Source organism: Aotus nancymaae, unplaced genomic scaffold, assembly GCF_030222135.1.
Source record: "Aotus nancymaae isolate 86718 unplaced genomic scaffold, 86718_ANA_hifiasm-v0.15.2.pri h1tg000051l, whole genome shotgun sequence".
Taxonomy (NCBI): Eukaryota; Metazoa; Chordata; class Mammalia; order Primates; family Aotidae; genus Aotus; species Aotus nancymaae.
The window spans coordinates 24,011,308-24,142,311 of record NW_026988465.1 but is presented as its reverse complement, the minus strand read 5'-3'; the positions used below and the strand labels follow the sequence as shown (position 1 = coordinate 24,142,311).

At 41.5% G+C, this 131,004-nt stretch overlaps 6 protein-coding genes, 10 non-coding genes and 3 pseudogenes across 19 annotated transcripts; 6 read left to right on the top strand and 13 right to left on the bottom strand.

Moving 5' to 3' along the window:
* Window positions 1-242: 242 nt before the first annotated feature.
* Window positions 243-315, bottom strand: TRNAV-AAC (transfer RNA valine (anticodon AAC)). The gene has a single exon. It is a non-coding gene; the product is annotated as a tRNA-Val (tRNA).
* Window positions 316-5,871: 5,556 nt separating this feature from the next.
* TRNAL-UAA (transfer RNA leucine (anticodon UAA)) lies at window positions 5,872-5,954 on the top strand. The gene has a single exon. It is a non-coding gene; the product is annotated as a tRNA-Leu (tRNA).
* Window positions 5,955-14,613: 8,659 nt separating this feature from the next.
* TRNAR-ACG (transfer RNA arginine (anticodon ACG)) lies at window positions 14,614-14,686 on the bottom strand. The gene has a single exon. It is a non-coding gene; the product is annotated as a tRNA-Arg (tRNA).
* A 1,849-nt stretch (window positions 14,687-16,535) lies between these two features.
* LOC105726366 (large ribosomal subunit protein uL16-like) lies at window positions 16,536-18,649 on the bottom strand (annotated as a pseudogene).
* TRNAS-CGA (transfer RNA serine (anticodon CGA)) lies at window positions 18,525-18,606 on the bottom strand. The gene has a single exon. It is a non-coding gene; the product is annotated as a tRNA-Ser (tRNA).
* Window positions 18,650-23,968: 5,319 nt separating the features above from the next.
* Window positions 23,969-28,254, top strand: LOC105726367 (peptidyl-prolyl cis-trans isomerase-like 4; annotated as a pseudogene).
* Window positions 28,255-33,695: 5,441 nt separating this feature from the next.
* On the top strand, window positions 33,696-33,769 carry TRNAI-AAU (transfer RNA isoleucine (anticodon AAU)). The gene has a single exon. It is a non-coding gene; the product is annotated as a tRNA-Ile (tRNA).
* Window positions 33,770-43,417: 9,648 nt separating this feature from the next.
* Window positions 43,418-55,996, bottom strand: LOC110567348 (histone H2A type 1-H-like). The gene is made up of 2 exons (XM_021666752.2): window positions 55,604-55,996; window positions 43,418-43,443 (listed from the first exon to the last, which is right to left on the bottom strand). Exons 1-2 carry the CDS (start codon window positions 55,984-55,986, stop codon window positions 43,431-43,433), a joined length of 396 nt encoding a protein of 131 aa, XP_021522427.1. The 5' UTR covers window positions 55,987-55,996; the 3' UTR covers window positions 43,418-43,430.
* On the bottom strand, window positions 45,923-45,996 carry TRNAT-AGU (transfer RNA threonine (anticodon AGU)). Its single transcript has one exon. It is a non-coding gene; the product is annotated as a tRNA-Thr (tRNA).
* TRNAH-GUG (transfer RNA histidin (anticodon GUG)) lies at window positions 49,747-49,818 on the bottom strand. Its single transcript has one exon. It is a non-coding gene; the product is annotated as a tRNA-His (tRNA).
* Window positions 55,997-56,200: 204 nt separating the features above from the next.
* Window positions 56,201-62,526, top strand: LOC105726422 (histone H2B type 1-K). Its single transcript, XM_012465885.3, has 2 exons — window positions 56,201-56,710; window positions 62,436-62,526. Exon 1 carries the CDS (start codon window positions 56,321-56,323, stop codon window positions 56,699-56,701), a length of 381 nt encoding a protein of 126 aa, XP_012321308.1. The 5' UTR covers window positions 56,201-56,320; the 3' UTR covers window positions 56,702-56,710; window positions 62,436-62,526.
* LOC105726426 (histone H4) lies at window positions 60,330-62,350 on the bottom strand. The gene has a single exon (XM_012465891.3). It carries the CDS (start codon window positions 61,793-61,795, stop codon window positions 61,484-61,486), a length of 312 nt encoding a protein of 103 aa, XP_012321314.1. The 5' UTR covers window positions 61,796-62,350; the 3' UTR covers window positions 60,330-61,483.
* Window positions 62,496-68,602, bottom strand: LOC105726419 (histone H2A type 1). The gene has a single exon (XM_012465882.3). The coding sequence runs from the start codon at window positions 68,600-68,602 to the stop codon at window positions 68,210-68,212; it is 393 nt and encodes a 130-aa protein (XP_012321305.1). The 3' UTR covers window positions 62,496-68,209.
* Window positions 68,603-68,856: 254 nt separating this feature from the next.
* Window positions 68,857-80,481, top strand: LOC105726430 (histone H2B type 1-J). Of its 4 annotated transcripts, XR_010337577.1 has the most exons (3): window positions 69,316-69,707; window positions 72,843-72,919; window positions 76,610-80,481. XR_010337577.1 is itself a non-coding variant. In XM_012465896.3 (2 exons), coding segments are annotated over exons 1-2 (381 nt in total). In that variant the 5' UTR covers window positions 68,857-68,927; the 3' UTR covers window positions 76,611-80,479. The 4 variants fall into 4 exon arrangements, 1 of the variants encoding a protein (XP_012321319.1); XM_012465896.3 differs by lacking the exons at window positions 69,316-69,707; window positions 72,843-72,919 and adding an exon at window positions 68,857-69,307 and having other exon boundaries at window positions 76,610-80,479; XR_010337575.1 differs by lacking the exon at window positions 72,843-72,919.
* Window positions 80,482-81,715: 1,234 nt separating this feature from the next.
* TRNAS-GCU (transfer RNA serine (anticodon GCU)) lies at window positions 81,716-81,797 on the bottom strand. Its single transcript has one exon. It is a non-coding gene; the product is annotated as a tRNA-Ser (tRNA).
* A 605-nt stretch (window positions 81,798-82,402) lies between these two features.
* On the top strand, window positions 82,403-103,789 carry LOC105726368 (heterogeneous nuclear ribonucleoprotein U-like protein 1; annotated as a pseudogene).
* Window positions 87,851-87,922, bottom strand: TRNAP-CGG (transfer RNA proline (anticodon CGG)). The gene has a single exon. It is a non-coding gene; the product is annotated as a tRNA-Pro (tRNA).
* A 734-nt stretch (window positions 103,790-104,523) lies between the features above and the next one.
* Window positions 104,524-104,617, bottom strand: TRNAI-UAU (transfer RNA isoleucine (anticodon UAU)). Its single transcript has 2 exons — window positions 104,580-104,617; window positions 104,524-104,559 (listed from the first exon to the last, which is right to left on the bottom strand). It is a non-coding gene; the product is annotated as a tRNA-Ile (tRNA).
* Window positions 104,618-110,009: 5,392 nt separating this feature from the next.
* Window positions 110,010-116,423, bottom strand: LOC105726431 (DNA dC->dU-editing enzyme APOBEC-3G-like). The gene is made up of 2 exons (XM_012465897.3): window positions 116,401-116,423; window positions 110,010-111,214 (listed from the first exon to the last, which is right to left on the bottom strand). Exon 2 carries the CDS (start codon window positions 111,196-111,198, stop codon window positions 110,083-110,085), a length of 1,116 nt encoding a protein of 371 aa, XP_012321320.3. The 5' UTR covers window positions 111,199-111,214; window positions 116,401-116,423; the 3' UTR covers window positions 110,010-110,082.
* Between the last annotated feature and the right edge of the window lie 14,581 nt (window positions 116,424-131,004).

Here is a 131,004-nt window from a genome sequence, read left to right as displayed (position 1 = left end):
GGAGCCTGTAACCCAGCTACTCAGGAGGCTGAGGCAGGAGAATCGTTTGAAGCCGGGAGGAGGAGGTTGCAGTGAGCCAGGATCGCACCACTGCACTCCAGACTGAGCGACAGAGAGAGACTCCATCTCAAAAGAAAAAGAGAGCGCGCGCGAGAGAGCGTTCTGGGATAAAAGAAAGCGCATATGTTTGAGACGAGGTTGAACTATAAATAGATGCCGAACTTTACAAAACAGCTACCCCTTGTTTCCGCCCGGTTTCGAACCGGGGACCTTTCGCGTGTTAGGCGAACGTGATAACCACTACACTACGGAAACCTGCTTGCTGCAAGTTTTTTCATGTTGGAATTAGTTAAAATGAACCTTAAATTTATCTGTTTCTTCAGGGTATATCTTTGGCAGAGAGATATTTTCCCATACAGTTTCTAATTCTGAGAACCAACAGTTTCAAAACCCGACAACTCGTAACCAAGCAAATGATTCCTGAAGCTTCAATTCCTTCAGAAGCACAGAGCAGGGAAATCTCGGGCAGTCTCTTGGGAAATTTTATTTCAATTCATTTTTTTTTTTATAAGTTCTATGCTCTCTGCTCTCATAAGATGCTCTGATGTTCATCTTTCAATGACTGAAAATTAGGCAGGACATTGGTATCCTTGAGTGTTTTTTCCTTCATGCCAGCAGCCTGTTAGTGAGATTCATTCAAAGTCCCGTTTAATCCTAAATGAGACACTTTCTTGAGGTTTGAAACAAAAGGCTGTGCCTTTTGCAGTGTTCATGCAAAAGTGTCTAACAAGAAACAAATAGCTTGGGTGTGTATGGGAAAGTTTAAAATCAAGACAGAACCATTGTATTCATTAGGACCAATTATCAATGAGCAAATATCTATATATAGTACATGATCATTGTAATAAATACATATGTATATGTATACATATGCATTTATGCTTCTCAAACTACGTATTTTTGCAGATATATACATACACACACACACACACACACACACATATATATATATACACATGAGGATAAGCTTCTTCCTCCAAAATTATCTCCTACTTAGCATAGTGACAAGTATCTAGGAGGCCAGATTTTATAAATCCTAAAGAAGCGATAAAGAATTCTGCTCAATATGGTAAATATTTTCATCAAAGACAGCATATTTGATCATCAACTGCTATTTGCTAGGAATTAAAACATAAATTCCATGAGGAAAAGGATTTTTTCTGTTGTGTTCACTGCTTTATTAATAGTCTCTAGCTTATGTTTTTTTTTTTTGTTGTTGTTGTTGTTGTTTTGTTTTGTTTTTTTGAGACGGAGTTTCACTCTTGTTGCTCAGGATGGAGTGTAATGGCACAATCTCGGCTCACTGCAACCTCCATCTCCCAGGTTCAAGTGATTCTCCTGCATCAGCATCCCATGTAGCTGGGATTACAGGCATGCACCACCACACCGGGCTAATTTTTTGTATTTTTAGTAGAGATGGGGTTTCTCCATGTTGGCTGGGCTGGTCTTGAACTCTCGACCTCAGGTGATCCACCTGCCTTGGCCTCCCAAAGTGCTGGGATTATAGGCGTGAGCCACCGCGCCCGGCCTATGGTTTTTAATAGAGAATTAATTAACATTCCTTTAGTGAATGAATGAATGAATGAATCAATCAATGAGAACAAATAAGAGTTCAGTTTTGGATCTCTAAACTTACCCTTTCTCAGTGCATTCTAATTGGTGGGTCTTTCAAACTTGTGCCAATTGAGATGCATATAAAGTTGTTTAGCACTGAAAATACTTTCCTTACTTTATTTTGTAATGAGACTATCCTCGGATTTTACTGCAGCCAATTGTTTTCTAGCATTTGTACCTGTCCTCCTCAACATTTTGTCTTAGTATAGTGATTATCGCTGCGAGTTATATGCAGAAGGCCATGGTTTTGCTCTTCAGGAGATCCAAAATAAACCAAGCACTGATCTCTTTATCCTGCTTTTAAAATTTCATAATAGAGAGATGAAGGAATTGTTTCACAATTGTTACCATCTGGTTGCCTGCCCCAGCAAACTATAGGGTTCTGAGGTCTGGCTAACATTTCTTCATTTTTTTTTTTTCTGGCCTCCATAAAGGACCCTCTAAAAGCATTTTCCACAAAACCCAAATGCTTAAAATTGTTAAATATTCTCTCAGAACACAGAATTAATGGCTGATTTCTGGACTGTTGTGGAAGCTATGAAAATGTAGAAAGCTGCCAGCTTTAGCCAACCAAGAGAAGGCCAGGGATGCAGATGGCCTGAGAAAGCCTTGAGTCCAGAACCATGGAGGAAAAATAATGCCCAGTATTAGAAGATGCCCAGGCTGCCTTTCTAGAGGAGCTCATGTGGGTTGCCTTTTAGCTGTCTATTCGGAAAACTTGGAGCCGTAAGGAAGGCAGAATAGTAAACTGAGCCAGCATTTGTGAGCACTTAAGAAGAGTAGTCAGAAAAATAGGAAGCAGCTTGCAAATGAGGTTCTGATTATGTCCTAGATGTGATATTTGTTCTTTCAGCTTAACCTCAATAGATGGAAGTGGTGAAATGAGACACGGGGAAATTTGACGTAAAATTTTATTTTCTAGACTCTTTGGTATTTGATCCCAATATAAATGATGGTTTCCTATAACCATGTACTATTTTACTAATCCTTAGGGTTCCCCGGTGATAAAAAATCATAGTAAGTCACAGATAGACCTAACTATAATGATGGCAAATTAAGCACGGCATTTGAATTATCTTTATTCCAAACTACACAGATGCAAAGCATTAAGGGTGTTTAAAGGCATAAATACACAGGGACAAAAAGATTAGAAAATGAAGAGCAGTAGCAAGTAGCAAGATTTTGAATGCCAAAAAGCAGAATGATTAGTGTTAATAGAAGGGAAAATCTTATTAAGTACCTTTTTTTAAACAAATTCTTTGTAAGGTTGGTACATGTATATATACTCTAGCATATCTCATAATTGCCTAATATTTCACATTATGCACTTACCACATTTCACCTATCTACTGTTCAATGGTGGCATCAAGGTTGAATCTGATTCTGAAAGAGAAAAAATAATGAGACAACTAACATCGCATATGATACAATCTGTATCTTTGTGACATCAGGGGAAATGCACACCTAGGAGCTGAATATCTAGGTTTTGGGTGTGACAATCTTAACTTTGGTAAAAAGTATTAGACTGCTTTCCAAAATGGCTGAATTAATATAAAGTTTCACCAGGAGGATATGCGGGCTGCCATATCCCCATTTTGCAGTGGACACATCAAGCTTCCTAATTCTTCCAATCTAATGTAGGTAATGGACACATCAAGCTTCCTAATTCTTCCAATCTAATGTAGGTTGGGTAATAACTTATTTTATCTTTCACTTTATAAATTAATAATTTAAATATTTAAAATGTTAGCCAGGCACGGTGGCTCATGTCTGTAGTCCCAGCACTTTGAGAGGCTGAGGAAGGCGAATCACGAGGGCAGGAGTTCAAGACTAGCCTGGCCAATATGACGAAACCCCGTCTCTACTAAAAATACAAATATTAGCTGGGTGTGGTGGCAGGCGCCTGTAGTCCCAGCTACTCGGGAGGCTGAGGGTGGAGAATCGCTTGAACCTGGGAGGCAGAGGGTTCAGTGAGCTGAGATCACCCCACTGCACTCCTACCTGGGTGACCGACTGACACTCCGGAAAAAAAAAATGCTAATATTTTCAGATTCTTCCTCTTTTCATAGGTTTGATGAGGATCCTGTCCTTACTCTTCACATATTTTTTTTTTTCTTGAGACGGAGACTCGCTCTGTTGTCCAGGCTGGAGTAAAGTGACCTGATCTCGGCTTACAGCAACCTCTACCTCACGGGTTGAAGCGATTCTCCTGCCTCAGCCTCCTGAGCAACTGGGATTACAGGCGCGCACACCACGCACAGCTAATTTTTTGTATTTTCGTAGAGACGGAGTTTGGTCAGGGTGGTCAGGGTGGTCTCGTTTGGCCATGTGTTGTGGTCCGTGAGATCGGCAAGTCTGCCGGGGGGTCTCTTGACCAGCAAGAGGGTCCCAATACCTGGAAGAGAGAGTGCGCGGAAGAAAAGAATGAGGTCTGGAGGGCTGTATCAGGTCAGGCCCAAGATAGCAGTTTATTCTCATGCACAAGAGTTTATATATGTTTTTTCATACAGTGACTGACGTAGGTCCCATTACAAAAGTTTTATCAGGAGGGAACAGAAAATTACAAAGTAAGCAGGGGAGGGGGTAGCATACAGGTTTATCTAAAGGTCACTGAACACAAAACAAACAAAAGATTCTTATCCTATAAAGATTCTTATCCTCTTATCAATAACTACAGTTACAGTAAGTAACATCAAGGCAAGCGATAATTTGAGGGGTAGCAATTTTCTAGTAACATGTGAGCGATCACAGGATTTAGTGAATGCAGGTGAACAGAGTCATAAAACCAGCCCAGAACGGGAACTTCAAGAGACAATAGTCTCGTAAATGGTCACGCAGGCCTCACCCAGACATGCCATTAGCTCAGTGGATCAAGAATAGGCTTCTGCAAACTCAGGCCTCTATCATTTCCTTCTTTTTTCCTCAGCTCGACTACCCTCAGCGGGGGGAGAATACGTCCGGGCTCTAACTCCGTAATGGCGGAGACACGGAGGGGTCTCTACGCTGGTGGAGTGATCCCCATAGCCATGTTGGTCTGGAAGTCCTGACCTTGTGATCTGCCCACCCCGCTTCCCGGATTCTCAGCCTCCCAAAGAGCTGGGATTACGGGCCTGAACCACCGCGCCCCGCCTCTTTACACATTTTCTATTAAGCTTGTTGTTTGATCTTGCTGATTTTCATGGCTTCTTACTATACCATGTAGATTAAGTTATTTTCATTTGTAAATATTTCAAATACTTTCTATTTTTGCTGTATTTGTCTATTTACTTTTCTATTGTAGCTTTCATCGAATGTATCTTTGATTTAGGTGCAGCAGACTATATCAGTGTTTTGCTTTACTGTTTGTGGGTTTTTTTTGTTTATTTGGTTGGTTTTATTTTTTGTTTTGTTTGAGACAGAGTCTTGCTCTGTCTTCCAGGCTGGAGTGCGGTGGTGCGATCTCGGCTCACCGCAACCTCCGCCTCCCGGGTTGAAATGATTCTCCTGCCTCAGCCTCCCGAGTAGCTGGCGTTACGGGCACAAGCCACCATGCCCGGCTAATTTTTTAGTAGAGATGGGATTTCGCCATGTTGGCCAGGCTGGTCTCGAACTCGTGACCTTGTGATCCGCCCGCCTCTGCCTCCTAAAGTGCTGGGATTACATGCGTGAGCCACCCCGCCTGGCAGTAAAGCAATTTTTCTACATGTTTCTATTTTTTTTAATCTGTCATATGTAGGCATTTAAACTAGATAAGCATAGTTCATAAAAACCACATATGATTCTGCTGTATAGTGCATTTTTTTAAAAAAATCACAATAGAACCATTAAAAACTCTTCTGTATGTCAAAGTATGGAAGATTCTTTTCTCTGACATGTACACAGCAATAGCCTGAACCCGGGAGGCGGAGGTTGCTGAATCTTCAGAATTCAGCTCTGATTCCAGCACTGACAGGCGTGGATTTCCCTCAATATGCCTCTTTTTAATGGAAGTCCAAGGAATCAGGGATGGTTCCTCTTTCCCTAATACCTAGTATAACGCCTGTCACATATTAGTCATTATTCATACTTTTGGAATATATCTTTTCATTTTTGCCTTTCCAAGCAATATTTGCTTCCTTTGAACACTCTTTTAAACGTGGTCCCAGTAATTATTCATAATCTTCCGGAAACTAAAAAATTCTAGCCTAGTAAAGTTAGACAACAAAGTCAAGTTTCATCACCGGGATGGCCGAGTGGTTAAGGCGTTGGACTTAAGATCCAATGGACATGTGTCCGCGTGGGTTCGAGCCCCACTCCCGGTAGTTGCTGGTGTGCGTTTTGACGTTTGCGATTTCTGGCGCAGTGGGAAGCTAGCTTGTTTACTTAAAAACTAATGTGACAACTCCCTCACTTTGAATGTGAACACTTCAAAACATAAGGAGGGTTACTATATAATATTCTGCCCAACACTACTCCCTTTTTTAAAAAAAAAAAATCTTCAAGGAGATTGCTTCCCTGAGCATTGCTAAGTGGGAGGCGCCTCTTCCCACAATTCCTATAGCCTAACAGCACACCGTATTCAAATTTTGAATACATTCCTATCACCGTGGGATGCATTCAAGTACAATGTCTCAGCCTATAATCCTAGCACTTTGGGAGGCTGAGGCGGGCGGATCACTTGAGGTCAGGAGTTCAAGATCAGCCTGGACAACAAAGTGAAACCTCGTCTCTACTAATAATACAAAAATTAGCCTGGCGTGTTGGCGGGCTCCTATAATCCCAGCTACTTGGGAGGCTGAGGCAAGAGAATCGCTTGAACCCGGGAGGTGGAGGTTGAAGTGAACTGAGATCGCACCATTGCACTCCAGCCTGGGCGACAAGAGAGAGACTCAGTTTCGAAAAAAAAAAAAGAAAGAAAGAAAGAAAAGAAAAAGAAAAAGAAACAAATTAGCCGGGTGTGGTGACTCATGCCTGTAATCCCAGCTACTCGGGAGGCTGAGACTTGAGAATTGCTGAAACCCAGGAGTGGGAGGTTCCAGTGAACTGAGATCGCGCACTGCACTCCAGCCTGGTCAACAGAGTGAGACTCTGTCTCAGATTAAAAAACAAAAAAAAAAGAAAAGGATTTGTGGGAAGAGGAGAGCCTAAGTGGTTAGAGGCCTGAATTCTGCAGGCAGTTCAGTTCCAAAAGAAAGGAAGTGTGAAATTCTTTGCAATTAGGTTCTCTTTGGCACTGAGGCAGGCAGAAGTGAATCCCACATGCACTGCTGCTTCTTGTTGCCAGAGAGCGGGATTCAGAGAAGCCCAACTCCACTAAGGTTAAGGCTCTCAATATTCCTTACAAAAGTCATACTCAAGTAGGAGAAATCATCCCAAATGCTAGCAAGATTGTCAGAGGTAAAGCGTCTTCCAGACTAGAAATGTTCAGCTAAGACGTTTTAGAAAAGCATCAGTAAGTATATAATGTACTTTTATTTTTTTTTTTTATTTTTTTTTTTTATTTTTTTTTTTTTTTTTTTTTTCGAGACGGAGTTTCGCTCTTGATACCCAGGCTGGAGCGCAATGGCGCGATCTCGGCTCACCGCAATCTCCGCTTCCTGGGTTCAGGCAATTCTCCTGCCTCAGCCTCCTGAGTAGCTGGGACTACAGGCACGCGCCACCATGCCCAGCTAATTTTTTGTATTAGTAGAGACGGGGTTTCACCATGTTGACCAGGATGGTCTCGATCTCTTGACCTCGTGATCCACCCGCCTCGGCCTCCCAAAGTGCTGGGATTACAGTATAATGTACTTTTAAATTTACTTCAACGAGCAGGAGACAACTGGCCAACCTACATCAATCTAGAAGAAAGGGAAATGAAAGGAAATGGCCCTCGGTGTGGGTACAGTGTCATAAAAGAAAAACACGTTTAATCGGATTGCTGTATATACTTAGAGACTATCCTTGCATCCGATGGCTGAACCAATTGTTGCTTGAGCGCTGCTGTTTTTAGAATTATTTCTTATCCTCCACAGTAATAGTGGACCTTTACGTAGTGGTTATCACTTTTGCATTACAAGTTTCATGAGAAACTGCTGGCTTGTTCCTTTTTCCTTTTTTTTTTTTCTTTTACTCTGAGTGTTACTGTGACTGACTTGCTTTTTTTTTTGAGACGGAGTTTCGCTCTTGTTACCCAGGCTGGAGCGCAATGGCGCGATCTGGGCTCACCGCAACCTCCGCCTCCTGGGTTCAGGCAATTCTCCTGCCTCAGTCTCCTGAGTAGCTGGGATTACAGGCACGCACCACCATGCCCAGCTAATTTTTTGTATTTTCAGTAGAGACGTGGTTTCACCATGTTGACCGGGATGGTCTCGATCTCTTGACTACGTGATCCACCCGCCTCGGCTCCCAAAGTGCTGGGATTACAGGCGTGAGCCACCGCGCCCGGCCCTGACTTGCTTTTCAAAGCAGTTATATTGTCTTACATTTCCAACAACAACTCATACCGTTTTAAATTCCTGGGAACAATATATTAGAGTCTATGTTTCCCCTCATTCTCACCGATGCTTGCTTTCAATTATCTTTTAATTTTTTTATTTTCTTCTTCTTCTTCTTATTTATTTGGAGAAGGAGTTTTGCTCTTGTTGCCCAGGCTAGAGGGCAATGGAGCAATCTCGGCTCACCGCAACCTCCGCCTCCGGGGTTAAAGCGAGTCTCCTACCACAGCCTATCAAGTAACTGGGATTACAGGCATGTGCCACCACGCCTGGCTAATTTTGTATTTTTAGTAGAAACCGGGTTTCTCCATGTTGGTCGGGCTGGTCTTGAACTCCCGGCCTCAGGTGATCCACCCACCTCTGCCTCCCAAAGTGCCGGGATTACAAGCTTGAGCAACCAAGCCCAGCCGACTAGAGTTTTATTTATTTCTTTGCAATCGAATCTGTGTGTTTTTATTTATTTGTCTTGTGTTATTACATTAAAAAGGACTTGTAGAACAATGTTTAATAAGAGTGGTAAGAGCAGATATTCTTGTCAGACATTCCCTATCTTGAGAAGTCATTCAGTCTTTCACCATTAAGTATGACATTACATTTCTTTTGCAGATGCTTTTTATCAAGTTGAAGAGGCTCCTCTCTATTCCCAGTTTACTCATTTTTTTTTTTTTTTTTTAAATCACAAATGGGTGTTGAATGTTATTGAATGTTTTTCTACATCTGTTGAGATGATCATGTGGTTGAACCTTCCAGTCACCAGAATCATGAGCCAAATAAGCCTCTTTTCTTTATGAATTACCTAGGTTTAGGTATTCTGTTATAGCAACACAAAACAGATGAAGACAGGCAGACTATGTGAGCTGGGTCTCTGAGATGGGACGTTCTTAGTCATTCTGTCTGCTCCCAGAAGTTGACATTCTCTAATATTCTGTACCTACTACTCCGTTAAAGTAGAAATTTTCATTCTTCTTTCCTTTCTTTATCTCCTGTGAATTTTCTTTCTTTCTTTCTTTCTTTTTTTTTTTGAGACGAAGTTTCTCTCTTGTTACCCAGGCTGGAGTGCAATGGTGCGATCTTGGCTCACCATAACCTCCACCTCCGGGGTTCAAGCAATTCTCCTGCTTCAGCCTCCTGAGTAGCTGGGACTACAGGCGCGCGCCACCATGCCCAGCTAATTTTTGTATTTTTAGTAGAGACGGGGTTTCACCTTGTTGACCAGGATGGTCTCAATCTCTTGACCTCATGATCCACCCGCCTCGGCCTCCCAAAGTGCTGGGATTACAGGCGGGAGCCACCACCCCTGGCCTTGAATTTTCTATTCTCTGGATGTAACCATGTTTGCTGCTACTCCCTAAGTTTTTAAGCCTTCTTTTCTTTAGGGACAGGCAACTCTGTCAGCACTGTTACATTGGAAGGGGCTTTTTCTGATCTCTTGCCCTGCTCCTTTCTTATGAGTATGGGCTCTACATCTGTAGACTCAATCAACCAAGGATCAAAAATATTTGAAAGAAATAAAAACGACAATGCAACTAAAAAACACAGTATAGCAACTATGTACATAGCCCTTATATCATATTCAGTATTATAAATAATCTAGAGATGATTTAAAATATACAGGAAGATGTGCATAGGGTATTTTATGTAAGAGACTTGAGCATCAGTGGATTTTGGTATCCTTGTGGGGTCCTGGAACCAGTTCTCCTGGAATATGGAGGGCCTACTGTACTTCGAGAATGACAAAGAAAAGTCTGCAAAAGTGTCTTCCACAGTACTTGATCCTAGGAGTTCCATAATTTCCTTCTTAGACACTCAGACTAAATTTAGCAAGTCATTATGAAATACTGAATTTTTGTTGAATTTTTCTTACCCTCTTGCAAGGAGGCCTCATTGTTGTCTTATTGCTATGAATGAGCCAGTATTCATTTCCCATTTCTACTTGGAAGCACCTGTTTTTCCATAGATTTCTGACTATGTGGTTGCTGTGAGACCTCAGCTCTTTCAAGGGTTCAAGGAAAATTATGCATTTCTAGATTATCTGGACTTTTCTTTTTCTTTTCCTTTTTTTTGAGATTGAGTTTCCCTCTTGTTGTCGAAGCTGGAGTGCAATGGCATAATCTCTGCTCACTGCAACCTCTGCCTCCTGGGTTCAATCAATTCTCCTGCCTCAGCCTCCCGAGAGGCTGGGATTACAGGCACACGCCAATGCATCCAGCTGATTTTTTTGTATTTTTAGTAAAAATGGGGTTTCACCATGTCAGCCAGGCTGGTCTCCAACTCCTGACCTCAGATGATCCACCCGCCTTGCCCTCCCAAAGTGATGGGATTACAGGTGTGAGCCAACTAACCTGGCCTATCTGGACTTTTTCATTGTTAGATTAGAAGCAATATTCTTTCCAACTTTCTACAATCTAGGTGGAGGCTGGCTGACAGAGCAAGACTCTGTCTGAAAAAAAAAAAAAAACTGGTTTAAGAGAAGAAAATATGTATTTACTGACAAAAACAAAAACAAAAATTATTTGCAATATGACAGGGTTATGGAGTCTGCTCAAAGGGACTGTGTCCCTGGTAAATTATAGCACTTTACTGATGTTACCTTGTAAATAACCACAAGAAGGTCTAAGAGATAACATATAATATCATATAGTGGGTAATTTTAAGTTTTCCAGTAATATTAAGAAAGTAGGCTGGGCGCGGTGGCTCATGCTTGTAATCCTAGCACTTTGGGAGGCCAAGGCGGGTGGATCACCTGAGATTGGGAGTTCAAGACCAGCCTGGCAAACATGGAGAAACCCCGTCTCTACAAAAAATACAAAAAAATTAGCCTGGCATGGTGGTGCATGCCTGTAATCCCAGCTACTCCGGAGGCAGAGACAGGAGAATCACTTGAATCTGGGAGGCGAGGTTGTGGTGAGCTGAGATAGCACCATTGCAGCCTGGGCAACAAGAGCAAAACTCCATCTCAGAAAAAAAAAAAAAAAAGAGTTAAACAAGTGAAATTGTTTTTAAGAGAAGGGGGCTCGATGTGTTGCTTCCATTGGTCTCAGATTCCTAGGTTCAGGAAATCCTTTCCACAGCCTCTGGAATAACTGCGATTACAAGATTGCGTTACTGCGCCTAGCTACTTCCAATATGTTTTAACTCCAAATATTATCATTTCAACATGTTCTCAATGAAATGTGAGATTTCTTTTTTCTTTCTCTTTTTGTACAATGTTTTTGAAATGTGTGTGAGTGACTGTTATGGATAGTGCTGCTCTAGAATACTCAGGGGGAAAGAAAGTATTTTCAAATACAATCTGTAGTTTATTTGGTAGGGTGGGGTGGGGGTCCCAATGCACTTATCATATCAAAGGTCAAAGTCTTCTTTTCCTTAGTATAATATTTTCAAGGTTCATTCACATTGTAGCATGCATTAGAATTGCATTTTTGTTTATAATCGAATAAAGCTCTTTATTTGATTTTTTTGAGTTATCTTTCCAGAGGTCTCTTTCAGTCAACCGCTTTCTCAGTAGAAAGATTAAGAGAACACAATTTCAGAAGAGAAAATTTTGTTTAAGGGGAAGGTGTTGTCTTTTTCAAAAATATTATTTATTTTGTTAGAGGCGAGGGTCTCACTCTGTTGCCAAGCTGGCCTTCAGTTCCGGGCCTTAATCCATCCTCCGGCCTCAGCCTCCTGAGTAGCTGGGTGTGGTTACAGACTCTGCCGCCACGCCCAGCTTCGTGTTGTCTTTCTATGATAAAGCTGCCACCACCCAAACAGAACATAACAAAAAGATGCGACGAAATCTACACGTTTATTAAAAAAAACAAAACAAACAAACAAAAAAAACTCTTGAGATAGAAGGAAATTCCCTGGGTTGGCCAGAGCCGAGTGATAAAAGATTGTGAGTTTCACCCCCGGTAGACGCTCGATTTTTCGCCTTCTACCGCAGAAGTTCCCTGTTGGTGGTAGTTATAAAAAGCGGGCAATAAAAGGAAACGCATGAATACAGTGCTATTTACATCACCCAGCTAAAAATTAATGGGCCTCATCAAAGAATCGACGTAGAATCACTGGGAGCGAGTCCCAGAAAACTGGGTATGATACTCCCTCTCAGGGATTCTCCAGCGCGCTGAAGTTTGAGTAGCTTTTTACCGAGCTCCGAATCCTTACGACCATCCCCCACACCTGCCCCTTTTTAACCTGCTCGCAGCCGGAGAGAAAGTGGATCCAACGAGGTCTACGCGCGTGTAGCGTTCGTCAAGTTCCCAGCACCCATCACTTAGCACATTGTCCATCGTCGATACACGTCTGTAAGATAAACAACGTGTATACCACAAATTCAGGTGTCTTTTGTTTGTGCGTGTTCTTTTCCCGGCGACACCTTGATTTCCTTTGCAAGCTCCTCTACGATGCCCTAGACGTCTGCAATCACGTTCAGAAACACCTGGAAAAAAGAGCCGTCTGTTTTATCAGACGCCGCCCCAGGGATGCCTCTTCCTTACACCCTCCCCATCTTGTTGCATGTTTAATGTTAGTCTGGGATCCCTTATCAAATTTCGTTTCTTAGGGTCAGTCTGTAGCAGGGAGGCTCGGACGCTCTTCTCTGTGCGAACTGCGGAGGAATGGAGATGGAGGCTGAATCGCGTTCGCAGGCGCCGGGCTGGACATTATCAAGATCGCGGGACTGAGGGCCTAAGGGAGACACTGATGTCTATTCTCCACAGCCGCGCCTTTCTTCATTCAAAGTTTCTCCAGGCGATGCCCCTCCTTTTTCGGCCAGGATCTATGCTCAGAGACAAAGTAGGGCAGGAAAGGGTCTGAAGAGTGGAAGCCTGCACCAGGCGGGGGAAAATCAATGAAGAAAATGTCTGGGTAAGCACAGGCACATAGAGAGAGGGAAAAAGAAGTAGAAAAGAAAAAAATATATCAGATTTAAAATCTAAATAAAAGTGGCCGAGCGCGGTGGCTCACGCCTGTAAATCCTAACACTTAACCGAGGCGGGCGAATAACCTGAGGTAAGGAGATTGAGACCAGCTGGCTAACATAGCGAAACCCGTCGCTACTAAAATACATACATACATACATAAAATAATAAAATAAAATAGCTGGGCGTGGTGGCGTGCGCTTGTAATCCCACCTATCTAGGAGGCTGAGGCAGGAGAATCGCTGGAACCCGGAAGACAGAGACTGCAGCGAACCGAGATTGCGCCACGTCTCAGTTGGAAAACACACAGGAAAATATTTTTCTTCAAAAAAAAAAAAAAGCTAAAAACACAAGCTTCAAGCCAACCAGGATTCGAACCTAAAGGCCTCTGAGCGAAAATCAGGCGCGTTATCCATTGCGCCACGAGCCCTTCGACGCAGCAATCTACAGCCTGGGCGACAGAGCGAGACTCCCAATCAAAAATAAATAAATAAATAAACAAATAAATAAAAATGTGGGTCTTTCCTGGTGACTCACGCCTGTAATCCCCGCACTGTGGGAGGAGGCGGGCGGATCATTTCATTTCAGGAGTTCGAGAACAACCTGACAAACATGGTGAAACCCTGTCTATACTAAAAATAATTTTTTTTTTTTTTTGAGACGGAGTTTTGCCCCTCTCGGCCGGGCTGGAGTGCAGCGGCGCGATCTCGGTTTACTGCAACCTTTGCCTCCCAAGTTCAAGAGATTCTCCTGCCTGAGACTCCGAAGTAGCTGGGATTACAGACGACCGGGAGGGGTTTCACCATGTTGGCCAGGCTGGTCTCAAACTCCTGACCTCAAGTGATCCGCCCACCTCAGCCTCCCAAAGTGCTGGGATTACAGGCCTCAGCCACCGCACCCCTCCTAAAAAGACAAAAATTAGCCGGGCATGGCAGCGCTAGCCTGTAGTCCCAGTTATCTGGCAGGCTGAGGCACGAGTATAGCTTAAACCTGGAGGCGGAGGTTGCAGCGAGTCGAGATTGAGACAAGACACTGCACGGCAGCCTGAGCTACAAGAGGAGATCAGGCCTCAGAAGAAGAAAAAAAAAAAAAATCGGTCGTCCTGGCGCCGTGGCTCACGCCTGTGATTCTAGAACTTTGGGAAGCCGAGTCAGGTGGATCACAAGGTCAGGAGTTTGAGACCAGCCTGGCCAGTAAGTTGAAATCCCGTCTCTACTAAAAATTCAAAAGTTAGCCGGGCGTGGTGCCTTGCTCTTGTAGTCCCAGATACGCGGGAGGCTGAAGCAGGAGAATCGCTTGAACCCAGGAGGAGGAGGCTGCGATGAGCCGAGATGGCACCACTGCACTCCAGCCTGGGCGACAGAGCAAGACTCTAACTCAAAAAGAAGAAAAAAAAGCAATTTCTGAGGATACTTACGGTCTCAAATTTCAGTTTGATACCGCTAAACAGACTTAAAGGTTAAGATTGTGCTGTGCAGCAGTAAGGTGCAAGGTGAGCCAGATCAGATGAATTTTCTCCCAAAGGACTTTAAGAACCTGTTTCTGTCATCAGTTGGAAAACAAACAGGAAAATATTTTTCTTAAAAAAAAAAAGTGAGCGCCGAGCCAGCCAGGAGTCGAACCTAGAATCTTCTGATCCGTAGTCAGACGCGTTATCCATTGCGCCACTGGCCCCCCGAAAAGTACATCTCAATTATCTATTCTTTCTTCATTAGGATCACTAGGAAAATAGTTGATTTGCAATGCAAACAGGCATACGTCGAACAAGACTGCAAATTCCAGAAAGCACGATTTTCTTTGTGGTCAAGTTAAGTTAAATAAGTTTCATCCCCTTAAGGTATTTATATTTACAAAGAAATTTTCTGCTGTGGAACATCATGTACGCAATAGAGTTACTGTCGTTCACATTTTTTCACTGATGCGCCCGTGTGTTTTCTTTTCTTGTCTTTTTTTTTTTCTTTTCTTCTTTTTTATTGAGACGGTGTCTCGCTCTGTCACCCAGGCTGGAGTGCAATGGTGCCGTCTCGACTCGCTGAAACCTCCGCCTTCCGGGTTCAAGCGATTCTCCTGCCTCAGCCTCCCGAGTAGCTGGGACTACAGGCGCGTGCCACCATGCCCAGCTAATTTTTGTATTTTTAGTAGAGACGGGGTTTCACCTTGTTGACCAGGATGGTCTCGATCTCTTAACCTCGTGATCCACCCGCCTCGGCCTCCCAAAGTGCTGGGATTATAGGCGTGAGCCACCGCGCCCGGCCCGAAATAATTTCATACTCTGTGCAACAGAAAAAACATTTAGAAACATTCATCAGGCCGGGCGCAGTGTTTCCATGCATGTAATCCCAGCACTTTGGGAGGCCGAGGCGGGTGGATCACCTGAGGTCAGGAGTTCGAGACTACCCTGGCCAACATGGTGAAACCCTGTCTCTGCTAAAAATACAAAAAATTAGCAGGGTCTATTGGCACATGCCTGTAATCTCAGGTATTTGGAAGGCCGAGGCAGGAGAATCGCTTGAACTCGGGAGGTGGACGTTACAGTAAGCCTAGATTGTGTCATTGCACTCCAGCCTGGGCAACAAGAAAGAGTGAAACTGTCTCAAAAAGAGGAAGAAGGAAGAAGAAGAAGAAGAAAGGACGGGAGCAGTGCCTGACGCCTGTAATCTCAGCATTTTGGGAGGCAGAGGTGGGCGAATCATGAGGTTAGAAGTTCGAGACCAGCCTGGCCAAAATGGTGAAACGCCGTCTCTACTATAATTACAAAAAATTAACTGGGTGTGGTGCACGTGGCTGTAATCTCAGCTGCTCGGGAGGCTGAGTCAGGACAATCGCTTGAACCCGAGGCGGAGGTTCCAGTGAGCCGAGATGGCGCCACTGCACTCCAGCCCCGGTGACAGAGTGAAAAAAAAGAAAAACAAGAAAAAGAAAAAAGAAACATCCGTCTTCCCCAAATTAGGTAAAATTGATGCAATAATTCAATAAAGGTAAACATTTTTGCTGGGGACAGTGGCACAAACCAGTAATGCCAGCACTTTGGGAGGCCTAGGCAGGAGGATGGCTTGAGCCCAGGAGTTGGAGAACAGCCTGGGCAACACAGCGAGACGTGGCGCTTCCCCACCTTCACCCCCAGCCCGCCCCACCCGTGTCAAAAAAAAAAAAAAAAACGCAAACATTTTAAGAATAAAATTCATTTAGTAACCTAGAAGCTTGGAGTTAATATAATTACAAAATTAAATAACAATCATCATTAGATAAATTGGCTAAATATTATTTAAGCACTCAATGTAGGTGAAATAGGCCCGTGAAAATGCAAACGTATTTATAAACGGGGTGATTCTTTCTGAAAGTGAGAAGCTCCGTAGTTTTGGGTCCCAGTGCAGTCACAGTGCACAGGGCCTTTATCCCGACTCCTCCCTTGTAGCCTTGGCCAAGTTGTGTATCCTCCTTTTGCCTCAATTTTCTCATTTCTATTCAGTTTTTTTTTTTTTTTTTTTCTTTTTTGACAGGAAGTAGGATTTATTGGTGAGTACTAAGAGGGGGCAGCACAGTGGAAGCCCTCATGAGCGCAAGGCCCGCCCCTGTCCAGAGGGCCATGACTGGGGTTGTATTGACCCCACAGCCATGTGGGTTGAGCCGCTTCTCACCACCATGTCTTCACATTCATCCGCATTGAACTTGGTGAAGACCTCCTTCTTTGAGATGTGGCTCTGTTGGCGGCCAGGGAACTTGAACTTGGCTCTGGGCAGGGCCTCAGTCACATGCTCCTTGTTCTGCAGCTTCGTGCAATGGATATGATCACTTGGCCAATGTGAACCCTGGCTGTCTTTCCAGAGGCACCTCGCATACCCGTTTGGAGCCCGTCAGCCGCAGCTCGGGACAACATCTCGTGGATGCGGATGACGTGAAGGGGTGGAGCCGCACTCTGATTTGAAAGTCATCTTTGCCACAACTTATTACCGTGTACTTACTTGCACAAATTCGGGCAGCTTCCAGGGCTTCAGAGGAGAACTGCTCATATTCACCTGACACATGTGGCCACGGAGAGGAAACTCGTCCGCTTTTGCCTTCCTACGCCCCAGGTCAAAGACGCGAATCTTTGCATCCGGGACGCTCAGCAGAAGCAAGACTTTGGGCACGGCTTGTTTTCACAATACCGGTAACAACGAGCGGGCCGGTGGCCCACGGCGACACCACGATCTTAAGTGGCGCGTCGAAGGGAAAGAGTTCTATACATTGTTTTTAAGAGCGCCAGGCACACACATGCTTTGGTTTTGAGATGGAGTCTCTCTCCATCGCCCAGGCAGGAGCGCAAATGCACGATCTTGGCTCACTGCAACCTCCGCCTCCCGGGTTCAAGTGATTCTTCTGCCTCAGCCTCCCGAGTAGATGGAACTACAGGCGTGTGCCACCAAGCCCGGCTGATTTTTTGTATTTTTAGTAGAGACGGCGTTTCACCAGATTGGCCAGGCTGGTCTTGAACGACTCCTTATCTCATGATCCACCCGCCTCGGCCTCCCAAAATGTAATGCTGAGATTACAGGAATGAGCCACCACGTGGCCGGGAGTTTTATATTAGTTTAATTAATAAATTAATTTTTCGGTGTTTAAGGAATTTTTATTAAAGCAAGAATTTTATAATGCAAATTACGTTTCCTTGCTCGGTTTTCAATTCTGTTACTTAAAACAGAACTGACATTTTGAGCTATTCCACAGTAAAGAATTATAAAACTTAAGAATGCCTTAAATTGTTGTACTTTGCTGAAAATGCTTTCTCCCAGGGTCTACAAAACACTAATTTGTTCTTATATTTTTACTATTTTTTTTGTGTTTTGTTTTTAAATCAATAAGTAATCTGGGACTAGCATTATGTTTGCTAGTCCTGGCATTTGCTCGGTACATAAGGTTCAAAGTTTCCTTTCCTTTTTAAATTTATTTTATATTTTGCATTTTTTTCATAATATTTAAGTTTTTCAATGTTTAGGTATTTTTCTTCGGTGAGGCACAAGTTTCTTTTTGTGGTTCCTGATCAATTTGAAACAGCTGGAGCACCGGTGACGCTGTTAACGGCTTTCTGGGCAGCCCCTAGCTTGGAGGGCTTGTGCTACAGCCACGGCTTCATCATCCCATTAGTGACTCTGGAGACTCAAGCATATAAAGAAGTTCTGAACTATCAATGCGAGTTTTATTTTTAAAGCAAAATTTCCTCTTTGCTATTGGAATCTGTCGCTGCTTTCCCATTTAGCAATCTCAAAACAAAGCAAGCAACTATTGTGAAAGCCCAAGAAGCCCCAGGCTTCCTGTGGAACTTGAGGAGTGGGTAGATCGTGGATGGAAGCACTGCCCAGAGCTCAGGGTTTCACTGACACTCAGCTGGGAGGAGAACGGGGTCCTTATGGAAAGGTGGATGGTTTAACACAGAACTCGAGATAGGATATGGCCATTTTCTCAGCTTGTATGTGAAAGATGAAAGGCTGAGAGTCACAGCGATTTGTGTTTCAGAAAAAAACATACCGATAAGCGCTGTGAGCAGGATTTGAACCTGCGCGGGGAGACCCCATTGGATTTCGAGTCCAACACCTTAACCACTCGGCCATCACAGCCTGATAAGATGCTGCTATTTATGCATTAAAAACACATACCCATAGGGCCCTGAATGCTGCAATTCTTACTGCAAGCCACTCTTGGTTATTTGTATGTTCACTGAGCAATATGCAGAGATCACTCACCAAGCCCTCTCAACAGATTTCTCCACTCAGTTCCTTCCAGCCTCAACCAACCTGATCCTATCCCTCCAGGCCCAAGGCTGCTAAATCTCACCTTTTTGAGAAGAGGCAATATTCCAGCATTACAAGAACACTTATTTTTATTTTTTTTCTACAGTCTTCATGCATTGTCTGGCTTTGCTTCGTAGTTGTGGCTGGGGATGAAGTAAGGAGTTGTGTAAAAAAAATCTATATATTTTTAAGCTGGCTGTGGTGGCAGGCACCTGTAGTCCCAGCTAGTTGTGAGGCTGAGGCAGGAGTATAGCTTGAACCCAAAAGGTGGAGGTTGCAGTTAGCCAGGATCACACCACTGCACTCCGGACTGGGTGACAGAGCAAGACTCCATCTTAAAAAAAAAAAAAAAAAAAAAAAACAGCTGGGGGTAGTGGCATATGCCTGTAATCCCAGCACTTTGGGAGGCTGAGGTGGGTGGATCTCAAGGTCAGGAGTATGGGATCAGCCTGGCCAGCATGGTGAAACCCCATCTCTACTAAACATACAAAAAAAATTAACCGGGCATGGTGGCTGGTGCTTGTAGTCCCAGCTACTCTGGAGGCTGAGGCAGGGGAATCGCTTGAACCCGGGAGGAGGAGGTTGCAGTGAGCTGAGATCACGCTATTGCACTCCAGCCTGGGCAACAGAGCGAGACTCGGTCTCAAATTAAAAAAAAAACAAAACTATTTATTTTACTAGAGTGCTCTCTGTTCTTTTACATCTAACACAACATTTTTATTTCACAGTACATCCCAAATGTTTTGCAGAACAACTAATCTATTACATTCATATTATTAATTTAGATATTATAAACACACAGAACAAGGAACACAGAGATGATTTGCTTCTCTTCTAGTGGATGTCTTTTCTGTGATGAAGTCACAACTCTTTGGTGGAGGAAGGTGGTAGAAACTTCTTGGCATTCCCTGACTCTCTCCTTTGAGGCTGTCATAATCCTTGGGAATTACCCAATTTTTGATGACATGTCTGCTCTTACAGACAAAAATGGCTGAATTTTCCCTCCAAATTCACCATGTGGGTTATGGAATTATAAAGTAAGTTGAATTCAAGTCTCATTGAGTTTGTTTTTTTTTTTTTTTTATAGGAAAGGCCACTGATAAGGAAGATATAATACTCTGAGAACCAGAAATTTGGGTGGATTTTGAACAAACATAAGAACTATACATTCCTAAATAGCCCTGACTTTCTGGTGACAATAGAACAACCAGGTACACTGCTCACATTTCTACTCTCTGGGAAGATTTTATTTTTTGGACTGTACTTTAAAGGCATCCCAGAGTGGGGCTGTGGGGCTGCAGTCGTCTACTTTCAAGTGGTGCCTGGATATTGTACAGAACATCTATAAACCATTCTTGAGTTTATTTCTTCTTCAGTCAACTGGTCATTTAGAACTCTTATGAGGCAATAGACGTAGATGTATACACACACACACACACACACACACACACAAATAAAGAGAAGGCAATGTAGAGGCCATGAACATCTGTGCCACTTCCTCATGCAATCTATTTGTGCCTTTAGGACCTGCTCAAGCTTGATCTAATACAGCCCATTTCCATTTGATAATGGAGTGCTGCTGTGCATGTCTAAATTTATGGCTTGGTAACACACACTATCCAGTTCAAGATGTGCATCTGAGGCCACATGGTAATGTGGTCGCATGTGGTCAAGCATTCAGACATTGCTGAGAACCTAGTAGCAAACTATAAGCCACTTGTCAAAAAAGGAGTAGTTACCCACAGAAGATGGCATAACTTTGCTCCAAAATTCCAAAGTTCTGTGTTGTGATTCACCTGTAGAAACTTGCCAAAGCCTCCAAATAACATTCCTCTTCTCTGACACTTCAAGCCAGATCAACTCTTCTGGTTCTTACAGTCCCAGTGGCAGAGTCACTGCAACGTGGTTCTGTTGCAGAACGATTTCTTGTTCTAGGCCCCACTCAAAACTGGGAGATTTTCAGGTTACTTGATAAATGGTTTGCTGTAGCGTGCCCAAACATTGCCTCCCAAATCCAAAGAGTTCTACTCAGTGTTGTGCCACTTTCTTAATAATAAAAGGATGCAGCAACCCCTAATGCTTCAGACAACTGGACCCCTAGAAATTTCACTGAGGTAGGAAGACTTCTTTTTTGTGAGGTTTATTTCCCATCATCTGGCCTACAAATGTCTTACCAATGTTATAGAGTAGTTGCCACCTTCTTATCACTAAAAATATAATCAATGTAAGAGACCAGTATGATGTCCTGCGGAATGGTGAGGTGATAAACGTCCCTGTGGACTAGTTGGTGATATGGGGTGAGACTCAATATACTCCCAAGGTAGTGAGACAGCCAGGTGGGAGGGGGTCTCTGGAGAAACTCCAACCAGCCTGCCCACTGAGGTGGAGCCTCGGGAAGTTTACTATGTTTGCAGCTGGGAGGAGACTAGCCCCTTCTCTTCCTATGTGGAACCTGGGATTCCAGCTGCTGGGTGGGAAGGCGAAGCGCTATAGTGGGGCGACTCTAGCCTTGCGAGACTCGCTGTTTCCCCCTTTTTCCCTTTTCGGCTATATAAAACCCTGTCTTACTCACCATTTAAATTGTCTGCAAGCCTGAATTTTCATGGCAGTGGGACAAAGAACCCCATCTTTAGCTAAACTAAGGAAAACTCCTGCGACAGCAGGGCAGATAAGGTGTACTGCTTGCCTTGCCAGCTAAAAGACCACTGCTTCTGATGGTCTTAATGATTAAGTATGGAGAAAAAAGAACTATATCAATAACTGCATAGTAGGTACTGGGGGTGTGTTAATATTTCCACTAATGAAACAACATCCGGAATAGCAGATGTAATTGGAATATTTACCTGACCAAATTTTCAATAATTCACTGTCATTCTCCATAATCCATTTGTCTTCTACAGTTGAATAATGAGTTGAATAGAGATAAGAATCATCACTCCTGCATTTGTCAAGTCCTTGATGGTGCCATCCTTTCTGCAGTCCCTCCAGTAGTACAATATTGCTTTTGGTTTACAATTTTCCTAGGTAGAGGAATTTCCAGTGGCCTTTACTTGGCCTTTTATACCCTAATAGCCTGCCCTCTATCACTCATAGAAACAATATAAACATTCTGCCTGGAATTGGGAAAATACCTATAGAGTAGGTTAAGGGTCCACTGGGTCTACAGCAAAATGGACCAGAGGCAAAATTTCATTGATTGACCTCTCTGAGTCCCTAATTTGCCAGGTGGACAACAGTAATGCTTAGTATCAACAGGAATTAATGTTAGTTCAGGATCTTTGTCTAGTAATTGCTGAAAAATCTGCCTATTTCCCCTTTCCCAATGCACAGTCACTCTGGTTAATGGACACAAGCCCCTTTAAGAGAAGGGAGGAAGAGTAACAGTATAAATTTGCACTAAGCTATGATATTCTTTCTCAAGGGAAGCTGGTCTTCTCTTTACTGAAAGCTGGTTCATATTGGGGAATTGGTTGGGAAGCCATGATTCTCTGTTTTGCTGATTCAGGTCAGACCTTCATTTACTAGACTTTTCTGCTTATATAGATCAAGTAAGATATTAATAGGTTGGACATTTATTTTAATTCTAGGGACATTATATACTCATCAGTGTCGAAGATCTCTGAGTCAGACTATTCTGATTATCGCTTTTGTTCATTACAATAAACATATATGTATTTGCAAACTTGAGCTGCCATAAGATACCACAGACTGGGTGGATTAAACAAAAAATGTTTTCCTCACAGTTCTAGAGGCAAGAAGTCCAAGACGACTTAAACTAATTTGCCCGAATATAATGTGTCCAGTACAATTGTGATAGAAAGAGTATGAGATTCAAAAATTAGATGAACTATAATCTTGTTTAGATTCTTGTCTGCAACGGCCATACCGTTGGACAACAGAAAAAAAGATATCATTATGATCTTATAAGAAAGACATTGCTAGACTCTGAGTTCCTTGAGGGGCAAAGAATTGAGTCTTTTGCGTTTGCGTTCTGCAGCAGAGTTTCATCTGCTTCCCTGGATTTCCCAGCAGCCATGACTACTTCTAGTCAATTGACTGCAAACAAAATCATGAGAGCAGCTGTGGCAAAAGTGCTCATGGCCTCCAATTATCTCCTGGGTTCAGATCTCCTTCATGGTTTTCCCACAAGTCACCAAGATATGAGTGTCAGGGCGGGTTGTGCGGATAAAGAAACGTGCATAGACAGCATAGGGAGGTCTTGAAATCAAATTCTCTAGGATTCTGTTCTAGCTTTCCATGTTTGAAATTTGTAAGGGAAATAGGGCCCTGGGGAAGCCTGGTTATGAATTGCTTTTGTTTTGAGGACAGAAAAACGAGAGAACTGCACCACAACGATCATTTTCTAGACAGGCATGTAGAGGACGGGACAGGCCCTACAGGGAAAGCCCTCTTAGATAAGCATGGGGAAAACTTGCTCAGACGTTATTTCCGTAGTGTAGTGGTTATCACGTTCGCCTCACATGCGAAAGGTCCCCGATTCGAAACCGGGTGTGAAACATCCTTTACTCACCTGACCTCAAAGATTTTCTACTCTCTAAATATGTATATGTTTAAGAAACACCAAACTGATCAATTGCCGCACTTTGAAAACTGGAGGTCTCCGTGAGAAGCCTTCGCAGCCACGTGGTTTCGACACTGCGGAAACCGCTTTCCCCCCTCTCCCTATCACTTCTGCTGGCTTCGTCTGGGTCTAAAGGGGGACGGTTAGTACTTTTGGAATCTGGATTTCTTCCAAATGCAACAACAGCTCCACGGTTAAGCTAAGTGGTAACTACCCGGGCGTTCCGCAGTGACATTAGCCGCCATAGGCAATCTGTATCTTGCCAGGTATTTTCAACCCAAATCTACTCACCTCCTGCACGGTGAGAGGGGAATGTTGCAGTGGCGGGGAGAGTGGATTATAATGCAAAGTCCTCGTCCTTAAGAACTGACAAGGACCTCGGGTAGGTAACAAGAATCATTTTAGGTCTGTTTAGCTGGAATCCCCTTCTCCCTGATGCGTCCTCTTAACCCAGGACGCAGGTGGCAGCGATCTGAGGCTCTTCGCTTAACGACACTTATCAAATCACGGTAAGGGAGACTTTATTCAGGACCATCATAGTATGTAATAGGGTCCACAAAGGACTCTTGCAGTAGGGAAGAGGCTGGGCTCAACACTGAATACTGCATGGACAAGTGGGACTTTATAGCCAAGGATCGGGGTAGTAGGTGGTCAGTGGATGGAAAATTACTAAGAGGAAGCATCAGGGTAACGGGATTCTGGCTAAACAGACGTAACAGGATTCTTGCTGAAGACAGGCCAGGACCATCAGACCAGGGGGATGGTGGAGGGTGAGGAACCTGATCAGATATCGAGGGGGAGCAGATATCAAGGGTAGGGGATTCTTGCTAAACTGACTTATTAGGGTTCTTGCTAAAACTGATTTTACTAGGAAGAGCACAGATTAAGCCCAGGAGACAGTTCAGGAGCCTGACTAAAGTTTGACCAAACAAATAATCTTTGTCAACCTCCACAATTGTGTGAACCTATGTCTTAAAATAAATCTCTTTCTGTATTGGTTCTGTTTCTCTGGAGAACCCTGACTAATCCTTTATTGTTTTTTTAAAGGAGTTCTTCAAGAGATAACAAATATCACCCAATGCAATTTCAACTGCAGCATTCCAATCTAAGTGGTGCCTTGACTCATGCCCGTAATCCCAGCACTTTGAGAGGCCGAGGTGAGTGGATCATCTAAGGTCAAGAGTTTGAGACCAGCCTCGCCAACATGGTGAAGATCCCCGTCTCTACTAAAAATACAAAAAATTAGCCGGGCATGGTGGCGCATGCCTGTAATCCCAGCTACTCAGGAGGCTGAGGGAGGAGAATAGCTGGAACCTGGGGGGCAGAAGTTGCAGTTAGCAGAAATCACACCAGTACACTCTAGCCTGGGTGACAGAGCGAGACTCTGTCTCAAAAATACATAAAAAGACAAATAAAAATGTTTTAGGCCGTGCACAGTGGCTCGCGCCTGTAATCCCAGCACTTTGGGAGGCCGAGGCAGGCAGATCACGAGGTCAAGAGATCGAGATCATCCTGGTCAACATGGTGAAACCCCGTCTCTACTAAAAATACAAAAAATTAGCTGGGCATGGTGGCACGTGCCTGTAATCCCAGCTACTCAGGAGGCTGAGGCAGGAGAATTGCCTGAACCCGGGAGGCGGAGGTTGCGGTGACCCGAGATGGCGCCATTGCACTCCAGCCTGGGTAACAAGAGCGAAACTCTGTCTCCGAGAAAAAAAAAAAAAATTAGCCTGGCATGGTGGCATGCGCCTGTAGTCCCAGCTATTTGGGAGGCTGAGGCAGGAGAATTGCTTGAACCCGGGAGGCGGAGGTTGCAGTGAGCCGAGATTGTACCACTGCACTCCAGCCTGGGCGACAGAGCGAAAATCCGCCTAAAAAAAAAAAAAAAAAAGTTTTAAGTACTTTGACCTTAAAATAAAAAGCCGTAAGCTTCTGTGTGTTTCCACCAGTTTTGATCTCATTAATTTCTGGACTGTATAAATGAGTAAGAGAAAATCCCCCCCAGTCTTCTGACAAATAACTGTCTTCAGAAATGACTCACAAAAGGAGTAATCAGCCCTAAGGACCAATAAAATAAGAAAGAAAAAACTGCTTAAGATTTAATCTTTTGTTTGAGAAATGTGTCGCCAAAAGATTGGAAAACTGGGCAAATGTAAAATTCATTTGAAAATATGTCTTAAAGGCCAGGCGAGGTAGCTCACACCTATAATCCCAGCGCTTTGCAAGTTGAGGCCCGCAGATCTTTGGACTCAGGAGTTGACACCAGTCTGGGCAACACGGCAAAAACCCCATCTCTCACTTTGGGAGGCCAAGGTGGATGGATCACGAGGTCAAGAGATTGAGACCATCGGTCAACATGGTGAAACCCCGTCTCTACTAAAAAAAATACAAAAATTAGCTGGGCATGGTGGCGCACGCCTGTAGTCCCAGCTATATGGGAGGTTGAGGCAGGAGAATTGCTTAAACTCAGTAGGCGGAGGTTGCAGTGAGCCGAGATCACGCCATTGCACTCCTGCCTAGGTGACAGAATAAGACCCTAACTCAAAAAAAAAACAAAAACAGTCTTTATATCTAAAAAGAATTAGTGAAAAGAGAATGAGACAGTATCAGACTAACTTCCATCTTTCTTTTCAAAAGGTGTTGTCAGAAAGTGAATATTTTCATATTTCTGCATGGTTTGGCTTTCTGGGCAAGGGAAATTGACACACTAGTGAATGTCTTGGCTTCCCCAGGCCAATTTTCTTCTCACATTCCAAGGGTGTTATCTTATTTGAAGGATAATAACATTGCTCTCTCCTGGAAGCATGGAGACATTTTAGAGCTTATAAACATAAGACATGCTTGTTTTATTTTTCACTCTGGAGACATTTACTTATATCCCAAGAGTATGAATCCTGAGACTTTTCCTCTCTCTCATAAAATTTGTTTAAGGCCGGGCGCAGTGGCTCAGGCCTGTAATCCCAGCACTTTGGGAAGCTGAGGCAGGTGAATCACCTGAGGTCAGGAGTTTGAGACCAGCTTTGCTGACATAGTGAAACCCCTCTACTAAATACACAAAAAATAGCCAGGCATGGTGTTGGGCACCTGTAATCCCAGCTACTAGGGAGGCTGAGGCAGGAGAATCACTTGAACCTGGAAGGCAGAGGTTGCAGTGAGCCGAGATCATGCCACTGCACTCCAGTCTGGGCAGCAGAGTGAGACTCTGTCTCAAAACAAAAACAAAAAAACTTGTTTACGTTAGGGAGATTAAGTTCCTCTCCCTCTGAGGTGGGAGAGGTTAGGATGAGGAAGAGCACCCCGTATATACTTCTCAGATTCCTAATTTGGGGGTTCTTCTATAGTCCAACCGCTGTACCCGTAGGGTGTTATCTGCTTTCACCATGTCACTTCAGAAATGGGGACAGCCTGTCATCCCAGAGCTTGTTGCAGAGGAAAAACAGGTGGCATGGTGGTGATAAGACGAGGTCATTGACTTGCACACATCTAGAAATGGCTGCGCATCTTTAATTTTATTTTATTTTTGAGAGGAGTCTCGCAGTGTCACCCAGGCTGTAGTGCAGTGGCTTGATCTCAGCTCACTGCAACCTCTGCCTCCCAAGTTCAAGCAATTCTCCTGCCTCAGCCTCCTGAGTAGCTGGGACCACAGGTGTGCGCCACCACTCCTAGCTAATTTTTTTGTATTTTTTGTGGAGACGAGGTTTCACCATGTTGGCCCTGATAGTCTCGATCTCTTGACCTCGTGATCCGCGCTCATAGGCCTTCCAAAGTGTTGGGATTACAGGCGTGAGCCACCGTGTCTGGCCTTCAGTTTCTTACAGTATGCTTGAATTTCCTAAACTCGTGCAAAACAAAATATTACAACTCTTGCCTTACAATGTACAGAGGGGTTTTATCACACAAACTGGTGATCCTTCAGGGATTGGTCTCAAGGAGAGTCTATTTTTGGTCAAGTGTATGGTGATCAAGCAAGCTTTTTTATGCAGAAAAAGTGCCAAGGGTTAAGCACAAGAAGAAAGGCACCGTGTCCAAGCTGAACAATGGCAGCATTCAGCATCTATCTCACTTTCTTATTTCCACAGGAGGAAGTCTAGATTACCTTGATAATGACAGTGTTGGGAGGGGTGACACAAGGCAGGAATGTAACTTAAAATTTTAATGAGAACTTCATATCACATCAAGACATTAGAATAACTCTTACAGTGATTTTAGGTGACCCATTCGGTTACCCTTCTGATTTATTAATTCCTGGTTGATCACGAAAACTTATGAGGGAATAACTTGATAGTGGTTGAATAGGAGCAGATGAGAAAACTGATGATTTCAAAGGAAGATCAGCTGAAGAGGAGAAGAAATAAAGGCAGAGGGCTGGGCGAGGCGGCTCACACCTGTAATCCCAGCACTTTGGGAGGCTGAGGTAGGCAAATCGTGAGCTTAAGAAATTGAGACCAGCCTGGCCAACATGTTGAAACCCTGTCTCTACTAAAAATACAAAAATTAGCTGGGCGTGGTGGCACGTCCCTGTAGTCCCAGATACTCTGAAGGTTGAGGCAGGAGAATTGCTTGAACCCAAGAAGTGAAAGTTGCAGGGAGTCCAGATTGTGCCACTGCACTCCAGCATGGTGACAGAGCGAGACTCCATCTCCGAAAAAAAAAAAGAAAAAGGCAGAAAAGTGGCCAAATCTCAAGCTATTCTATTAGACATTGTGAAAGATGTACCTGATGCAGGTACCAAACCTTCAGAAAATGTGCCATTTTTGTATAAATTGAATCCTCTGATCACAGATGAGGATCTGGAGAGAATATTCTCAAGATTTGGACCAATAAGAAGTTGTGAACCTAACTGGGATTAAAAGACAGGAGAATCCCATTGTTATGCTTCTTTTTTTCTTTGAGACAGTCTCGCTTTGTCACCAGGCTGGAGTACAATGGTGCAGTCTCGGCTCACTGTAACCTCTGCCCCCCGGGTTCAAGCTATTCTCCTGCCTCAGCCTCCCAAGTAGCTGGGACTATAGGCTTGTGCCACCACACCCAGCTAGTTTTAGTATTTTTAGTAGACACGAGGTATCACTATGTTGGCCAGGCTAGTCTTGAACTCCTGATAAGTGATCCACCTGCCTCGTCCTCCCAAACTGCTGGGATTACAGGCGTGAGCCACTATGCCTGGCCTAAAACATTTTTATTTTTATTTATTTACTTTTTGAGACAGAGTCTCGCTCTGTGCCCAGTGTGTTCTACTTTCTTACTTGAGATTGAAAGAAGAAATTGGCTGTTCATTGTTCTGTTCTCAAAAATTGGTTAAATGCCAACCATAATGTAGTTGTGGTGAATATTCTAATGGTGATTTTAAAAAGAGTCAAGTAGATAATACAAAATTAGAATGATAATGGATGGAGAACGATGAACTCTGATCACTTGTTTTATATGACATATAGTGAGATAAAGAACAAATTCTACATCCCATTCAGCTTGTTTTGATGCCTGCATTCAGACTCCACTGCGCTCCACAATTTGTGGTTACTCAATGAGAAAGAAATCAGCACTTTTTAATTCCTTTCTCTTTTTTTTGAGACTGAGTGTCGATCTGTTGCCCAGGCTGGAGTGCAGTGGCGCGATCTCAGCTCATTGCAACCTCCACCTCCTGGGTTCAAGCAGTTCTCCTGCCTCAGCCTCCTGAGTAGCTAGCATTACAGGCGTGCACCACCACACCCAGCTAATTTTTGTGTTTTTAGTAGAGATGGGGTTTCACTATTTTGGTCACACTGGTCTCGAACTCCTGACCTTGTGATCCACCTGCCTCGGCCTCCCAAAGTGCTGGGATTACAGGTGTGAGCCACCGAGCCTGGCCTGCACTTTTTAATTTTTAAGACAGAATTTAAGGTACTCATTTGATGCCACACTGGCAGTAATTTTTCATGTAGTCTTTTACATGGACCAGTCCTTCCACATCAGCACTTCTCTACAGAATACCCTACTGTCACCTCCTGCCCTAAGAACACTAATTTCCTATTTGGCATTAGGGCTCACAATTTTCTCAATCACTTAACTTTTTTGTTGTTTTTTTTGAGATGGAGTCTTGCTCTGTCACCCAGGCTGGAGTACAGTGGCACCATCTAGGCTCAGTGCAACCTCCGTCTCCTGGGTTCAAGTGATTCTCCTGCCTCAGCCTCCCAAATAGCTGGGACTCTCAGAGGCATGTGAACCAGAACAACTCCATCTTAAACAGGAGCTGTGTAAAATTGGGTTGAAACCTACTGAGCTGCATTCCCAGAAGGTTAAGGCATTCTAAGTCACAGGATGAGACAGGAGGTCAGCACAAGATACAGTTCATAAAGACCTTGCTGATAAAACAGGTTGCAGTAAAGGAGCCGGCCAAACCCCACCAAAACCACAATGGCCACAAATGACCTCCAGTCGTCCTCACTGCTGCACTCCCACCAGCACCATGACGGTTTTGCAAATGCCATGGCAACATCAGAAAGTTGTCTTATATGGTCTAAAAAGGGGAGTCATGAATAATCCTCCCTTTGTTTAGCATATCATAAAAAAAAAACCCATAAAATTGGGCAACCAGCAGCCCTTGGGGCTGTTCTGTCTATGGGGTAGCAGTTCTTTTATTCCTTTACTTTCTTAATAAACTTAATTTCACTTTGCACTGTGGACTCACCCTGAATTCTTTCTTGCAAGATCCAAGAACTCTCTCTTAGGGTTTGGATCTGAACCCCTGTCCTGTAACAGGATTACAGGTGTGTGCCACCATGCTCGGCTAATTTTTTTTTTTTTTTAAATTTTTAGTAGATATGGGTTTCACCATGTTGGCCAGGCTGGTCTTGAACTCTTGGCCTCAAATGATCTGCCTGCCTCTGCCTCCCTATGTGCTGGGATTACAGGTGTGAACCACCATGCCCGGCGTACTTAACTTCTAAACAATGTGTACTTTATCAGGCTGTCTTCGACATTGCTGAGAATATGCTTCACAATTACAGAAAGCAGAGAATTCCAACACAGGATATTCTGTTTAAGAAGATGTGCCATGAAGCTCAAATATGGAAGTTCTCCATGGTATAGTGCTTTCACTGGAAAATGTTGCTAATCTGTCCTGATTATTTGTACAGAAAAAAATACATCTATTCCAGACCCAAAGAACTAAAGAAGATACTTTTTTTTTTTGAGATGGAGTCTCGCTCTGTTGCCTAGGCTGGAGTGCAGTGGCACGGTCTCTGCTCTCTGCAACCTCCACCTGCTTCTTGGGTTCAAGCGCTTCTCCCACCTCAGCCTCCCTAGTAGCTGGAACTACAGGCATGCACCACCACACCTGGCTAATTTTTGTATTTTTAGAAGAGAAGAGGTTTTACCATGTTGGTCAGGCTGGAACTCCTGACCTCAAGTGATCTGCCCACCTAGGCCTCCCAAAGTGCTGGGATTACAGGCGTGAGCCACGGTGCCCAGCCAAGATCTTTCTTAAGGTAAAATAAAGACACTGCCTAGGTGAACAAGACCATCTGGATACTTAAGTAATTACTAAGAAGTCACGGGTTCTCTGGATTTTGAGATCTGGAAGAGTGGAGAGACCATGTATGGTTTGGGGGCCGTTATGACCACAGTAAAGACTACACAGGATCGTGGCAGATTCTCAATAAACATGTGTTTAATCAAGGGACACCATTAGAGGTGACTTTCTGAAATGTATCCAAACCTCTATGTGACATCCTGTCACTCTGCATGTGCCCAGCAGGTCCATCTAGATGTCTAAGTAAAGCTTGGGAACGCACCTGTAGGTAGTTAGCCATTTTGCTTCTTGATGGTTTTTGTGTCATCATGTTGACATTATTTGTGACTTTGCAGAACTTCAATATAAGAACAATAATGTGGCTGGGTGCAGTGGCTCACACCTGTAATCCCAGCACTTTGGGAGGTCGAGGTGGGCGGATCACCTGAGATCAGGAGTTGGAGCAGCTTGACTAACATGGTGAAACCCTGTCTCTACTAAAAATACAAAAATTAGCCAGGCATAGTGGCAGACACCTATAATTCCAGCTACTCGGGAGGCTGAGGCAGGAGAATCACTTGAACCCAGAAGGCTGCGCTGCAGAAAATTGCAAGAGTTTGTTCCTCTCAATTTAATAGCTAAAGCAAGAGCACATACAAAATAGTAGACTTTCTGAACCCACCAGGGGATTGATACAAGGGAATCTAATCAAATTACACCCAGAAAGAGGTCTTCATAAGAGAAAAGTTTCTAGCTGCCCTTGTTCCTGGCAGAAGGGCAGACAAGCAGAGGAAGAGAAACCCTTGAATACTAGAGGAAGAGAAAAGCCATCAAAACTCTTTTTTTTTTTTTAGATTTGTCTGTGGGCCTACTTGACCCAAGCACAGAATTCCACATAGCCAAAAAACCATTGCCAGTTGTCTCTGCTAGAGGAGTATCCCAAAAGAAGGTGAAGGGGAAGTCTGGAAAGTGGAGAGAAATAACCACGGAGGAATCTCCAAGTGGAAAGTCTTCTGAAGTTGGGGAGCACCGCCACAAAACTAAGAGAAATCAATCTAGGCACTTTGTATTTCTGCTGCCAAGCGCCAGGACTGGAGAGCTGGGAGAAACCCCTCCAGAACTTTCTAAGCGGAGAGAGATCTTCAAGAGAATGTCTAGCAACCCCAACAGCTGACACCCTGGTGGGTAAGCAGAGCTCCATCTCTCAGGATTTGGAAAGCTGGAAGAGGGGCAGTAAAACACAAAGAGAAGAGAAGGTACCACCGATAAGTACTGTACTAAGAAAATAATAACTGATTTTACCATTCACCTTCCACCAAATTTTTAGTCAACAAAGCAAATAAAGACAACTACTATTTCACATGGTAGATGCAGATACAAAGTTAATAAAGTGTGCTAAAGATAAGAAACATGATTTTGTGCCTATCTTTTTTTTTGGTATCCCTCTGTCGCCCAGGCTGGAGTGCAGTGCCGCGATCTCAGCTCACTGCAACCGCCGCCTCCCGGGTTCAAGCGATTTGCCTGCCTCAGCCTCCTGAGTAGCTGGGATTACAGGTGCGCGCTACCACGCCCGGCTAATTTTTTCGTATTTTACTAGAGACAGGTTTCACCGTATCGCCTGGGATGGTCTCGATCGCCTGACCTCGTGATCCGCCCTCCTCGGCCTCCCCAAGTGTTGGGATTACAAGCGTGAGCCACCGCGTCTGGCCGATCTTGTGCCTATTTTCAAATTAAAAACAAAATTTACAAATTACATCATGAAAATAAGTAAACAGTTGAACTGGCTTACGGAAAGATTATAGCTCTCCTTTCTCAAAAAAAGAAAAATTGGCTTTCAAATATGCGATATATACGTGTATGTCACACACACACACACAGAGAGAGAGAGAGAGAGAGAGAAACAGGACTGATTGATTAACTTCAGATGAATCGGAGGCGTGGAAAAGTAGAAAACAAATGTGAGCGTGCTAGGGTCCACCAGACAGCAGGCAGAGGGTACCTCAGGGGCTCTACTGGCCCCTCCCTGGGTTCCCCACTGCCAGCGGGTGGATCAGGCCTCGGGGAGTGGAGTCCATCGTAAGGGCAGATATTTACCGCCTCCTCCCTCTGAAGTGCCTGACCTGTCTGGGCTCAGTTCCTCCCAGATACCGGCGTTTGTCATTGGAGTAGTTAACGGTGACTTCCCTTGTCTTAGATTTGAGAGTCTTGAAGGAGTGAGAGGCTCTTTCAAGGAGCGGTCCTGCTGGTCCTCTCATCTCCCCAGATCCCAGCCCGGCACTCGAGCATCGCCAAGTGCCCGCTGCCCGGCCGGGACTGCGGGGCCTGCAAACTAAGGACGCACAACTGTGAATTTCGGGAACCTGGTGGCCACGGAGCCACCGCGAGGCCAGGAGGCGAGAGGGCGCACGTCCCCAGGTCCCGAGGCCCAAGAGCCCACCTGCTTGGAGTGGTCGCAAGGAGCAGAGAGGAATCCGCATCCTCCTAGTCCTCCGACCCTGCGTCGGTTCCGTGAGGCACTAGCCGCGATCGCAAGCTCGGAGCTGCTTTTTGGTTTGCTCTGGTTCCTTCACCTGGTGGGGGAAGGAAGCCCTGCTTGGGGACGTTGAATCTGAGTTTTCTCCAGTAAGAATCAGTGGTTTGAGGCTATTTTCCCTGAAAAAGCATGGCTTACTTGTGCCTGCAGTGGGGAGTTCTCCTTTTCTTAAAAAAAAAAAAAAATATATATATATATATATGTATGTTTTTTAATAAAACGGAAAATGACACTTCTATTGTAACAGCAAACGTCATTGGAAACTCAGCAGGTACGATTTAAATAGACATAAGAAGGCGCCCTCCCACTGAGATGGCCGGTTAGCTCAGTCGGTTAGAGCGTGGTGCTAATAACGCCAAGGTCGCGGGTTCGATCCCCGTACGGGCCACTTTGTCAGGTTCCCTTTTTTATTTTTATTTTAAACCGATCACACCTCACTTGTAAACTTAGGTTATGCATCCAACTCAGGAGCCTTGCCTATCCCTTTATAAATGTAGGTGCACGAGCTAGGCAGGCAATTTTTTTTCTTTACTTTTTTTTTTTAATTGACCACACCTCGCTTATATCCTACGGTCTTACATCCAGCTCCCAAGCCCTGCATATCCATTTGTAAATGTGTCTGCACTAGCTAGACAAGCATTCGATTTCCAAATTTTTTTTTTTTTTGATATGGAATTTCTCTCTTGTAGCCCAGGCTAGAGTGCAATGGCGCGATCTTGGCTCACTGCAACCTCCGCCTCCCGGGTTCAAGCAATTCTCCTGCCTCAGCCTCCCAAGTAGCTGGAATTACAGGCAATGACCACCACTCCCGGCTAACTTTGTGTTTTCAGTAGAGACTGGGTTTCTCCATGTTGGTCAGGCTGGTCTTGAACTCCTGACCTCAGGTGATCCGCCCGCCTCGGCCTCCCAAAGGGATTATAGGCGTTAGCCACCGCGCCTGGCCTTGATTTGCAGGTTTTTAAATTCTTTTGAAGTAAGAGGATGGTTAGGATGACGAGGTTTCACCGTGTTAGCCGGGATGGTCTCCATCTCCTGACCACGTGATCTGCCCGCCTCGGCCTTTCAAAGTGCTGGGATTACAGGCGTGAGTCACTGCGCCTGGCCTTATTTATTTATTTTTTTTGTGTGTGTGAGACACAGTCTTACTCTGTCGCCCATGCTGGAGGCGGCAGTGCTATCTCGGCTCACTGTAACCTCTGCCTCCCAGGTTCAAGCAATTCTCCTGCCTCAGCCTCCCTAGCAGCTGGGATTACAGGTGTGTGCCACCAGGCCTGGCTAATTTTTGTATTTTTAGTAGAGACGGGGTTTCAGCATGTAGGCCAGGCTGGTCTTGAACTCCTTACTTCGGGTTCAGGGGATCCGCCCACCTCCGCCTCACGAAATGCTAGGATGACAGGTGTGAGCCACTGTGCCCCGCCAGGAAGAGTTTTTAAAGAAATTCAATGAGGTGGGTGGAAGCTCTTAGGAAAGGGGAAAATAAGAATTCGACAATTTCTTGTATTACTTAGGAAAAAAAGAAAACTTTTTGAGATAATACTATTTTGGCAGATTTTAAGCTTTTGAGAGAGATGGTATTGATTCTTCCCCTAGTTGGCCGCTTAGTTGGTTAAACTGTTGTGTTTCTAGCGTTGAGGGCGAGGGTTCGTTCTTTGTGGGGAAAAGCCATACTCGTGGCAGTTGCTTTCTGCCAAGCTCCAGACTTGCAACCACAACTGCTCAACGTTAAAACGGATCCGTGGTTTGCCTTTGGCTTATATTTGACATCCGTTCTGTGTGGCCCTTACCAAGCTATTTACAATTCATTAAATACTTTTTGAACATATATTATAAAAGCGATAGGTTTGAAATTTGATTGACGAGGCTGGGCGCGGTGGCTCACGCCTGTAATCCCAGCACTTTGGGAGGCTGAGGTGGGCGGATGACCTGAGGTCAGGAGTTCAAGATCAGCCTGACAAACATGGAGAAACTGGTCTCTACTGAAAATACAAAATTAGCCGGGAGTGGTGGCACATGGCTGTAATCCCAGCTATTCGGAAGGCTGAGGCAGGAGAATCGCTTGAACCCGGAGGTGGAGGTTGTGTTGAGCCGAGATCGCGCCATTGCATTCCAGCCTGGGCAATAAGAGTAAAACGCTGTCTCAAAAAAATACATAAATAAATTAATAAGAAATTTGATTGACGAAAATGGAGTGCGTGGTGGGGGATAGGAGGGCCAGAGACTCCAGGGTCACTCTAAGTCTTAGCACCTCGCTCTTCCTGTCCTGTGCTTTTCTTGGAGTCGGATCACTGGGCTCCCGTGTGCCTGGCCTGTTGTCTTATTTACATTTGTTCCTTCACTCCTCTACCTCCGAACATATTTTTACCCTTCTCTTATTTAGAAACATGGATTGCTATGAAAATGACATTAGCAATAAAAAATGAGGTAAAAAATGGCTCAAAAACAGAGCCAGCCACAAAGTGGGTGAATCATAAAGGGAAGGACCTCCCTCTATTTTGCTTGGTGTTGCGTCCTTCTGGCCAAGAACACTAAGTGGGTCACAGTCAGCGACTGAAAAAAGAGTGTTTTCTGTTTGTTTGTTTTTTGTTTTGTTTTTTTTCTGATAATACCTAAAAAAAAAGATTTTTTAAGAATGAATTAATAAAGACTAGCTACTACTTAGTCTATTGTATATTAGATTATACATACAGATTTAAGTATAAGAAGGATTCCACAGGCCGTTCCTGACTTTGAAGATTAAGGGAGCCAGTAGCCAGATAACTCAGGCATCTGCTAGAAACTGTGAACAACCTGTAAACCCGTATCTTAGTCCCACAGCTGCAGGACAACCTGAGTGAATTTGGAAACGACGTCTCCTTTAGAGCCTTTATACCGGACGTGGCCAGGCCTGCTGACACCTTGGTATTAGTTTGATGATACCCTGCCAGACTTCTAACGCACAGAACTGGGTGATAATAAATGGATGTTGTTTTAAGCTACTAAATTTGTGGTAGTTAGTTAAAGCAGCAATAGAAAAACTAGCAAAACAAGAAATTGTAAACCTACTTACATTTCCTACTGTCTATCCTGGGTTATCTTCCTCTCTTCAGTGTAGTGCAAGAGGAAATATGATTTTAAAATGAGGGACAAGCTGGGCGCAGTGGCTTACACCTGTAATCCCAGTGCTTTGCGAGGTTGAGGCAGCTGGATCACCTGAGGTCAGGAGTTCAAGACCAGCCTGGCCAATATGGTGAAACCCCGTCTCTACTAAAAAATAAAAAAATTAGCCTGTGGCGCACCTGTAGTCCCATCTACTCAGGAGGCTGAGGCAGAAAAATCACTGGAACCCGGGAGGCGGAGGTTGCAGTGAGCCAATATCGAGGCGCTGCACTCCAGCCTGGATGACAGAGTGAGACTCCACTTAAAAAAAAAAAAAGAGGGACAAGAATTTTTCATATCAACACAGGAAGAATGTAAAAAAAGAAAGAGAGTTTCTTTTGACCCATTAAAAATTAAGGAGATATATATATATACACACACACACACACACATACAATCTATACATATATATGTGAATACATTCACATAAACAGTAACTAAACGTGAAGATTTTCTTCTTCCTCATATCCCACATCTGCTCAGTTCTCAGCACTACTTCCCATATATGACAATTCTTAGTTTCCTATGCATTCTCCTTGATGTTCTTTGTGTAATCGGTGCAAATATACATAATACATCTTACTTTTCCTTTGTAGTTAAGTAAAATGTAACATACACACTATTTTACATTCTGCTTTTTTCACTTGATATGCCTTGGAGATGTCTAATTTAGCGACACTTATAATGCTTTCAAACAGCATTATGTACTGTACAGAAATGAAGCTTTTTTTTTTTGAGACGGAGTTTCGATCTTGCAGCCCCGTCTAGAGTACACTGGCTCCATGTTGGCTCACTGCAACCTCCACCTCCCTGACTCAAGTGATTCTCCTGCATCAGTCCCACCAAGTAGGTGGGATTACAGGCACCCGCCTTCATGTCCAGTGAATTTTTGTATTTTTTTAGAGATGAGATTTGGCCATGTAGGCCAGGCTGGTCTCGAACTCCTGACTTCAGGTGATCCATTCACCTGGGCCTCCCAAAGGGCTGGGATTGCAGGTGTGAGCCATCTTGTGAGGTCGAATCTAGAAACTTCAAATGCATCCCACCAATGAAGACAGGAAGTATACGAGCAGGATTGGAGAGAGAGAGATTACACCTTTACTTTAATAATATAAATAAAACTCTTTCTGTATGAAGCCATGTGCTATTCCAAAGAGTCTTCAAGTAGGTGATCCATAACACTCTGTTGATCAAAGGAAATTATTCATTTGCTAAGAAATGACTTTCAGGCCGGATGCGATGGCTCACGTCTGTAATCCCAACACTTTGGGAGGTTGAGGCGGGCAGATAACGAGGTCATGAGTTCCAAACCAGCCTGACCAACATGGTGAAACCCCATCTCTACAAAAAATACAAAAATTAGCCGGGCATGGTGGTGCTCACCTGTAATCCCAGTTACTTAGGAGGCTGAGGCAGGAGAATTGCTTGAACTTGGGAGGCAGGGGTTGCAGTGAGCCAAGATCGAGCCATGCACTCCAGGTTGGGCTACAAAGCGAGACTCCATCTCAGTCAATCAATCAATAAAATAAAAGATAACTTTTAGTAAAAGCTAAATCCATGGCTTTCATGCAGAAATAAAAATAAACATATGATCGAAAAGATAAAATGCTTCAGAATAAGTTTAACCAAGGAGATGCAAGAATTGTACTCTGGAAAATACAAAACATGGCTGAAAGAAATTAAAGAAGATGTTAGAGTGCTCACGCAACTAAAACAAACAAAACAAATACAAACATGGAGGCACTAAACCTATTCTGACACTGCTGGTCTGTAGTACCAGAAGTCTTGTTGATGGAAAGTTTAAGTAAATTTTCCTTTAATGAACAGGTAGATAAAACATTGTACAACAGTATTCTAGGCCGCCAACAAAACTGTGACAGGCGGTGGGGCACTGCGACTCAGGTCTGTATTCCCAGCACTTTAGAAGGTCGAGGCGGGTGGATCACTAGAGGTTAGGAGTTTGAGACCAGCCATGGACAACATGGCCAAAACCCGTCTCTTGGCTGGGCATGGTGCTCACGTGTGTAATCCTAGCACTTTGGGAGGCCGAGGCGAGCAGGTCACAAGGTCAGGACATCAAGACCATTTTGGCTAACATGGTGAAACCCTGTCTCTAGTAAAAATACAGAAAATTAGCTGGGCGTGGTGGTGCATGCCTGTAATCCCAGGTACTCAGGAGGCTGAGGCAGGAGAATTGCTTGAACCCAGGAGGCGGAGGTTGCGGTGAGCCAAGATCGCGCCATTGCGCTCCAGCCTGGGTGTCAGAGTGAGACCCTGTCAAAAAAAAAAAAAAGAAAACACACTAAAAACTTCCAACTTTAACTTGTAACATGAATTCATTCTCAAAGCTGACTTCTTTTTTCTTTCTTTCTTTTTTTCCTGAGTGTAGTACAGTTAAACTTTCAAACAGCTTTTTGCCACTGCTTTTCATGTCCAAACCAGACATTGTGTTCTACTTTGGTAAAAGACCTCTTCCCCTTCCTCTCTTGCACATAAACACATCCCCACCACACAGACTGGCTCTTGCCCTCATACCCAAGGTGAATTATGCTTAGTTCCTTGTAAAGAAAATCTTGGGATGGAGAAGGGGCTAGGCAGCAAGAACAAAACAAAACAAAACCTTGTATGCGACTTTTAAAACAAGAGGACAACACAGTATTTTCAAAATTCTGTATAGCACATATGCATGGACAAAGCAAGTGTGGCACGTATTTGCATAATGCTTAATTTAAAAAATTATTCTTTAAAATAAATTTCAAGATTATTTCTATTTCCTGTGCATTTTCTTTCACTTTTCTTTATGTTTCCAGGGTTGAGGTCGGGATAAAGGGTTAGTACCTCTGGAAGACCTAACTAGAGCTCTTTCACTCTCCCGAGGTAAGAACATTCCTAAAGAGAATCAGGAATAAACTTTTTTTAAAAACAAAAAAAAGAAAAAGGAAATTAGCTGGGCATAGTGGCTCATGCCTGTAATCTCAGCACTTTGGGAGGCCGAGATGGGGGTGGATCATCTGAGGTTGGGAGTTTGAGACCAGCCTGACCAACATGGAGAAACCCCGTCTTTACTAAAAATACAAAATTAGCCCAGCGTGGTGGTGCATGCCTGTAATTTGAGCTATTCGGGAGGCTAAGGCAGGAGAATCATTTGACCCAGGAGGCAAAGGTTGTGGTGAGTCAAGATCGCGCCATTGCATTCCAGCCTGGGCAACAAGAGCAAAACTCCCTCCCCCCGCCCCCGCTCCAAAAGAGAGGAAATTAAAGAAGATGTGAATAAAAGAAAAGGCATCTGTATTAGTGAAGTTTCTCCCCAGAAACAGAGTCAATAGGATGTGTGTGTGTGCGCGTCTGTGTTTGTGTATGTATATTGGAGGGGGGATTTATTTTCAGGAATAGATTTCTGCAATTGTGGAAACAAGTTTAAAATCTGCATGATAGGGGAACAGGCTGGAGACCCAGGGAAGAATTGATAATACAGCTGGAGTCTGAAGGCATTCTGCTTGCAGAATTGTTTTTTCCTTAGGAAAATCAGTTTTTCTCTTCAACTGATTGAATGAAGCCCATTTACATTAAGGAGAGCAATGTGTTTCACTCAAAGTCTACAGATATAAATGCTAATCCCACCCAAAAAACATCTCTATAGAAATATCTAGAATACTATTTAACCAAGTATTTGAGTACTGTGGTCTAGCCAAGTTGACACATAAAATTAACCATCACAATATCCCATGTTCATAGATTAGAAGACTTAGTATTGCTAAAATGGCATTTCTGCCCCAAATTTATCTAAAGATTTAATACAATCTTTATTAATATATCAGTATCTTTTTGTTTTGCAGAAATGAAAAGGCTGATTCTAAAATTCATATGTAATTGCAATCAAAAGAAAAACAGGCTGGGTGTGGTGGCTTACACCATAATCCCTGTACTTTGGGAGGCCAAGGTAGGTGGATCACTTGAAGTTAGGAGTTCAAGACCAGCTTGGCCAATATGGTAAAACCCTGTCTTTATTAAAAATACAAAAATTGGCCAGGTGTGGTGGCATGTACCTGTAGTCCCAGCTACTTGGGAGGCTGAGGCTGGAGAATCACTTGAACCTGGGAGGTGAAGGTTGCAGTGAGCAAAGACCGAGCCACTGCACTCTAGCCTGGGCAACAGTGTGAGACTTTGTCTCAAAAAACAAACAAACAAAATAAAAGAAAAACAAAGTTGGAGAACTCGTACTTTCTGATTTCTAAAGATACTACAAAACTACAATAATAAAAACAGTGCAGTACTGGCATAAAGATAAACACATAGATCAACAGATTAGGACTGAGAGTACAGAAATAAAGCCATATATCTATGGCCAATTAATTTTTGACAAGGGCCAGCAAGACAATTCAATGGTAGAAAGAACAATCTCTTCAACAAATGATGCTGGGATAACTGAAAATTCACATGTGAAACAATGAAAGTGGATCCCTACCTTATATAATATAGAAAAATCTAAATCAAAATAGATTAGACTTAAATGGAGGAATGAAAACTACAAAATTCCTAGAAGAAAAAATAGGAATAAGTCTCCATGATCTTCAGTGTGACAATGGCTCCATAGATATGACACTGAAAGCACATGCAACAAAATAAAAACAGACACATTGGACTTCTTGAAATTAGAAACTGTTGTGGATCAGAGGATACATCAGAAGAGTGAAAAAGGCAGCCTAAGAATGACAGAAAATATTTATAAATCATGTATCTGGTAAGGGCCTAGTGTCCACAATATATTTTAAAAACCTTTACAACTCAACAACAAAAACAAACCAAACCAGTTAAAAATTTGGCAAAAGACTTGATTAGGAATTCCTTCAAAGAAGATACACAAATGACCAACAAGCACATGAAAAGATGCTCAATGTCATTAATTATTAGGGAAATGCAATTAGTAAGATACCACTCCACAGGTACTTGGATGACTAGAATTTAATAGTCAGGTAATAACAAGTGTTGGTGAGGATATGGAGAAACTGGAACCCTCACACATTGTTAATGGGAATGTAAAATGGTGCAGCCATTGTGGAATGCCACTGCACTCCGGCCTGGGCAACGGAGCAAGACTCCATATCAAAAAGAAAAAGAGAGAGAGAGAGAGACAGAGGAAAAAAGAGAAAGAGTTTCTTTATACATTCAGAAAATAGAACATTAAAATGACATCAACAATATTCCAAATAATATCTACAACCATCTCTCATAAATTCATGTAGTTCTATGTAATTAATTCTGGCCCCACTGCATCTCAAGTTAGCAGTTGTAAGGGTAAATGAAAATAATGTTCTCCATTCATATATGGCAAAGTGCCCATCTCTCTCTTTAGAGAGTTTCCTTGCAGACGTAATGAGTCTGAGTCCTTATGCCAATCTTCAGCACAGAAGTATTTTTAAAGAGTAGGCTAGGTGCAGTGGCTCACATCTATAATCTCAACATTTTAGGAGGCCAAGGCAGGAGGATCGCTTGAGCCCGGGGGGTTTGAGATCAGTCTCTGGGCAACAATAATGATACCTCATCTTTAAAAGAAAAAAAAAAAAAAGCTTGGACATAGTGGTGTGCACCTGTAGTCCTAGCTACTTGAGAGGCTGAGGTGGGGAGGATCCTTTCAGCCCAGGAATTAGAGAATTTGGGACTGTGGTGAGCTATGATCATGCCACTGTGCTCCAGCCTAAGCAATAGAGGGAGATCCTATCTCAGAAAAAAAAAAAAAAAAGATTAAACCCAGTCTCCATATTTTGCAATGCAGGGCTATTTCCAACGTGGTGGACCAAATAAACTTCAGATATGTAAAAAAGGTACCTGTGGAATTAGGTCAGGGGTCTCTCACAGATGAATGGGAGACTGTCATGTGGTACAGCTCTTTGCTTTCCAAGGAGTTAAGAGGAATGATTGTTTCTTCTTCAGCTTTGCTACATAAAATGAGTGAGATTCTGTTCTAATCTTGCCATCACTTTTATGCTGACTTATGCACATGTACATCTCTTAATGCACACTCAATAGTGGGTGTTCTTTCTTCTGTTGATACAGAAGTGTCTTTTGTTGGCAGGATTGTTTTATTTTCCCAGCACATTCTCCTGAGACCATGTGTTTCTTGATTAGAGTTTGGAAATGCTGCCTTGGTAGAATGATATGGTCTTAAAGTTGCTTAAGTGATGCCATCAGGGCCTGTATGCAAAAGTACCTGGCATAGTGTTTTTCCATAAGACTTTGAGATAGTTCTTTGTTGAAGATAAAGCACTCTGGCTTGTAGCTAATTACAAGGGCTTTCAATGAAGCATCAAAGTAAAACAAAATAACTATATGTAGATGACAAAATACTTAAAATGGTCAGCTACTCGGGAGGCTGAGGCGGGAGAACGAGGCGGGAGAACTGCTTGAACCTGGGAGGCAGAGGTTAGCGTGAGCCCAGATCACGACACTGCACTCCAGCCCAGATGACAGAGCAAGGCTTTGCCTCAAAAAAAAAAAAAAAAAGAAATATCTGATGAGAGATTATAATAAGAATAACAACGCTAATAAGGAGTTCTGGTTTTCCGGTGGCATGGAAAACAAAAAAATTAAGCCAATCCAAAATAAACTTTAGACAAAATAGTTAGGGACATATTGATTAACCATATTTTCAAAGACCATAGTAGACGTTGCATTTAATTTATTAAAGTCGATGAACATAATCTTTAAAAAGAAAAAAATCTTGAGATACAACATAATGTATCACAGAGATATTACCACGTGGTAAGATTATGTCAAGAAAATATCAATAAATGCTGGCGCAGTGGCTCACACTTGTAATGACAGAACTTTGGGAGGCTGAGAGGGAGGATCACTTGAGCCCAGGAGTTTGAGGTTACAATGAGCTATGATTATGCTACTGCACTCCAGCCTGGGTGTCAGAGTGAGACCCTGTCTCTAAAAAAAAATAAAAATTAAAAAACTGAAAACATAAGTAATATATTAATAATATCAAATGGAGATTTGGTAAGTTTAGAGTAGGTCCTACGATACTTGTGTATTAATAAAACTCCATAGGTAAGGGAAGCAAATCTCCATTTGTAAGCCACTGGCCTAGAGATGCTAGATTCAAATTGACAAAGTAAGTTGAGACTCAGTTAACATTTAATTAAATAACTGAAATTATGGCTTATTACATCTTGTCTAATATCAAATATATAATAATGATAATAAATACAAATAAAAATATGTGCTGGGATTATTTGCTAATGGAACAAGCATGCCAAGTTAGTATTTTTAGATACTTAAACCTTGAAGACACAGTTTAATCAATTCCTTATAAGGTTTTCAATAGCAGCATTCCAATTTGCATGGTCCTTTATATACTAGTCTTCTGAGCAGTAAAGTGATGGCCACTGGAGAATTAAAGCAAAGAGCACAAAGCTTTCAAGATGAAATGCTCTGTGTGAAGAATGTTCTGCCTCTCCCAGAGTACAGACATTTTTTTAAAAAGTCACTAAAACATATTTTAAGATCTTATTTATAAACTGATCACTTTAAAAAGCAAAGCTACTACTCAGACTGTCAGATACTGTATTTGCTTGAAGTTTTTTTTTTTTTCTCTGAGACAGAGTCTCACTTTGTCACCTAGGCTGGAGTGCAGTGGTGCGATCTCAGCTCACTGCAACCTCCGCCTCCCAGGTTCAAGCGATTCTCCTGCCTCAGCCTCCCGAGTAGCTGGGATTACAGGTGCACACCACCATGCCTGGCTAATTTTTGTATTTTCGTTTCACCATGTTGGCCAGGCTGGTCTCAAACTCCCAACCTCAGGTGATCTGCCTGCCTCGGCCTCCCAAAGTGCTGGGATTACAGGCATGAGCCGCTGTGCCTGGCAAGTCTTTTTGTTTATTTATTTTGGTTTGTCTACCTTGCTTTCTTGAGTTCATTGTAATTATTGTCTTTCTAAGAATATTTCATGTCACTCCTCTATAAAAATTCTTCATGGAATCTGTTATTTCTTCAAAGCTTAAGATAACATCGACATCATATATTCTCTGTTCTCTTCTGTCATTCCTCTTAATTTACTTCCCTTCTTTCCTAAATATAGCAGGGGGAGGGTACAATTCTCATTCCTCATCTTTCAAAACCCGGCTGTGAGACAGTCTGTAAATACGTTAATAATAGAAGGAAGCTTCCTTTTAATGTGTAGGTTGAGTTTGGAATAATTGACAGGTGTCAGGTAGTGATAGTTAGGTATTTGATTTGTGTTTCCACTCAATATTTCAGACAGAGATTGTTCAGACCCACTTAACTGCAATGTACCTGAGAATGTATTTGCCCCTCTGAGCTTTTAGTAAGCACAGAGCAAGAATAACACTATAACACGTAATATATAAATCTTAAGATAGTTTCATCCTTCATTGGATTTAGTATGCAAGAATAGAATACTTCAGTACTAAAGTTTGTATTTCTAGATACTTAAAGCTTGAAGACATAGCTTAATTGTTTATACATTTTCAATAGCAGCATTCCAATTTGCAGGATCCTTTAAATATCAGTCTTCTGAGAAGTTAAGCTGAGGCTTGTGACAATCTTTTTTGCTCACATTCCTTTGAAAGTAGATGGGAGAGAAGTGCTATGAATAAAACGAAGAAGAAGAATTCAGATTTACTCTGAAGTATAAATGATTTCAGGCACAGTGCAGAACTACTTTTACAGAAGTGAAAAGACAATGACACTCATGGAACTCCTATAATAACCTTTGAAACCTCTAGATAAAACTGAGAAGTCTAATGAGTAGGCCAGTGCTACATAGAGTACGCTTTAGTTTGTGAACTGCAATGTCACTTAAGATTCAGGAAAGTGATCATCCATTTGTGATTTATTTCCTCAAGATTTAATTGAGTCCCTAGATCCTAGATGGACAAGTAAGACAATTCTTAGGGTCGTACAAAACCGAAATGGTGAGAATATAAATTTCACCATTGCTCTCTTGTTTTCAAAAATCAAAGTGAATCAGACACCAAACAAAATGCCATGGCTTATTAATTATTTGCGGGACACTGATAATCACAATCTATCATGTAGCTGAAAATAATGGCTATCAAGGTTAAGAGGCTGGAGACTGAATGTCTATGACATAATTTGAAATGTTATCTCTACCATGTATTACAAGACATTTGTTTTTGGTACAACCTGTGTATTCCAGTCTTACCTGTCATCAGCACACCCCTTGCTTTCTACCAACAGAAACTTAATTCATTTTTCTCTTCAACTCAACCCTTTCATATTATGATGCAGCTAACTGGCAAGAGACTCTCCATAATTGTACTAATCACTCAATACAGATTTCACAACCTACAAATTCCTTAATGCATTTTCAACGTATGTATTTGCAACATACTGTTGAAAATACAAAATGGAACAAATAAGGCCCCGCTGGGATTCGAACCCAGGATCTCCTGTTTACTAGACAGGCGCTTTGACCAGCTAAGCCACAGGGCCCCTCTTGGGCATGTGTTCAGATATATCGTATTTATAACATTTTTGTGAAATGTAGCAATTTGCCAAAAGTGTACTTAATTTTGTGACAAAGAAAGCACAGCTGTGTTTCTGAACAAGCAACAAAGCAGAAATTCCAACGTTAAAAAGAAAAAAAAAATACTTTTCTTCAATGCAGGGTTTTAGAATTGATTTCAAATTGAAATAAGAAAAATTTCTATTTCATGGTGACTATCGCCCCCTAGAGGAAATATTGGATATTGCAACGTATTTTAAATTTACTTCTCTGTTCGTGTATTCATTTTGTCCACAAATGTTGAGTAATTACTGCGTTTCAGGTACTTTTCTAGGTATTAGAGATAGAGCAGTGAACACAATAGCACAAATTTCTTCCCCTATTGAATGTATGTTCTACAGGGAGATAAAAAAGCAAATTAAAAAAAAAAATTGCCAAAAACAATAAAAAACACCCAACAACAAACTAACCAGCTAAAAAAATTCAACAACAAACAAAATACAACGGATATGAAAACCAGTCTCTCTACCGCTGGGTTATAGAGCCCACGACACTACCTTCTGAGCCAATTCACTGCAATTGAGAAAAACCCTCATGCTTCCTTCTATTTTATCTAATTTAGCACAAGAAATTGAGCCTAGAGAAGGACACAGTGATGCACTGGAGATCTAGTCACTCTGATTTCCACTCATCCAAACTAGGCACCTTGAGACCCTCTCTTTCAAAGACAGCTTTGGCCTCAACAGGAGATCTGCGGTTAGAAACAATGAGTTAGGTGTGCACAGGGAGTTCTGTGGGATGAACATCTTTGCTTCTATCATAGTCTTGTTCTGCTCATGGGCCTGCTGGGTTAAAATAGACTCAATTTCTAGACTCTCATAGATTGTAGAATTGCATGGATGATATAGAGAAGTAGAGAACAGAGTACAATGTGATCACCCTCACAGGATGCCGTGGGAACCTCTAACTTGGGCCTCTTAGAGTTGTATGACCTTTCATCACTGTTTCCATGTTGGTTTGATAAGTGTAGTGTAGAAGGAGTCATGGAATGTTCAGCTGAATGCAGCTTAGCTTGGGGAAAAGCAGATGAAACCAATATCCTAAAATATTTAAATAACTGCCTGGTGCTTTGCATATGTATTCATTAGGCATCCACAAAATGCAAGCCCCTGGAAAGATGAGAAATTACTTAGGTTGATGTTGAGTTTTTATTTTTTAATCAAGCCTGGGGTTGCTTCTGATTTATTTCCTGTGGGTCATGAGTTTCTACTCACTCACTAGCTAATCACAAGGCCAGGATATACAAATTTTTCGGCTTTCTTGGCTGAGGTTTCTTGTGAAGTTTAGTTATTTATTCCCTAATTTCTGTTTCTCACCGACACGTGTTTCATAAACCTTGCTATGGTGTAAAGCCTGGAAGAAAAGCCTTGTTTCTCCTTTTGGAAATCTTTCCCAGATATGAGCAGACATTTCAACATAAAGTAGGTGCTGGAATGTTGTGGCTACAGAAAGATTGCTGCACCCCGAGAGAAATTAACACTACCAAACCCCTGCCTAAAGTGTTTCATCTGGATTTCTGCTGACATTAGAAGGGAAGTCTTTTCCTGACTCCCTGACTTTTGGGGGTATTCTTTCTAGAACCTACCTTTTCCCACAACATTTGTGTCTTTCCTAAACTTATGGGCTATCACAGCAAACATTTTGGCCATCATCAGCCTTATAAAAAGCCTTGTTCAAATCTTCAGATAAGCCTCAATCCTCAGGACAGACAAAACCCTTCTTGTTATGGTTAGAATTACCTCATTAGCATCAAAGAAGCAGAGGACCATAGTCAAGTTAAATAGATGCTGAGTCTGGCACCAGTGTTCGCAGTATTACTACTGCATGAAGGCCGTCCACCACTTGAGTAGCAATGCTATTTATTTATTTCTGTAACTACAACAATGGCCTATTTTATCACGCTTTTTTCTCATTTGTACATCACTGAGATAGTGCCACCATGCATTTAACACCCTTAAATCTTTAGAATAATTTTAGAAGGTGGTAACTTTCATTAACATCCACTGAGGATAAGACATAGAAATGTTAAAAAGCCATTTCAAGACCATGAATGCCAGAGTAATACAGTTTTCTTTCTGAAAATGTGGTTGGCAGGTTAAGATGCTTCCATACCAATATTAGTGCATTCATAAAAGGATACTCGGAAAATGCAAGCTTTTAATGTCACAATTCCACTGCTCACTTAATACTAGATTTCTAGTGATGCTCACTCAAAGCTGCAAAACATTATTGTGAACCAGAGAACTTCATACCGCTAACATAAACATGTGCTTTGCACCAAGTACCATATGGTACATGCCAAGCAAGGTCTTTAGTTTTCGAGCAAATCACACAGCATGGGTTTTATTTATCCCTGTGACTCACCCAGTCACTACAATTTGATTCTGTGCCAGATCTAGGACCCTAGCTCTCTCACTAAGAGGTAGCCTCTGAGTCAGAGTCCATAGATTTCTTCTACTCAGGCCAGTAAGATCTGAGAAAATGTGTTCCGGAGAATTACAAGATCAAGACGTTTGTTGCTTTAGGAGTTTTGTCATTCACTTGCAGCAAAATAATTGACAAAAACTGATCCTTTGGCATCAATACATACTTGGTTTTTGTCTTCACTCTTGCAAGACCAAGTCAAGATAAATTACACAAAAAAGAAAACTGAAGTATAACCTAATTATAAGTGAACATGAATAACCACCGTGAATGCTATTAAATTACTGAGAAGAGGCCGAGAACCTGACCTGTCACAGAGATATATCCTACAGTGTCAGACAGCTTAGCTCATTTACAGTATCTCTGAGTTTTAGAATCCATGTCAGTGGAAAGTTGGAGAAGAAATGGGGGCTATTTTAGCGCCAAGAAGGAAGGAAAAAGTCTCTTTTGCTGACATTTTTAATAAGTTGCTAAAAGTAAGAGAAAGAGAACAAAGTATTTTTTGAATACTAACCATCCACCAGCGCCAGGAGGGATGAAGTGCCATTTGCGCATGCTCAGAGTGCTGTGCTACTCACTAGCACTGGGTTCATGGGAGGTCCTCCAGGATCTGCCTGTCTCCAGCCACCTCCTGCTGGTGGCAGCTACTCCCATCTCAGATCACCTCTCCTCCACTCCCACCTCACCCAATCTACTCGGCCCTTTATAACTCATTCTAGAAACTGAACAGGCTTGAAATGGGGGCTGCTCTTCTGGGCCATTATTTTTCCCCCCTCAAATTCCTTCAATTGCTAAAATTTCTTTAATTTTCTCCAGATTAAAGGTTACAGTTTCTCAGCATTGGCCCAGTCAGGATACTTAGAAACACGTGATTAATCACTTGTCTTTTAAGAAAGATTGCCACAAAAAATCCGAACCCTCTTTTGAGCAGTCCTTTCCTCATGCCTATCAGTGTTGGAAAGAAAAAGTTTTCCATTAAAAAACAACATCTCAGTTTCTTCATGTACAGCGAATGCCAGCAAAACTGTAGGGCTTTGGTAGGGCTGGGAAGAGAAGCATTGAAGAGAGAAAAAGGAAAGACAAGGAGACTACCATAGATACTCCCTGCCGGGCTGACTGGTTGGGGCAGCATGCTGAATGCTAGTGTTTTTTTGTGTACAGATTAGATCATTTGTCAATTCAAGTTTGTATGGGTTTTTCCAAGACCACACCAGTACGTTGAAAAAGCAACGCACACAGCGACCTGAAACTACTGCCGTGACTCGGATTCGAACCGAGGTTGCTGCGGCCACAACGCAGAGTACTAACCACTATACGATCACGGCACGCCACCAGCGGCTGCTGCCTGCGAGGCTCTTCCGTTGCTCATTTCTCAGGAACGTCTATTTTGTTGTCTAAAGAACGGTGCACTTTGTCTTCCGCCCTTATTTACATATCTACCCAGTTTACTTCCTTATTCACTCCCCTCCCCGAGTATTTTGTTTATGGCAAACAAACCAAAGGGAACACAAAGTAAGTTTCATTATATAGAATTTTCCCCACGTGGCGGCTCTTGTTTGGGACTGGCAATACTTGTAAACTCATAGCTCTCACTTGCATCCCCAACCCAGGCATGTCCCTTGCTCACTTTAGCTGTGTAGTCCTGACTCTCGGCAACGAAAGGAAGAGGACCCTGCTTTCAAGTGGAGCTGCCAGATCCAATTTGTGCCAAACTAGTCAGAATCGTTGGGGGCGTGGCATGAAATTTGGCATCTCGACGGGTGCCAGAAGTGAGTTTCTCATCAGGAGGAACGATGTGGCTTCGTCCTGACCCAGGTATCTGTGAGAAGCCACTGAGGCGCTCGCGCACTCAGCCTGCCCACCTGGGCCGGCAGGAAACGCTCAGCGGCGCTTGCACCCGAGAGAGAAACTTCTTTCTCCCTCTCCTACCTAGGTTGCCGTTAGGGGGAGATGAGAGAGTGCTTCTCCTGCGGCCCCAAAGCTCTGTGGGACTCCCCTCCCGCCCCGCTTGCTCTTTTAGGAACTTAGCCTCCAGAGTCAAGGTCCTGGTCCTGTTTGCCCCTTGATAGGAATGATTTTCTTTCTGTAAAATCATTCTGGTCTTAAATTCCTGACCTCAACTGATTCACCCGTCTCAGCCTCCCAAAGTGCTGGGATTACAGGCCTGAGCCACTGCGCCCGGCCTCTCCTCTTTCCCTGGGTAAATTTGATTCATGCTTCAGCTTCAACTCAAAAAAGCTTTTCCAGACCTCCTGTCTCCACGCAACACATTCCTCTCAGTCCAGGTCAAATTCTCTCTCTCTCTACCGGCTAGATTGATAATAATTTAAAGAAAGGTTTGAAGACAGGATTGCTGGAGGCATGAATTTAAGTTTGGACAACATAGTGAGACTCCCTTCTCTACAAAAAATAAAAACATTTAGCCAGTCACAGAGGTGCATGCTTGTAGTCCCCATTACAAGGGAGGCTGAGGCAGGAGGATAACTTGAACACACGAGTTTGAGGCTGCAATGAGCTGTGATTGTGCCTCTGCACTGCAGCCTGGGCCGCAAAGCAATACCCTGTCTCTAAACTAATACATTTAAAAACAAAGGGAGTTCAAAATTACCCCAGCAGCTATACATAATAAAGCTTCTCAGCAGAGCCAAAATAACGTGCTTACTTTTCTAAAATATTATCTCCTTTCCTCTGGATTACACAAAACAATTCTAATTACTAGTAGATTTACTGAAGAATTACCTGTTACCTAATAATTTTTTTGATCAGGGAAGAGAGGTAAGGGTTTTCTCAGTCTCAAGGACATGAGCTCCATCAAAGAAAATGCAGCCAGTAAGAAGGCGAATGCAAGCTGCTTCTGTCCCAAGCGTCTTTGAATTGGATCTCTCCTTCTCCTTTGCTTAGGGCCTTCCCCCACCCCATTTAGAAAGTTGCTGTGAATAAACTGCCTTTTAGCATTTTCTGCCGGGATGTTTTTGGAAACTGGGTTGATCTGCATGTGCTTCTCCATAAAAAGAGAGAAAAGCTGTATCTTTGATGTCATAGGCCTAGAAAATGGCCTTTTTCCTTGTGCTTATTTTAAAAGGCAATTCTGAACATTTCATTTGACACATTCACTACAGCGATCCTGGGAAGAATAAGAGGCTGCCACAGTTGAACCTACCAGTTCTACCTTTACCAATGCCATGCACTCTTCTACTTCTGAATTTCTAAATTTTCTATGAGAAATAATTAAAAGCCCTCTGTCTTTCAAGGGCATAATTCCAGCAATATTTTCCTCATTCTCCTGTATTATTTTTAAAAATTCTGTTTGATCTCTACAGGATCTTTCGTATCAGCATTCAAAGCTGCTTCTCTTTCATCTGAAAGAAACATTCTCTTGCTTTCACTTTTCCTTTCAGCTATTGATAGTGCTGTCTTCCAGTTTATGACCATATTTCCTCGAAGTGTCATCAAACCCGTATCTTCTTTCTTTCATCTCATTTATTACGCTCCTTCATCTTGCCTTCTTCCCCAACACTCCACTTAAACTGATCTTTTACATTTCACTAGCTGAAATGGCTATGTTAGTCCTCAACTTATGTGATTTCTCAACACTATTTGATACATTGGATCTCTCTCTCCTCTTAGAGACTGCTATGGTCTGAAAATGTTGCCCAAAATTCTTATGTTGATAGTTAATTGCCAATGTGATATTAGTAAGTATGAAAACAGTGGCCAATATGTAGAGCCAACTCTCCATATGCAGAATGCAGGTGTGGGAGTCAAGAGGCAGAGGTGTGAGTTGCTCATCTCATTATTCCTCAGTCATCCATTCGGACAATTTTGAATCCTATCCCTATGACCTTGATTGAGCTCTGAAAATGGGTGTCTTTGTAGCCAGTGGATGTTTCCACTAAGGAGCACTGTCATCTTTCAAAACAACTGAAACCTGAAAACTGCCTCTGGCCATTTTAGTCTCTTCATGCCATTGAACCAATATGCAGGTAAATGTGTCCCTCTACTTGATGTGATGGCTCCCAATTTCTACAAGGTAGTTTGGTGTCTGCCATACAATGGAGGTTAAAAAAGAAAACAAAAACCACTACTCATGCAGGGAAGTCTCTAAATGTTTTTTAACCACGAGCCATGGTCAATTAAAAATTGTGAAAATGGAATAAATAACAAGACCATAAGGATACAGATCCCACGGGAATAAAGGCATATTTTATACTACCGTGTAAAGAATCCAGCTGATAGGCTGACACAGGTCAGGAAAACAAGCAATGAATTTTATTTTTATGTATGTATTTTTGAGATAGGGTCTCACCTCATTGCCCAGGCTGGCGTGCAGTGGAATGATCATGGCTCACTGCAGTCTCAACCTCCCCGGCTCAGGTGATTCTCCTACCTCCGCCTCTCTGGTAGGTGGGACTACAGGCATGTGCCACTAAGCCTCGCTAATTTTTGGTATTTTCTGTAGAGATAAAATCTCGACATTTTGCCCAGTCTCATGAAATCCTGAGTTCAAGTGATCTGCTCCCCTGAGCCTCCCAAAGTGCTGGGAACACAGGCTGGAGCCATCACGCCTGGCCCACTTCCTTGTTTTTTTTTTTAAAAAAGGTTCACTCTCCTCTCCTTTGAGCCTCAAATATTCATTCTGAAGTTTCTGCAGTACGGGGCAAAGCTGGATTACTTCCCAGTACAGGAAAAGTGAAGAGATTTGCTGAATTTGGAGTAGGGAAAGTCGGTGGAAGAATCTCCCATTTCCTTTGTAATTGTTTTCTATCCTCTTCCCTGTGCGATGATTGAGGCATTTAAAACTCTTACAGGAATACATCAAATTAATAAACATTTTTATAAAGTCTGTACATTTTCTCATTTCTCTAAAAAGAAAACACACCCCTTTAAATTCCCTGATGAAAGTAAAAGAGTCACCGGGCACGGTGGTGCATGCCTGTAATCCCGGCACTTTAGGAGGCCAAGGCTGGAAACCGAGAGGCGGAGGTTGCAGTGAGCCGAGATCGCGCCATTGCACTCCAACCTGGGCAACAAAAACAAAATTCTGTCTCAAAAAAAAAAAAAAAAAAGCAAAAGAGCAATATCATCTATGCATGGTAAAGTCAGTCTCACGAATACCTTAACGTTGATATTTATATTCATGTTAATATGTCATACACATAGAAATACACCGCCCAGATCCTCCTTCAAGGAAGGACTTGCAGCCCAGCTGCAGAGAGCATTTAGCAGACAGGCACCAGCTGTCAGCTTCTTCAGTGTTTGCCTCAGCTGCAGAGTTCCTCCCCACTCAAGGCGGCCTCCTTCCCCAGGGCAGTCCTCATTCAGTTACCCACAGAGGGGTTAAAAAGGGTGGTCTAGAGCCCCTCTGGCCCAAGGTGGGCGCAACTTGACAGGCACACTGGCTCCAAAGCTCTCCGCTGGGTTGGTTGAGCATTTTTCTGGCCTGTATCAGTTTGACATTTTCCTCTGCGCAATCCTATTTCCTTCACCCCTTCACAGATACTGATCCTTAATATAACATTTTGCATCCCAAACGTCATTTCAGCAACTGTTTATGGAGAATCCACGTGTCACTACATTACAATTTCTCTTTCTGCATCCCTTGCATTTTATTTTTTAATCGGGCCTCTGTATTAAAGGCTGGGAGTACGCAAAGACTGGGAGTAGCAAACAAATCTATGTGTATTGAATTATAAACTATGTCCTCTTAAATCACTGTGAACTACAGAAAATACTATTTTTTTGGTGTTCTTTCTTTTAGGTGGCTTGAATTCATAGAGGAAAAAATAAAGATGCATACATGTAAAATTTCAAATAATATATATCCTATCCCCAGAGGGATAGAGAGCGTAATGGGGCCCTCCATTTTAGATAGGAGATAAGCGAAAATTGCCTCTTTAAATGTGTTACTTGATCAGAGACCTACATAGACTGAAAAAAGTGAGACAGGTAGCTATCGGGGGAAGAGGGAATTGAAAGTGCAAAGACCTTAAGACAGAAAATGTGTTTGGCATTTTGTGGTAATAGACAGAAAGCCTTGAGGCTATAAAATAAAAGCAAGCTATATCAAGTGAGGGGAGGAGAGAGGGGAAACTCACAGGGCTTCCTAGGGTAAGTAGATTAACATGGACAAGCAATCAAAAGCAATAGCAATCCTGATCTAATAAATCTGTTAACACAAATTAGCTAGAAAAAGCTATGCTGTACCCTAAGCTACTAGAAGAGTGCATTAATACACATGTTCCGAAGAAATAGGACCAAGTATTTACCACGTGGGATTCAGGAAATTTTGCATCCCATATTCTCCTGCCATCAGGATCCAATTCTAATGCAAATGGGTTACTAGATTTTTGTCACCTGGGTAAAGTTACTCTAAAGAGTTAGACTACTGAAGAATCAGGCTGCCCTTTACCAGTACTTTTCAATAGTATTTAGAATTGCAAAATTTGCCTTTAAAGAGTGTTGAGTATATTACATTTTTATGGCTGTTTGACAACACTATTAATGTAATAGAATTATTACACTGGAGGCCAGGCCTGGTGGCTCACGCCTGTAATCCCAGCACCTTGGAAGGCCGAGGCAGGTGAATCACCTGAGATCAGGAATTCGAGCAGCCTGGCCAACATGGTGAAACCCCGTCTCTACTTAAAATACAAAAAGCTAGCGGGGTATGGTGGTGTATGCCTGTAGCGCCAGGTACCCGGGAGGCTGAGACAGAATGGCTTTCACATGGGAGGTGGAGATCGCAGTGAGCCAAGATCTCGCCACTGCACGCCAGCCTAGGCGACAAAGCGAGACTGTCTCAAAAAGAAAATAAAAAAGCCATTACACTGGAATTAGAATAGATTTCAAACTTGACGTTTGACTTCACTTGTCGCCCGTGCTGAATAAGGTTCTCCCGAGTATCCTACACTAACTTGTAGGTCTCTATTACCTTTCAGTGAGTTTGAGTTGCTGCAGCCCAACCCCGAAAAAAGCGTTTTACAATGTGATCATATAATGAGACAAAGATTAGGTGAACCAAACAGGACTGTGCCCAGCTTTCTCTAGGACAGCGTAAAGTGGCTCTGAAAAGAGCCTTTGTTTTTTGGCTTTCACAATCTCGCTCCTTACTTGGCCTTGTGGTGGCTCTCGGTCTTCTTGGGCAGCAGCACGGCCTGGATGTTGGGCAGGACGCCGCCCTGCGCGATGGTGACTTTGCCCAGCAGCTTGTTGAGCTCTTCGTCGTTGCGGATGGCCAGCTGCAGGTGGCGCGGGATGATGCGGGTCTTCTTGTTGTCGCGGGCCGCGTTGCCCGCCAGTTCCAGGATCTCGGCGGTCAGGTACTCCAGCACCGCCGCCAGGTAGACCGGCGCGCCGGCCCCGACCCGCTCGGCGTAGTTGCCCTTGCGGAGCAGGCGGTGCACGCGGCCCACGGGGAACTGGAGCCCGGCCCGAGAAGAGCGGGTCTTAGCCTTGGCACGGGCTTTGCCGCCTTGCTTTCCACGTCCAGACATGCTACCACAACTTAAAGCAGCTGGCATAATGAAAGCGCAAATGCAGCACTTTTTATAAACACTATTTGGCGCGAAAAAGAAGACGTGTCATTGGTTAGGAGTGCAGCTCAATTTTAACCAATGGCAGTGCGTCTTTTGGAATTGCACCTCCTGATTGGGTATAACTAACATCTGACGTCACCCTGAATCATCACCAATCAGATACAGGACTTTAACTCTTCACCTTATTTGCATGAGAGGTTCTATATAAAAACGACTCCTTGTCCCTTGCTTCCATTATTTCCCGTTTCCTCAAACTAGCTGCTGATCGTTCATACCTCGGTTCGCCTTCGACATGCCTGAGCCAGCCAAGTCTGCTCCCGCCCCGAAGAAGGGCTCCAAGAAGGCGGTGACCAAGGCGCAGAAGAAGGACGGCAAGAAGCGCAAGCGCAGCCGCAAGGAGAGCTACTCCGTGTACGTGTACAAGGTGCTGAAGCAGGTGCACCCCGACACCGGCATCTCCTCCAAGGCCATGGGCATCATGAATTCCTTCGTCAACGACATCTTCGAGCGCATCGCCGGCGAGGCTTCCCGCCTGGCGCATTACAACAAGCGCTCGACCATCACCTCCAGGGAGATCCAGACGGCTGTGCGCCTGCTGCTTCCCGGGGAGCTGGCCAAGCATGCCGTGTCGGAGGGCACCAAGGCCGTCACCAAGTATACCAGCGCAAAGTAAACTTGCCAAGTAAGCGTCTTAAAGCTCAACCCAAAGGCTCTTTTAAGAGCCACTTAAATTGCCGATATTAGAGCTGCAAACACGTGTTTCTAATCCAGGTTTAAATTCGGGCGGTCTCTTTAAAGGGATTATCGTGACCTCATTCGCTGAGTAATGCGTACAGTGCTTGTAATGGAGTCTGGCTAAAGTGAAGGCATATGCACTTTGCTAGCACTGGGTAAGGAATATGGCGGCTAAAAAATCGGGGATGTGCAGGAAACTTGTTAACAGAAAGTGCTTCCTGGCTCTTGGCGCGAAAATAGATACTTCCGTTGTGTCGAGTGCTGCGGCTTCCTGTTAGGACTTGTTGAAAGCCTATTGTGTCACGTGTACTTTCCACCATTTAAAGGAATTCTAACTTGGTTTTAGAAGTAAAGTTGGTCCCCAATAACCTTCCAGAATGTATGGCTTTCACTCAGCGGTTACCTTATTTATTTAATTTCTTTTTTTAAGACAAGACTTGCTCTGTCTCCCAGGCTGGAGTGCAGTGGCGCGGTCTCGCCTCTGCAACCTCCGCCTCCCGGGTACAAGCGATTTTCCTGCCTCAGGCTCCCGAGTAGCTGGGACTAGAGGCCCGCCACCAGCCTGGACAGTTTTTTTGTATTTTTAGTAGTTTCACCGTATTCGCCAGAATGGTCTCGATCTCCTGACCTCGAGGTCTGCCAGCCTCGGCTTCCCAAAGCGCTGGGATTACAGGCGTTAGCCACCGCGCCCGGCCTAGTAGTTACCTTATTTAACCCCTTCTAGGCTGTACCCGGTTTTGTGTTCCTTGCTTTCCCCTCCCCTTCGTTTCCACCTCTCCAGCCCACAAGACGTCGAGAAAACGCCCGACCACCAAGCAGGCTAGTCTGCAAGGGTAAGGGGAGGAGCATACCTTTTCTCATGAGTGAAGAAAAGGAAGTTAGATCACGGAGATTTTTGGAATAGTTTACTAGTTTTTAAAACATGTTCAGCGTTAATTGGTTCAATCAGTAATTTTTTTGACAAACAAGAAAGCTGTAGAAATTTGAAAAGGAAAAGCAACTGGATTCAGAGGGGAGACAGACCCCCGGGAGCAGAAGTTTGAGTAGAGGGGAAAGGAACTGGCCCAGGCTCAGGGTCTGAGCAGAGAGTTAGGTGGGTGAGTTTTATTATGTGGAGGCTAGAATGGCTATTTATGCCGGTGACACGCAGTGTGAAACATTTTGGAAGAATGGATTGAAAGGAAAGGTCCAGGAATTTTAATCTAGGTTGTCAACTGGCTAAATCTGTGATTTAGAAATGTAAGCCAGTTTCACAGGGAAATTTTCAATGTATATGCTTGTGTACATATATTTATCATATTTGGCCACACATTGTTCTAATCTTTGGGGATATTGCCCACCCTTTGAAGTGCATTTGGAGATTAGCAGAGTCATATTGTAACACTTCATACATAGAAAACATGTTCACTGTTCATCTGTGTCATCCTACCAGCGATTTTGGGGTTACGTTAATATTTTAAGATGTTTCAACAAATAGTTATATTTAGTTTACCTATATAGGAGGCACTGATCTATACATGCGATATATTAATTCGTTTAATCTTCACATAATTCTGTGGGATAGGTATAGACATTTTCAAATGTGAAAAAGTGCAACAAAAATGTGGAAGAAATATCTTAATATATCATTTTCAAAGAGAAGCGAGCAAGGACGTATGCAGAGGGAATAAATCAGAAGTGAAGGGAAGTGATGGTATAATTTGAGTTTCCTGTAGAATTTCCCACACAGGACATCCTTCAGTCACTTTTCTGCCCTTGACTTAATTTTCATAGACAGTAAAAATTGTATAGCTCCTTGGCTGATTTTAAGTAGCTGACGAGAAAATTGTGCCAGTATAGTGCCTCTGCCTATTCAGATTTATTTTAATTAATTAATTTAGTTAGTTATTTTTGAGATGAGGTCTCACTCGGTTACCCAAGCTGGAGTGCAGTGGCATAATCTCGTTTCATTGCAACCTCTGCCTCCTGGGTTCAAGCGATTCTCCTGCCTCAGCCTCCTGAGTAGCTGAGATTATAGGCGTGTAACACACACCCGCCTAATTTTTGTAGTTTTAGTAGAGATGGAATGTCATCATATTGGCCAGTCTGGTCTCGAACTCCTGACCTCAGATGATCCACCTACCTTGTCCTCCCAAAGTGCTGGGATTACAGGGATGAGCTACCGCCCCCGGCCTAGATTTTATTTTTATTTTTTTGGGACGGAGTCTCGCTCTGTCGCCAGGCTGGAGTGCAATGGCAAGATCCCGGCTCACTGCAAGTTCCGTTTTCCGGTTTCAAGCAATTCTCCTGCCTTAGCCTCCACAGTTGCTGGGATTACAGGCATGCACCACCACGCCCGGCTAATTTTTTGTGTGTTTTTAGTAGAGACGGGGTTTCACTATGTTGGCCAGGATGGTCTTGATCTCTTGACCTTGTGATCTGCCCACCTCGGCCTCCCAAAGTGCTGGGATTGCAGGCGTGAGCCACCGCACCCGGCCGATGTTATTTTTTAAAAGTTGAGAAGTTTAAGAAAAAAAAAATACTAGCATACATTTTCTTCAATAAGTATTCTGGGCTCCAGCTACGCAGGACTTTTGGTAGTTTTTCTAAAGTACACCATGCCGGAACAGGCACGGTGGCTCACGCCTTTAATCCCATCATTTTGGGAGGCTGAGGTGGGTGAATTATGAGGTCAGGAGTTGGAGACCAGCCTGGCCAAGCTGATGAAACCCTGTCTCTACTAAAAATAGAAAAGATTAGCCAGGTGTGGTGGCAGATGCCTGTAATCCCAGCTACTCTGCAGGTTGAGACAGGAGAATCACTTGAACCCGGGAGGTGAAGGTCGAAGTGAGCCGAGATCTCACCATTGCACTCCAGCCTGGGTTCTATCCTCCTGGAAGAATAAAAATTAAAGAAAAAGTTAAAGGTTTGGGTCATAGTATATAACATTTGTGAAATAGTTACCTGATTTGGCCTCTATTTTGCCATTTTCAAATAAGGGTAATAAAACCTTATCTAACAAGAATATGAGACAGGAGATAATCCATGTAATGTGCTTAACACAAATTTCAACAAACTTTCAGTGTATTTTGGGCATTATTTTCTTCTCTCTTTCCCTCACTTTTTCTTTTGTCCCTCTCGTAATACTTTGCAAATTTTAGGTATCCTGTTAATCATTGCTTTTTTAGAGAGTTAGATCAATATTTTATCACGTCTTCCCTTGGCTTGCTCTTAATGCTACTCTTAGAGCTATTTCAGAAAAGCCTTACTATCCAATTCAAGCCAAATCAGGAAATAAGCAGCCTAAATTTTTTTTTTTCAGATTGATGCCTGCAGCTCCTGGGGAGAGTGGAAGGCAGATAATTCCAATATGAAAAGGCAGCATTCAAAAACTATAAAAAAATATAAATTCAACATTATTAAAATTTTGTATGTCAAAAGGTATTGCAAACACTTGAAAATGAACCCACAAGGTGACAGGACAAATTTGTCACTTACTGACAAAAGGTTAAACCTCAAATACATAAACATTACTTAGTGGAGAGAATCTGAATAGACCATTCCCAGAAAAGTGGGAAAATCTCCAAATAGCCAACAGTTTCATTAAAAAAAAAAACAACAAAAACTGACATTAGCAAATGCTGATGAACAAGAACTCTCAAGCACGATTGGTGGAATGAGAGTGTAAATTTAAAATACTACCCTAGAAAGCAAATTGTTCAATTTTTTTATTGATGTTGAATACACACATACTCTTACCAAACAATCCCACTTCCATGAAATTAGAATTCCAGAAAATGCACAGCTGTGTACAGTGCTGTTGTACTGTTTTGTAAAAGAAGAAAAGAAAAAAAAATAACAGAAATGAATAAAGTATTTACTGACACATTAGAAAACTAGATTAATGGTGAAAATAAACTAAAACTGCACATTTCTCAACATGGATATATTTCAAAAGCAAATGTAAAAGAAATTCATGGAGACGTTTAAAATAGGTTAGGTGTATGCATATCTAAAGTTAAAAATAAAACACATGGTAACAAAAAATGCCAAATTCAGAATATTAGTTAATTCTAGAATGGTGGAAAAGAAAGGCTGTGCTGCTGAGAAGGGACATAAGGAGGGATTTTAACTGCACTTGTTGAATAAGTAGTGTGGTCACTAGCACGTTTTGTATACCTGATAAATTTCCAGTATTTAAAAATAGTACCAGAAGGCAAACATATAAAGGAGGTAACTATTACTACTGAGAGTAAAACTGCCCACTGTGTTCTACAGTAGTAAAGTATGGTCTGTCCTCAGTGTGCAGAGTTCTCTGCCACCCAAGTCCTCTTAAACCAGCCACCACTAAGTTTTCCTAGAGGCTCCAGCCTTTAATGGAGCCCCTCAAACCCATCATCTCTTCCCGAGACATTTGAAGGTCCAGAGGAAAGTTAAGTGTCTAGCCTGGCCTTAATTTAGACCCCAAACTCCTTGACTTTCTAAATGAATCCGAGCAGAAAACGGGCTGCAGGGAACTTCCAAGCGGCCGCCAGAAGTTACTGGCCAGCAGAGGGTCTTCTGGCCTTTGGAAAATCTTGGCCCAGGGTCGCCTGTCCATTTTCAATATCCCCTGTCAAGCAGGATGGGAGAACTCAGTGACAATGGCTCTATTCAGAAACTGTCATTTCAACTCTTTTGTTGAAAGCTTGGGGGCCCTAAAAAGGGCCTTTTTAGTGAATGACAGGCTTCAAAATGTCATTTAGCCGCCAAAGCCATAGAGGGTGCGGCCCTGGCGCTTGAGCGCGTACACCACGTCCATGGCGGTGACCGTCTTGCGCTTGGCGTGCTCCGTGTAGGTCACGGCGTCCCGGATCACGTTCTCCAGGAACACCTTGAGCACCCCGCGGGTCTCCTCGTAGATGAGGCCAGAGATGCGCTTCACGCCGCCGCGGCGAGCCAGGCGCCGGATGGCTGGCTTGGTGATGCCCTGGATGTTGTCGCGCAGCACCTTCCGGTGGCGCTTGGCGCCGCCTTTCCCCAGACCCTTCCCGCCTTTGCCGCGTCCTGACATTATCAAGTGGTCAGAGAATAAAGATCTGCCTGTGCTGGCAGCTTTCTTTTATGGGTAACCTCTGCGGACCAGACTGAAAACCGGAAAAGCTTTGGCGGGAAGTCCCTCTGCGTTGGGGGAGGGGACCTAAAAGGGAAACAGGCCTGCTGCGCTCTACTTCCTTTTGTTCTCTTTCAGTCCTTTTTAATCCTCAAGACCTAGGTTATTTTTCTTCCTTTTTTCATTTAACATGATTCCTGACTCATCCTCTTTCGACAACAAAATGTTAACATTATAGAAGATATATAAAGCAAAAAGAGTAACATTTTATCTCTACATATATACATGTTTTCTTTAACACTATTTGTGTGGAACTATGCTATTTTGTGGCATTTTTCTCCTTAATATACCATGGAAATATACTCCATATTCTAAATTCTTAGCAATAGAACAAGATGGATTCATAAATTTAAAGATCGTTCAGCTATATTGCTAAGTTCTCTTCTACTTATTTTCATTTCCAGTGTTTAGGGTGGAGAATTATCCCCCCCAAATACCGAACTTGAAAATGCTGAGTGCTTTTGAAAATTGAAGATTCTCAGAAATAAGTCTGAGAATCAAGGTCATCTAACTTTGTCTTGTTTCTCTTCCCCAAATGCAGGGAGGGACCTTTTCGGGAATTTCCTGATCTGATCAAGAAAGCTTCTTACCAAAAAAAAAAAAAAAGCACAATTGCTTTCTGTTACCTCATTATCTACTGCAGAAAAGAAGACTGAGGAATGCAACCACACCTGGATGGACTTTTCCACAAGATAAAGGTGGCCTCTTGGTCTCATTCAGATTTCAAAGAGAATCATTTACAAGTTAATTTCTGTCTCCCTGGTTCATTCCATCTCGCTTATAATCATTCACTGTTCCTCAAATAATTGTAAACATTACCCATCTCCTCTTTTGCCTCTGAGAAAGGGTATGTAAGCTTCTGTACCCCACCGAGGGGTTGGAGTAATCATTCTGTGGCCCCCAGCCCTGTACATTAATAAATTTGTATGCCTTTTCTCTTATTCGTCTTGTCAGCTGATTTGCAGTGAACTTTCAAGGGGAAAAAGGGAGGCTTTATCTCGGCTCCTATATCAACAGCAGTTCCCGATATGCCTACAACCTTACTAATGCTGGGTAGAACCATTTTAAATAATCTAACCATTCTGGTATCATTTGATTTCTTGTATGTAGAAATAGCTGTTCAAAAAATTAATCAGCTGGTTAGTCAGTACAGTACATTAAATATTTCCCCCACAATTTGAGGAACTTATATTGAATATTTCACTTGAAGTTGTTTTTTGAGTTGCTATTATTCCACTGATCAGACTCTGTATAGTGCAGAAGTAGTATAACTATTTGTAACATTGAAAACGATTTTAGTATTTGATGTAATTCCCACTTCATAATTTTTTTCTTTCTTTCTTTTTTTTTTTTTTTGAGATGAAGTCTTGCTCTTGTCGCCCAGGCTGGAGTGCAGTGGCGTGATCTTGGCTCACTGCCACCTCTGCCTTCCGGGTTCAAGAGATTCTTCTGCCTCAGCCTCCCAAGTAGCTGGGATTATAGGTGCTTGCCACTACACTGGCTATGTTTTTTTGTATTTTTAGTAGAGATGGGGTTTCATGATGTTGCAGGACAATCACTTGAACAGAAGACGCAGAGGTTGCGGTGAGCTATCACACCACTGCATTCCAGCCTGGGCAACAGAGTGAGTCTGTGTAAAAGAAATAAAAAATAAAAAGAATTTTCAGTAATGAACAAATAGAAAATTCAAGTGCAAGAAAACTTTCATTAAAAGCATATATACTTCAAATATTTTGGGTTACACACATGAGATTAAAAAAAATACAGTACAGACCATTTCTTAAGCTCCAAGAAAATGTAATAACTTCTTTTAGCACTGGCATGTAATCTTGTTATTCAGTGATTTTCTTTCTAATCTATTTCAATGAGTTACTTGGCAGCAATGTTTGAAGTATTTTCAAAGTGTTACACTTAAATGTCAAAAAAAAAGATAAACTTTTCATTAAAATACTTAAAAGTTTTTTGTATTTATGTTGCAATAAAAACATGCAATACATCTTTGGAAAACAAAATCGATTTGATTGGCTGTAACTGGCTGTAGCTGAATTCAGTATGTTGTAAAGAGGGTAAGGTAGCAAAGGTTAATTGAATATGCTAACCTAAGGGTAAATACAAATTAAAAATAAGAGGCTTAATTTTCTGTTGAAAACAAGAGACTTCACTTTCAAAATTTCTCTGTCCTTTTAAAATGTATGTAATTGTTTTTAATGGCTAAATAGGCCTTAAAACTCAGAATATTTCCTCAAGGCCTGTATTGTCATCTCTTTGAAATGTTACTCATTAAAAAAGATAGTGCTCTGTCTTCCAGTTTCCAGCCAGGAAATGGGCCAAACTTTGGCTCTCACCTAACTTCAAATTGCAAAACCTACCCAATGTAGTTACATATAATAAAAAAGCATTTCTTTCTGCTTTTGCAACCTCTTCATAAGATTGTCCGTGATAAGCACCTCACTCTGGTTTAATGCTTATTCAATAATAAAATTATTTCATTTCTCTTCTTTGGGAGATTTAAAAATTATATTTCCCCAACATTAGTTAACAAATACATTTCTCTACTTGAGCTTCTCACCAATCAGAAGCCTCCTTCTGTATCTTATTTCATCAGTTTTCACATAGCAGTTAGTGACAAGGATAGCAGTGAATAGTAAATGGTGGCAGAATATGCTATCCCAAAATATGCCATTTTGGAATAAGAATTATTTTGAGATAAAGGCAATTTAAAAAAGAGTAAATACAAGAAAGACACTCTGACCTTTCCCTTTTACTTCCTGAAAACATGAATTAAAATTCCCATATGGAAGATGTCCTCCCTGTACCAAAAGGAAAAGAACATTTCATCAAGGACAGGAAGGTGAAACTAAGAGAATTCTGTACAAGCAGATCTCAGTAAAATAATTCTTGTTTTCCTTTAGCCTCCCTACATAGTTGCATTTCCACACTTTACTCTGTTCAACTTACTATATAAACACTTAGGTTTTGCAACTTCTTTGAGATCTATGATTAGAGCTCTCATGTCCTACGCCACATAAAATATATATTAAATCAGTTTATATGCTTTTCTTCTGTTAATCTCTCTTATGTCAGTTTAATAATCAAGCCGAGCCATGAAAACTCTTAAGAGAGTAGAGGTAAAATTTTGCCTACCCTACAAGGGATATTTGAGAGTTTGTCAGATTCTTTAGTTTCTGAAATTGAGGTAAATTTGTTCTGAAATTGATAGTAGACATACATACAGTATAACATTTTAAAAAATGTGATGCTAATCAGTCTCTTTTATTATTTTTTGTTTTTGTTTTTTGTTTTTGAGACAGAGTTTCGCTCTCGTTGCCCAGGCTGGAGTGCAATGGTGTGATCTCGGCTGACAGCAACTTCTGCCTCCCAGGTTTAAGCGATTCTCCTGCCTCAGCCTCCTGAGTAGCTGGGATTACAGGCATGAGCCACCACACCCAGCTAATTTTGTATTTTTAATAGAGAGGGGAGTTTCTCCATGTTGGTCAGGCTGGTCTTGAACTCCTGGCCTCAAGGTGATTCACCTGCCTCGGCCTCCCAAAGTGCTGGGATTATAGGCATAAGCCACCACGCCCAGCCTATCAGTCTTTTTTTAACAGGGTAACTATCAAGATAAACTTAGTTAAAATCGAATTACTGAGTTCTCACATTCTTTCACATTACAAAACAAATCTGGCAGCAAACTTTATTATGTCAGAGGCATTTAAAACAGAGCAACTCCATCTTGAATAGAGGCTGGGTAAAATGGGCTGAGGCCTACTGGACTGCATTCCCAGAAGATAAGGAAATTTTAGTCACAGAACGAGATTTGCAAAGACCTTGCTAATAAAAGCATGAGGTAAAGAATTCGGTGGGAACCTACCAAAATTAAGATGGCGAGGCAACTGACCTCTGGTTATCCTCACTGCTTATTATATGCTAATTATAATACATAAGCATGCTAAAAGACACTCCCACCAGTGCTACGACAGTTTACAGATTGACAGGGCAAGTCCAGAAGTTATCCTATATGGTCTAAAAAGGGGAGAAACCCTCAGTTGGCGAATTGTCCACCTGTTTCCCAGGAAAACTCATGAAGAATCCGCCCCTTGTTTAGCATATAATCAAGAACTATAAAAATCCTTAAATCAGAACAAAAGAACAATTTTCTTTACTTCTCTAATAAACTGTGTTTCACAGTAGTCTACGGATTTGCCTCGAACTCTTTCTTGAGAGGGACCCAAGAACCCTCTCTTGGGGTCTGGATTTGGATCCCTTCCAGTAACAGTTACCCTTGCAAAATACATCCTGTGTCCAACCACTGTATGTTTGTTAAATTTATTAAATATTAATTTAAATAAGTTGAAAGGCCTTTAAAGACAGAACAATTGAAAAATGAGTAAAACTTCCCTGCAACATGCATAAAAGAAAAAATTTAAAAAATGAGTAAAATTATTATGGGTTACACAGTATAAAAATCCATCAAAAACCCAAGTATTTTACTATTTTGGGGGGCCTCTCAAGGACCTATCTTTGCTAGACATTGTCAGCACTGTTTCTGTTCCAAAATATCATATTTATACTAGGATTGGTAGTAGTTATATTTTAAGTACAAGAAATAGAAACAATACAAGGATGTGAGGTGTCAATAGGCTAAGTGCTAAAGAAATTCTAAATAGGAGGAGGAGGTTTCTAGAGAAAAGGAGCTGAAAAGAAATGGGGTAGGTCAACCAAATTTTAGGACAAGGGTTTTTAACCTGAGGTCCATACTTAGATGTCACAACGCCCCAAGGATAAAATTCAGCAATTAGGGGGTGGTGAAGGGGAAGTCTGTGAGTTTGGGTAGTAAAATATCTATGTTTAAAAAATTAACCTTGACTGAATGTGAACATTTCACTTTCTTATGAATTTAGGCCACATATTTCAGTACCTGTTACTTTGTAATCCAAAAGACATTAGATGTTTCATTTATCATTACAATTGCTGAGTTATCTTGAAACATTTATACTCATCTAATTAGTAACAGCAATTAGCCTCACCAAATCATATAATGTGTCAACTATATTAACAACACAACTATATAGGCTCATTTATCACTATCAAATTTTAAAAAAATACTTTGAACACTGTAATTTAACTTTGTTTGGCATTTTATATACTGAAAACATCATTCTGAGATTTTCCATGTTACCAGACAGCGAAAAGTGTCTGCAATACACAAGAAAAATGAGTTAAAGTCTTTTTCTTGAGATTACATCAGAGTTCAGTGAACAGAGGTAGGAGGCAAGATTGTGCAATCTTGGCATGGGTATTCCTTATTTCGCTACAACACCAAAAGTTATTTACAATATCACACTAAATGACCCTCCTCCACAGAAAACTGCCAGTCTTGCTAGGAGGCCTCAGTTTGTGTCAGAAGCCGCCAACACCCTGTACTTGTCTGATATAAACAGGCCTTTGTTGAACCATATTGTAATCTATATTGTTTCCCCCTATCTGTGAGGCAGACATTTTAACAGTCTGTATGCCAACACTTTACCTCAAATTTGATGGGTTTTAAGGTTTATTAGAAGTAACTATCCTGTCAAGTTCTTCTAGCAACTTGGGATTTTAGACCTTTCTAAATATGAGAAACCTTTCTTAGGCTCCAGATAATGTCGTCCCAATATTTTACTTCAACGTAAAGGCATACTTTGCAACGTGCAGTGGGGTGGGTAAGAGAATGCTTGACATCTGTCCATCAGGAAAGATGTGAAGCTCTGAATGTCACAAAGTTCTGCAGCTTTGCTGTCCTGCAGTGGCGCCACCGCCGAGCTCTCGCAGGAGCGGCAGCTTGCTCGGAGGTCTGGTAGCGACGGACCTCGCGCAGGGTCACCGTGCTGGGCACGTAGCGGCGGGGCTTCTTCACGTCGCCCTTGACCTGCGTGAAGCACCGGCCTGCCAAATTCTAGCCAGGGCGATAACTCTTGTACCAAAGTGCTTCAAGAACTCACAAAGCCACTGGTGCTCTGTGAACACATACTAAGTTTAAAATTCAGTAGCGGCCTAATGGATCGGTTCACGTAACTCTGGTGCGCGATAGAATCTTACACGTGGTAGAACCCTGACCACCTTCCCTGCAGTCTTTTGAATCTGCGGTGTTCGCTACATTGTTTTCAAGGATAAGGATGGGTAACTTATGACCAAAGTTTTGCCATGCCTCACTTTTTCTTTCACATAAAACATTAACAAATGTTAAGTTCTTTCAGAGAAGACGTGGGTGGCCCTGAAAAGAGCCTTTTGTTGGGACTCGATTTTATTCGAGTTGCCACAAACTAGTCCAGGTAGTTACTTGCCCTTGGCCTTGTGGTGGCTCTCGGTCTTCTTGGGCAGCAGCACGGCCTGGATGTTGGGCAGGACGCCGCCCTGCGCGATGGTGACCTTGCCCAGCAGCTTGTTGAGCTCCTCGTCGTTGCGGATGGCCAGCTGCAGGTGGCGCGGGATGATGCGGGTCTTCTTGTTGTCGCGGGCCGCGTTGCCCGCCAGCTCCAGGATCTCGGCGGTCAGGTACTCCAGCACCGCCGCCAGGTAGACCGGCGCGCCGGCCCCGACCCGCTCGGCGTAGTTGCCCTTGCGGAGCAGGCGGTGCACGCGGCCCACGGGGAACTGGAGCCCGGCCCGAGAAGAGCGGGTCTTGGCCTTGGCACGGGCTTTGCCGCCTTGCTTTCCACGTCCAGACATGGCGACCACAAACAACCCGCTGCAAGCAACTACGAAAAGAAAGTGAACGGCGGCGCTTTTTATAAACACTATTTGGCGCGAAAAAGAAGACGTGTTGTTGGTTAGGGCTGCAGTTTAACTTCCACCAATGGCAGTGCGTCTTCTGGATTTGCGACTCCTGAGTGGGCAGAACTGACCTCTGACGTTGCCCTGAATAACTACCAGTCAGAAACAAGACTTTAATTCTTCACCTTATTTGCATAAAAGAGTCTATATAAAAACGCTGTGTCATACCTCGCTCATACTGTTTTTCCTCTTGTTGGGTGCTTTTTAGCTAGTCTGGGCGATGCCAGAGCCAGCGAAGTCCGCTCCCGCCCCAAAGAAGGGCTCCAAGAAGGCGGTGACCAAGGCGCAGAAGAAGGACGGCAAGAAGCGCAAGCGCAGCCGCAAGGAGAGCTACTCCATCTACGTGTACAAGGTGCTGAAGCAGGTGCACCCCGACACCGGCATCTCCTCCAAGGCCATGGGCATCATGAACTCCTTCGTCAACGACATCTTCGAGCGCATCGCCGGCGAGGCTTCCCGCCTGGCGCATTACAACAAGCGCTCGACCATCACCTCCAGGGAGATCCAGACGGCTGTGCGCCTGCTGCTTCCCGGGGAGCTGGCCAAGCACGCCGTGTCGGAGGGCACCAAGGCCGTCACCAAGTACACCAGCGCTAAATAGTGAGTTGGTTGCAAACTCAATCATAACGGCTCTTTTAAGAGCCACCCATTTTCTCAAAGAGAGAGCTGGTGCTCGTATTCTTTCTGTGCCGGCCATTATAACTAGCTATTGTGCTTCTTTCTTTTTCTTTTTCTTTATTTTTTTTGAGAGACGAGATTTCACCATGTTGGCCAGGCTGGTCTCGAACTCCCGACCTCAAGTGATCCGCCCGCCTCGGCCTCCCAAAGTGCTGGGATTACAGGCATGAGCTACCATGCCCGGTGCTACTGTGTTTTTTAAGTCTAAAGTAGAGCAGTTATTTAACAGTAGGGTCGTTACGGAACAATCGTTAATGACTTTTCCTGCCAAAGTAAGCTGGAGATATACTAACGACTACAAATGTGACGTAATCGGACCCTGGTAAGACCCTGAACTTTTTATTGCCTAAGAATGTTGTATTCTCATCCCCTTAGGGTTAAGTACTGAGATTGGAGATTTTCTATTGTAAATTCGAAGCAAATTAGAATACTTGCCGGTCACCCATTGGATAATGAGTTGGACTAGTGCCGAGTTGCAGTGGTTGTCAGTTTGAATTTGCCCGGGCAGCGCCCGCTCTTCCTCTCGGCATCCTGACTTGTTGCTGTATCCAGGAAGTCCATGGTTGGCTTGCGTGCGCCAGAGGAATCCAATCCTCCCTTTATTTGGCCCTCCCTACAGACTCTGTAATCTATCAGTTTCTCATTCTTAATGCTTTCGGGAAGGAGATATATTTCCTCTCAATTTGAGTTGGATAGAACGAAATTTATTTTTTATTTTTATTTATTTACTCATTTTTTTGAGATGGAACCTCGCTCTGGCCCAGACCGGAGTGCAGTGGCGCGATCTCAGCCTCCCCCTCCCGGGTTCCAGCGATTCTCCTGCTTCAGCCTTCCGGATAGCTGGGATTACAGGCATGCACGACTACATCTGGCTAATTTTTGTATTTTTAGTAGAGACAGAGTTTCACCATGTTGGCCAGGCTGGTCTCGGACTCCTGAAGTCTTGAATGTCATTGTTTACTTTTTCTGGAAGGAGAGTGACCTAAGATACCGATCTAAACTGAATGTGCGTGGCTAATGGTTTGGATAGACAGATTTTAAGTAGGCAAAAGTGGAGGTTGTGTTGACAAGAAGTTTTGGGGAACAGTGATGTGGATGAATTTCTCAGAATGGTCCCAGATTATGAGAAAGATGTCCCACGTGAATGCTAACCAAAATTCCCACTCTTCAGAGGAGGCTGTCAACAATCAGGTACACATCAACCACATGGCTGTCACGTAGTCTCTTTTCCTATCGCCCCACTTACTGCCCAAGTGATTTATTTGTAAACCATGTGACCAGGGTGGCAGGCAGTGGTAGAGGTTATACTTCAGCTCTGCAGTATAGACTTAGCTTACCAAGACTGACCTGGATACTGATGCTAAGTATCCCACATGGCAGGGAAGTATTCTTGCAAGTATTTTGTCATGAATGAGGCAGGGATTTGTCTTTACTGAGATAAACACTTACTCTAGATATGGGTATTGTTCACTTTCTTACATGCTATAGCTAGCAGGACCATCCATGAACTTACTGAACACTTTATACCTCATATCTCACAACATTTTTTTGGACCCATTTCTCTACATTATAGAGAAAGGGAAAGGCAATGAATGGATGACCATGGGACTCAGTAGTCCTAATGCATACCGTATTTCTTATTAGCAGAAGTCTCCGTTTTTGGAAGATTCAGTTAAAGTGGATGTAGTCATTCAGCACCCTCTTGGAGTGTTGCTCAATTTTGGATGTTGTATATGTGCTGAACAGTAGCTCAGAATAGGCATAATTTCTTCTGTAGCCAAAATGCATTGGTTAGAGAAAGGAGAGGTAGAAACATAGTGGTGCTCTCTTATACTTAATAATGAGCTGAAAAAGTTATGCTTTCCATGTTTGCAACTCAGGGCTCTCTGCTGTTTTTTGTTTTAGAAAAAGAGGAGTACATACTCCCACCAGTAGTCACGGAAATGCCTCTTTTTATTGATTTACCAAAAATGATTTATTTTTATATGAAGTTTAAAGCAATTTAAATTACATTCATTTGGTGGCCTAGAGGACTGTGGGAAGTCTTGACTTACGGCAGTTGGGCTTTTGGACTCTCCTCTGTTTGCCAGTTTTCTTTTTGTTTCTGTTCTTCCCCCACCGCCCCCCACTTTTTGTCCACTGTCTGTCTCAGTCTACCTCTTTTTAGGGGCATAGGCAAGGAGCTGTGACAGACAACTTGAGTGTTTTTTAAAATACTCTCATAAAAAATATACCTTTGGTCAGGTGCGGTGGCTTACACCTATAATCCCAGCACTTTGAGAGGCTGAGGCAGATGGATCACCTGAGGTCAGAAGTTCGAGACCAGCCTGGCCAACATGGTGAAACTCGGTCTTTACTAAAAATACAAAAATTAGCTGCGCGTGGTGGTGTGCACCTGTAGTCCCAGCTACTTGGGAGGCTAAGGCAGGAGAATCAGTTGAACTCAGGAGGCGGAGGTTGCAGTGAGCTGAGATCATGCCACTGCACTCCAACCTGGGTCACAGAGCAAGACTGTCAAAAAAAACAAATATACATTGAAAGCTGGTCAACTAAACTGTCTCAGAAATCTTTAAATACAATTTCAACTATACTAACCAATATAAATCATGATAACATTGTAAATACACAAATAAGGTTTTACTAACTGACTTGTGAACAACTGTCCTGTCTACATTTATCTCCTCCTTTGGTCATGTGTATATTGTCTATTGAACCTAACCACCTCCTCCCACTCCCACCCATCTCTTAGCATTTTACATACAATGTGTTGGTGGCACATTAACTTACAAGTTGCAGAATATATAGATGGCCTGACAATGGAACAAGACTAGGAGCTATTTTGAGAGTTTGTGTGCTATCTCTTTAGAGAGAATTAGTTCATATTTAATTATATGGCTAAGATGTGTATCCTGTTAGGTGAGAAAATGATCATTATCATGGAAAAGTATTATGCGGGAATATTATTAAATATATGTGCCTTTTACCTTGTTGCACTCCTGAGAGCAAGATGGGTCACCAGCAGCTGTACTGGAGCCACCCATGTCAATTGGGCCAGGGTTCTCACTCTTGTCGTGTCTGTTCAAACCAGCATGGTCTCATCTGAAAATAAGGCCTCAATATACGCCTCCAGTGTTTGCATCAGAATGCGAGGGATTCAAGTTGGACTGAATGATCTTCCTTCAAAGGATTATCCAAGGCATCTACCATGAAAAGCCATGATAGTTCTTTGTACATAAAATAAATATTTAAAAATATACATATGATACAGCCACATAATAGCTACAGTAAATATAATAGACCTAGAAAAAAATCTAGTGATTCAAGACTCCTATATTTAAAAGTTATTAAATGAAAAGATATATGTGTCCATGAGAAGAAAGACTGAGTATCATAAAGATGTCAATTCTTCTAAAATTGTGATAATTATTCAAGGTAATTCTAATCAAAATCTTAACAGGTTACTATTGGGAACTTGGAAATTAATTTTAACGTGTATTTGAAGATCAAAGTGGCAGAATATTGAAGAAAATCCTGGTAAGATATGTCACTTATTTAAGAATTTTTTTTTTTTTCGACATGGAGTTTTGCTCTTGTTGCCCATGCAATGGTGTGATCTCAGCTCACCGCAACCTCCCAGGTTCAAGCAATTCTCCTGCCTTAGCCGGGATTGCAGGCCCTTGCCACCACGTCTGGCTAATTTTGTATTTTTTGTAGAGACGGGGTTTTTCCATGTTGGTCAGGCTGGTCACGAATTCTGACCTCAGGTGATCCACCCGCCTTGGCCTCCCAAAATTCTGGGATTACAGGTGTGAGCCATCATGCCCAGCTTATTTAGTAATTTAAAAAGACTTACATAGCAATGATATTGGGTGATATTGCATAGAGACAGATACATTTACAAACTTTAGATAGCCAAAGATTAGATCTAATTTTTGTTTAGAAATTTATAAATGAGAGGTGGGATTTCAGAGCAGCCAAAAAAAGATAGGCTGTTGGAAAATTTGTCATGGCAATTGGTTATCCACAAGAGGGAAAAAGATTCCTAAATGTAAAAGAAAAGCCATTATGTCTTTTCAGAAGGTAGGAAAGGAAAGTCTGATCTCATTGTAAGGATGGATTTCTTAAACAAGAAACAAAAGGCACAAAACATGAAGAAAAAGAGTGTTACCTTAGACTTCATTAGAAGAGGCATTTTCTTTAAAAAATACTTTTTAAATGCCTTCTTTGTTCTTTCTTAATCTGGGAAGGAGCAATTATTAGTAAATGTCAATCTAAAGAAAAGGGTTGAAAAGTCTAACTCTACTAAAATCTGACCTAATCCTAGGTCAGTCATCAGAGTTCTTCCCTGCTAACTGTATGGATTATACTTTCTCCTGTGTCTTCTGGGCGTCCCAGAGTGGACACCAGAACCATAAGTCTGGAGGTCCTAGGAGCTGCTACAGCAGAATAGTCCCTGAAGGTGAAGGGAAAATGAACTAAGTGTTTATTTTCAGCAGCTGGTCGTTCTCTAACATTCTTGCAGTTATTTACCAGTAAATAAAACCTGAACAGGAATGTAGAGAAAGATCAGCAACACAAATTAACCTGCCACCAGATGTTTTTCCAGGAAGAGAACTTTCTGGAATAATAAATACGTTATCCTCTAGCCTGAGAAAATCATCAGTACAGAAAGCAATCCATCTGCAACTTGCACAAAATGTGCCTTCATTTGCTACATCTGTACCTTTGTTCAAATATGTAGTATCTAGAGAGAAATCAATATAATTTTACCTATTTCCATTACAAATACCATGGACAGACGAATTAGAGTATTTCAGAAAAAAATCATCCCAGCAAAAAGAAGTACCAGATTTGGTTGTTTTTCTCAGAACTGAGGGCAGGAATTCCAGCCACAACTTTGCTCTCTGGGGAGCCAGTGTGTGCCCTTTGTTTTTCTACCTCAATCTTGACTACTTTTCAGCTCCAACAATCAAGTGCAAGTGTTGGCAAAGTATAACTAGCCCGTTGGCAAAGTCACCTTCCTAATGCTGCATAAAAAATACTGCCTTTCCCAACACCCAGAACGTAATGCTGATGGGGACCTCAGCATGGATAGGAAAGGAGTTGGGAAAAAGTACAACTTGCTGTTTAATTGGCTTGTCTATTGTCTAGGTCATAGTTTCAAAATCCATGTTGCTCTCTATGTGAAATATAGGGATTACTATAATTAGTTACAGAGACAACTTTGTATTGCATTTCTGCAAAACACTCTTAAAAATGTTAACATAGAAACTCCCTTGTCATTCTTCAATTTTTCCTTCCCGTTCCTAACTCAGAATAATAAAAGTGTTAAGGTGTCTTTTACTATGTTGTCTATAGCTATAGAAAATCAATTGTAGTTGGGCGCGGTGGCTTAGGCCCGTAATCCCAGCACTTTGAGAGTCCGAGGCAGACAGATCACATGAGATCAGGAGTTTGAGACCAGCCTGGCCAACATCGTGAAACCCCGGCTCTACTAAGAATACAAACATTATGCCTGTAATCCCAGCTACTCAGGAAGCTGAGGCAGGAGAATTGCCTGAACCCAGGAGGCGGAGGTTGCGGTGAGCCGAGATCGCGCCATTGCACTCCAGCCTGGGTAACGAGAGCGAAACTCCGTCTCAAAAAAAAAAAAAAAAAGAATACAAACATTAGCTGGGCTTGGTGGCACTTGCCTGTAATCCCAGCTACTCTGGAGGCTTGAACCCAGGAGGCAGAGGTTGCAGTGAGTCAAGATTGTGCCCCCGCACTCCAGCCTGGGCTACAGAGCGAGACCGTCTCAAAACAAAACATTTTTTTTCCCCAAACGCTTTTCAAAGAATGGTTTAAAAGCAACGGCAATCCAGGATCAGTGAGAATTCCCACCCAGATTATGGGCTCTCAATTCCTTTTTCAAAGAGCAGGCAGGCTACTTGGAGACTTGTAAATTTATGGCTCATAATAGATTTAAGAGTAACAAACAGCAATTAAATGTCATATTTGGATCTGTTGGGATCCCATTCAGACAAAATCACTATAAAAAAATTTTGAGACAATTCAGGATTTTCTTTCTTTAACGGCTAGGTATTGGATAATGTTACAAATTATTTTTAAAATTTTCTTAGGTGTAAAATCTTAGTGTATTCTCTTTATATCCATATCTGTTAGGATATTTGTGAAAATATTCATGATTAACATATTTGGGATTTCATGTTTGGGATTTTTTTTTAGACTCCCTCATCCGCCAGTGTGGCTGTGGATAATGAAAAAAATGGGCAAGTTGTTGGTACAAAAAAAGGTTAAAATAATAATAATGATAAAGCTGGCCAAATCAATGAACGTATTTCCTTTCTGGTCAACAAAGGGCTATGCTAAGAGGAATCGGCGTGTAGAGTAATGCTGGCGACCGCACTTAGAGAACGTCAGGCAGCTTGGCGGGCTGGAGAGCAGCTGTCCGCACAGGGAGGAGCTCTCGCGCCGTCCCCGCCTTCCGTCCCGCGGGCGAGTTGTGAAGCGCTGTCGCCATCTTGTGGCGATAAGAGAGGATAATGTAGCTAAAACTTTGCTTAGTTTTATGATTTCGATTAGACATTTCATTGCTATGGTTTAATAATTGCATATACAAAGAATACTATAAACCATCCCATCTCAAACAGCCCCCAATTGCCCAGTTCCCTCATCTACTTGGCAAATACTCTCTTGTTGACCAAACTAGGCAACTTCTTCTGAGCCCTCTTCTGGACTAGGCGGCCATCTTGGCCTATAAAGACCCGAACAAACCCGAACATAGTTCCTAATGGCCCCGGTCTCCTTGAGCACCTGCCTGAGAAAACTCAACTGATGTTGCCAAAAGAATTTACCGTTTGTTTCAGTCAACATCTGAAGAGAGGGCCCTCGTCTCCCAGGCTCTGCAGTAGGTGTGGAGCCTGATCTAGATATGGGCCAGTTATAAACCCAGATGGTTCCCCACTGTCAGTGATTACTAAATAAAATCTGTTTTTGTCATTTAAACTAATGCCTGGCTGTGTCTTATCTTTGATATACTGCAATGAAGCACTTTTATTCGTTTCCTGTGTACCCGCCTGGAATATCTTTTTAGAAACACAAATAAATGTGTCCCCTTTCATTCAGATTTGCCCCTTTTAATTCAAATGGCTGATGGTTACATGTTCTTCACAGGTTCTGTCTCTTGCTTTTCTCGTTAACTACCTGTCTTTCCTATTGCAGGTGGAGTGGCTGAAACTTCTCAGCAGGCGCACCCACACTAGTGACCTGAGGAGAGAAACTCTAACCCCACGATGGCTGCATCTTCTCTGAGGATGAGGCTAATGCTCATATTTGAAATGAAGGGCAGTTGTGTGGATTTCTCCACGAAGGTATCCAGAAACAGCCCTGCCAGAGCTGCTGTGGGGCGGCTGAACTGCTATTCCTTGTCTAGGGTGGGGTCCCCACTCTTTGTAAGGAAGGATATTGGGGTCCTAACACTGGGAACCATCTTGCCCATGAGGCCTCCTTGTCATTGAGCACCCCATCTGTTTCCTGTTCCAATTTACAACTGTTTTTCGGTCATAATATATATCAAGATCTGAAATGCTATGTTTTTCTTCTTCATTGGCTTACATTATTACTATGCAACCCTCCACACTAAAATTTTTTTGGCACTGGATTTGAGGGTTGTGGGGTAGGTTATATTTTGATTACTTGTATTTCTCAGCCTCTAGAACAGTGCCCAGCAAAGTACATCTATGAATAAATTAATAAAGTCATATTCCTCTGTTCAGCTGTTGCCAACTGGAAGATCCCGAGGGAACTTTCTTTACTTTCCTTAGGGTACGATCCAGAGGATGAAAAACAAATTGTCATTCTATATGATCCTTTTCTGTGTGTTCCTTCCAGCTGAATTCCCCGTTTTTGCTCCTGGGGAAAAAAAAAATAATTCAGTTTTGTTAAAAATTTTTACCTGAATTTTTTTTTGTTAATGATTATTAGCATATACAGTGTTTTCTTTTCATATACCAAGAAGGCAGTTGATACAGTGCATGACTTGAAAATATACCTGCCCTCTCTAAGGCTCAAACTCAGGACTGTATTATTTGGAAAGCCCTGTAGCCAGGTTGGGTTGTGGGTCCCAAGAAATCATACCTAATTTCCCTTCTTTGAGAGCACTGGTTTCTGGGTTTCCATTTCTCCCAGAAAAGAAACACTGGCTTGTAAGAATTTATATGTCATCAAGGCTTCCTTTTTCACCCCTGAACTTAGAAGGACCCAACCCTTGAGGGCTGTGCTGTCAACACCATTCCTTTCACACCCTCTCTTTTGCTTTAATTATTTCTGTCTTCCTACCTCCAGAAATACCATTTCCTCTTTCACCAGCCCTTGTTTCCTCTCTGGCCCTAGTACCGAGTAGGTGACATACAACTGAAAGGATGAATGCTGGCTAACTTGTCTCTAGCCTAGATGTCCCCTTATTTTAAATCTGCCTTTGCAACCACATGGCCTGAGACACTCCTTGAAAATACCACCAAAAGGACATCATAAAAAATCACCACCATCATCTATTCAGAGCCATGTGTTCGGAGACATAAAATGTAGGTCATTTACATCATTTTATTTAATCCAACAATTTTTTCAACAAACATTATTATCCTCATTTTAGAGATGGAGCTGAGGCTCAGAGGAGAAAACTTCTTTAAGTCATAACACTGATAAGATAAAAAAAAAAAGTCGTAACACTGATAAGTGGCAAAGCCAGTACTAGAAAGCAGAGTAGTTTTGATTCTGAAATGTGTGCTCCACCCGTATCAGCTCATGTTCTCTCCACGTTCCTTTTCTGCGTGTACCCAACAGTTCACCTGACACGTATTTACAGATTTGTGCCTTTTATCCATTAGACATATATCCCCCACCTCCAATGACCCGTCAGCTCGTGTAGGTTATTCCTGCACATTTGCATGCTTTCCATTCATGGCACGTAGCATTTGGAGGAAATGCTGTGTCACGAGTTTTCACTGTGGACTTCAGAGGCCGAAGGAACATGGCCTAGCATCTGGGGCACTTGCTTGTTTGAAAAGTTTCTGTTTCTCCACTTCTAGGCTCACCATCTTCCAGGCTTCCTGACAGATAAGAAATTTACTTCAAAGCTTACTTTGATAAAGTAACTCTGCTCAGTTTTTCAAAAGAGCTTCTATCCTTTTAATCTGGATTTTTAAACCATTACTTGTTGCTATATACGTTTTTTCCAGCTAAGTTTGAAGAAATTATTTCTACCTGGAATGTATGTTTCACGTGCAATTATAGGTTCTTCCCCTTTCTCACAGAGAATTTCCTATTTCCATGCCTGGGACCCCTACTCCCTATTCTGTCTTCAGTTTCATTCTCTAATGTCCCTTCTTGATCTTTTTGTTCTATTATTTTTTTCTAAACTCACAGCTCTTTTAGCCTGTTTTGCATTTTTGCTCTTCCACCATGTACTTTGTGTGGCTTTTTTTTCTGAACATTTCCATCTCCTCAAGAATAGTATCACATTGTGACCTCACATTGTCAACAGGAGTAAACTTCAGTCTGTTGATTTGTTCTGAAAAGAATGGAAGTATCTGGTTCTTTTTCTTTTCTTTTGAGAGAGTCTCATTCTGTCACCCAGGCTATAGCGCAGTGGCACAATCTTGACTCACTGTAAACTCCGCCTCCCTGGTTTAAGCAATTCTCCTGCCTCAGCCTTCTGAGAGCTGGGATTACAGACACACACCACCACACCCGACTAATTTTTGTATTTTTAGTAGAGATGGGGTTTCACCATGTTGGCCAGGCTTGGTCTCTAACTCCTGACCTTAAGTGATCCACCTGCCTGGGCCTCCCAAAGTGCTGGAATTACAGGTGTGAGTCAACATGCCTGGTCAGAGCTGGTTCTTTAGAGCAACTTTTTATAGATTTCAAGGTAGAAAACATAATTTCTTTGTAACTTGCAATTTCTATAGTTGGCAGCCTCCTCTGCTCAGGCCTCAACAATGTATGGTTCCTACCCTCCCTGCCCTCCAGAAATGGGACCTTGATCTGTCACCCAGACTGGTGCAGTGGCATGATCATGGTTCACTGCAGCCTCAAACTCCTGGGCTCAAGCCATCCTCCTACCTCAGCCTCCCAAGTAGCTAGAACTATAGGTGTGTGCTAGTACAATAACTAATTTATTTTCTTAGAGACAAAGTCTCGCTGTGTTGCCTAGGCTAATCTCAAATTCCTGGCCTGAAGTGGTGCTCCTGCTTAGGTCTCCTGAGTTGCTGGGATTATAATCATGTCTTGTTTGAAGGAAGTTTGTATTAATATGTTTCCTGCTCAAAACAAAATCGACTCATCATTTTCAAATTCTAAAATTCTTCTGGTATATCTTAAAATGTCTATACTATAACATCAAATAAATTAACTTTTATGACGGAATTGTTGCTTTGTCATTAAACTTCCTTCTCTGGTAAGCAAAAGGTCTTGGGTTCAAGTCCTCACAGAATTTTGTTTTCGCAGTGTGTAGTCTTCTCTGATTCTCATTTCTTTTGTGTTTTCTTGACAAAACTTTCAAACCTGACCTACAAGCATTTGGATAGTTGGGAGAAGCTATAGTGTTATACCTTTTGTTTTAGAAGAGTCTGTAAGACGGTAATAGGGCAAGTCAATAGCTTTTACATTGTGTTTAGGCTTTTCAGCAAAATTGGATTTAAATATATTTAAATATTTATATTTACAAACAAGTCAATTTTATGTAAAGTTATATGGGAGATGATCAGATTAATATACATATATTTTCTTTTTGAGACAGGGTCTGGCTGTGTTGTTCAGGCTGGAGTGCAGTGGTGCATTCTTGGTCATGAAACCTCTGCCTCCTAGCCTCAAGCAGTCCTCCCACCTCAGCCTCCTAAGTATCTGGGACTACACCTAGCCCCCCTTTTTTTTTCTGTTTTTTGGTAGAGACAGGGTTTTGCCATGTTGCTGAGGCTGGTTTCGAACTTCTGGACTCAGGTGATCTGCCCACCTCAGCCTCCCAAATGCTGGGATTACCGACGTGAGCCACCATGCCTGGAACACACTAATATATTTTAATTTACTTTTAAATTAATCATGTTACAAAGTCAATAAAGTTTATAGATTTGAATTCTAAAATTGTTTTACTGAGATCAAATTTATACACACATGGTAAAATATTTGGTTGACTCACCATGTTCTGTAAATGATGATGTCATCTTATTAGGATTAAAGTGTTCATCTGTACTTTAAAAACTAAAAGAAGACATTGTTTTAGAAGACAATTTCAGGAAATGTTAACAATTTAAAATGTAATGGCCTTGGTTACTTTTCAGTTGCTTTTAGCTTTTCATTTTCCCTATTATGAATATAAGTTCTATGAATATTTTTGTGTATGTCTTTTGGTGTATACATATGCTCATTTCTTTCTTTTTTTCTTTTTTGAGACAGAGTCTTGCTCTGTTGCCCAGGCTGGGCATGTTTCACCCTGTTAACAAGGCTGGTCTCGATCTCCTGACCTTGTGATCCATCCACCTCGGCCTCCCAAAGTGCTGGGATTACAGGCTTGAGCCACCACTCCGGGCTTTTATTTATTTACTTTTTAAACTCTTGTGGCCATGTGCTACACGTTTCTTCAATTTTGGTCCCTCGATTTGTCTTGAGCATTTAAGTAACTGAATTTCTCTCTTGGTGTGTTTGTCGTGCTGTTTTTGTTTGTTTATTTTTTCTTTTTAAAGACGGGGGTTTCACCATGTTGGTCAGGCTGGTCTTGAACTCCCGACCTCAGGTGATCCGCCCACCTTGGCCTCCAAAGTGCTTGGATTACAGGCATGAGCCACCACGCCCAGCCCTGTCGTGCTGTTTTTTTTTTGTTTGTTTGTTTGTTTTCTGCTTATCTTATTGATGAGTTTATTTTAATGTTCACAGTTGTAATGATTTCTAAAAGAAGGGGCTGGAGTAACCACACTCGAATTTTTCCCCCTTTCTGTCAGCTTCATCTCTCTCCCTTTCTAGCCCTACACTGTCACCTTCTCCTCTCTATTCCCTTCTCCCCTTTCTCAGGCTCAAAGGCGTTTTTGCAGTCATCAGGTAGGAATCCCACTTGAAGAATATGCATTAAGCTGACTACGCAAACAATATTGACAATCAATACCCAATCAACCATAAACTTAAAGATACCCAGCAACATCCTAATACTGACAGAACGGAATTATGGGAACCGCTTTCTTCTCTCCAAGCCCAGGGATCTGAACTCCAGGAGAGTTGAAAGGAAAGTTAGCTGGACTTGGATATTGTTTCCTCCTTTTCGTATTAAAAGGCCTCACTCGACGAAGGTGGGATTCGAACCCACGCGTGCAGAGCACAATGGATTAGCAGTCCATCGCCTTAACCACTCGGCCACCTCGTCTGGTTCTTGAGTATTTTCTTTGAGAGTTTGTAATCGGAACCCACGGGCAGCCTTAAAAGAAGTCTTAGTGCACCAAGAACCTGAAAACAGAACAATGCCAAACAAAACAAAACAAAAAAAAAAAAAAAAAAGAGGGAAAGGAAAAAGAGATTAAAAAAAAAAAAGGAAGTCTTAGGACACCGTTTGGAGATGTTTGGGAGCCGTGGAGATGGCTCGTTTCCACATGAATGAGCAAGACCTGAATGGAAAAGCTGCGAGGGGAAAAAAACGGGTTTAGCTTTCACGGACTCACAAATGTTCGAGATGTGGTAGAAACGTAGTTGCCGGGGCGGCCTCCCCCTTTCTCCGGCGTCCTGGTCCCGAGGCAGGAGGCACCTGAGCAGGCAGCCGGCCTGACGCGGCCGACGGGGCGCACGGAGTTTGCCTTCGACCTGGGGCGGCAGGTGAGCCTGTTCAGCCCTTCTGTCTGCTCACCGCGTCTCGCCGCGTCCGGAGAGCGCACCTGCGAGCCAGCAGGAGAAGGAGGTTCCCAAAACCGTTCACACCGGAGTCGATTTCTCTTTTGAAGCACACGCAAATCAACCACAGGGTGAACAACAGGGAACATGGGGGAAATCCTGCAGGAATGGACACCTGCTGTATTTTCACACTCTCGTTGTCAGGATATTTGCTTGTTTATGTGAATGCACGAAGAATCATCCTTTTCTTTTTCTTTGGAAGAGCCCTTACATTTTAGAGTTTGCTGCACTGACCTGCCTGAAATCTTCAACCTCAACTCAACCCGCTCCCTTACCCCTCGTTTTCCATGCTCAGTCCCATTTGGGATTTTGCATCAAGATGGATCTAGTTTTCCTCTTCCAATAAGTTATTTTCCCTGGTGGAATGCTCTTTGCCTTTCTCACTTTAGCCTGGGTGACTTATTTATCCATAATGGTTATTAGTTCAAAGCTTTTTTTAAATTAACAAAATTTTTAATCAAAGTTAACCACACATGTTTTAAAGAGTCAATTACTTAAAAAATATGTGTGTGCAAAACAGTGGTCCTGTTTCTCCTTTCTTACTCCTGTTAGGAGTTTCTCCTTTCTAACTCCTGTTAGGCAAACATTTTCAGCCATTTGGCATTTTGTGTTGTTTTACCAGCATGCCTCCAAATATCATACTAAGGCAGAGATGGCTAGTTGTCCATTCATTATTTTTGTTTCTTCCAAGAAATGGAAAATTAGCTGAGCTCATAGCCACCCATGAAAAGATTACAATGGCATCCCTTGACAGTAAGCCTCATCAAGTGACCAACTTCTAAGTAACGTCATAAGAGAGAAAATGCATGTAAAGCTTTCAAGTTATGCCCATAAGAGAAAGAAATAACCTCTATTTATCTCTTCCTCCTGTATCTGCTTTTGAGAATGAAGGCTTCCTGAAATCGAGATTGTACCCAGCATGCTCTAGGAAGGAGGGTGCCCTGACATAGAAGACTGGAACCAATACCATGAAGCCAAAGCATCACTCTGGCATTGTGATTACACCCTCAGATGGTCACAGGAGAGATTAGTAATGTCTGTGTCTTTTAAGCTATGGTTCTTTGGGGTCTTTGTTGCAGAGACAAAATTGTACTATAACAAATACATATGTCACATATTAATTTTAAGTTTAGTGTTTGCCATTGATTTCCCATTATACAAATAGAAGATTCACTTCTCTTCCTCACCATAAAAACCTCCACATTCTTCTTACCAATTTTTCCTTCAAATATAGTTATATCAGAATTTTTATTGAATGAGTAATCACTGTTTATGTAATTATGTTTGGCATTAATATTTACCTATCTTTCCTATTTTGTTTCCTGAACATTATTTTTAGAAAAAAATTATCACAAATAACCATAAAAGCTTGGCCAAAATAATAAACTGAGTGATTTCTAGACTTGCTATGGTTTTCATCCTGACGTCTTCCTTCACCACACAGTACACATTTTATTTCCTTGCCGCTGGTGTTGGGTGCCCAGTTTCTCATGTATTTGCTCTTAATATACCTTCACATTTTGGTGGAGTACATTGTAAAAGCAGCTTCCTGAGAAAGAGTTTATTGTAGATGAGACTTTTTAATATTTCTCCAACAACTTGACTGAATGAGTGTCTGGGAAATATTTTTTGGGCTTTTGAGATTTATTTCAGGATTTTGAGAGAGTTCTCCATTTTCTTCTAGCTTTCAGTATTCATTTGGAGTACAAAGTCATTCTACTTACTGATTCTACATTTGCAATGAGCTTTTATTTAACTATTTCAGGATAATTTCCTTGTCCCCAATGTTCTGCAATGTCTGAAAGATATGCCTTAGTGTGTTTCTGTTTCCATTCATTGTTTTGGGAACTCTTTTACATCATCAAATCATGTATTCCAGTTAGGGATGTTGGCTTGTTTTTTCTTGCTGGTTTTCTGATTTCTGTGTTCTCTCTCTTTTTTTTTTTTTTTTGAGACAGTCTTTCTCTGTTGCCCAGGTTGGAGTGGAGTGAAGTGTGAAGCAATCTCTGCTCCACCTCCGCCTCCTGGGTTTAAGTGATACTCTGCCTCAGCCTCCCAAGTAGCTGGGACTACAAGTGTGCACCACTATGCCTGGCTAATTTTGTTCTCTCTCTCTCCTTCTTTCCTTCCTTCTCTTTCTCTCTTTCCCTTCCTCCCTCCCTTCCTTCCTTCTCCTCCTTCTTCCTTCCATTCTCTTTTCTTTCTCTTCCCTTCTTCCTTCCCTCCTTCCTTCCTTTTTTCTTTCTTTTTCTTTCTCCCTTTCTTCCTTCCTCTTCCTTTACTTGGATTTTGAATCTCCAATATGTTTCCTCTACTTTTTGTTTTGTTTTTATTGTTCTTTCCTAGTTACATTCTCTTTACTTTTAAGCAATCAATAGACATTTTTAGACAGTTTTTTGTTTACAAAAAAATTGATGAGAAAGTACAAAGTGTTCCCATATATCTCCTCTCCTCCTTATAGCCTCCCTTATTAATAATCTTATACAATTTTGGTCCATTTGTTACAGCTGATGAGCAAGTATTGATACATTAATATTAACTAAAATTTGTAGTTTACTTTAGGTTCACTCTTGTTGTAACTCTTATGGGTATTGTTGTAACTATTTCCTCTTTGATAAATGTATAATGACATGTGTCCATCATTACTGTATCATATTTAATAGTATCTCCACCCTAAACATTCCCTGGGCTTCACCTCTTCATCCTTCCCTCCCTCCCTCCTAGCAATGACGGATCGTTTTATATATATATATATATATATATATATATATATATATATATTATACCTTTTCAGATTGGCTTCTTTCACTTAGCAGTATGCTTTTAAGATTCCTCCATGTCTTTTCCTGGCTTGATACCTCATTTCTTTTTATCATGAAATAATACTGTATTGTGCCACAGTTTGTATTAAATATATCCATTCACCTACTGAAGTACACGTTGGTTGCTTTCATGCTTTAGCAAATACAAATAAATCTGCTATAAACATTGATGTGCAGGTTTTTGTGTGAACATGAATTTTCAACTAATTTGAGTATATATTAAGAATCACAATTGCTGGAGTTTCCCTTTATATTTTTTCTTCACATTTTGGAGATGTCCTTCACGTTTCATATCAATTTTTCTATTAAGTTTTTCCTTTCTACTCTCATAATTTTAATTTCAAGAGATTTCTATAGAGTTATCCTTTTGTACAGCATTCTTTCTCTTCACTTCTAAAAAATGGTTTGAAAAAATACCTGTTTCTCAGATTAGACACTAACTTCAGTGTCTAATGATGCCTAGTGATCTTTGATTGCTGGTCCATAATTATAATTAAGCCCTAAAAATAACTGGAAACTATGACCATGAGTCCAGTTTATTGCCTCTGGGAATCATTTTAGAATGGCCTGCCTGGGTAATTTACTATCAGACTTACATGTCAAAATGTCCAACTTATCCCTCTTGGGATAGTAAAATTCCTTGTAGAGAAGGATCATTCAATCTCCTCTGCCTAGATGACATCAAACTGACTTTCCGAATTCAGAGAAAATTCTTAAAGAACAGAGGTTGGAGGAAGTTCCTTTTGAATTTGAAGCTTAATAAGTAACACTATTCCAAGTTATAAAATTAAATTACAAATAAATTACACACATTAATTTACAAATAAATTATACATTTATATTTCATTTGTAAAAAGAGACAAGATGTTACACTCCACCTAAGATCTGCAGCTTTATACTCAATGGCCCTCAAAATTGGTCAGAATAAAGAAAGGTAAAAAAGATCCACACTTTCAGAATACCAAGCAAGCTGAGCCTCCGTGAGTTTCAGGAAGCTAGTATGAAATTGGGGTGTGGGAGTGGGTTTCTACTTTCAGATTTGGTCAAAAAAGCCAACAAAACAGTTATTCTGAGGAAATATTTTAATTTAGCCAGCATGAGCAAAATAAACTGACTGATATCTTCCCTTCCATTTTTTCCTCTTTCGAATTCCAGTGTTAATCAATTCTCCTGAGCGTTTTCAACCAAGTACTCAGAAGTTTCCAGAGCATGAGATGAGAAAAACCTTGAGATTCCGGCCTTAACGACAGCTCCTCGTGGTCTCTCTCTCCAGTGAGAGGAACCTGGGCTAGCAATATTCCCAAGAGTCAATAGCCTGGTGCCATGTACTTCCATGGGAATTCCATACTTATGGAGATCGCTCCACCAGCGTAGAGACCCCTCCGTGTCTCCGCCATGACGGAGTTAGAGCCCGGACATATTCTCCCCACGCTGAGGGCAGTCGAGCTGAGGAAAAAAGAAGGAAGTGATAGAGGCCTGAGTTTGCAGAAGCCTATTCTTGATCCACTGAGCTAATGGCATGTCTGGGTGAGGCCTGCGTGACTATCTATGAGACTATTGTCTCTTGAAGCTCCCATTCTGGGCTGGTTTTATGACTCTGTTTACCTGCATTCACTAAATCCCGTGATCGCTCACATGTTACTAGAAAAATGCTACCCCTCAAATTATTGCTCGCCTTGATGTTATTTACTGTAACTGTAGTCATTGATAAGAGGATAAGAATCTTAATAGGATTAGAATCTTTTGTTTGTTTTGGGTTTAGTGATCTTTAGCTTAACCTGTATGCTACCCCCTCCCATACTTACTTTGTAATTTTCTGTTCCCTCCTGATAAAACTTTTGTAATGGGACCTACGTCAGTCACTGTATGAAAAAACGTATATAAGCAACTGTGCACAAAGAATAAATCGCTGATCTGAGCATAGCTTTTATCAGACCTCCAGACCCATTTCTTTCTCTATCTCTCTTTTCTTCCACGCACTCTCTCTTCCAGGTATTAGGACCCTCTTGCTGGTCAAGAGATCCCTGGCAGACGTGCCGATCTCACGGACCCCAACACATACTTTCTCAAAACACGTCATCATGGTAATTAGTTACTTGTGATATCAAGTTCTGTAGAAATAAAACCATGTTTTTCCATTACTGCCTCCATAGCTTTCGGCACTGAAGTTGGCATGCAGTGCTCATTGCCTATGCATCCGCCAGAGGAATAGAGGAATGAACTCTGACCAGGGAAAGCAGGAGAGGCAGGAGGGTGACACCCTAACAGTCGACTGCAGTGGGAGCAGCGGCACCAGCAGCACTTGGGGAGATGTTCACTTTCCAGTGTGGCGGGCGTAGTCAACATTAGGTGTGATCACTGAGCTGGAGTTCAAAGTGGAAATTTTAATCCTCCTTCCTATAAGAGGAAGATAACCGGTTGACTGCAACTCATGTTTCCCCTCCAGCACTCGGCCAAGCATGCACTAGCACGCGCGCACAAGCTGCCCACCGCCTTCCTTTTGGGGTTTGGGCAGAGACGGACCGAGGTGGGCGAGCGCTGCTGCAGCCGCATCAGCATTCCGGTGTCTGCCCTTAGGGGAGGTCCAGGATTCGGTACTCGGCTGCTTCGAAGACAATTCTACTGTTTAAGTGATGAAAGTACATATTTTTGAGTATGAATATTTGGGCAAATGCTTTAAAAATCCTTAAAGCTTATTGGGTGAAAATGAAGTGGGCTCGTCCGGGATTTGAACCCGGGACCTCTCGCACCCGAAGCGAGAATCATACCCCTAGACCAACGAGCCACCTAGAGATGGCAATTCCCCGTATTTACAATAGAATTTATTCCCAACTTATTTATTTTTTATCCTTCAAAGAGTTTATTACCAAATAATATTTATCACTCTATCATTCATTTACATAAATGAAAGGGTTGTTTCTGTAGATGCTCTGTTGGAAGCTTAAACTACTATGCTATGGTAAAACCTGTAACCTATAGGAACATTTTTCTTTTGTTCTACTTTGCTATACTATTCTAAGCAATTTAACTCATTTCCATTTTTAGCTTTCAATTAAAATGCTAGAAAAATTCGAGTTCCCAAGTTCTCTTATCTCACTTCTACCCCTTTTGAAAGTTGGATATTACTATTACTGAGGGACTCCTAGACGATTTGCTCTAACAAATCGTAGGAATATTTTCACTACCAGAAGTTTTTCAGAAAGAATATGCCTAATCTCAGCAAAATTCTACTTATAAGAAATTTCTTAACGTCAGGTTTTCAGAGGTACCAAGATACATTTGGTTAGTTTACTAACTTCTTCCTACATACAAATTTAAGAAAGTTACAAAAACTTGTGGTTAAATGCAAAGAAAGTTTTTATAACAGGTCATTAGCTAATACATCTAAGCCACATTTTACATTCATGTTAAGATTTATGTTTTGAATTAATACATATTTACAATTTCATTTTGTTGTCCCAAATTTGATGCCTTCAAAAATTTAAAAGATAGTTCTCATTCAGTTCATTCTTTCAATTATTCAATAATTATTATAGAGTGCCCGTTTACTTATTTACCAAAAATGAAACTCTTTTGCAAGGACAAATCAAAATAAGGATTATCTTGAATACGTGGAAAGAGCAATCAATCTTTTCTGAAAGGGAGAGTAGATTTAAACTAGTGCTTAATTTGAATTTTACATGGATTTACTGAGTGGATTAAAATAATTATGAGGCTACTAGGCATTCCTCTAACTCCTGTCCACCTTACTAATGTTAGAATACCGAAATTCTTATTGCAATTCAACTGCTTTCTTTGCACTTTGAAAGCCTAAAAAAATCTTAAATAATTTCTCTGAAATACACATCTAGGAGTAGTAATCATTCCTAACTTCCCTAAAACTTAGTGACTCTGGTTCAGGCTCAACATTCCACTTCCATAAAAATACGTTTTTCTCCTCAAGAAATAGTATCTCATGTTCATGCATAGATGGAGCTGGGACATAGGACTATGCTGAGATGTTAAATTAAAGGTTAAATATTTCAGTGTTCAAAATAATTATTCATCCTGAACCCAACAATTTCCCAAATAATCAGTTCTTTGACAAACAACTTAGAGCACTTCTCTTCATCTCGAAATCAACTGAATAAATAGTTTATAATTTCTGAACTCAACACAATGGTCTTGGGATTACATACGTCATATACGAACCTACACTGTCAACCCCTAACACTTGTTCTCTCTTCATTTTCAAAGTATAATATATATTTCCCTTCCAAAATCCAACTTTTCTAGGGATAATAAATAGTTCATTTACTTTTATACCAGTGGGAACTCAGACTCCAAGGAAAGATCATAAAGATTACTAAACATCAGCATCATTCTACACATCAGGGGACCCAAGTAGGACTCATATTCCAGTCATTTTACTGAGATGTTTACTGTCCTCGTCTAGGCCATATAGATCATGAGTAATAACATGCTTAGTTACATTGGTAAATATGAATGTATTCATAATTAAACTCAAGTTTCTTGAAAAATAGAAAATGTGGCTTGAAGATATAGTTACAGAAGACAACTTAGAACAACGGATATAAAATTTCCTGACAAATGACAAGATTCACTCGCCATTAAATATTTACTTATTTTACCTTTCCACTATGTGTATATGTGTATATGTGTGTTTATATGGGTATATATGTATGTGTGTATGTGTATATATGTATATACACATACACACACAAACACCACACACATATATACATATATCAAATTACCCAGCAATTTCTCTGTTGGCTATACACCCAAAAGAAATAAAATCAGCACCTGGTAGAGGTATTTGCATTTCCATCTGCCTCAGTGGATGAATGGAGGAAGAAATTGTGATGTGTGTGTGTGTGTGTGCACTCGCATGTATGCTCATGTGCATGATAATGTGCATATATAATATATATTATACATCCGCGTGCGGTGGCCCATGCCTGTAAGCCCAGCACTTTGGGAGGATGAGGCGGACGGATCATTTGAGGTCAGGAAATCGAGACCACCTTCGCCAATATGGCGAAACTGCGACTCTACTAAAAATACGAAAATTAGCCGGGTGGTAGCGCATGCCTGTAAATCCAGGTACTCAGGAGGCTGAGGAAGGAGAATTGCTTGAACCTGGAGGGCAGGAGAGTTGCAGTGAGCTGAGATCGCACCACTGCACTCCAGCCTGGGCCGCAGAGTGAGACTCTTGTCTCCAAGAAAAACATTTAAAAATTATAATACATATATATTATAGTGTGTGTGTATATATATATAATGTGGTAAAATGTGATATGGGTATGTATAATGAAATATTATCCAGCCTTAAAAAGGAGGTACTGCCATTTGCAACAGCATGGATGAAACTGGAGGACATTATGCTAAGCTAAATAAGCCAGACACAGAAAGCAAAATACTACATGATCTCACTTATATATGCAATCTAAAAAACAAACACAAAAATCTCGAATGCACTGAAACAGAGTCGAGAGGTAATTATCAGGAGCGGAAGAGTAGAGGAGGAAATGAAGACATATAGGCCAAAGGGTACAAAGTTGTAGATATCTAGGATGAATAAGTGTACAGATCTAACGTATATCATGAGGACAATAGTGATAATATTGTATTATATGCTGGAAATTCTCTAAAAGTGGATTTTGGATACTTTTAACATACACACACACAAAGGATAACTGTGAGATGATAGATATGTTAATTTGCTTGACTGTAGTAACCATTTCACTATGTATACCAAAAATTATTTTATACACCTTAAATATATGCAATACAAAGTTTAATTAAAAATAGACATTTATATCAGTTTAAGATCTCCTAAAACAGAGTTGTATCCCAATCACAAATCATTATTACTGTATCTGTTTTATGAATTTGAAGTCTCTATATTCCACTAAAACTACTGAATCCTTCAAAAATTTGACACTAAAAAAACTCCTCTTAGAAGCCCATCTTTTTAGTCAAGCAATATAAACTGCCTCCCAAATCTTTATAGTTTGGGAAGTTCTCTACCTGCTGACATTCTCAGAAGATTTCTCTTCAGGTGACATTTCTATTTACCTGAATTTTTATTCAGATGAGAGAGGACTAAGAAAATGGGCCAGTCCAGGATCTTTATTGTATGTTTGGCCACAGGCCTTCAACCAATTGACTGATAGATAGCTAGAAGCTGAACAAAGTTGCTGGATAGAGAAATTATATTGATAAAAATGGTCACGATGATGACTGTGGTGAGACCATGGTGGTGGGGTGATGGTGATGATAATGACGGCAATACGAAAGACAAATATAAAGTAAAATACATACTTGGTATGAATGTGGCTCACATAATTGTGTTGGTTCTTCCAGCTGGATCCCAACAGTAATGTGCCTGTCATGAAGTTTTTTTTTTTTTTTTTTTTTTTTTTTTTGGAGACAGAGTCTTGCTCTGTCACCAGGCGCCAGGCTGGAGTGCAGTGGCACAATCTCGGCTCATTGCAACCTCTGCCTCCTGGGTTCAAGCAATTCTCCTGCCTCAGCCTCCTGAGTAGCTGGGACTACAGGCACACGCCACCACGCCCAGCTAATTTTTTTTTGTATTTTTAATAGAGACGGGGTTTCACCATGTTGGCCAGGATGGTCTCGATCTCCTGACCTCGTGATCTGCCCGCCTCGGCCTCCCAAAGTGCTGGTATTACAGGCTTGAGTCACCATGCCCGGACCAGAAATCATTCTTTTAGGACATTATCTCTTTAGTGTAGCCTATCCAGAATGTCAAGGAACATAGCAAATGTTTGCTAAGTGAGTACACGATTATAAGAAATAAGGCTTTTGTTTCCTCACATTTAGTATCTACTATGTACTATTTTAAAGGCACTTAGCTTTTTACTTCTCACAATAGGCCTAAAAACTAATAATGCTGTTATTCTACATTCCATTTCGGAGATGAAGACACTCAGCCACATACAGATAGAGCACACTGACCAATCAAGGCAGAGCTACAATTAGAAAACCAAGAAGACAACAAAATTTGCCTTTCTATCCCTTCCTCAAAATCTCCATCAGCTTTTCCAAGGCATCATAAATAAAAATAAAATCTAAGTTAACCAGTGTGATTGATAGGCAGACACTCTGGACTCCTCCAAAAATATTTTGTCAATTCAAGTCTCTCATTTTTGAGGGGGGTGTGTGTGTGCATGTCTTGAAATATTTTCATCAAAATATGATAATCAAGGTCAGAAATTCTTACTCTGACACAATGTATCAACATGATATGAAAAAATAACAAGTTACACTTTGACCACTGAATTGACAAGACTTTATTACACCCCATATGTGGCTGGGATAAGGCTGAAGAAAGTTCTCTGTATGAAAGCTGCTATTTTGCTCATTATGAGATCTTCTGAATGTTGCCTCAACAGTGGTATGGAAGTGGGAATGACAGACTCAGGGAGGGTGGTGAGATCACAAAGGTCTTTGGTATGGCTTCAGACCACTGACTTTTGAGCTTATTAGAGCTCAAGGTCATAACAAGATCTTGCATTTCATCCACATAGCAACATGTACCAAAATGCTTTTGTTTAACAAATCTGGAATGTATATTTTAATAGTATAAAATTGCTATTTCATACAATATGTATATTAAAGGCTGCTGTTTTGTGTGTGATCAGAGGATATCAAAAATCATCTTCAAAGCAACATAAAAGGACTCAGGTAGCATGTGTAAGTCCTCTTATCTTTTAGTTGAAAGCCACTTAACAGCTTGTATAGCTTGGTCAAGAGTACATCTGCATTTTAAACTGAGGATTTTGTGTTCAAGTCCCTGAGTGAGTGAAAGCAGGCACCCAAATTACAACCTTGAAATGTTTCCACCATTGATGAATCATGACTTCTTTGAGACTGGTAATAACTACAACAGGAGAAAATTCTAAGGCAGTAGTTATCTTTCATCTCTTCTCTCACTCTGTATTTCTTGATTTTTTATTTTGCTTATTTTTCAAGAAATAAATCTAGTTTTCTTTAATCTCCAATATACTCTGTGTGTTATATCTTTTAAAAGAGTGTGATAGAAATTGAGAAGTAAAAAGAAAAAAATCCCACCTGCCAAATGCACATTAAGGATATCTTCAGGACTTAAAATACTTTGAAAAAAAGAATTCAGTCATTACATTAATGAACCTGGCATCACAAACTTGTGTCCACTACCGACATGGGCTCATTGCCAAAAAAAAAAAAACAACAAGTTCCAACCTCTTTGTCTACATTAATTTCTGGTTTTCAGAGTTTCATATGCCTTTTGCTTTCTGCACTATTTCACCTTTCATGTGTTATGTTTCTCTTCTGTACCTATTTTGAGCAAAAAGGGGAAAAATGAATGGTGGTTTGTTAATGATGGTTCAATCAGTTTAATCAGTAATCAAATGTTGATTATAGAAGCTGCCATGGGCCAGTTAAATATTTCTTGCCAATCTTTCCAAAGCAACTCATTGTTCCTACTTAAAATTTTTATTCACTTTCCAATACAGTACGCTTATTTCAATGTATTGCCTAATACTATTTTCCTCTCTTCTGTTTTTCTTTGCTTTCATTTTCTTATGCTTGGTATAATGAGCACTATAAACAGGAATCATTTTTCTCACTTATTTCTTATAGTTTGTTTAGTAATCAGATTTTCATTTACTTATACATTTATTTGAAAATTGTTAACTTTTACTTTGGTTTATTTGGTCAAGAAAACAAGATGGAATAAAAACAAGTAAGCAAGCCCTCAATAATATTTAACATGTCTTCTTTTGAAATGTCTCTTAAGTCTCTTGTTCACTTTTATTTTATTAAGTATTTTTCCAAATGGCTTGATGAGATACCTTACTGCCAAAACTATACATTCTATCCAAATATGTATTTTGGTTCCAATTTAAGAAAAATTGAAACCAAGTTCTTCATTTAAATTCATGCAGAACCACATAATTTTGTAGCTCTGATAACAGAGAGACTAGATTGATAACACTCTGGGGAGTGCCAGAGCACTGAAAAATGATGTCTAGTAACAAGTCATAAATTGTTATCTAATTTAATTTATTTATATACTTTGAAGAGATACATTTTTACATGTTTAACAAATCAGAAAACAGAAAAATATATAAAATAAAATTCTATTTACTATGCTTTCATTTACTCAGTTTCTCTTCAACCAGGAAACAATTCTAGTTTTTTTGTTTTGTATTCTAGCAGAAATTAATGATGTAGATAATTCCAAATTAATTATATTATTAAGTTGCTTTTTGAATACTATGACTTTCACATCGCTTTTCTTTTAATAAAAAATACCTTTGAGTATCATTTCATGTCAATGCATTTTGAACTCATCCACCTCTTCATAAATACCATAAAATCCCTTTGTATGAATGGACACATATAAATATTTTAAATAGCCCAAAATAGCTCCTTTTGCTAGATGGTATTTCATCGTATTTTTAAAATAATGTATCATAATATGTATTTTTCCTACTGTAATTCTTAAATGAGCAAATATTCTGAGAAATTAGGCCCTAGATGTGAAATTCCTGAGTCAAAAGGTGAACACACCAGTAATTTTGATAGATTTTTCCAGATTGTTCTACTGTTTCTTACTCCTGGAAGCCTAGTAGTGAAAGAGCCATCATAAATGCACAGAATTTCAGCTATTTCTTGAAGGATAGAAGGATGGAGAATAAGAAGACAGCTGAGTCTCTCTAGGATTTCTATGATCTCTTACATCAGATCAGGGCTGCTGGTCACCAGGTTTGTTGTATGAGAATTTATCCTTATATGTTTAAGTAATTCTTCTTGATTTTTAAAAATACATGGCATAGCAAAATGAACAGTTATTTCAAACTTGTTTACTGAAGAGATCAACAAAACAGACATTTTCTCAAGTCTTCTTGAATGTGCCCACATTCAGCCACATGTCTATCTCTGTGAATCAGCACAAATGGGCTGAGAGTTTCATAACCAAGGGTAAACATTCGTGAATATTTGATATTATGAAATTTTGCTCTAAGGATAAAGTTAAATATAAAGAGATAATGCAATCTGTCCAATAAAACAAAACAAAACAGGGCATCAGAAGGAGAACACTTCGAGCAGCTCTTCTCTCAGAGGGAGTTTTGTACAGAAATTTGGAGTTCTGAACGTGGAGAACATGCTTGTGATGTTGGTGGAGAAGAAACACCATGTGGCTGCTGGCCAGCCTATGAGACCCTGAAACGGCCTCCTGCCAGACTATCAATGTGAGAAAAATCTGTCTTATTACCCATCTCCCTACTAGAAAATAACAGTAGTTATCATTTTCACTAATTTGTGATCTGTTCATGTTGCTATTTGTTCATGGTTATCAAGGAATTGAGTGTCCCAGAAAAAAGAAAAGAGAAACAAGGGAAGGACATGCCCTGCTGACCTCAGCTTGAGCTTCCCCCACATGGAGGCTCTGGGACCGATGGTGACGGCCTGGACCAAGGTGAGGAAACTGCTGGGGCAGATGCAAAGGCCCTGATAAAAACAATTTTACAGCCTATATCATCTAGGAAGTTTCTCAAACCAAAAGCTGCTATTGTCTTGGGTATTCCTTTGGAAAATAGAAGTATGATATTTGTAAAACCTAAATGGATAAGAATAAAGTGTAAAGATTTCTTCTCAGTGCCCCAAAAGAAAATGCACATGTAGTTTACAAAAATAAAAACATTCCCCACAATGCCAAGTCCAGTGAGAAACAGGAATATTGTTCCCTTGATAATGTTCAAAAAATCTTCTGACTTCATGAACAAAAAAATGTTTGGATCCAGGAAATGCTGTGTGAAGAAAGTACCAGTTATAATGATATGTCTGTATCTGTAAAAAAAATTCATATCATAGCACATTCCTAGTGGATAAAGTCATAATATACATAACAGAGCAGATTTTTGTCCAAAGAACTGTAATCCTTTCCCTGTGACACTCTTTGATGAACATTCAATGTGACTTTAAATGTCATCTTGGAAGAGGATACAAAAATCTAAATTTGGGAGACAGATTTTTTCCTGACCTCCATAGCTGCAAGACCAACTTGGTTGTTCAAATTCTCATATATCCCACATATTTTACATCTCAGCATATGCTGAATTGAACTAAAAACTTCCCCAACCTGAATGTCTCAATTTTCTACTTCATTCTGTCATATTCCTGTCAGCCAATTGAAAAAACCTGGTGCTCACCCTTGACCTCTGCCTCTTCCACATCCAACAGACAGACACACATAAAATTATTTTGCTTCAATGTCTAACATTTCTCAAGTTTAGCAATTTTTTATCTTCTGTGATACTTCCTTTATTTGTTATGCCTATATATCTATCATTTTGATTAGTATTAACGATTTCTGGTTTTAATGTCTTCCTAATTTTCATACCTTTGATTCATGTTCCTTAATATTTCAGAGTTGTCTTTCAAGACCCCTAACTGAATGTGTGATTTCAGTACTTAGAAGTTTTCAGTTGGTTTTCCAAGTACTCATGAAGTCAAACTGCGTAGCATTTCACTGTAGGACCTCAACCATTAATGGTTAATCAGCCAAAAACAGGAACAAGCCTATGGACTGAAAATCAATCAGATACATAAACTGGATGTAGCCAGGGAAGGTGCTCTAGAGGAACCATGGAATGTCACTCTATGAGGGCATTTAGGAGAGGTGTGAGTTCCCACTGATGGATCTTAGGGGCCTCTAAGGGGAGTTGTTGATGTGTGGATGTTTCTCAATGGGGATTAGGAGAAGTAGATTAACGAGTTGTTGCATACTGTCACAAGATGAAAGCAGTTTATAAATTAGAGATCTCTGATATCTAATCAAAACAAGTTGGGGCCACATTGGTAAGAAAAGAATCATCATTCAAATGGTGCAATCATGGCATTAGAGAGCTGCTATGTAACCAATGTGTCCAGTTGACTCTGTAACCAGATCTACCTTTGTATGTTCTCCCAATGTTGGTAACAGAAAGGCTACTTTGGTCTTTACCAGTCCAAGCTGATTTTTACTTTTAGGTCTGAACAAAAGTTTACTCTTTCACAATTAACCTCTCCGGTCCCACTTCTTATCTAGAACTTATATCAAACTACAAATAAATCCCCCAAAACAAAAGAAACCAGGATGTTTGGTCTAACCAGGATTGACTTTGGAATGCCTTTCTACAAGCCTTCTCCCCTTTGACATCCTATCAATAACTAAGAGATGGCTTAGATTTATCTTAACTTGTCTTAAATGTCTCTGGCAGCATGAACTGCATGAATTTAGGCTTGTACCCATCTCTTATACCAGGAAACTTTGTAACTTTAGGAATATTAGTTATTGCCTTTCTGCCTCAGTTTCCTCCAGTGCCAAATGGAGAGACTAACATCTATACTAATGCATTAAACAAAGCATCACATGATCTGAACAGGATAGCCCATAGTGAAATAAGCTACAGGCTTTAATAACAAGAACAGCAGTATTAACTCATAGGTGTGGAATAAGAAATGGTTACATATTTAGTTAAGAGACCTGGAATTTGTCAACAATGAATGTCCTGTATACACTTCACTACCCTGATATCCTTATCAAATATTTTCATGTCTGTTTCTTCTTATCTTTTTCTAGGGTTTCACAGTTTTCTGGCCCTCTCTTCATCTTCCCAAGGTTCCAAAGCTCTGCTTCAGATTAGGGGCTAGCTTCTGTGATACTAATAAAACACTTTCATTTTTTTTTTACTGAATAATAAGAAAAATATTAGAGGAGGGAATGGTGACTGGTCTTCCAAATTGTTTTTGGAATCATGATCGAAAACTATTTTTAAAAACACACTTCACATTCAGATAGATTCAGCATTTAAGCATCAACAAAATGTCATCTGTATAAAAAGATCTAAAATATATAAATACATTTTAAAATGATTATATACTATATTTTCTGTATAAATATGTAATACACATTTATAGATTATATATATTAATTTATATTATATTGTCATATAAAATGGTCATGTAAATTTTAGACATGAAGAATACATAGAAGGATCTCTTGGAAAGGCAAGGAGAGCACGATATGAAGTTTATGTTTAAATTGGAGTTATCATCTCTGTACCAATGGCAGCAAAAAGAACAGAAGAAAGAGATAAAAAATCAGATGAGGGGTTTGCTACGACAGAATTGTGTACACTTACATACTTCATAATTGAAACTGCTCTTTTCACTGAAATTAACACAGAGAAAAGCCACAGACCCAAAATATACCATCTTTATTTATTTGTATTTCTTAAATTCCCAGCTCTATCCATGATGTCCGAAGACGACTTGGAGTAACCTGATCTGGGGAATAGTCTTCCCCTTTCTAACTGGACCTGGATTTGTGGGAAACTTCCTTATAATTGTACGACATGTATATACTTTTGTCATAGGTTCTGAGAAAAAACCCATAGAACTTATCCTCCTTCATTTGGCTTTCTCAAATATAATCATTATTTGTACTACAAATAGAAGAAATGTAACTGCAGTTTTTAATTTCAGAAACTTCCTAGATAATGTTGGTTGTAAAACTTCAATTTACTTAGGGAGGGTCGCTCGGGGCCTTTCCATCTGCACCACCTGTCTCCTCCGTGTGGTCCAGGCCATCGCCGTCAGTCCCAGGACCACTACGGACTGCATGGCAAGTTCTTCCTCATCTCTTCCTCTTTTGGGTCTTTAATTTTCTGATAAGCTCCAACTTGCTGTACTACATTAGAGCAGTTAATAGTATGAACAGGTCTGAAATTAGACTGTATATTATTTTTGCTATATGCTACCATCTAAGCAAACAGTTAGGTGGTTTTTTTCTCACTCTCATGGCTCTTTGGGATATCATCTTTCAGAGTCACATGGGCTGGAGCAGTGGGTACATGGCTTATCATCTGTATAAACATCACAAGCGTGTCTTCTACCTTCAGAGCTCCAGGTGTGCAAATAATTCCAGCCCAGAGATCAGGGCTACTCAAAATACTCTCATTCTCATGACCTGTTTCCTTTTCTTTTATTGGGCTGATTTGATTTTCTTCTTCTACATAGGTGCCAGCTTGACAAATGATTTCTACATATTATTAAAGTTTTTCTAATATTTGGTTATGCCAGTCTCAGCCCCTTTGTGCTGATTAGCAGGGATGTCTGCATTGCTAAACACTAGAGTGCTCACCTAGGAAACTGGGGGAAATTACTTTCCGCAACGATTGCCCCAGAAACAAAGGGTGTATACTTTAGGGGTTGCTTTTGCCTGCGTATGTCAGAGCATTAACTTAACCAAAGCTTAAAAAATAGATTTACTTTTTGTTTTAAGAAGACTCTTGGTACCAGGCAATCTAAAGCTTGTTCAGGGGTTCCAGGAAGTTGTAAAGACAGATTCTTTCTAACCTCCCATTCCTCCATTTCTATCATATGGCTTTTATCTTCTGGCTGGCACAATTATTGCTCAGTTATTTAATCAGCATTCTAAGTACAGAGGAAATGGGGGAAATAACAAAGAAAAAGAGATTGTAAAGAGAGACTACATACATACATAATTTAGGAAAACAAAACTTTTACAGAAATCCCCATCAAATATTTGAATAGACTGGTAAAATTATGTTACTTGGCCATCTCTAAATGCAAAGTTGACTAAGGAATATTACTTTTACTGGGCCACATTTCTTTCCTCAAGATAATTTAATCAGGCAACTAGCTGTTTACATGGAGAATTATGTGATGGATAACTCCCATTTGATCAGTTGCTTCAGAATGAATAAGACTTTGAGAGAAAATACAAGGGCAAAGACCGTTCTCCACCTGTGTTCCTAGAATACAAAAACCTGTCCTAAAAGCTTTTCTTTATCTGAGTTCCATCTTAAAAAAGAAAATCTAAATTGTCTGGCAGAGTGACTGATCTATCATGATAGTGAATTAATTATTTAGTCATTAATGCTGACTCAGGTTAGATGAAGGATAAGGAAATCAAGCCTAGCTGCAATAAATACTTAAATCAAAAGCCATAATGAAAGTATATGTAGACAGGTAAGGATGAAGTGAGCTGGGGAATGTTGCATGAGTTGAGACATGAGCAACTGAAGTGTTGACATGTACTTGAACCCTCAGGGCTGGGCAGGCATTGCGATGTTAAGGTGTTTTACTGCTTCTACTGTATACTACTTCTTTTGACACAGTTGGGGTAGACCTGGGGTTTCTGGGCACTGTGCTCTCTGAACACCAGAACGTCAGTTTCAGATGGAAAGTACTGACTCTAGGCCAGTACCCAGACCTTGCACTTAAAAGCACCATTAAGAAAATGAAAAGATAAGCCACAGACTAAGGGAAAACATTTAAAAATCATGTATCTGATAAAGAACTTGCATCCTGAATATATAGAGAACTCTCATAACTCAATAAGAAAAAAAACCTAATTTAAAACTGAGCAAAATATTCTAATAGACAGCTCACCAAAGAAGACATATAAATAGCTATTAAGCACATGAAAAAAAAATCTCAGCATCATTAGTCATTCAGGCAATGCAGCTGACAACCACAATGAGTACCACTTTGTACACACCAGCATGGCTACTTTGAAAAAAACACAGGACAGACAATAACAAGGTTGGTGAGAATGCGGAAAAGCTGGAACCCTCATCTAGTGCTTGTGGAAATGTAAAATGGAGCAGCCTATTTGGAAAGCAGTTCTTTTAAGATAGTCATAAATTTATCATATGACTCTGCAATTCTATTCCCAGGTATCCAAGAGAAATGAAAACATGTCACAAAAAAATTTGTATGTAAATGTTCAGAGCAGTATTATTCATATTAGCCAAAATAGGGATACAACCCAAATGTCCATCAACTGGTGAATGGATAGGTAAAAGGAGTATATCCATACAATGAAATACTACTTAGCAATAAGAAGTAACAAATTACTGATACCTGCTACAATATTGATGAACTTCAAAAACACTATGTTAGGTGAAAGAGTCCAGATGCAAAAGACCACATATTACTTATTTCATTTAAACAAAATGTCCAGAAAATGCAAATCTATAGAGATAGAAAGTAGATTAGAGATTGCCTGGAGTTACGAAAAATTGACTCTAAATGGACATGAAGGAAAGATTGGAAATCTCTCTTTTGGGAAGATGTGTTTTAAAACTGATTCATAATGATAATTGCACAACTCTGTAAGAAAATTGTACAGTTAAAATTAGTGAATTTTATGGTATGTAAATTATACCTCAATGAAACTGTTAACAAAATAAGAAGTAGTCAGTAAAGGCCTCTCTAAAGAGGTGACAGTTGAGCTATGACTCAAATGATTACAAAGTTCTGATATGTTATTATCACATTTGTGATAGGATTAAGACTTGAAGGCACAGGGTATACCAAAAGTAAAGGGCCTGAGACAGGAATGAGCTTGGGGTGTTAGAAAAACAGAAAGAAGGACTGTATGGTGGTGACAAACTGAGGGAGGGAAAGAATGGCACAAGATAACCTCAGACAGAGTGTGGTGTTTCATACCTGTAATCCCAGTACTTTGGGAGGCTGAGGCAGGAATATCACTGGAGGCCATGAGTTCAAGACCAGCGTAGGCAACACAGCAAGACTCCATCTAGAGTATAGATTCCAGAGTTGAAAGAGGCCTTATGAAGAAAATCAGGGGCGGGGGGCACTTGAGCACCAAGAGGATAGGAGCTCTCCTTAGCCTCCTCATGAGAGGATGAAGATGACTTTATGATACCCTTGTTGCTTTTGACACGTATAACTGTGACCTTCACTTCAAGGTGGCCCGAGATCGGAGTAGTGACTATCCACTCACAATTGAGGAATTTGTATACCTGTGGCCAGGAGTCCGAGCCAGCTAAGGGGTCAGAAGGAGCTGTGTTGCTCTGAGATGAAGATCAATGAGGAAATCTCCAGGAAGCACCTTCCATCTACAGAGCCTGACACCTACCGTGGTCCATACCAGCTGGTCCCTGGATTCCTACAGCACCCAGCTAGGTGAAGCACCTTTCTCCTACGGCTGTGGAAGCACTGGGAAGAAGTCCGCCAATAGCCAGTTTGAAAACTGCGGAGACAAGTTTGCAGAGAACCATGTGATTGGCTGCTTTTTGGACTTTTAATGTGGAAATGACGTGGAACTTTCCTTTACCAAGAACGGAAAAGTGGATGGGCATCGCCTTCCGAATCCAGAAGGAAGCCTTCGGGGGAGGTCAGGCCCTCTATCCTCATGTCCTGGTGAAGAATTGCGTAGTGGAGTTCAACTTCGGACAGAGGGCAGAGCCCTACTGTTCTGTCCTGTGGTGTACCTTCAGTCAGCACCTGCCCTTCGGGGGCACAGCTGGACCAAAGAGCAAGGCAGAATGTGAGATTCTGATGATGGTGGGCCTGCCTGCTGCTGGCAAGACCACACAGGCCATCAAACATGCAGCCTCCAACCCTTCCAAAAAGTACAACATCCTGGGTACCAATGCCATCATGGATAAGATGCAGGTGATGGGCCGGCAGCGGAACTCTGCTGGCAGCTGGGACGACCTGACCCAGCAGGCCACCTAGTGCCTCAACCGGGTCATCTAGATTGCTGCCCGCAAGAGACGCAACTATATCCTAGATAAGACAAACGTTTATGGGTCAGCCCAGAGACGAAAAATGAGACCATTTGAAGGCTTCCAGCACAAAGCGATTGTAATTTGTCCTACTGACTGGACCTAAAAGGCCGAACAATAAAGCGAACCGACAAGGAAGGGAAGCATTTCCAGATCATGTGGTCTTAGAAATGAAAGCCAGCTTCACGTTGCCAGATGTTGGGGACTTCCGGGATGAGGTTCTGTTCACTGAGCTGCAGCGGGAGGAAGCAGACAAGCTAGTGAGGCCGTAGAACGAGGAGGCCGCAAGGCTGGGCCACCCCCTGAAAAGCGCTTTGACAACCGAGGTGGCGGTGGCTTCCAGTGCTATGACGACTGAGGACCCTCCTGAAGGCAACCATGGCAGCTTCCAGAACTGAGGGGGAGGTAGTGGTGGAGGAGGCAACTACCGAGGAGGTTTCTAGAGCAGCGGAGATGGTGGCAATAGCCAGAACCGCTGGGGTAGCAACAACCGGGGTAACAACCCCAACAACAGAGGCAGCTACAACCAGGCTCCCCAGCAACAGCCACCACCACAGCAGCCTCCGCCACCCCAGCCGCCACCCCAGCAGCCACCGCCACCACCCAGCTACAGCCCTGCTCGAAACCCCCGGGGGCTTGTACCTACCATAAGAACAGCAGTATCCCTGGCTCAAGCGCCAATACCAGCACAACACCAGCACCCCTACCGTCAGCAGCCACAGCCCTCCACAGCTGACCTACAGTCACCCTACAACCCGGGAGGTTACAGCCAGGGCTCCACAGCCCCACCACCTCCACCACCACCTGCCTACAGCTGTGGGAGCTACGGGGGTTACAACCCGCCCCCTCACCCCCTCCGCACCCCCACCGCACAGACCTACCCTCGGCCCAGCTGTGACCAGTATCGGCACTATGCCCAGCAGTGGAACCAGTGCTATCAGAACCAGGGCCAGTGGCCGCCATTCTACGGGAACTACGCCTACAGGAGCTACCCTGGGAACACACAGGGTGGCACAAGCACACAGTAGCCAGTGTAACCCAGGGGCTCCCGGAGGCCTCTGCCGGCTTCCTCCACCAGCGCGGGCCTCGGCCCCTCCTCGGCCCCCGCCAAATCCCCTGGTGCTGGGGCTGGGGCCATCCCAGGGCTCCCTCTCTCGAGCCCACTGCCTCCCTCTGAGGGGTTTCTTCCCCCTTACAGGGCCAGGTATTTTTCTCTGGATTCAAACAGGTAACACCGACCATTTATTTACTGTTTGTCCCCACCTCCCCAACCTTCCACCTGCTCCTCTTCCTATTTGCTTCCTTTTTGACTACACAACGCCCCCTAGTCCTTGGTCGTACCTTGAGGCTACGGTGACTGAGGGGAGAAGCTCTTCCTCTTCAGTCTCCCAACCGTGCTCCAGCCCTCAGCTTCCCAGACCTTCAGGAAGTTCGTTGTAAATTCTCCCAGGAGCTGTTTTATTGTCTACTTTTCAGGAATGAATGAATGAATAAATAAATAAATGAATAAATAAAAAAAAGAAAGAAAAAAGAGATGATGTTCTTTACCTGAGATCGGCATGCAAAGTGGAGACAGAAGGGTCCACCTAACCCTCTGCAGCGTAACGGATTTCCTTGGTAATTGGCGTTGCTTGGTTCTAAAAGGGCTAAGGAAACCACTAACAATAAACTCTGTGCGCAACTCCAAACACGTTAAAGACGGTGGAGTAGGATTACAGGGGTAAAGGCACTTCAAGTGGTGCTTTCTTGGGTTGGAAAACAATGCTCCAGGTGAGGCTCGAACTCACAACCTCGGCATCGCTCGCACACATACTGCCATATAAGTACCGCGCGCTAACCGATTGCGCCACTGGAGCACCCAGCTCCTACTTCCGGTCATTCGTTACACGGCCTACACGGGAACCTCGGGCGTGTTCGCTCGGGTCTTCGCAGCACGGGTTACCCGGGCGCGCGCCCTGAGTGTCTGGGCCGCCTCTGGCCCGGACGGGTGAGAAGGCGGACCGGGTTCAGCTGCGGACTCCACGGGAGCCACTGGTACTGAAAGCGCGGAGCCTACTTTGTTTGCGGAAACGAAAGCGAATACTTGTTTCCAAGGTGACCTGGGAAAGGGCGGACGCTCGCTCCGCCTCAGGCGTGCTCTGAGGACCTCGGAGCGGCCGTGTGGGAGGGCGGGCGGGCGCCCCAACGCTGCGCTGCTTCCTGAGCCCTTCCCTTGCCTCTCCCTGGGTCCTCCTCTCGGCGCCGGAGGAATTCCGCCGTCTGCGCGTGCAGTGCGGGTGGGGGAATCCCTGAGGGGATCACGAAATCCTTCAAGCGGGATTTACCAAAGCCGTTCCCTTCCTCTCGCGTCCGTTCCCGCTTCACGAACGTGCTCGAAACCGAAGGACGCAGCTACTGAGAGGAAGTGGTGCTGGGCTGCGCTCTCCGCGCTAAAGAGCCTGTGAGGAACAGCCCTGCGACAGGGCCTCTGTTTCTTCCCTGGAGCATGCCTCCCTGGGACCTAGGAGCTAAAGCATCCGAAGCAGGCCCGGGACCGGGTCTCGGAAATGCTGGGCGTTAAACTAGGTTTTGGAGAAAATGTAGACATTTTCTGTAGCACAGGCTAAAGACCTGTGCTTCAGAACGTTTGAGAGCAGAGGATGGGGAAAGGGCTGTCTCTAGAAGGTAAATGTGTGTGGGAGGCGGGGAGCGCGTGCTTTACGCGGAGTATCGGGCGTCTTTCTTACGGATGCACGATGTGGAACGGAATGAGAGATTTAAGGCAGAATTAGCTGGCCTTTTAATGCCAAACAGTTTTTTAAAAAATAAAAACTGTATTTAAGGGGTACAACATGATGTTTTGATAAATGTACACAGTTAAGTGATTTCTACAGTCAAGCTAATTAACATAATACACTCCTCACAGTTACTATTTTGTGTAAGCGGTAAGAGCACCTGAAGTGTCCTCGCAGCGGTTTCCAATGCACAGTGCAGTATTGACTATAGTTATGCTCTGCATGACATCTCTAGACTTATCCTACAGAACTGCAACTTGGCACACTTTGACCAACATCTCAAACATTTCCACACGTCCCCACCCCGGTAACCACTGTTCTACTCTGCTTCTACCTATTTAACTCTCTTAGAATCCACATATGAGATAACCAGTATTTTTCTTTGTGTGTCTGGCGTGTTTCACTTAGCATAATGACATTCAGGTTCATCCATATTGCAAATAGGACCTTCTTTTTTAAGGATGAATAATATTCTATTGTGTATAGATATTACATATACTTTATCCATTTGTTGGTGGATAGACACTTAGGTTGATTCCATATCTTGGCTATTGTGAATAATGTTTCCATGAATATGGGCATGCAGTTATCACTTCAAGATCTTGATTTTATTTCCTTTGGGGATGTGAACCCCAAAAATTTGAGACAGGGCTCAGTTAATTTAGAAAGTTTATTTTGCCAAGGTTGAGGACGCACCCCGTGACACAGCCTCAGGAAGTTCTGACTACAAGTGCCCAAGGTGGACGGGCACAGCTTAGTTTTACACATTTTAGAGAGACATAAGAACATCAGTCAATATATGTGAGAAGTACATTGGTTCTATCCAGAAAGGCAGGACGAAGCAGGGAGGGGGCTGCCAGGTTACAGGGAGGTGAGAGACAAATGGTTGCATTCTTCTGAGTTTCTGATAAACCTTTCCAAAGAAGGCAATCAGAGTTTGCATCTATCTCAGTGAGCAGAAGGATGACTTTGAATAGAATGGGAGGGAGGTTTGCCCTGAGCAGTTTCCAGCTTGACTTTTCCTTTTAGCTTAGTGATTTGCGGGGTGCAAGATATTTTACTTTTGTGATATATACCCAGAAAAGGGACTGCTGGATCATATGGTGGTTCTATTTGTAATTTTCTGAGGTACGGTCATACTTCTGTTTTCCATAAAGGCAGTACTAATTTGCATTCCCACCCACAATATAAAAAGGTTCCCTTTTCCCAAAATTGGGTGTCAAGTGGATTAAAAAAAAAAAAAAGTTCCCTTTTCTCTACATTGCCAACACTTGTTATTTTTTATATTTTTAAAACGGTTATCTTACAGGTGTGAGGCGATGTCTCATTGTGGATTTGATTTGCATTTCTGTAATGATTAGAGATGTTGAGCATTTTTTCTATTGGCCATTTTTATGTCTTCTTTGGGAAAATACCTGTTCAGTTTCTTTACCTATTTTTTTAATCAGATTTGGTTTTCTTGCTTTTGAGTTGTGTGAGTATCTTAGGTATTTTGGATATTAACTCCTTATCAGATATATGGTTTACAAATATTTTCTCCCAGCTAATCGTTGCCTTTTCATTTTGCCCATTGTTTTCTTTTCTGTGCAGATTTTTCTTTTGATTTAGTCTCACTTGTTTACTTTTGCTTTTGTTTCCTGAGCTTTTGGTGTCCTTTCCAGAAAATCATTACGAAGGCCAGTGTCAGGGAGGTTTTCCCTTGTGTTTTCTTCTAGGAGTTTTACAATTTCAGGTCTTCTGTTCAAGTCTTTAACCTATTTCGAGTTGAATTTTATGTAAGATGTAAGATAAGGGTTTAATTTTATTATTTAAATGTGGGTTCCCAGTTTTCCCAGCACCATTTATTGAAGAGGCTGTCTTTTCTCTGCTGTGTATTCTTGTCACCCTTGTCAAACGTCAGTTAACTGTAAATGTGAGGATTTATTTCTGGGTTCTCTATTTTGTTCCATCAGTCTATGTGTCTGTTCATGTCAGTGCCATGCTGTTTTGATTGCTATAGCTTTGTATAGTATATTTTGAAGTCAGGTAGTATGATGCCTCCAACTTTGTTCTTCTTTCTCAAGATTGCTTTGGCTATTTAAGGTCTTTTGTGGTTTTATACAAATCTTAGAACGTTTTTATTTCTGTGGAAAATATTGGAATTTTGATATTGTGTTGAATCTGAATATTGCTTTGAGTATTATAGACATGTTAACAATATTAATTATTTCTATCTACAAATCTTTTCATTTACTTTTCATCTTCAGTTTCTTTTATCAATGTTTTACAGTTTTCAGTTTATAAATCTTTTACCACCTTGGTTAAATTTATTCCTAAGTATTTAAATTTGTGTACCAATCATAGTTGATATTTTAAAAAATTTCTTTTTACACAGATTGTTGTTGGAGTAAAGAAACACAACTGACTTTTGTATATTTGTTTTATATCCTACAACTTTATTGAATTTATTAATTTTAATAGCTTTTTGGGTGGAGTTTTTAGAATTTTCTACATATGGAATTATGCCACCCGCAAAAAGTTTTACTTCTTCTTTTTCAATTCAGATGCTTTTTATTTCTTTTTCTTGTCTAATTGCTTTTGCTAGTACTTCCAGTGCTATGTTGAATAGACATGGAGATAATGGTAGGCCGGGCGTGGTGGCTCACGCCTATAATCCCAGCACTTTGGGAGGCCGAGGCAGGTGGATCACGAGATCAAGAGATCGAGACCATCCTGGTCAACATGGTGAAACCCTGTCTCTACTAAAAATACAAAAATTAGCTGGGCGTGGTGGCGCGTGCCTGTAATCCCAGCTACTCAGGAGACTGAGGCAGGAGAATTGCCTGAACCCAAGAAGCAGAGGTTGCAGTGAGCCGAGATTGTGCTATTGCACTCCAGCCTGGGTAACAAGAGCGAAACTCCGTCTCAAAAAAAAAAAAAAAAAGGAAATGGAGACAATGGTAATCTATGTCTTGCACCAGATCTTAGAGGAAAAGCTTTCAGTTTTTCCCTATTGATTATGATGTCAATTGTGGAATATTCATAAATGGCCTTCATTGTGTTGAGGTAATTTTCTTCTATACCTATTTTGTTGAGAGTTTTTATCATCAGTGGATGTTGAACTTTGTCAAATGCTTTTTCTGCATCTATGATTATGTGGTTTTTATCTTTCACTCTGTTAATGTGATATATCACATTGATTGATTTGGGTATTTTAAACCACCCTTGTATCCCAGGGATAAATTCCACTTCATCACAGTGTATAATGTTTTTGATGTGTTGTTAAATTCAGTTTGCTATTATTTTATTGAGGATTTTTGCATCTATGTTCACCCAGAGATATTAGCCTGTAGTCTAGTTTTCTTGTGGAGTCTTTGTCTATCTTTGATATCAGAGTGATATTACGTCTACTTCTATTTTTTTGGAAGGGTTTAAGAAGGATTGGTATTATTATTATTATTTTTAATATATGGTAGAATTCAGCTCTGAAACCATCTGGTCTTGGGCTTCTCTTTTTTGGGAGGTGCTATGGTTTGTATGTGGTTTGTCCCCACTAAAACTCACACTCAAATTTAATTGCCAATGTAATGGTACTAATAGGTGGGGCTTTTAAAAGGTATTTGGATCATGAATGGATTAATGCAGTTTCACTGGAGTGAGATCTCATTCCCTTGGGACTCAATTAGTTATTATGAGAATAGGTTATTATAAAGTGAGGCTGCCTTTTGTGTTTTGTCTCTTTGTACACCCATTTCCCCTTTGTTCTTCTTTCCACCATGAGTTGAAGCAGCACAAGGCCCTTGCCAGATGGGATGCTTTATTTTGGACTTCCCAGCCTACCAAAGAGCTAAAGAAACCTCTTTTACTATCTTGAAATAAATTGCTTACCCTCAAGTATTTTGTTAAAGCAACACAAAACAGACTATGACAGGAGGTTTTTAAAAATTATTATTACTTCACTGTCCTTATTTGTTATCAAAATGTTTAGGCTTTCTATTCTTTTTTTTTTTTTTTGAGACAGAGTTTCACTCTTGTTACCCAGGCTGGAGTGCAATAGCACGATCTCGGCTCACCACAACCTCTGTCTCCTGGGTTCAAGCAATTCTCCTGCCTCAGCCTCCCGAGTAGCTGGGACTACAGGCGTGTGCCACCATGCCCAGCTAATTTTTGTATTTTTGGTAGAGACAGGGTTTCACCATGTTGACCAGGATGGTCTCGATCTCTTGACCTCGTGATCCACCTGCCTCGGCCTCCCAAAGTGCTGGGATTATAGGCGTGAGCCACCGCGCCCGGCCTAGGCTTTCTATTTTTTTTTTTTTTTTAGTAGGTTTCAAACTTTTCTGAATGTATTGAGCACAGTCTTACTACTGTAGCACATAAATTTTTGATTAAAGGTAATTCACTCTAATTTTAAAAATAATCTACTTGTCAGGAGCGCATTGCTTTGCTGGCGTCTGTGATCAGCTGGAGATGGTGGTGAACAGCCTGGTTGCACTTCTTGGAAGAAGATCTTTTATTCTGCTGCTCAACCCAGGTCTCTGCCTTCCTTAGAGACTGAGGCTCATCCATCAGTTTCCCTGGAGAATGGCCTGCAGCCTCCCACTCAGGACTTGGCTGTGCTCATCTAGTCCCTCCCAGGGCTTGAAGGGGTGTCCCTGGTGATCCACAAAGGTGTCCCAGCAGTGCCTAAACTCACTATATTTCATCATGGAAATTGGGGCCCTAGCTCTGTCCAGCCTGCGCAGGCCCTTTTTATATCCTCGTTGATAATTATAGATGCGGGCAGCGAAGATGCACAGGTTTACGTGTGGGTTCTCTTGAAGGAATTCAGCCACCTTCTTGGCACAGCTGAAGCAAGGGCTCCAGGAGATGAAGCAGGTGACCCTATAGTGCTGGGCCAGGTCCAGCTTCCAAAAGGAAATCAGGTCCAGGAGGCACAGCTCTGCATGGCGGCCTTCAGGGAAACCCGGATTATTTGAAGCCTCGTTGAGTATGAAGCCCCTGTGCTGGTGCAGCGGGACCCAGGTGCCATTGTGCAGGTGCTCCACCTCGTAGCACAGGTAGGTCTGGTGCCGTCCAAGGACTGAAGGGTCATTGGCAAAGTTGTAAGTGAATGTTCCTGGATCCATCAGGTGTCTGAGAACCTCCCCCAGCGTGATGCGCAGTAATGTATAATGTTTAGGCAGCTTATTCCAAGGCTTGTACAATCTTTGGTTGTCTACGAACTTGTCCCAACAGTGTTGAAATTCGCCATAACTCATGATCTTCATGGTGGCATGCGGACTGTCTCTTCTCTGACACAGTCTGCGAAGCTCCTCCCGGTAATGTGGGTCCCAGAAGTAGTAGAGGCGGGCCACGAAGATGGTCAGGGTGAACTTCCTGTCCTCGGCCAGGAACTCGGCCACATTCCTTGCACACACTGGGCAGGGGCTCCAGGACACAAACCAGGTGACCTCATACTCCTGGTCACTATGCAGCTTCCACTTTCGGAACCAATGGAGGAATCTCATCGCTGGGTGGTGTTGAGGCTTCGAATAGACCTGGCCTTGAAAGGTCTTTGCAACCAAAGGGGGCCTCGAGCGGTCGTTCGTTTTCATTTTCACTTCGTAGCACGGCCAGATGGTGTTCCGATGAGAAAGGATGGGTCTATTATAAACGTTGTAGAAGAACGTGTCTGGATCCATTCGCACCACCGTGTTTCTGATCTGAGGCTTCATCTGTGGCCAGCTAGTCCCAACCATGATCTTTGTCTGGACCACTAGGGTTTCACTTTCTGCTTTCTATTCTTGATCCAGTCTTGGTAAGCTGTTTATTCTAGAAATTCATCCATTTCTTCTAGGTTATTTAATTTGTTGACATAATTGTTAGTAATAATCCCTTATGATCTTTTCTGTCTCTGAGGTATCTGTTGTAATGCCCTCTTTCATTTTTTATTTTATTTATGAATTTCTCTTTTTTCCCTTAGTTATCTAGCTAAGGGTTTTTTGTTTATATTTAAAAAACTCTTTATTATTTTTCTATTTTTTCTAGTCTCTGATTTATTTCTCTACCAAACTTTTTTTTAATGTAAGCATTTGTCATTATAAACGTCCCTGTTAGGATTGCTTTTGCTATATCTGATAAGTTTTGATAAGTTGTATTTTCATTTTTATTTGTCTGAAGATTTTTGTTTTGATCTCCTACTGAACCAGTGCTTGTTTAAGATTATGTTATTTAGTTTCTATATGTTTGTGAATTTTCCCATGTTCTTGCTGTTAATGATTTCTAGCTTCATTCCATTGTGTTTGGAAAAGACACGTAGTATGATTTCTGTCTTTTTGAATTTGTTAAGACTTGTTTTGTGACTTCACATATGATCTGTCCTGGAGAATGTTCCATGTGTGCTTCTGAAATATTGTCCTGCTATTGAGTGAAAAGTTCTAAATATGTCTCATAGGTCTATTTGGTCTATAGTGCTTTTCAAGTTAGCTGGTTATTGATTTTTCTGTCCATATGCCATGTGTTCTATCCTTTATTCAAAGTGGGGTATTGAAATCTATTACTATTGTATCGTCAGTTGGTCACCTTGACGGTGTCCCGTAAGTCCCTTAAGCTATGTTGACTCTTTTTCAATTTTTCTTTTTTCTCCTCTGATTGTATGATTTGTAATGACCTGTCTTCAAGTTCACGGATCCTTTTCTTCTGCTTGGTTTAGTCTGCTGTTGAACCCCGCTATTGAATTTTTACTTCAGTTATTGTATACTTAATACTGTGATTTGTGTTTGTTACTATTCAATTTTTTAAACTCTTTGTTGAAATTCTCATTTTGTTCATGAATTTATCTCTTGACCCTAGTGAGCATCTTTTTTTTTGAGATGGAGTCCACTGTGTTGCCCAGGCTGGAATGCAGTGGCCTGATCTCAGCTCAATGCAAGCTCTGCCTCCCAGGTTCAAGCGATTCTCGTGACTCAGCCTCCCAAGTAGCTGAGATCATGGATGTATACCACCATGCCCCGCTAATTTTTTTGGTATTTTTAGCAGAGATGGGGTTTCACCATGTTGATCAGGCTGATCTTGAACTCCTGACCTAGGCGATCTGCCCACCTCGGCCTCCCAAAATGCTAGGATTGGTTACAGGCCTGAGCCACCGCACGCAGCCCAGTGAGCATCTTCATGACCATTACTTTGAATTCTCACATGTGGTAAATCATTTATCTCCATTTCATTACAGTCAATCTCTGGAGATTTGTCTCTTTCTTTTGTTTAGAACACATTTTTATATTTCTTCACTTTTCTTGATTCTGTATTGGTTTCTTCACATTAAACAACCACCTCACTCAGTCTTCACTGACTGGCCTGATATAAAAGAGCCTTACCAGTTAGTCCAGCCAGAGATCCTGCCTGGGTCTCCCTCAAATCTTTATGGTCATAGACCATCATCTTTGTTCTTAGTGGCCCCCAGAAGACTAGAGTATGCCAAGTCCCATTAGTATCCTGAAACGGGCAAGACAGGAGCCAGTCCCTCATGTAGCAGCTGGAAAAGTTGGGATGTTAGATGTGTAGTCCAATCCTTTCTCTCCTCAAGCAGAAGCTGTGAGCTGGAGTTTATCATCATTTGCTCAGCACTGAGCCAGGAAGGATAGCTGGGGCAAATGCCTGCACTCTCAAAGTGCACACTTTTCTTTTTTTTTTTGTTAATTTTTATTTTTTTAGAGACAGGGTTTCACCATGTTGGCCAGGCTGGTCTTGAACTTCTGACCGCGTGATTCACCCGCTTCGGCCTCCCAAAGTGCTGGGATTACAGGCGTGAGCCACCGCACCCAGCCAAAGTGCACACTTTTCAAACCATTACTTTGCTATCTGTCACCTTCAGGGGCTTAGCAAATGCTACCAGATAACTCTGAGAGACAGGCACTTTAACTGTAGGCTTGTTTCTGTCTCTGGAATGAGCCCCAGAAAGGAGGTGCAGGAGGTGCCCACACACCTATTCGGCCTGGCGACAAAGCGAGACTCCGTCTCAAAGAAAAAAAAAATACACAAAAATCATCCCAATTTCCTAGAGCTTACATTTAGTAAACTTCAACGGAGGTTTTTAGCAACAGTCTGGTTTTTCAGCTTACGTTCATCTGCCCACTTATTTGGTAATTCCTTCATTGGCATTATATATCTTAACATCATTCGGGTAGAGTGCAAAGGATGTAGCATATCCCATTGATCTTTAACACATAACTGGTTTCCACTTACATCTTCCCAGATATTTCCCAGATTATTCTGTGTTCTCTCTCAAGTGTCCTTCATTCTAGTACAGGAATACAGTATTCCTGCCTAGTCAGTATTAGAAATTAGGACTAAGGGCACAAGCTATAGTTTTAAGGGCATGCATGTGCCAAGAGGAGCAGAGCCATGCTGGATTGAAGGGTATGGGGGTGACATTTTTAAGACACGGGGAGCAAGGTAGGATCTCACACTTGGGGAATAGAGTTCACATACTTATCATGTCACTAAATTTCCTGCCAATAGGGAGAGAGGCAGAAATCACAGGGTTCTACTGTTGAGGAGAAGGCTAGGATGGGCCTCGGTGTAAAAAGGCGCTGGTGAAACAGAGTGTAAGCAAACAATGAAAGCTGAAGAACATTTCTGGCAGGCAGAAACAGAAAGAAGGTTAAGAGAAGAAATAAAAGAGAAGGTAACCTGGGAACATAAGCAGTAGAACTGAAAAAAAAGGCTGTGGTTCCAGGGGAGAATTCAGGAGGGGTAATGTTGAGTCTACAGAACATCAGAAAAATTTTTTACTTCTCTTGACATCACCAAGGAATGTATTTGACATGTGGTGTGGCTTTTTATTTTTCCTTGCTGTTAACAGATACTCATTGAGATCCTGCTACATGTAAAGCACTGTGACAAATGTGGTGGGAAATTAAGAATTCAGGCTGATTGTCCTCTAGGGACTTTTAATCTAGATGGAGAGACAAGATATATGCCCAGGAAAAGCTTAGTAGCAGTACAAGGCTGTGTATGATTGTGTTCAAGTAAGTGATTCAAATAAGATCAAAGAGAAAGATCTCAGTTCTTGCTGGTGAGGGACACAGGATCAGTCTGTGGCCCCAAGAGGATTTGGTTGGGGTATGAGAAGGAGGGAAAGTCCTGGGAAATAAGTAGGAGTAAAGACAAGGAGACTGGCGTTGGTGGGTGTTTAAGAATGGAAGAAATCCCAAAGGGACTGAGAAACTCTAATTCATTTGACTCCTTTTATTTTTTTTACCCAGTGCTTGTTTGTGTGAAGCCTGGGATAATTAGACTCTATTACATTCTGATCCTCACCTGCACTCTCACTGGTTCTGCCCTTCTGTGGTTGGCCTTCAGCCTCTTGACCTGAGTGAAGATAGACATCTCAGGCAGTTCCCCAGTCTGCTCAGTGCACTCTTTGTAATCTGTAGTGGTGAGGTCACATGTTGGATTCTTCTATCAAAATCAAGTAAGTTCTTTTCTTGAAAGGGAGGGTCCAGCTCCAATCCAGTCCCTTCCAGAAATTGTCAGCATCTTTTTCTGCCCTAGTATACCTGAAGGAAACATTCCTACTAGTAGTAGTGACTCATTTCAAAGCATATCGTATCCAGGGGCCCTGTAGGGATACCAGCTCAGGTAGACTCATTATTCTAGATATTTTCGCAGCGTTCTTCTGCCTCTACTCCTAAGCTTCCCCTGAGCTACCCTTCGTTCCTGCTTTAAGCCCCTAAACTGCATCTTTTAGCTCTCTGGGCACTCAGACTCAGGAGGGAGGTCTAGAGAGCTGTTAGCCTTTCTTCTCTCTTCTTCCGTAATTCAGACTACTTCATATTTGGTCGAATTTTCAGGATTAGCGCCCTTCTTCTCTCCTTCCTGAGCTTCATACTCCTGGCCTTCCCTCATTTCTTTCATGATACCTGGAAATGCACCTTATCTGTGCAATCACCTTTACCCTTATCAGTAAGGAATAGGAGGAAGGGGGTTCCATCAATAGTCCTGGTTCTGGGCGGGGTGGCATTTCATTAGACATAGTCTCTTGGAAACTGCTCAGGGACAGCTAAGGAAAAGGAGGATCCAGTGGGGTGGGGGGGAGGTAAAGAAACTAGAGTAGGAGGAGCTAAAATGACAACTTAGGTTCTGGGAATTACCCATAGGCAGTAGACTAAGCTAACTAGGTGATGGGTCATCACCTTTTTTCCTTTTTTTTTTTTGAGTAACAGTTATCTATGTGTGCCTTGCATTACTGCTGCACTCCGCATACTTTGAAAGTAAATAAGTTGCAAAAGAAAGTGAAAATCACCTTTCTCTACCTGTCTTTCATCCTTTTATGCATTGCCACACTATTTCTCTCATCTGGTAAGTGTTCTTGGGGCTTTTAGAGTGGAAGTTGGGGCAGGTCCTGAATCTAGGACCATCATATCTATCAATTTCAACTGTTTCCCTTGAGCACTGTTAGTTTCTAGGCATGTATTTGATACAGTGGCTTCTCATTTGCTCATCACAGCTGTTCTTACTCTACGTTAGAATTCTGCCTTCATAGAAGGCAAAGAATCTATTTCTCTTATAAATTCTGTTAGAACCACATCTTGGAGGTAAGCGGATTCGTAAAATAAATTGTAGTCGGGCAAGGACTGGGATAAAGAAATTGGATCAATAGAGTAACCTGCACTTAATTTTTTATTTTTTACTTTTCTTTTTTTTTCCTGATCTCCTACCACCAGCATAAGCTGTACTTTAGGCTCCTAAACAACATTCTCATTTGTTAAACCTGTTTGAAAATGTAATTTTTAAATAAATATCAAGTGTTGTAGTCATTTTCATCTTCTATGTCATCATTCTTCCTTCAGGAATTCTCTGCTGCTTCAGCTCTCTGCCTTGTTGGCTTTGATGTGCACTACTGCAACCAATCCAAGCTTAACCGGTGCAAATACCAGTAACCAAAGTGAATCCAATATCAAACAGAGAGGAAACTAGGTAGAGATGGCTAGGCTGACCTTGGCAGTGGTGACAAGGCTAACCTCTGAAAGTTCATGTCTAGCCTGTTGTTCGAGACTTCATAGCCACACACACACTATTGTTTAACTACTATGTAAGACTGAAGAGAGTTGGCCTTTTACTAATCATTGCTCAAATATGGATTAGGAGTCTAGGAACCTGGGTTTTCACAGGAGAGAAGACACAGTTGGGTGTGTGAAAGTGAATGAATCTTTGGCTCTTGGAGACTGATAATGAAAAACTTTGTCCTCACCTTGAAGACTCCCTAGGCTCATCCCACCCACTCACTGTTATTTGTGGTCCCTGGCAGGATTTTCTAATAGTAACAAAGCTTTTTCTTCACCTATGAGGCCTGAGTTTTGGTAAAAACTCTCTGCCCTGTGGGAGTTTCATGACTGGGATCTTTTCACTTCTGCATTATTTAGGATTCTTTTGGTTATAGGAAACAAAATCTTATCCAAACCACCTTAAGCAACAACAAAAGAATGAATTTATGGGAAAGATGGAAGAGTAGCTCATTATCTCAAAGGAAGTTCTGGTGGGATCAGGTTACTCAAGAAACTTTGGGGACTAGCACCTGGAACTCGTATCTCTCAGAATACTCCTCACCCCTCACCTCCACTTGTCTTGGAGGCTTCATTCTTTCAGTCAGAGAAAATGTCAAGTGACATGGGCTCTGGCAGTCCTGAGGAAAGGGAAGGGTGGATCTCTCTCCTAACTTCAGTGTATGAAATCTAAGAGGTCTCATGGTCACACTTGGGGCATTTCTCAATCTTATGGTCAGAGGCATGAGTCTGTTGCCAGAAGAGAGGTAGAGGGGGATGGTGGGAGGAGACATATGCAATAACCTCTGCAAGGAGCACTGTTAAAACAGGAAACGGCAGTGCCCCCGAGTACTGTGTCTTCCTGTTTTGGTGGAGTTTTTCATCCTTCTGATATCTGACCTCAAGGGAGGATGTTTATGAGGATGGGCAAAAATTGTTTCTATCAATGACATGGAGATAGAGCATGTGGAAGTCCTAGGAGTCAGATTCAACACTTTTAAGCAGAAAACTGAAGTTCTGAATTATTAAGGTAAAATTCTGCCATTCCTACTAGTTGAAACAAAAATTAAAGACATACACTTCAAATTACAAACTGAGGAGGGCATTTTAGGTCTGTTAGAAATTAGAGAAGTGGATGTTGGGACTGAATTAAAAATCTGAATGGAACATGAAGAAGCAATGCAATTAGGCCAAAATTCTTATAGAATTTTGAAACATATGTAACTGATGACTACATATTTTTGTTTTGTTTTGAGAGAGGGTCTTGCTCCATCCCCCGGGCTAGATAGAGCACGATGGCATGATCACGGCTCACTACAGCCTCAACTTCCGGGGCTCCGGCAATCTTCCTGCCTCAGCCTCCTGAGTAGCTGGGATCACAGATGCACTCTACCACATCTGGCTAATTATTATTATTTGTAGAGACAGGTTGCCCAGGCTACGCTCAAACTCCTAGGCTCAAACAATCCTCTGGCCTCATTCTCCCAAAATGCTGGATTCTGGTGCAAGCTGCGTCCCGGGCTGCCCAAGGGTTCAAAGACCCAAGAGGGAATGGTGGGGGATAAAGAAAAGCACAGAGACAGACATATAGAAAGCTGGGCCAGGCAGTCCAGGAAACTGAGGATGTCAGTCTCTCTGGCCCTGACCTGCCTCAGGTACTTTATTTTATATGTTTACAAAGCACATAGCAGAGGGAGGGTGCAGTTTCTTTGAACAGCCTGTGGTTGTAATTCTCATACTTCAGTTAGCATACTTCAGCTAACAACTACCTTGCAGCAAGGTTAGTGAGAGCTGGTTATCTTTTTCTAGGCCTCTCTGCTCTTCTCCAAGACATACACATTCTTCTATTATGGTTTCGCTTCTCTGGAGTTCACCCAAAGTTCACAGCAGCCTTGCTGCTGATCCCTCTAGAGTGGGTGGGCTACTCTGGCTTTCTACACTGGATTTATACATGAGCCACTGCACCCAGCTTGATGACTACATTTTTAAAGGAAAACAGAGTACTGGGATGTTCATCTTCAAATGTTTTAGTTGACAGAGCAGATTAAAAATTATAATTTGGGGAAATTTTTTTAGACCAGCCTGGGTAACACAGTGAGACCCTGTCTGTATTATATATTTAAGAGAAAAAAATTTACCCCACAGAGAGATGCTAAAGACCCAAAAAAAAAAAGGCCTTTGTGTACAGAAAGTGTGATAATTGCTTGATAATATGAGGATGCCACAGATATTAGTCATATATAGTGTGTAACTAACAGGCTTGAGAAGTGACAGAGAAGCCAACTAAAACTGTAGAAACTTCTATACAATTAGGAACAAAACAAGAGAGATTGGACTATCTTAAGGCCAATAACAACATTGATATTATTGCAATTTCAGAAAATTGATATATTCCTTTTCAAACCATTTTTACTGTTCAGCAAGGGTTAATGGAATTTCCTTATCCATAAATGTTAGTATGATCCTAAATTTCCCTTGCTCATTACTTTCAGTGAATCATCAAGGCTTGTCTTTTCCACCTTACCCAGGTCTCTGTTTCCTTTCCTGAACCCTCCCCACACCTGGCTGGCTGGATAAGGCCTTCCTCATTAGTGTCCATACTCAGGGGGCCTCTTCCTGTGGCTTCCCCTGACTTCTGCCTACCTTGCAGTGCGGCCAGACTCAATCTTCCTAAAATGCTGAGCTGAGGATGCTCTTAAAGTCTATTTTGCTTTCTTCTTGCCTGCAGAATAAAGCCCTTGTCTTGATAGATATGATGTTTACAAGCTGACACCAACCTGTCTTTTAAAATGTTTAAATATTTTTATTGTACACATGCCATATATGCCAAAAAGTATAAAAATATACATATATTTAAAGTTTGAAGCACAAGAAACAAACAACCAGATCTAGGAAAAATATATATTGACAGTATATTATAAACCACTTGCATGTTCCTTCTACCTGCCTTTATTTTTTATTTTTATTTTTATGTATTTATTTTTTGAGGCGGAGTTTCACTCTTGTTGTCCAGGCTGGAGTGCAATGGCATGATCTTGGCTCACTGCAACCTCTGACTCCTGGGTTCAAGGGATTCTCCTGCCTCAGCCTTCTGAGTAGCTGGGTTTACAGGCATGGGCCACCACACCCAGCTAATTTTGTATTTTTAGTATCAGAGTGGTCTCAAACTCCCAACCTCAGGTGATCCACCTGCCTCAGCCTCCCAAAGTGCTAGGATTACAGGAGTGAGCCACAACGCCCAGCTTCTACCTACCTTTACAGCTACCTTTTCCTGCTCTTGTATCCTTCTTCCCATGGCCAATTCACACTGTAGTTCTAGCACATGGAGCTGCTTTCCACAAATAGGCCAGGTAAACTTCCAGTCTTTGCACTTCCTGAGCTCTCTGGCTCATCATTCCCTTCTTCACAAGGTCAATTCTATTTCCCTTTTAAAATTCAGCTCAGACTGGGCATGTTGACTCATGCCTGTGATCTCAACACTTTGGGAGCATGAGGCAGAAGGATTGCTTGAGTCCAGGAGTTTGAGACCAGCCTGGGCAACACAGTGAAACCCTGTCTGTATTTTATATTTAAGAGAAAAAAAGATTCAGCTCAAATGTGATGTTGATATGGTTTGGCTCTGGATCCCCACCCAAATTCACCTTGAACTGTAATAGTCCCACGCGTGGTAAGAAGGAACGGGTGGGAGGTAATTGAATCTTGGGGGTAGGTTTTTCCCATGCTGTTCTCATGATTGTGAATAAGTCTGATGAGATCTGATGGTTTTATAAAGGCAGGTTCCCTGCACATGCTCTCTTGTCTGCCGCCATGTAAGACATCCCTTTGCTCTTCCTTTGTCTTCCACCATGATTGTGAGGCCTCTCCAGCTATGTGGAACTCTGAGTACATTAAACCTCTTTCCTTTATAAATTACCCAGTCTTGGGTATGTCTGTATTAGCAGCATGAGAACAGACTGATACAGATGTCATGGAGAACTTTCCCTGACTTCCCCTCCAGCATTGATCGATCTGCTTCTGTGCTGCTAGAGTATTTTCTTCTTGCTTCTGGGATACCAATCCTCCTGTTTTTTTTAGGTTTTTTGTTTGTTTGTCTGAGACAGTCTCGCTCCATTACCCAGGCTGGAGTGCAGTGACGTGACTCACTTCAACCTCCCCCTTCCGAGTTCAAGTGATTCTCCTGCCTCAGCCTCCCGAATAGCTGGGACTACTGGTGTGTGCCACCACGCCCAGATTATCTTTGTAGTTTTAGTACAGAAGGGGTTTCACTGTGTTGGCCAGGATAGTCTTGATCTCTTAACCTCTTATGGGTGACATGCGCCTGTAATACCAGCTACTCGGGAGGCTGAGGCAGGAGAATTGCTTGAACCTAGGAAGCAGAGGTGGCAGTGAGCCAAGATCATGCCCAAGCACTCCAGCCTGGGTGACACAGCGAGACTCCATCTCAATAAATAAATAATAATTGGTAACTCACTACAACAATGAAAACAACAGTGATAAATAAATATGAACTCACAGCTAAATAGTTTGGACAAGACCTGGAATATGTTCATAAAAAATATCTCAATTCACCTTATTGACTTATTTTCCTTCCAAATACTTTGTTCCCTATACCCTTGATCTTTTTTGTTTGTTTGTTTGTTTTGTTTGTTTTGAGACAGTGTCCTGCTCTCTTTCCCAGGCTGGAGTGCAATGGCATGATCACAGCTCACTGCAGCTTAGACCAGCTGGGTTTAAGCAGCCCTCCCACCTCAGCCACTCTCCCACCACAGCTGAGAGCACAGACACATGCCATCATGCACAAATAAGTTTTACTTTTAAATTTTTTATAGAAATGAGGTCTCTCTATGTTGACCAGGCAGATCTCAAACTCCTAAGCTCAAGCAATCCTCTGGCCTCAGCCTCCCAGAAAAATACACTTGCTTTAAATCCCCACACTAGGATCTTCAGATTGAGGAAGGAAAGTTCCACCAATTTCCCCCAATTAATCAACAGATAATATTGTTGCATTCAATTTCAAAACTTAGACCTAATTTCTCCTCCCATGTACCATATACTGTTTTACAGAATGCTATTTCTACATGTAGAGAAACAGTGGTTCCTTGGAATCTCCCATGTAATCCCACATGAGATTACATTTTGAAAGAACCTCATACTCATGACACATGGGTCAATATCATCTAGCAACCATTCAGTGGCTGAATCCTCAGATAGGCACTCAGTGTCCCCAGAGCCCAGGGGCATGCCGTATTCATTCAAAGATTTGTTGAATGAATGAAGGGGTCGAACTCCATTGCCCTACCCTTTCTCTCCTTATACCAGTATGGTAATACCCTGACCTTCCTTATGATCTTTGCGCTCAACTCTCAACTCTGTGCCCTGTTGGAATGGTACTGAAATGCAAATTCAGCTACAGTCTATCCTAAATTCATTTACCAGCAAACTTTGCTTACAGTGCTTAAATATTTTTTCTTGATATTTAAAGCCTTTCGTGAGGAAAGCTGGCCTGTCTTCCAGCTTTACTCCTGGAATTCAATCCTATGCTGACTCTCAGAAAACAAAATCATTGTTAATTCACTTTCAAAACTGTTGTTTTATTCTTCTGAGACTTTGCAAATACCTTTGAGTAAGGCAGCTGGATAGCTCCTCATTTTTAAATGTAACTGCAGATACTGCCATGAGTGGAGATGGAAAGAAAGAGGAAGGTGAAGGATGATGGACTATAAAAATTCATGCTTTCTCATTCTTGTCTGGTTTGATAATCAGTGCCTAGAAAGGAGTCAAAGAAGGTTTTCTTTATACATCTTCTAAATAACACAAAACCTAGCTCCCCGTTAAAGCCTTAGAATTAGTTTCTTGGATTAAAAAAAAAAAAGCAATAGATTTGAGACTGTCATATTCAGATTCCCACAGATGCTGTAGCCAGAGTGCAGAGCACTAACCACTATATGATCATGGCAGGTCACTGGGAAAACCTGATGACTTCTGTTTATCACAAATTTGTCATGCCAGTTGCCTTTTCATCAAACCAGTAAGAGCTCAAAAGGGCATATTGTAAAATCCTCATGGGTAGATTAATCTTTCTTTTTTTCACCTATGGCCAATTATCTTGTTCATTCCAGAAAACCAGAGAGGCTCATGGCTTGCCATCTTATCTTGGTTTAAGAATTCTTGGAAGGTCAGGTCATAAGTATGAGGCTCTTTCAAAATTTACACACTAAAATATTTCTATGTCATCACTGTTCTTTCTGTTCTGTGTATCATCTTCATCTTCATTTCTGAGCTATATCCATTTTTATATCTTCACTTTAATATGGCCTTGCCTCTTAGCCACCTTTCTGTAATACATTTGTTTTTTTGTTTGTTTGTTTTTTTGTTTTTGCTATTCACTCATATGGCATGGTTATGTGACTAATATATGAAGTACATTAATGGGGAATGAAATTTAAGTTGTTAGCTTAAAATAGCCAGTTATAACTATAAAATGTTTTAGGTAAACCTCACAGTAATCACAAGACAAAAAACCTATAGTAAATCCACAAAGGATAAAGAGAAAGAAATAAAAGCATATTACCACAGAAAATATCAAATCACCAATCAAAACAGCAAGAGAGGAAGAAAGAAACAAAAAAAACTACAAAACAACCAGAAAATCTTTAACAAGTGTCGACGGTAAGTCTTTAACTGTCAATAATTGCCTTCATGTAAGTGGATTAAATTCTTCAATAAAAGGACATAGAGTGGCTAACTGGATTTTTAAAACTATATCCCAAAAAAGACCCAACTATATGCTGCCTACAAGAAATTCACCTCACCTTTAAGAACACACAAACTTAAAGTGGAAAGATGAGAAAAGACATTCTATGCCAATGGAAACCAAAAGAGAGCAGATACACTTAGAGTAGTCAAAAACCATAGAAAGAGACAATGGGGTTTTTATTTTATGATAAAAAGGCCAATTCATCAACAAGATATAACAATTATAAATTTATATGCACCCAACATTGGAGCATCTAAATATAGAAAGCAAATATTCATAGATCTAAAGAAAGAGATAGACTGCAATAGAATAATATGAGGGGACTTCAGTACCCCACTTTCAACAATGAGCAGATCATCCAGATACAAAATCAATAGAAAATATTGAACTTGATATATACTCTAGACCAAATAAACCTAACGGACATAGATAATATTGCACCCAACAGCAGTAGAATGCCACTTCTATTTAACATGGTACTGGAAGTCCCAGACAGAATACACATTCTGGTCAAGTGCACATGAAACATTCTCCAGGATAGGCCATATGTAAGGCCACAAAACAAGTCTTAACAAATTTGAGAAGACTGAAATCATATCAAGTATCCTGTCTGACCATGATAGCATGAAAAAAGAAATCAACAACAGGAGGAATTTTTGAAAATACACAACTATGTGGAAATTAAACAACATGCTCCTGAACAACCAATGGGTCAAAAAAGAAATCAAAAGTAACATTTAAAAAATATTTTGGGACAAATGCAAACAGAAATACGATATGCTAAAACTTACAGGATATAACAAAAGCAGTTCTAAGAGAGAAGTTTATAGCAATAAATGCCTATATCAAAAAAGATGAAAGATCACAAATAGACAACCTAGCATTACACCTCAAGGACTGGAAAAACAATCAACTAAGCTAGTTACAAAGTTAGTAGGAAGATGGAAATAATAAAGATCAGAACAGAAATAAATTGAAGATAGAAAACATAGAAGAGATCAACCAAACTAAGAGTTGGTTTTTTAAAAAAGATAAACAAAATTGACAAACCTTTAACTAGACTGATTAAGAAAAATATGCAAAGACTCAAAATCAGAAATGAAAGAGGAGACATTACAACTGATACCACAGAAATACAAAGGATTACTTAAAAACTATTATGAACAAGTACATGCCAACAAATTGGATAACCTAAAAACTGGATAAATTCCTAGACATATGCAACCTGCAGGATTGAATCAGGAACCGGAACAGACCAACATCAAGTAAGGAGATTAAATCAGTGATAAGTCTACCAGCAGAGAAAAGCCCTGGACATGACAACTTCACTGCTGAATTTGATGAACCATGTAAAGAAGTAATACCAGTTCTTCTCTATCTCTTTCAAAAGACTGAAGTAGAGGAAATACTCCCAAACACATTCACAGTAATGGCCAACATTACCGGGAACCCACTGCCCGACAAGACCACTACAAAATAAGAAAAAAAAAATTACAAACCAATATCCCTGATGAACATATATGCAAATATACTCAATATGATACTAGCAAATTGAATTCAACAGCACATTTTTAAAAAACCGTTTACCATGATCAAGTGGGATTTATCACAGGGATACAAAGATGGTTCAACTTACACAAATCTATAAATGTGTGATAAACCATATTAACAGAATGAAAGACAAAACATCTCATCTCAATAGATGCAGAGAAAGCATTTGACAAAATTGAACATTCCTTCATGATTAAAAACTCTCAAAAAATAGGTATAGCATCAACAGATGAGTAGATAAAGAAAATATTACAACTGCACAATGAAATACTATTCAGTCTTTAAAAACAGAAATCCTGTCCTTTTCGAGGTGGATGAACCTGGAAGGCATTATGTAAAGTGAAATAAGCCAGGCGCAGAAAGACAAACACTGCATGATCTCACTTACATGTGAAATCTAAAAAAGTCAACTCATAAAATCAGAGATTAGAATGGTAGTTGTCAGGGGCTGGGGGAGGAGATGGGAGGTGGGAGTGGAATTAGAGCGGTGTTTGTCAAAGGACACAAAATTTCAGTTAAACAGGAGGAATAAGTTCAGATCTTCTGTATTGTATGGTGACTACAGTTAATAATAATGTATTGTATACTAGATAATTGATAAGAGGGTAGATTTGTGTTCTCACCACACACAAGTAATAGTTATGCTAATTAGCTCGAGTTAACCATTTCACAATGTGCATATATCAAAACATCATGTTGTACATAATAAATATATACCATTTTCATTTTTCAACTAAAAAATCATTGTAAAAACAAGTGTTTGATGCTCATCTCAAACTATAAAAAGCCTGCAATGCAAAGGGTTTCTGTGGTGTAGCAGTTACCACGGTGCCTAACACGCAGAAGGTCGCCTGTTTGAAACCCGGTGGAAACAACAGATTTCTTTTGTCTCCCAGAATCCGACCGGGAGTGGCTGCCTCTTCCTGGGAGTCCAGAGCTGCAAGGAGCAAGTGAAAATCTTGCCTTTTTTTTTTTTTTTTTTTTTAAAAAAAGATCATCATCCTGGGATAGCTGTGCCAAATTAGCAGGCCGCTCTGGGCGGGCGCTCCCCAGCTGGGACGTGCTCTCTTCTTTCCCTGAAAATCTGGAACGTGAAATCTTACAGCACCGGATTTCCAGTGTGCACTTTCTCCTGGTTACGTTTTTTCCCTCTCCCTCGCAGAGGAATAGCCGTCGTGCTCTTGCCCTGGCCATTTTTGAGTAGTCACTCGCCTTAAGTCGAATCCCTTAACAATGGAGACATTTCTTATGTTCTGAGCCGCCAAAAATGGTGGGTAATTGCGGCATATCTACTCCTGAATAAAGGAAAGGACAGAGATTCTTGGGGCAGGTGAGGAATTAGCTCAAGTGGTAGAGTGCTTGTTTAGCACGTAAGAGGGGGTGAGATCGATGCTCACCTTCTCCAGGTTTTTCATGGACATGGGGTCACAGGTGACTAACAGCTTGAGGTTTAGTGACCTGTCGAAAATGTCAGCTACTTGACCGCACCACTGGTTAAAGACCTGTGGGCATAAAGAAACAGTGCTAGTAATGGCCCCTAAAACGAGCAATACACAAAACCCATTTTGTAAGTTGTTTTCTCTTTATTAAAAGGAGCAAAGGGATCCCAAGAGGGTGGGACATACCCGATTGTTGCTTTTCTCTCCTTTCTGCAGCTTGACCCAAAATCCAACACAGTCCTGGAAACTGCAGGGCCGAGCAGGATAAATAAAACCCAGCTTTCTTTCTGGTCAGGGCACTGTAAAGTGAAGTTCCAAGTAAAGGGAAAGTCCTGCTCAGAGTGTGCAAAGCAAACCGTAAGTGTTTGTGAACCGCCGAGTGCACCCCTGAGTTTAGAATATGTAGCTGTAAGGAGCAAAACCAAATACAGAAAGCTTATTTTTCCTAAATTAAAAACTTGTTTTGTGATTCTGCTTATATAAGGTATCTTGAATAGGCAAATTCACATAGATAGAAAGAATAGAAGCACTTGGGGAGAAGGAAATATAGAGTTATTATTTAATGGGTACAGAGTTTCTATTTGGTGATGAGAAAGTTCTGGAAATGGGTAGTGGTGATGGTTGTTCACATTGTAAATGTACTTAGTGCCACTAAATTGAACACTTAAAATCTTAAATGTAAAATGTGTTATGTATATTTTGCCACAATGAGAAAACACAAACTCTTGTTCTTTCTTTAATTTTAGCACATAGTCTCATCATCCGTTTTTCTCCACACCAGCTCATCTATTCATTCTTCTATTCATTTGACAAATACTTATAAATGTCTAGATTTATTGTTCCATTCATCAGACATTAATTCAGGACCTCTTCTGTGCCACACAATTTCAAGACTTCTCCCTCAAATGTGTACACCAATGTCTTGACAAATACCATAGATCTTTCCTGCACAACCTCTCCAGGATCATTCTCTTATTTTTCATTCATGTATCTCTGTCCATTCTACCGTGTTTATGGAGAATGTAGTCTGCACCACAAAGTATAATGGGCACTGGAGCTAAGGAAAGACTCATGTTGTTTACTTCAGAAGCTGACAAAACAAATGTAAAGAAACCTCAATTCTTTCATCTCTTTGTAACTTCTTTCCATTTCTCTTCAGTTGCAGTTTTCAGTTTTCCTGTTTCCAAACTCTTTGACATTCAACATTGAACACCTTTTTCTTAAATGTTAATTTGATTATGTAAAATGACTGGAAATTTTTTCAAGAGTTCTTAAGTCTCAGTGTTTTCTCAGTCATTATCATCATGTGCACAGGCATTTCAATCACTACTTCCTTTCAGGTCTTTCCTTTCATTTTATAAACAGGCACACACACAAGCAGACACACATGTATTTGTGCACTATACATCCCAAGTGAACAGGCATGTTTCCTTACACAGGAATTTCTACATCCATGCCTATTCCTTCCAACTCATGTGCATTCTTCCTCATCTGCATCCTTCAAGGTTCATATTTATCCCTCTACTACAAGCTGGTCTTTTAATCCCCATGGTTCTTGTCTGTAATAGTTTTGTGATTTTTGCTGTTTTCTTATATGGTGTGAATATGTGAGTTCTACATGATATACCTTAAAAAGAATTGAATATGTGTGTATGTGTATGTATGTGTATGTATGTGTATGTATATGTGTGTATATGTATATGTATATTGTGTATATTTAGATCCGTAGCTTAGATTTAGGAAGTCTAAGGGTCTCCATAGTGTAGAGATTATCTCACTTGCCTAACACGAGATGAGGCCAGCAGATATAAAACAGATGTTATATAATTATAAAGTGTCTATTCACCGAAGGGATGCAACTGTCCTAAATAAGTCTGTTTCTGGCCACAGAGCTTCAAAACTTATAAACAAAATGGATAAAACAGAAAGAAAATAGAAAAATCCAATTACAGTTGCAGACATTAACACTCCTCTCTCAGTAATTAATAGATTCAGTAGAAAACAAATTAGCAAACAGAGAACTGAACAACACCATCCACCAAAGGATCTAATAGACTTTATAAAGCAAAATCACAATTTATGTATAAAGAAAAGCCAAAAATTCAAAGAAAAGCAAGATCATATTATGACTAGGAAATCATGAATGGTCAGAGTAGAGAAAAGTGACATTATTGAAACTGATATTTCTGAAACAGTTACTGAAATAAATGACAGGAAGACTGACAGTGGTGAATCTGTAAGTGACTCTTTTCTTGTCCTGCTTTTTTTTATCCTGCTTTTTCTTGAGGTCTGGGCTGGCCAAATTTCTTTTGAACTTCCTGGGCTTATTACAGTGTCTATCTAGCACAGAGCATTTCTTCAGTGAATATCTACTGAATGAGTAGAAAGGAATTGATAGATTCAAAAGAGATGTGCAAGAATATTGTTCAGTAGTTGGCAAACCATTGACTGTGGTGTTTGAAGGAGGACAGTGAGTCAAAGTTGACTTGAAAGTCTAGACCCAGGAGGAGGTTGAGAATTAGATATTTGGTGTATAAATGAATAAACTACTGTGTAAAAAAACAGGCAGAGAGATCATGAGCAAGAGAAAAGACTCACATTTTGGAATCTAAAAAAAAAAAATCTTCTTCTCAGTTCAGGCTTTGCCACCTAGCAGCTCTGGCACCTTAGAAACAATAATTATCTGAGCCTCCACTACATCCAGAAAGTGCACATTAGACAGCTGGGCGTGGTGGCTCACACTTGTAATGCCAGCACTTTGGGAGACCAAGGCAGGTGGATCACAAGGCCAGGCATTCAAGACTAGCCTGGCCAACATGGTGAAACCCTGTCTCTACTAAAAATACAAAAAATTAGCCAGTCGTGGTGGCAGGCACTTGTAATCCCAGCAACTGAGGAGGCTGAGGCAGGAGAGTCACTAGAACCTGGGAGGCAGAGATTGCAGTGAGCCAAGATCACACCACTGCACTCCAACCCTGGGTGACAGTACAAGACTGTCTCAAAGAAAAAAAAAAAACAAAGAAAGTGCACATTAGGATACATCATTTTGTCAGTGAAATTCAATTGGACTATGTAAATGCAATAAATCTCAAACAGCACACAAGAAAAAACAAGGAGATTACTATTGTAAGTATTTTGTGTTTTTTGTAGATGCAATGTCTCCAGTCATGTAGATGCAAGTGGAGATATAAAGGGAAGACAGTAGTGTATGGTCAAGAGACATGTTTGATGACCATTTCTTCATTCATTTATTCAATTCATCAGTGAACTATCATAAACTGAGAATCTCCTGTCTCTTTTCAACAAAGAAGACCATGGAAGTGGTAAGAGTGACTAAGGTCTCTGAGGGAAGGAAAAGCCGTATCATTGGGCCACAAGAGGGAAAAAGCAGCAAAAGACAGGTACAATTGATCCTGGCAACGGAGAACCCAGATGGTCCTTTGAATACTGGAAAGGTGTAGACTTCTCTGGTCTTGGGTGTGAATCTTCCTAGTGCAGCATTGATTGATATGGAGTAATTTCCAAGTAGGATTGATTGTGGTTTTTGAAAGCTGAAACCATAAAGCAGGTGGGAAATAAACTTCGGTAAGGTGAGTGCTGGCTAGGGTTAAGCTGGAGCCCTCTTGATGCAGCCAGCAGCATGTCAGTCTCATAATCTGAAGATCCTGAGTTAAAACTTCAGAGAGGGTACTACTTTTGCCATAGAAGTTAGATACACTAAATACCAGATCAGAACATAAATGCTGTAAGATAAGGATTTGAAGACTGACTCAGTATTTCAGAAAATGAAAAAATTATTTAAGTTTTGTTGTTTTTCCAACTTTCCAGTGGTTTGAGTAAAATGAATGGTGAAAACAGAAGAGTAAATTGAGTAGATTACATCAGAAACTACATGCTATGTCATGTAATTTGTCTTTCTAGCTGACAGAGGAAACGGGGGAAATTTCTCTTTCAACTTCCTGTTCTCAGGGTCACCCAACAGTAATTATTGGGTGGGTGGGTGAAGTAGTTTATTCTTTTAATCATCCAACAAATATTTCTTGAACGCATGTCTTGTTAAGAGGCTGTTTTGGGTTAAGAGTGAATACAACGCAAATATTCCTACCTTTGTGAAACTACATCCCAGTTGGGAGGAGTGGGGAGAAATAGGAAACAAACAAAAATATGTAAGAAGTGTTGTGACGACGTCTTCTGTGAGGGAATGTGGAAGTGGCACATTCACCTTTCAGGAGGACAATCAGGGACTTTGTCACCTTGACTTTAGCCTCGCCTTCTAGTCATCTTGCTGGGACCTTTGTGCCCATGTTTTTCTAACTCTCTCATAAAAGTACTTTTACCTATCAAGGCAACTGGGGGTTATGAGAGCTTTTTGCACAGAAGGCTAATTGGCTTCGTTGGAAAACTGATGATACATGAGGACTGACTGGGGTGGTAAATCCCTCACATGTTTCTTCAAATGAAAAATGAGGACTGTGGGATTCTCTGGCTGGATCTCAACACCTAGAGATGGATGTGGGCAATAGGAAGTGTTCAATAAGTATTAGCTACTGCTTTGGTTGCCTTCTCCCTATGGCAAGCTGACCCCTCACGCTGAATTTGTATCATAGGCATTAATGAGGGCTTGACCGTATCAATATCTGATGAGAGATTTTGGTGCAGTTCTGTTGTCATGACTGATTTGCTCATTTGGTAGGTAGCATCCAACTTCTTGTGAACATA

Bases quoted from the DNA above. Each gene is read 5' to 3' on its own strand.
- LOC110567348 (XM_021666752.2), bottom strand. From the start codon at position 55,986: ATGTCTGGACGTGGAAAGCAAGGCGGCAAAGCCCGTGCCAAGGCTAAG.
- LOC105726422 (XM_012465885.3), top strand. From the start codon at position 56,321: ATGCCTGAGCCAGCCAAGTCTGCTCCCGCCCCGAAGAAGGGCTCCAAG.
- LOC105726426 (XM_012465891.3), bottom strand. From the start codon at position 61,795: ATGTCAGGACGCGGCAAAGGCGGGAAGGGTCTGGGGAAAGGCGGCGCC.
- LOC105726419 (XM_012465882.3), bottom strand. From the start codon at position 68,602: ATGTCTGGACGTGGAAAGCAAGGCGGCAAAGCCCGTGCCAAGGCCAAG.
- LOC105726430 (XM_012465896.3), top strand. From the start codon at position 68,928: ATGCCAGAGCCAGCGAAGTCCGCTCCCGCCCCAAAGAAGGGCTCCAAG.
- LOC105726431 (XM_012465897.3), bottom strand. From the start codon at position 111,198: ATGGATCCAGACACGTTCTTCTACAACGTTTATAATAGACCCATCCTT.